Consider the following 123,495-nt stretch of genomic DNA (forward strand, 5'->3'; position numbering starts at 1 on the left):
ATAAATGTGTGCAGAAAATGTTAGCTTAGCTTATTTTAAAGAAATGGATTGAAGCAAAGGGGAAACTGAAAAACACAATTAACAAAAAATACCTCAGTAGTAGCTATTGATAGTTGTAGCTAACTATATCCTCCTATGCTGCTCTTTATTGTAAGCTTAGCTAACTGAGTGTAAGGCCATGTACAATGAAAATGTTATTTCTTTTCAGCTTAATTCCTGTATGTGAAGTAATGGAAGCATTTAATTCAGACTGGCTAGATCTGTTTTTGGTGTCTATGCTAGGCTAAGCTACGTGGCAGCTACTTATTTAGCATACACAAACAGTGGGATCACTCTTCTTCTTTTCCCAAAACTAATTAATGACAGGGATGACTGTGCACTGAGTGTGCTTAACTTAAAAAATAAAAAAATAAAAAGTCCAGATTTCAAACAAGAGTGAAAGAAGAACTGCAGCTTTAAAAAGAGAAATTCAAGATCTCAGACAACAGCCTGCATTTGTTTGCAAAAATGTAGTTGAAGAGAGCTTGGGGAATAAAAGAGGGCTGTCTAAAAACGCACTAGTCCTAAATAGTACTCTCAGCTCTGTGTATTCCCACACAAATTTGCATAAATTTCATAGTCTAAGTCATGGGCTGTGGCTGGAGCGTGTTATTAGTCTATCTTTAGGTGGTAGTACAGGCCGATCACACTGAGGCTTGTTGTTATCTCATTGAAAGCACCCTGGTATTACACCCGGCGGATTGAGAGTGGGTCTTAAGATCGTGGGATTTGTTCACATATTAAAGCATGTCTGTTTGGATGCGCCGAAAAGAAACAGGTGTTCAGTATTTATGTGTGTGTGGGAGAGGACTTGTGTGTGCGCGTCTTTGTGTTTTTTCCCTGCAATGTTTGTTCGAAAGCGCACATAGGATGGGAACACGCTGTTCATGTGTGTGTGTGTGTGTGTGTGTGTGTGTACGTGTGTGTGTGTATGACTTGACAGAGGGGTGGGGGTGCTTTATTGAAAAGTACTCCTCTCCTCCCCTGTTCAACATGCTGGATTAGCACCAGCAGTTTCCCATGGAGCCGTCCCTCCCAGCCCCCTGCCCATTTGCATAAGGCGCAGACAGGCGGAGATGTGACAAACAAACCTGGCACACACAGCGCCGGCTGCCTTCTTTACATGAACTCTTTCGCTCTCTTTCGCCGTGACAAGAAAGAGACACAAGACAGAGCTCAAGCAAACCCACCTGCGTGCACTTTTCACAATAAAAGGCCTCTTTTCCTGCGTCCAAACTGTAAACAAAATTAAAAGCAGCGCCAAAATGCGGCTTGAGGCCTACTGTATGCATATTCTTCCTGGTGATCATAGTGATTCACAAGTACAGGAATGCAAAGGGCCGAAGGAGGTGAGAAGGGCTTTCATTGCCCTGTCATTTGGACAAAACTCCCCTGAATCAAAGTATCCTCCCACTCGTTTTTCTCTTCCTCCAAGATGGTAATGTTCACCTTAAAACATCTTTACTGTACTGTAGCTACATAACACAGCTCTCTGCACTGCTGTCTGGCCGCCAAGTTCCTATCAAGCCCCTGATTTATGGCGCTTGATGCATTCCTTGGCCCTGGCGAGGAGGCAGTTTAGCTGAAATATGAGAAGAGATGCAGAGCACACACTCAAAGTGAATTTCACTTTAGCCTGCCTGCGCGAAAGCAAAGCTGGTAAAATTTCGTCTTTGAAAAACCCGAGAGACGACCTGAGAGATTATATTTTTTATCTTAAGATGATTAAATATTTTAGCAATGTGGCCTGATAACAAAAAGAAGAACATGAAGAAGAACTGTAACCCAGCGGCCATGAAGCCCACAAACCCCCCTTTGTTGGTTGTGATGTGCAGCGTTCACCCTCTTAAATTACATTAAAAACACCTTCCCCTTTCCTGTTCACTTACATGTAGAAAATTGCATGCAGGTGTATATTGGAAAAGCGACCAACACCTTTTCAGCAGTATTTTTGCTAAACGGCTTCCTTTAAAGACCTGTAATCAATCATAAAGGCTTAAAGAAGCTGTTTGTCTTCATTCGGGTCTTAATGTAAAATTGCTGATAAACTCAAATCAGATAAGCAGAAACAGACATTTCTGAACGAGGGAAAGTCAGCATGCGAAGCGTTCACTGTGCGCCTGCATTGCTTTGTCTGCTCCCAAGTTACAACAGCGTGATTACATGCTTTATTAAGTGCTGAAGTGCTCTCTCTGAGTAAAAGCAGATGTCACCACAAGGTCTGTCACTGAGTCTGGATCGGGGTGCCTGTGGTCAGTGTCTCAGCCCGCCTGCAGCTCCCTGCGGTTTCCCATCAATTCAGCGCACAAAATCATCGCCAAACAAAGTTTTGTTAAGTCGCCGTGCGTTTCCACTTCCTCGAACATATACACAATCAATATGGAGTGTGTTGATGACGATGAAAGGCTGTTCACGCAAGTGATATAAGGGAGAAGGCAGATGTGCTCTGCAGCATGATAATGTGGCCTGCCATGAAAAGTTTGCAGTTAAGGAACCAAGTTGCTATTTCTGTTGATTTAGCACCGTGCTGTGCATATGCTGATGGCTGCTCCAGGACTAGTTCACCAAGAAAAACATTAGTTTTGTTGTTTTTTGGGGGGATAAATGGAGTAGAGAGCCGGATAATCATCCACAATGCCCTTGCTTTGTCACAAGCTTTCATACAGCTAAAGTGTCCTTGAAGAACACTCTGCATCTATACTCGCTTTTTGGTACAAGCTGCAGGTCAGGACACGAGTCTGACCTTTCACCTGTTTGTGAAGGAGAGCAAATGATTTCCATATCATTCGGCATTTTATCACAAGGATAAGAACAACCATCCCCTGACTTGTAATTATAGAAAGTAGGACGCTTGTATTAGCATTCAATGAGTGAATGTTTTCTATTTTGTTCCTCTCTGGTTTGTTCTTGTTGTTTTCTTGATAATTTGGGCATGTGTTGGACTTTTCTCATTGCCTTTTATTTCTCTCCTGTTTGTATGCGCTGACTGATGGTGGTGTCCTGAAGAAGGCTGCTTGCAGAAGTGTCAGTCTTCATGAAGATTGCAGAAACAAATGCATCTGAGCCGACACCACCCTGGAATTACAACAGGTGAGCCTTTCCCCAAGTTTTATTATTTCATTGCCTCACACCGTATCGCCATATATCACATTAAACCACATCAAATCTCTAGTTCGTCTGTAGTGCGCGCCAACACATATTCACACGGTGGTCATTTTCCTCATCGCGCACACGACGGGAAGCTGATATCAAAAGGATAGTGTTGTACTGCCCTGTTTCAGGTTGGAAGTCATAAAAATTATAGACTGCATATAAAAGATGGACATAACCACAGTGACGTCAACCACTGGTTTGTGGCCCTTTGAAGTGTCAAGTATGGCATTTGGCCAACGTCATCTTGGCCTTTTTAGGAGCCAGAAATGACCAGTGTTGTGCAAGTTCACACTAAACAAGAACTAGTTCAAAGTTCGCACAGATAAAAGTGAACCAGTTCAAGTTCATAGTTCACATTTTTTTTAAATTCTGGACTAAGTTCATAGACTAAGTTCATGCCCAGCCGTCCACAGCCCATCATATTTTTTCCATTCATTGCGTTCATTGAACACTTTCATGCACAACACTGGAAATTATCATATTTGGATTGGGAGGAGCAAGATGTAAATCATTGAAGCCAGGCCCTAACATATCTTTGTTTGAAAAGGGTTATAAATTTAACTAATGACAACATAATGTGTAATGGAGAAAAGAATTGACATAGCACTTAATGAAGGATGATTTTTGAACGGGAGACTATTAGCCTGCCAGAGCACGAATCAATTCTTATCAGATTATCTTATCTTATCAGAGTCTGGTAACACACCATGAGGATTTCATCGTTTCAACCGATAAAGTGAAAAAATAATCCCTCTGCACACAACTGGATAGCTCTACAACCGATCAGAGCCATTTTGTTGTAAACAGATTCAACTCCACAGCGCTCAGGTGACATTTCTTCTGTCTATCGCAATCTGATGGGTTCAGCAGATCTTTGCCTGACTATAATCAGTTCCCAACGGAGCCGGTTCCAGGCTAGGACTCTCTTGGATCAAGAGATTTACTGGAGACACCGAGACTCATCTTCTGCTTCAGACAACATATTTGACAATCCTTTAGTGACACCTAACATTACCAGTCAACCACTCCCTAGTTAACATAGGATATCATGACAAAACCAAACAGTTTGTACTGTTACACTTGACTTGTATGTCATTGTGCTGTTTATTTAATGCTGATTCATTCAGCACCAAATTAAACAACCAAAGGCTGAATCAGCAGTGCGGGGCCATGATCACTGACTGCTATCATACCAACTGTACAACTGTATTTAATATGTAATGTTTGCACAAGCCAACGGGATGTTTTGTCACCTCATCTGAACCTTAGCTGCATTAACAATAACAAATTTTCACATTTGCCAGTGTAACGTTAGCTCTCCAGCGCCGACCTCGCAGGCATCGGGTCTTACCTTCAACATGGACTCAAGCTTAAATCTGGCAAATTCGTCTGCCTGTCAAATAATCAATGAATTGATCAAGTCAAATGAAACTGATAGAAGCAAGTCAAGCTTGTGCCTAGACTTTGCGTTTGAGAAGAGACTTTTGCGTGCAACGCTGCTTCGCCCTAACACCAGTACACGCAACTTCACTGAGCGATATCAGCTCGTATTACATATCATCTTACCCTTTAAAATGCTATTAAATTGTGTCCTACTGCTTCATGTCCCACTTCTATCACTGTACGATGCAGTAAATGTAACATGTAATGGATTTTTTTCAGTCCTGAGATAGAAACAGTCAAAAGATAAAGGGCAGAAACACTAAAAATGATTATTTCTCACACTGCATTTTACTCGTAAAGGCCTCTCGGTTTAGGTTTAGATTTAAAACGCTTGTATAGCAACGTCCTTATGCAACATTACATACATAATATAATGAAACAGCAGCGCAACATGGGACGATAGAACATTATAAACATTGTTTTATGGTTGAGATCTACAAAACAATACTCATATATAGACTGAATTTAATTAACAACGTGCTCTCCAGCATTCTTAGTGGTATTCCCCTTTCATCCGAGTCTTCCCATATGTGCTCCCTGTGTTTCCCAACACTGGGAGGGACCAATGTTTAGGCTTTACCTACCATAGTATTAATTAATCATTGCACATCTGTAAGCGTGTGCCCATTTCCGAGCCTGTTCTGTTTGTTGACTTGTGTGTGTGTGTGTGTTACAATGGTGCTTTGGCACTTTGGCACCTGCGCTACATTATAAAGCTAAAGGCTTTGATAATAAGCTGCAGGTGCACTCCTGGCAAACAGGGAGGAGATGCTGGAGGGGGGGTGGGGGTGGCACTGCTGGAGTGTTTGTGTGTGTGTGCGCTGGAGGAGGAGGGGGTCACCTGCTGTTGTTGGTTGGCACTCAACATCAGCAAATACATGACGTCAGCCCGGGCTAATATACCTCCTCTATACGGCACGTACTGTGGAAACAACACCTCTTCTCGAAAACCGGCTTCAAAGGGCCCTGCGAAGACTCCAACTCTTTTGTCCTGCCGCATGTGGCGCTGTCAATAATTATTGATGTTAATTACCATGATGATTAGGGTAATTTCTTTATAGCTGTGCTGGCAGGTATGCAAAGTAAAGATGTGCCGATGGACCGCAGGAGGGGCCTCTCTCATTGACAGCGTAGAGTCAAAGTGACAACCAATAAGGAGGCAATCTACTTCATGAAAATGTAATTACGTGATGAATGGCGCAATGTATGGACTCTGGCACAGTAATATTGTACACCCACCTGTGAAAATACTAGCTGGAATAATTGTTTATGTTTGAGGGGGGTAGGCCGGTTTATTTATATAAAGCAGGCAGTGACGTGCTAGTATCTTAAGTATGGTATTCATAAACATCTGCATTGTGTAACCCCGCTTAACACGCTGCGAGGTACTCCTGTATATACAGTATGTATTCTGCACAGATATGGCTCCGTTCAGTAAACATTTTAAGTGACAACAGAAATTTTCCAGCGTGTGAGATCCCCCTCCGCCCCGACTCCCCCCCCAAAAAAAGAGTTGCAAAATTGTTTTCCAGCGTTTTTTTTTTTTCCTGTAGAGGGATTGAATAACATTTACATCATTACAGCTTTCGGATCCCTCACCTGCTTAACATTTACTGTACTTTCTGCTGAAGCTCTGCTGTATTCTCCGTTTAATGGCTTCCAGACTTCGTCTTGGCTGAAGCGCGTTGTTGTGACTGAGCGAGAACTCCCCTCCGAATCTGGAATCTGTGACCGACTCAGAAAGGTTTGTATGATTAAGGTGAGGCGGATACAGACAACATGTGCGTACTCGGTTTTCGCACACTATGAATGCCATCAGGTCAAGAGCTTTTTTCTGGGCCCGAACATGACGTTAAACCTCTTTTTCCTTTTACCTTCAAGACCTGAAAACTCTCCTCGGGTTTTAAAGAGCATAAGCTCCGCAACTTCACATTAATTACAGCCCACCTGGAACGCGCTGTCTGGTTATGAAACATATCAAGATGACAAAAACCTAAAAAAAAATCCTTGGTTTAGAAGTAAGGTAGTGAGGCAGCGTACGACATATGGCGCCGCGTGTTCAAACCTGGCAACGGATTAACAATGAAGATTCCCTGTAAATGAGACAAAACCCCTCTAAAAAGAGCCGTCATTAAAAGGGCTGCAAGTGTAACCTTCACTTTCATGTGCCCGGGGGAGATCGCAAGACAAGAGAGGCAGACTTTTTTTGATTCTTGCCGCTGCATTTGGAGACCGAACATGCATTGAGCTCTTTGGATCTTCTCATCCACACTTTCCCATATGGCATATGGATCTGGATCGAAGGATGAGACAAAAAAAAAGAGAGAGAGAGAGAGTCCCATATGTGTGTGTGTTTTTCTCTTCATTAGCCTGCAGAAAAACAGAAGCACCCCCTTAGCCACTTTATTGAAATTAACGTCGTTAAGAATTTGACATTGCCCTGAGAGAGGGCTGGCATTCGCTACCTGTAAGCCATGTTTACGTTGCATTGGAAAGATCAATATCTTGAGTTTAATATAGCAGTTTGCAGTAAATTTAATTTAAAGAGCTGTCACGTCCCTGCACCTCGTCTCTGTTTGTAAAAGAACATCGCTTACAGCCTGAAAGCGAGCTAATCTGACATGCCTATAGAAACTGAGACACACCTTGGTGCACCCTTTACATTTCAACAGAATTATTCAAATGTCCATTCAAATGATCCTACTGTAACAGAGTCTGGGGACAAATAAACACCAGAGGTTGTTAAGTGTGGGTGTTTTACATTTTACCACGGTTAGAAATAGCTGCAGCAACATAATTAAAGGGACGGCTAACAGCTAACATGAAACTGTTAGAACTTCAAACTACTTGGAAGCTGCTGTAGTAGATTTTTAGTCGGTAAGAGCAGTAATCCCAACACTTACATGTAATGAACTTAGAAAGTGATTAGGCGAACACATGAGTCTCCTCAGTTGCCTCTTTAAGCAGACACTAAGCAGCATTAGCATTCATTTGGAGTCCATCCGGTGCGTGCGTATCCTTTTCAGTCTCCTTCACAGATCCGGGAGGTCATTTTTCCCGACTTTGGCGTGTTCATATGCTTTCAAGAAAGAATGCGAAGCTGACATGTGCACCACACACAGGATGTGTTGTATTTTGTTTTGCTCCAACACATTCTCTATTTGCTCCGAAGTCTGTTGTTTGGACGCTCGTGAGAGACGGACATGCTGCTTGTGACAAATTGACGAATCTGTGACATTTGCCAAGTTTGGGTTACGGTTATCTGTATACATGACATCAACAGCGTTCTTCCTGAGTTGTTGTCCCAACACAGCGGCGGATTACAAGAATTTTCTGACTGTTTCAACATCACATTAATGCGTTGTTCTCAGTTTTGGTCTACGCCAACTCCTAATTTTCCGGCTCTTCAATACGTTAATTCTTCATAGTATTTATGAACTAATTTCTAACTTTCTTATTTGCTAGCAGGCTAAAAAAACCACCAAAAATTAGTTGAAAATTAGTTTAAATAAACTCCCTAACCCTCTTCATTACATAGAGTACCAAACAAGCGGCTGTGGTTTGTACTGTACAAGCCCCAAAGCTTCAGGATCCTCTGTACTTCCAAACCAACTACTTAGGTTCAATCCATTAATGCCACAGCTCTATTCCCACCACAGTGACCCCTCCCTCTGTTAGCTACCGAGCGTAGACAAAGTGCCCATTGTACCAGTGCCCTCATTCTTCCTGCAACACCAACACCCTTTTAAGAATTTCCCTATCCCCTCCTCTGCAAAGCCGAAACCTAAAATTAGTGATACAGCCCCACATCTAAAATGAGAATATGTACTTTTGATTAATTATGCATTAACACTTGCTAAACACCACTTATATGAGTCATCAAAATGTGCCTGACCTCATTATTCTGATATAGCACTTAAAAGTTACCTGTGGCGTTAATGCATTTCCAATCAGCACGTCCGCTCCCGTGTCTCCTTTCCCCTTGGACTTCCAGTAGCTTAGGTTACTGTTCTTTCTCGTCTGTTTGAGTATCTTTGGACTTTTTTTAAAGCAGAAACGCTCTCGCTCGATATTTGAGGAAATCAGGTGGTGGATTGGGTTCTGTCATCATCTTTATTCTCAGATGTTTCTCTGTAGACCAGTGACAGCTCCAGGGGCCCAACAGGAAATTCCAGCATCCTAAACGCGGCCACTTCCGACAACTTTTACTACGCTGGAAAGCAAATAGACAGTGTCAATTTGCACGTGACCTTCCCTTGACACTTTTTGCCTATACCCCTAGAGGGACAGACATAAATCCACAGTTACCTTGAAGAAGGTGTTGACACTGGGCGCAGCACCAGTGAATTGCACTGTTGCCTCAATTAGCTGCTCAGGATCTTGTGTCAGAGCCATGAGGACAAGGGGGTGATGTGATACCCTGCAGCTGAGGCTCGATCTCTTACCTGGTTGCCCCATAGTGTGTCTAAGCATATCACGTGTCTGCGCATGCTAACACAGACATGCTCCCAGCTCTTTTTACATGGATTCGGCAGAAACGCAGACATGGGGGCCTCTGCAGGTCCTCGACTCCTCCTTGGGCCAGGAATGTACCTCTCTAACCAGGGCCAGACATGAAAAAGTTACAGCTGATGTGATTTTAGATATTCTCTGGAAACTGGTGGTTGCCGGAGGGATTGAGGTTAAGGAGCATTCTTGAGCTAGATCTGCACTTAGGGGCATCTTGTAGCTCGAAGGAAGTGGTGTCGGCAGAAGGGGGCGAGTGTTCCTCCCTGGTACCCCCTAGCCACCCTCCTCCAACTGCCATCTGATGTGAGGTAACATGTGAGGGCGAGCTTCCATCTGTCCACGGTATACGCTAGCAGAAGGTGCAGCTAATGAGGCTTGATTTGCTGCTGCACCTGCCTCCAATCTGGGGGGTGATGGTAGTGTTGGTGGTGGTTGAGTGTGAGGTTGTGTATGTGAGTGAGTGTGTGTGTGTGTGTGTGTACTGGGGATGCTCCGTCTCACCAGCCTCTCCTCCTCTTCCACCCGCCCCCCCCCCCTCTCCCCCTCAAGGTGTAATCATTGGTTAGCTTGTATGGGAGCGCCTGCAGGTTGATGGACCCTGGGAATTCATTAGGAAGTAGGTGAGGCCTAGGGTTGAAAGAGCCTTTTGACCTGCCTGCAAACGCCCTCACATTACAAAGCAGAGGACGACTCAAAGGGAGAGGAGAGCCAGCCAACTTGTCGAAGCGTCCTCGCTGACAACACAATAGCTTGTCTCTTGTTAAAACGGAACATTTTAATTCTCGCGTTGTTGGTTTGGCAGCTCGCTGCTCCTTCTGAAACGAGGCTTATCCAGAAACCGTGCGAGTAGTAGTCGTTGCGTCAGAACCGGCAACAAACAGAGATTTATGATATACAACCAAAACAAGATCTTCTTCAGTAGTTGAGGTTGTTTTCCCCAGATGGTGTTAGGGGGAGGTGTTATGTCCACATGTTAAATGCAGCATGTTTATCCCCCTTCCCTGTTCTCTGTCACAGATACCATTTGACACAAGAGCTCTTCAGGGGCCAGTTATTCCAGGCCATTGAATCCAGATCAAAACCAGCCTTGTGTTTTTTGACTCAGCTCCCCCTTTTTTCTTCACAATCAGTCCCTCACTGCTTCTGGAACAGAGGCGGCAGCCAAAGCCTCGCCACATCTCGGCATTATAAGCCACAAAAATGACCGGCTCTGTGGAGTGCCCCAGAGCAGCGCTGTGCAAAACACGACATCCTAACGGCGCAGTGCGCGGGTCTTAAAGTTTTATAACAATATTCTGTAGGCCGCGCTTGTAAAACGTTGGATTTCTGTAGGAAAATCTTGCACCGTGAGCTTCTGTGAAAGATTTTTTTTTGGGGGAGAAAACAAAAGAAAAAGGCAGCGCTTATAGCTGGATGGGAAGCCCTGTTTACGATCGGCGTGAATAATCTACAAGGTGACGTCATGGCCGACAAAAGCGGTGTGCCACTCTTGATTATTTACAAATTAGCTGCTCCATTCAGAACAGGGCTTCTATATGAGGAGGCCCAAATTAGAGCTTGCATATTAATGACTGACCTGCTGGTAATACTCATTGATTTAGAGAATATAGTTAAACCTGAGGTGGACACCCTTTCATTTACTTCGGGTTAGGGTTCGGGGATACCACTTAAAGTAATTTGAACAGAAGATAACCTCTTAAATTTAGGATTTTAAGTTTTATCACATGAGGAAGGAAGCAATATCCTTAATTTGCATTCCAGCCATCCCACTCCACTCCTCCATGAATACTTTATGGCTACAGTTTGTCCAAATAGCTCCCATTTTTAAATTTGTTGAACTTCCAGTAAATGACACGACAGCAAAACGGCACAATACGTGCTCTCAGCCTCTATAAATAACACGAGGAGCCCCGCAGCCGCTTCGTGAGTTTTAATCACACACCCCTCCTCCTGTCTGGATTGTTTTTAAGAAAGATGTCACATTTCGAGAGCTGTTACAAATCAGGGCTTCGTCACCAAATGAATCAAGAGCCGGGAGATCAATCCGGAGCCCTGTGTTGAAATTATGAGACAGCTCCATGGGAAAAGGAGTTGATGCTGCGAATCTGAGCATGCTGATCATCCCATCGGGCTCATTTGTTTACTTTCAAATTCCCTCTTTTGTGGGTTTGGAATTAGAGCAATGTTTGTGCTTGCTTTGGCCAAGGGGGGAATCTCGAGAGATGATTAAGAAAATGGATACTGCCCTCTTCTGGCAGAAACTATGATCACTTCTCTATGGGTTCTGTAGCAACAAACCGGCCCGGGGCAGTTAAAAATCACTCATGCACAAATTAAATCTCTGTTTGAGCTTTTTGTGCTATCAGAAATTTGCACATTTGTACACAAGGTTCACCCTAACCCTGTCAACAGTGTTTCTCCAATGTTTGGCGGTTTAATGGCGTGCGTGTGTGCATGTAGAAGGGTAAAGGACCACTTTTATTACCTAGACATTATGAGGGAAGGGATATAATTCCACTCTGGATCCAGAAATACATGCAAAATGGACAATTGTTTGACACTTTACCAGGCAAGACAGGCCATCATGCTGCCACCAGGTAATTGTCCAAAGCTTTAATGGCCACCGCAAATCATTCATTAAAGCGACGTATAAATCCCATATGTTTCCTCTGCCTTTCTCTTGTGAGCAGTGGTGCTCAAATCTTGCGGCTGACGTGGGTCAGATCTTCAGGCAGGTGGCCGGGAAATGGAGGCAGATGGGCCGAGCGCGCCGCCGCTGAATCTGTGAAGTTCTCTCTTCAGTTTCAAGCTGCACCGATGGGCCCTTGAATTATTGCCGGGCCCCCCATTCATAATTAGCCCGGGCCTGGTGGGGACCAAAGCCCCACTAATGATGCCTTTGTTGCCGCTGATCTGCGCTGCACAATCAACAAGAGAGGACGTATGACTGGGAGAAGCGGTCCCGCATTGAGCGATAACGTGCCTTTAGGGCAGCCTCTCTAAAACAATCACGCATGGTTTCAGCTCTCCCCTCGTTAAAGATGAGTGTTCACATGGGGCGTGAGACAGAGTGCTTGTATGCGTGTGTGTGTGAGAAAGAGAAGCTTGTAGGTCTAAAGATATGCCAGTTCCCACAGGCAATATAATGCTATTTGATTTCATAGGCCTTTATTCTCTGTATGTTAAAAACGCCTCCGCTCTTTAACAACAATATTCCCCCTTGCTTAATTTACATATATATGTGTATATATATTCACTTCCATCTAATCATGACCTTTTCTTTTTCAATTAGGAGTCCCCGTTACACCAGATATGCATTTATATATTAATGTATGCTTAAACGTTTAATATTTGATTCGATTCCAGCTTTAATTTTTTAATTGTCCTGCAAAAGATTCTTCATAAAACAGCGTTTGGAGTAGCTTAATGTGGGAGCCATGTGCTTTCATTTCATTACAGTAAATACCGGGCGACTAATTTGAAAGACTAACAACCTGTGCTTTAGTGTAAAACTCTTTTCAGTGGGCGCAGATTTGATAATGAGAGTCGGAAAAGGACATGCAATCATGTGGTAGTATTTTAAATTAATTTAAGAGCAAACCTCTTGAATTGATTTCAAAGCAGGAAAATATTGAGTTTGGATCACCCCCCAGCAGAGGAGGACAAAAAAACAACATATATCTTATATTTAAATTTATAATTATGCAAAATACAAAGCTGATGATGTCATATTTAAGTGTAAATGTAGTTTAAAGTGGCACAAATGTAAATACAGCGTAAAACTGTACTAAAAAACACCAGCTGAATAAAATGTTCTGATATTGTGTGTTATAAATACGGCAGGTAAGTGATTTCATATTACCTCTTGCCTTTTTTTTTTGTTTTTTACTACGAGAACAAACAGCATCCCACTGCCTCCATCTGCCAGCTCGCCTTCACCTCACCATTTCACTCATCCTATTTAAAACCACGCCGAAAGAACCCACTCCCACCGAGGAGTGCGGATGAGAGGAAAGGTCGGGAAACTGTGTTCTACTTTCCCGGTCACGGCTGCTCGTCCGCTACCTGGAAGTAATTTCGAAGCAGCAGAAAGAAAGAAAGAAAGAAAGAACGAAAGAAAGGGAAATGAATCACATCTGTGCTTTCTTTTCAGATTAAGGACTTCATCTGACTTGAAAAATGTTTAAGTGTTATTTCATTTGCAGTACATCCACATTAATATTCCACGTCTTTCACGTATTAGACAAATGCATTTTTCCTTGAGAGTATGCACTTGAACATCACTTGAGCCGCTGCTACTGAAGGAGGATTTCTTTCTTTTTCTTTTTTCTTTTTTTTTTTTTTTTGGCAGATAGTGTCATCTTGGCAACATGGTGGTACTAGCATCTGTTTCTGGCTCACACTGGCGAGGAGGAGCTAGAGGAGGGAATGGATTTATTTTGCACTGTTGGGATAAAAGTCTTGGTCAAATATGCAGCTTCTAATGGATTCTAATGTCTTGTGGAGATGATGGCAAGCGTTTCTTTGGTTTCGGGTTAGCTGGTTAGTTGGGAAAGTGTGTGGGTGCGCTGAATGCGGCCGAGGATGCCTTCGCCGATCCAAGAGGGGGTGGATCCCAAAGTCCACAAACTTGGCCCTTTTTCAATTGAAAGACCATTTGCGCGTTTGTTAGCGCGCATTGACAGCCTGTGTTAAACGATTGCGACTCCACCCACTGGTTAAGTTCAGCTTTGAAGTCGCACGTGGATGGATTTTGAATCCGTACGCTGTATGCCAAGGTGGAGATTAAAAAAAGAAATGGAATACACTCTCACTGATTGCAGTCACTTGAACTATTTCTCCGGGTCAGACGAGTGGCTTGAGTGATGTTGGGTTTTACACAGAATTCAATGGAAATTAGTTTTAAGGACGTAGACAAATTCGGTTAAAACTTAAGATCAGATGTATCCCTTTATAAATCTTCAACACACTTTCCATTTTGTTGACGAAAAAAACTGTCAGACATTTTGGCTCTGATACTGATTCCACTCTAATATCTGAAAACTGAGCACAGAGCTACAGCCAGCAACTGTTTGTCTTACCAAAAAGGTAACACGGTCCACCTACCAAAGCCCTTAAAGCTCTCTAATAGCCATGTTTATTCTGCTTTCTTTAATCTGTACAGTAAACCCAAGCGTAAAAAATACAATTATTGGTTTTAAGAGCCACCGTGATGTTGGCAGGCAACCAGAGACGCCAGCAAATGACTAAGAAAGAAATGATCTGGCACGTAACTCTCAATAAAATAAACAAACTGCAGCAAGCTGATTATGCTAAGCTAAGATAACTGGTTGTAGCCTTAAATTTACCATACATGTATGAGACTCATGTGAATCATCCCCATAAGAACCAAGTCATTTCGTCCTGCAGGAAAGTTTTGGAGTACATAATATCTAACAGGTACACCCTATGGAGTATTAAGATTTCCTTAAGCCTTAATACTCACAGAGAGAAAACTTCTTGCAATTAAGAATGTCTTTTTCCCGACCGTTTCATAAATGTCACGTTTATCTCAGCTTGACGTGTTTTCCAGGATCTAATAATTCAGCTTCTGGCCAACAACTCTGTTGAAACTGATTGTTGAGATGTTGACACAGTTGTGTGAACCCTGTAAAATGAACAATGTCTGAGCAGCGCAGCTCACTGATTACATTGAAACTAAGATGCAGGAAGTCAGCCGTGGAGAAGCCCTTTATGGTTTTTGGAGGCCGTTTGCAGCCAATTGTTCAAATCTCTGTTATTTCACAGATCTCAATGAAAGAGTGTTCAGTGATGCAATACACTGATTAAAAGAGGACATCACGGCCTTTGCGTTTTTCAATAAAAAATAACATAAGTGACTGAGACAAAACCAGACTGTTTTAAATTTCTGTCACCATAAAATTCCTTTAACTGTTGCTGCACTTTAATACGTGGTTCAGTTAAACCTACAATAAGGCAAGAGGCTAAAAGTTTCCAGATAAGATCCCGCTTTTCAACACACTCCCAGTTCTCTTGCTGACCTTCCTGCTGTCGGTAAAAGACACATTTACCTCGTCAACCGTGCAAGGCGTATTGAAGAAATCTGAAAATCCTTTATGCGAAATGAGATTTCTTCTTGTTTCCGGACTTACTTTTGGGGCAAACATGGGGCAGACAGCCACTACTGTACCTAGTAGATTAGACTTCTCCACTTCTTCCTGTTTCATTCCATCCAGGTGCATACTGGGAACGCTGCCATGTATATCCCTCGGTGCACAACAGTACAGCGCAGCTGTGGAAGCCACCTAAATTTGATTCCTCTCGTTGTAGCCTAGCAACGGTGGGTATTAACGCACACAAGCTGGATGGGTGCAGTTCTGGTGCCAGAGGCAGGATGGGCGCCTGGTTGCAGCTCATTGGCAGATGACATTGAGTGAAAGCTGGCATTCTGAGATTAGGGGATCAGATGCTCACAGCGCTCTACGCAGGAAGTAGTATGAAATGTAAAATCAATGCCAGGAGGGCTTGACAGGTCCTTTACACTTGAGGTGCAGATGTGCACAGATACACCATACATAATGTTATTACACAGCACATAAACCCACATTACATCAACTCTGTTTTAATATGTTGCAGGGTGTAATTTGCTTTTTTTTTTGTAAGAATCTGGTATCTTAAATGAAAATGTAATATTTGCTGATCTAAAACAAACCAAAAAGAGCATTTTAAAATTAATTTATCAGATCTTGGCTCCCCCCACAGATAAGAAGGATTTGAAAAAAATGTACTGGCATCTTTCCAGCAGGTGCAGTTTCCCTAATGTCACCTTTGCTATTGATTTACTTTGAACAAATGAGTTACTGTTTAGACTTGTTGTGTCAAGAACTTAACACGAGGGATCTCCTGGCAGCTCTGAGCTGTAAAGTGTGGGCCATGTTCACATGACTTCCTGGTCTGAATCCAACGAAGGACCTTTGTCGCATGTCTCTTTTGTGTCCCTACTACCTGCAAATATTCCCTGCCCCCTCGAAAGAAAATAACCACAGGATGACATATCAAAAAAAAAACCACACCTCTTGTGGATTTAAAACACAAGCCAGTAGCATTTCCACTGGCTTGAGGCTTCAGAGCGGGGGAGGCAGCTCTCCCCCGAAAGCGTTGGCAGCTACGCTAGCTTCTGTTTGCTAGAATACCAGATGCCTCACGCCACATGCTTCAACCACTTTGATTTCATCTCTGTGCAGTTGTTGATCAGATCTGTCTCTGTTTGACACAACCTGCCTCCCGTCTCCCTCGTAACTTTCATCTTTTCCATGCCGGGCACGCAGGCGGCCGCGGCTGTCTTGAGATGTCACCCGGTGACGTGCAGTGTCCATCTGGTATACGTTGTAATGGGCCTGGATGAATGAATGGCCAGCCACTCCACTGCTTCCTTTATGGTTCTCAGCAGTGGTGCTGTCCAACTTTGATTCCCCAGTTATTAGGGAATTGAATTCCCCACTGAGGCGACGCCCAGAGGAGAGGAAGAGAAAGAGACACACAAAAGGAGTGTGAAATCTGTGGCAGTGCTACAGAACATACTGCTCAGCCCACCACTGCTCTCTTCCTGGAGCCTCTTCTCTCTTTGTGTGTGTCTGTAAACACGGTTACACTGCAACCAGTGCTCCCAAACAAGAAAGTTGGTAAAGATTTGTTGCGATAAACCACTTGAACCACTAGACTCTTGGTGTTAAAAAATACAAAGCTTGACTTTTTGACTATGTTGAAGAGGAAGTAATTAGAAGAGCAGCAGTTCACAGAAAAGCAGTCTGAAGGTCATGTAATGAACCGCAAACCCTACGACAGAGACAGACTAGGTGGATAACCCTCTGGGGATTTTCCTTCATCTTAAAAACTATCGACCGTTTCCCTCCAAATTTAAAGGGCTCCTACTGGATCCCATCACAAGGGGATTAAAGAGGAAAAGGGCAACTGGGATCACTTGGAGAGCAGACCCCTTCCACTTGAGCCAACGCTCAAGCAGGGATGAAGTGGAGGCGCAGAGACAACCCAGAGGGAGAGAGCGCAGAGGGAAGGGAGAGACAGGGAGGTGGCATAGTTTGGATTCCCAATATGTGTCCGGGGACTCCGAAGTGAGGCCAGATGGCACAGGCCTGCCGGTCTTTGGGAATCACAGCATACGGCGGCGGGATGCATGGCAGAAGGTAGCGGGAAACAGTGCCGGGGTCAGCTCTTGATGTTGGACGCTCCCCGGAGCGGTTCCTTCCATCTCTTTGAACAAGAGAGCATCTCCACACAACTGTGCCGCTTCTCTGCTTAATGCGGCAGTTGACTTCAAACACAGCGCTATTCCCTCCTGCCCAGAGCCTCCTGAGTTCTAAACATATGTTATCAGACCTGATGAAAACACAGTGCCAATAACATGCCACTGAGCGCCACGCATGGACATATGTGTTCTGTTTTTGCAGCAACTTTCATCTCGTACGATTTCGTCCGACTCTCTCTCTGAAACTGGCATGCGGACGCTACGTCACGAAGCCGGAGCGAGCGGCAGCGGTGCCTGTCATGTCAGCGTGCTTTTCCTATAGAGTGATATGATGGCAGCCAATTATATCAGTCAGCTTTCTGAGACAGATGTCCAATATAACCTGGTTAGTGCTAATAGGCAGATTTTTAAACAAGAGTAATTATTCATCGTTCACAGACCAGTAAAAGAGACGGATGCTAATATCTGATGCTGAATGTGTGTGACAGGTGTTACCACCAATTTCACTCAGTCTCCTGTGGCAGCTCCCACTACGAAAACATCTTAAAACACGTCGACATCCACATTGTAGTGATCTCACACATTTTTAACACATAGTCTTTGACTTTGGGAAAGAAGTAATTCTGCATGTGCATACTGATTATCTCCCCTCTATTTCTGTCTAAATAACAGTTTTTTGGAAGCCAAGAGTGGTGTTATGCTTGTTGTTGCGTCTCCATATCCGTGTATAGACTAAGATTCCCTCGTTATTCTCATTAATGGTCCATCTGTCATCTTGGCAGAAGCCCACTGGTATAGAGTTAGCTATGATTAACATTTAATCTATATGATTTTCTAATGAAAGCAGGGCTCCCGCACTCAGTAATGATTGATTTGTTTCTCTTTTTTAATAATGACTCGAGATGTTGAGGAAGATGTTTAACTGCGTGTTGATTACGCCGCTATTGTTTTCTCAATTTCATCTAGTGCTACGCCATAATATGAATTTCCTTATTGTGTTTTCCTGCAGTTATCGTCCCAGTCGTACAATCTGCAGAGAGGATGAAAACACTCAGGCATAAGGGATGTTACTTTTTTTACTTGTTTAATGCGGCCTGCAATCTTTCCTTTTGTTGGATTTCTGAGTGCCATTTAAACAAGCTCTGTGAGAACAACTTTCAGTGGGTGGATAATATTTTCAGTAGCATGACTATGAATTTGAGTCTTGATCATCTTTAAATAAGATTACTCTAAAAAAAAATCACAGGTTCAGATTATTTTATTGTCGCACATGGGGAAATTAGTTCAGCAGCAAGTGTTCATATAAAGATGAATATGCAAAATGAAAATAATGTCAAGGGAATTCTCGGTAACACTCCATAATAAGGGTCCAAATCGGCTCCTTAATAGTAATGCTTAACTAAACCACCAACAAATTAACAAGTGACTTCATGTGATTAGTTCGCACTTAGCAGATCATCAGATAAGGAATGATAATTCACACTTACCTCCTATCAATTTGATACGCACGCCAAGTGGATGAATTACACAGTTTTAATGGCGAGCAATAGGAATTCATGATACATCCTGCAATAATTCATGCATTAAAATTTCCCAAATTTCCCAACAGAAGATTGGGAAGATTTGCAGTGTTAGAGAGTCACAGGAAATAACACAACAGTTCAGTCAAAAAAAATAAATAAATAATAAAGCTGTGCGTGAAGGGTGTCCCGATAGCTTACATGATTGAGTGGGCGCACCAAAAACTGAAGCAAGAGTCATTACTGCTGTGGCGCAGACCAATTCTGGCACTGTCAAGGTAAAGGACAAATTATGGACAAAAACAAAAACACTTTAAAAAGTAGGGAATGACAAAAAAATAAAAATAATAAAAATAAAAGTTATTTGAATGTGTAGACATTTCTCAATGGCTGTACTGACAATGATTTTTACCCTGGGCTACCTCTTTTCCAGGCTGATATAAAAGAGTTGCTCTATGTACAAAAAAAGCCACGGAGAAAGCATACAAGAACTGGAAACACTGGAAGAATATTGGAAGACTTGGGAAGACAGTCACTCAACTTAATTTCTACCACCTATTTCCCATAAAAAACCAACGAACCCATTGTGTTTTCCCAAATTCCAAGGTGGCATCTTTGTGAGTCACTTGGCCGACCAATAGTACTAGTAAAACTATCTCAATATATGCCAAAATATAAAACTGTCAGTCAGCTTATCACATCAGTTTTATTTTCATTGAAACAATAAATTGAGAGTAAGTCAATGCTTAACTGATGAAGTCAACCAATATGACAGACTGATGGTCTTACTGGCTATCATATGGGCAAGGTTTTTACTTGCTCTCCAACTCATAAAGATGTTTGCCATTTAATCAAACTGAAAAAAAAGCCCCATCATAGACTCATCCAGAAAAACAAAATACCTCGACTCCTCACAGATTGAAGCTGCCTCAAGAAACCTACTCGTGTTGTGGTTGTCTTATATGAGGAACATACATAGATCCGTAACCTTCCATAATGCTCACCAAGACATCTGCTGTATATGGAAACATGAATAGAGCTGTTGGCTTGGGTTCAAGCTTCCGAGAGTGCCTTTTGTCAGCGAATGGCCCATTGTGGAAGGATAGGAGGATGGTGTTTACGGTCGCCTCTACCTCCGTGGCCCCTGCGAGGAGGATAATGAGATACAGTTGTTATCGGTGACAGCCGAGGGCCACGAGGAGTTGTATCGACCCGGTGGCTCCACTCTGATCCTCCCAGAGTGGGAGACGAGATTGCGATGATGCTAATGTTCTCTAGAAGGCCTTTCTAATTGCTTCTTAAAGAAACCACACATCTTTAACCTATATATAGAACATAACAGGGATGTGACATGAATTTTAGATTCTGATTATGAGATTAGATTGTGAGGTTGACTGGTGGGAAAAAGTGTGAGGGCTGCCGATTGTTTGTGAGTTTCTTAAAAAATATATTTTAGTTGCTAATTGAAAAAGTAATCCCCTTACAAATTACCAAGCAGCAGCTTCTAGGGAAGAAATATCAAGCCAATGAAGCCAATGGGGAAGTATCAAAAACTCTTGAGGCTGGCTCCAAAAACAAGTCAATCCCCATAGACTCCCATGTTAAAATGACTAACTTTGTAGTTTATGTTAACAGCATGGTAAAACAATGGTTTTGTCTCTCTAACTTGTTTCCCCATGTAAACTGTAAGTGGGATGAAATTGCTATGTAACTCACCCTTATCGCTTATTTTAAGGCTTAATGTTTTGCGTAATTTAGGGTGGGGCTTCTTTAAGTGACAGGTGGCCTTCCAGGTGCCTTCACAGGTCTCCTGTCTCCATTTTTTTAAGTACATGGGTGCTGCCAAGATGCCAGAGACACCTCACTGAGCTTCAACACCGCTCTTTTGGACTCCTATAGGTGATGCCACTGAAGGTTTGTCCATCTTTATATACATTCAGGGCTAATTGAACACCAAGTTACATTGACTAATGTCAAAACTTGAAATTCACTTTTATTTTCTGTTTTACACTAAAATAAACAAAAACAACATATGTGGGTTAACTAGCTAACCAGCTAGGCTGCTAGCTGATAGCTCAGAGGTACTAACTACAGCTAACATTAGTTGGCTTGCAGCTTGCAGCTTGCTAAACGTTGCTTGGTAGGTAAAATATTTGAGTTATTAGAGGTGCATTTTGCTTCTTTTAGACTTCCTTATAACACAGCGCTAAATGAACGCATCCAGCACATTATTCTCTGAGAGGTTAAGTTCTCATACACTCAAACACATGGGGTTTAAGTAGCTAACAAGCTAGGCTCCTACCTGATAACATAGAGGTATTTACCGAGCACAGCAACGTTAGCTTGGTTGCAGCTAGCTAAAATGTGTCAGGCAAACTTTTTAGGCTAAGACCTGCTCCAAACTACTGCATCAAGTGTGGTGTCGTCTGAGAGAAAAAGTTGATGTCAACCCCTGGTAAGACAGCAAACTGACAAAATGTTGAACAAAGTGTCACTGGTATACGTACCTGCGATGTGATTACTACATTTCAAATTGTGATCCTTACACTTCCTGTTTTTCACTAGAGTATTCACCTCCCCGTAGCATGCTGAAGCATTAATATCCTTTTGTTTGAACCTTTGTTTGAACTTTGACATGTCTTTTACCCTCCCAGCATCCCCCTACACACTGACGCCATTCATTCTTATCTCAGGGCTCAGACCAAACATTAAAGCAAATCAGTGGTAACACACTTTGCCCAATACCCTTGCTGGATGTGGCACAGCATCTTAATTGATTTGTTCCAAAAGCAGATGAAGTGACTCACAGAAATCTGCGCTATATGCCCCTAGATAAGTGTAAAGAAACATGATTTCTGCTTTGAAGAGTATCCAGCAATTATGTGTGGCATTTGCGGACAAACGCCATTGTTCATGGAATTTCGGGTCGAAGCAGAGGCCCTTACAGATGATTTATGTATTCAGCTGGGATGGGGGAGGATAAAATGGGCAAATTTCATCTGGCTGTAGAAAGCTCCAGCCCAGCGGGCCTAGAGAAGGCTTAAACATAAGCAGGACGGGTGCCAGGTCCTCTCCTCGGCCATTGTGCTTTAATTAACCTACATAGGAGCTGACTGCTTAAATGTGCAGTGATAGATAAGGCCCCTTGGATGATTGATTTATTTACTGCACATGTTAGTGATTTCCATAACATTACTACCCCAATTACTAGCCATATGAGGCACAAAAGTCATTAACAATCAATGTATGTATGGCCATGAATGTACCAACATACAATAAAACATATATTAAAGTGGAGATTAGCCACCAAAATCATGATGGAGCGTTATGCGTCTGGAATCTGGAGGAAAAATCAAGATCAGCCAAGGTCACGGATGTTTCCGTGAAGAACGACGAGGATGAGTTACAATAAATAATCAATAGACGATGGATCCTCGACTTTTGAAGACATTGTTTTATAAAAGCGCACCAGGTCTGGCTTTGTCAGGGAAGTCTGGCATGAACCCAGCACCAGTCTGAGGCTGTGATTGCAGCAGAACGTCTCCATCAGAGAGCACTAGAAGGTAACGGTGGGATTAAAATGGGCACTGCTGGCACATACAGGCGGGCAGGGTGTTTCTTTTTTTTTTTTTTTCTTTCACCAGGCCATTGTTCCATATGTGCTCCACCTGCGCCTCTCAGAGCCTCGCGCCAAACGCACGGCCGGCAGGCTCTACCATCCTTGCTGATTGGAAGTTGCCATGGCAACGCTGGAAGCCGGTGCTGAAAATGAGGGGGGGTGCGCGCTGTAAATCTCAACATGGTATTTTTTTAATTTAGGAAATTGGCAAAGGAAGTGTAGTAAATGAATCGTCGTTAATAATAATTCACATATGGGACAAAACACAATTAGGCTGCTTTTGGCTACGGGCAAAGAGAAGGCAGCTCCCTCTAAAATGTGATCTCATCTCATCAAAGGCACTTCAGCTTTCCCAGTAGTCCTGAGTGAGGAGATAGTACGGCTCTGTCTGATAATGATGTTTATGGAAATAATATCACTGAAGATTATCATTGGACACAAAGAGCAGCGAGATGGAGACGTCAGTCATGTAGTGATGACCCATAAATTGATTCCTTGTCAGCTCATGCAAATGGATGGTAAGAGTGATTCAGTGTTTTGGTTTATTAGACAAACTAACAAAAAACTCAAATTTATTTTTTCCCCCTCTGGGAAGCTTCCACGCTTCCCAATGCTGTTTTGTTTCATAAGTTATTTTTTCATAAATTGTTTAGAGTGCAGAGGAGAAGGCGAGAAGCAAAGCTCACCCGTAGCTTTTAATAACACGATGGCCACCATCCAGCTTCAGACGAGTGCTGGGATTGGCTGATCCCTTCACACCCTGGCACCTGGAGCAGCCAGAAGTATGTGTGTGTGTGTGCATGTGTGTGTATGTATATATGTGTGTGTGTGTGGGTGAGAGAGGGAGAGGGTGAAAGAGGCTGTTATTGGTGGCTGCGCTATTGGAGGCGTGACATGACGAGAATCAAAGGCCTTCACCTGCAACCAAGTGAGAAGAAAAATCATTAAAATGGTTTCAGGCCAAAAGCCTTTGCATAAAACTCAGAAACTTTTATTTAAAAAAAACATTTTCTCTCGGCGTTAAATTCAAAGTTCAAAGTACATTCAAGGAAATTCTTGGCTCGGGTTTTGGTATCTGCAGCAGGTGTGAGGGGAGAAATGCGCGGAGAAAAAACACTTCCCATCTAAAACGGTCAGGGTTTGTTCGAGGCAGACAAAGCCGCGGTGCTGCTCGCAACTCGCCGTGGTGACCCACGTATTTGTGTATGATTAGCAACCCCCCTCTCCTGAAAACGGCTGTGCAAATATGATATGTACATTTGCATGTTTGTTGTCATTCATTTCACCATTAATCCATAATCCAAACTAAACTGGTGGTAAACAGCATTGTGTGGATGTGTGTTTGATTGCTCAGCTGCGGTTGCAGGATCGTCCGGTGGATTAATGTGTGCGAGATGCGGCTGGGGATCGAGATCACTGGATCGATACAGATGGAGTCAAGACTTTCAGCCGTTTCCTCGGATAGAGCGCTTTAACGGGGATTTTGTAAGTTGGCGCCGGTTGTGAGGCTCCTCCACTGACTTATGCGGTACGGATGTGACCTTTCCGAGTCATTGAAAATGCAGAGTAGCAACAGACAAACTGACCTGCAGAGGAATTAGCCGCTGCTCCTTTCGTCTCCTGCAAACCCAACAGCTTGAACACGCCTGGGCGCTGCCTCACAAAGGCGCTCCACGGAGGAGGCCTATTAATCTTCCCAAAGCCTCAAAAAGCAGAGGAGCCGGCGTGGGCCCCCGAGTCTGGTGCCGAGGGCCCGCAGACAGGGGTCCTTGGCAGGCTCTGTGGGGTCAATCTTGGCCCCCGATCAAATAGACGGGGGCGGGGCAAGGGCACAGGATGGTGTACCTGTGCCCTTTAGCAGATGCCAGGCTGAGGCCGGCTCCAGGGAGAGGTGAAGGGGATCATTCCTGGTGCCGCTGGCCTTCACCAACATCAATCAGGATGTAGCTGCTGTTCCTCCATCATTAAAGGGGAAAGTAAACGGAGAGCGCCGCGGCTTTTCTCTCTGGTGTTTAACACGGGGGGAATAAGCAACACCTGTGGCACCGGTTTCACACTCACTGTTGTCTTTGTTGTTTAAATCATCATGAAGAGAGATATCTGGTTGGATCTCTTGATACATGAATTGATAGCTGACAGTGTGGGTTCGCTTGTGCTTGAGTAAACATTGAAGCCCAATAAACACAATCGGTGAGTATTTCTGCAAAAAAAATTGTGTAATGGTGTTAATTTTCTACACGCCATGACAAGCTTTTATTGAAGAATCAGACATGTGCCTCTGATTTAGACACTTAAAGCCAGTGTCTGTTGAAATTCAGTTTCTTCTTTGTGTCCAAAAAAAAACCCAACAATGAACTAATCCTACACTAGTAATTATTGTCTGAAACCTAACGTGACCTGTTCCTCCACAGAGTGACATGTAGTAAGCTCATATAATTAGGCTCACATTATCAACTCCCTTCTTCCTTCATGGCTGCCTGGTGGTGGACAGGGCTTATCAATTAACTCAGAGGCCCAGGTGTAATACGGCCTCAAGGGGGGCAGTTTTTCCTTTCTCACACAGACTATAGCTACACCTGTGCAGCCACACTAACCCTACACCTTTGTCTTTCCCTTTTCAGGCCCGCAACTTTAACAAGAGTCTGCATTGAACATCATTTGGGTTGGCCTCTCGTGAAGACCTTGACTTGAGGTAAGCTCAGAAATAATCCACTAGTTCCTCATTTTGTTTCAAAAAGGTGTGTCTGTATTCTTTTCTGCACTTTTAAAAAAAAAAAGTTATTATAAGTAGTCTTGGGGCTGAGAGGTGAGTTTTGCTGACGATACGAGAACTATATCACCAACAGCCATATCTATTAAACTTTCAAAAGCTCTGCTTAAAGAACAGCAGCTACTACCGACAAACCACAAAATCACCAGAAGCTTCTACAGAGTAGAGACTGAATATTCATCAAAGATTGCTGCACACATATATACATGCACTTGCCTGTTCATTAGGTGCACTAGTGAAACAGTCCTCTGATAAATCTTAGCTTCCCGAACATAGACTGTATATAAATATGGGCAATGTGTCGCCACTTCCTTGCATTGGACAAACTGGTGGTATCTTGCGACTTTGGTGCCAGAGTCTGTGCAGTATGGTCTGAGAGTGGAGTCACCCGGAGCCACGATATCAATGACCCGACCACACTTTCTCCAGACTCACCTGCACCAATTATAAGGAAATGTTGGATTATACATAGTACTTGTTTTGAATGTTTTTTTACAACTCGTTTGGCATCCCGTTTCTATTCATGGGTTTCACCAGGTCCCTTTCCACAGGTGTTTAAAATCAAGCACCTAGATTATGAATGTAGACTGCATGGTGCTTGATTAAAACACCTGTGGAAAGGGACCTGATGAAACCCATGAATAGCGTCAAATACTTAACTAAGACGAAACTTATCCAAAAAATTGATGCTTGAACATGCGTCAACATCATATTAACTACCTAAAATGACAGAAACCATCCTTGAAAAAAAATTACTTGACGTGTATTTTAGTTATTTTACTTTGGCCCTAGTCTCATCCGCTAACATGGAGGGGGCGGAGCTTATGAGCTATACTGCAGCCAGCCACCAGGGGGAGCTCTAGTTGCTTTGGCTTCACTTTTGAGGAGCAGTTCCCCCGTCCATCTTTATGCTATCTATGTTCCTGAAAGTTATGGCATTCAGCATTTGTTTAAAATAACTGTTGGTTCAGCTGTGTTTTCATTTTAGAGGCTCTGGTTTGTAGTACTATTGAATTGCATTGTGTCACACATTTATTTCTACTATTTTGACACCCTCATTTTAGTCAGAGATCTAGGTTAATTAACGGAAACAGTTAGGTGTTTAATTCGATCCAGTTTAACAGCACCATCGTACAGTTTCTGCCAGATAAATAGGTTCCTAGATTCCTAATCAGTAACATACTACTAATGCTAATCTGATTTCCTGTATGGATGAACGCTCCCATGAGAGGTCTTTGGGTGAGACGACTCCAGAGGGAGTCTTTCTGAACCCTGTGTTGACCTTTGTGGAGGGGGACGAAGTAAAACAAGATTTCACCTCAGAGATCAAAAAAAAAGAAAGAAAGAAAAGCCATGTTGTTAATATCGTCTACATCCATTAACCATTTCAAAGTATGCAAGAAGTAGTTAGGGTTAAAAAATATGGGTGAGATGCTGCCCCCTCTGAAAGAAACCCGTCATAAATCCGAATTAAAAGAAAGCAGAAGACTACAGCTACGTGCTCTGGAGTAATTCATCAGCAAAGTTGGAGCAGAGACTATTAGTGTTTTGACTCACAGGATGTGGACAAAGGTATTTTTCTTAGTCATATATCTCCATTATAGTTTTACCCCTTTAATGTTTATTTTTTTCTTTAAGTAAAAGCTACCAAAATAAATCAAGTTTCCTGATCTGTTAATGTGCAAGAAGGAAACATTTGATTTGAATCTAAGTGCATTAAAGCTCCAGTGTCCTTCGGCTGGTTCTGTTGCCTCTTAAACAAATAGACCTTGCTCAGCCTTTTCAGTGTGTGTAAGGACTTGTCAGAATAGATGTACCCTGCTGAGGCTGCTGCTCTTTTCACCCCGCAGCCTGCGAGGACAGAACAGAGCTCTACTGTGCCTCGGCGGACATTGAAATTCCCCTGACGTTTGTACAGTGAATTCCATTTCCTTGCCTTTTGATTCATACTTCTTTTTTTCCTCCTCCTTTACCCTGTGAAGTACCTTTTTGTCCCCTGTTTGAACTTGGGTGAAGAATTGCTCCGCAAATGGAGGTCGGGGTCGGACAAAATGGGCGAACCGATTGACTTCAGAAGGGGGGTAGAAGAAGAAGAAGAAGGGGGTGGGGGGAGGTTCTATGAAGAATTGTGGCGCGCAATGACAACGAACATCGTTAAATAATGAGTCCTTAAATGATGGCTTTGCCTGTTAAGGCTATTGCTGCAAGTGGGGTGTTTATATAAGAGCAAAAGGGAATTTAGCTTAGGTTTAAAGATTTTTAATCTTTGAAGAAGAAATGATGGTCTCTAAAGTTCATCCTTGGGATCCATTACTTATAAATACACACTGTTTTCTTTATGGGCCCTGCTCCCAAGACTGATGGCTGTTGATCTGAGACACAAACGCATCCAGTTGAAGGATAGAAATGAAAACTGTGGTAATTTTTGCCCCTTGCACCCTAAACTTCAGCTGCTCCGAGGCTCTACAGCCGCCCGAAGGTGTCCGCATCGACCGTTGAGGTCAGCTCAGAGCAGCTTGTTCTCATCGCGTAGAGGTTCATCTATAACTGTATGCGGTTTGTGGATTAGGGGATGAAAGAATGCCACTGACTGTGAAATTGCCTGATTTTTATCGGGGGGATGTTGGGGAGCAGCTGTGCACAATCCTCTGCCCTAATCTCGAGGCTGGAGTGGGCACTGGGCAAGGAGGGGAGCTGCATATATGTGTGTGTGCGTGTGTGTGAGTTTGTGCTTCCCTGTGTGATTAGCGTGCACGCCAAGGTGTATAATGGAGAGGTTCTGAATGGCTGTGTTTATGCATGCTCCTTCAGTAGACTAGTTATCCCCGATAAGTTATGCCAGTGTTTTTTGCAGCAGTATGGAACCGGCAGTGCCGCAGGGATGTTGGGAGGATTCGGCCGATGGCTGAGGCAACAGCTTGGCTTTTCATGTTTCAATTGATAAAGGCCATCACCGGTTAAGAGCTGTGTCATAAGAATATTATCGATGCGTTGACTGTATAAGCCTGTCTCTTCACTCTCTAACCAAGCCTGAGGCTGGGTCTCCAATTGAGAAGTTTGTCAAGGTTCTTATGGGATTTTTTTTTAAATTCAAAGTGAATACTCTCTTCACTTTTGAAAGATAACTCAACATTTTATATGAAGAGTGGAGTAAGTGTAGTATAGAAAGAGTCATACAGTGACAAACACATACAATTTACAGCAAACTCTAACCTCCCATCAGCTCTATAGTGCAATTTAGTGTCCTTCAGCTCACTGTTATGGTGTTATAGCTAACAGTTCATTTTCATCATTCTTGCAAAAGGCAGCAAAAAAAAAACTCTAACTGCCATGTGCCAAATGTTGGGCAGGAAATGTCAGCCAATATCTTGTCCACACGACGGATTATTTAGCAGTTTAAGAGCCAGATATTTGTCTCAGGCGATGGTGGAGACCAAAATGGAGCTAAAATATTGAATATCCTGGTCTGACAAGAAGCAACTGCAAACTCATTACATTTGCAGCTTGTTTCCTCCGCTGCCTATTGGTTAAAAACAGTCATGGCAGGTTAAAACAGGGTCCTGGACCCCCTGCATATTTTTGATCGACCCTGAGAAACCCCCACCCGATCTGGGGGGGTGGCGGTGCAATTGATAGAAACAGCAGAAACTGCATTTTAAATTGCATTATGGCATTTATTCACTCTTTGAGGCAAATATGAGCTTTCAGTTGTGTCTCACTCACATTTGAATAAAATAATGCTATTTCCATAAATCTCATAGGATCTTTTTTAAAAAATATTTTATTTTCACGGACCTCTTGCAATTACACCACGGACCACTAGGGGTCCGCGGACCCCAGGTTGAGAATCTATGGGTTAAAAGAAGTCATCTGAGCCAAGTTTCTTAAATACAGCAATAGATGTAGTGAAAACATGTACACATTAAACAGTGCAGGAGTAAAGGCTTTTAAAGATACAATTCATGCACAACAAAAACAAATTAGTTTTCTACAAAATGCAAACTCAGGTGGAAAAATAAAGATCTCAGCACAGGGCTGACTGTGCCTAGTGTTGGATTTAGTTATTAAGAACAAATTTGGTCAACCACTGTGGATGCACAATACAGGCTTTAAAATGCAATGAGTCTTTGATCCTTTGTCTTTGATGCAGCGCTGCCTACATATAGAAGCATGTTTGGCGTGGGCGACACATGCCACCGAAGTTCTCCATCTCCTCGTCTCGCTGCATGCGACTGGGGAATCATTCCTTGTGGTGGCGCTGGGGTATTTGCATACACAACGATTCGAGGCCTATCTCGGTGGCCATGCCTGACGCACGGACTGAAATACACTCAGCAGGTGACAGGCAAACATATGCCTCAAATGCCATGGGGTCCTGAAGCCGGATCATCTCCAAAGGCTAACTGGCAGGTCTAAGTAGGGACGGCATTAATACATATTATTCACAAAGAGCATGATTGAACAGAAAAATGTGCCCGGCGTGTACCCAGCTGCTTTGTTGGCACACGGCTCAGCCTCAGCCTGGGTTTCAAGACTGAGCTTGGATTTAGCCATGCATTCACTGAATTCCCCATGCAGCTCTTATTCATTCATTCAGGCACAGGCAGGGCTGTACCAACAAACTGGTGTCTGTGTGTGTGTGTGAGAAAGAGGCGTTCATTTGTGCCAGCTCCTGAATAGTTTTGTAAATCACAGCAAATTCATATTTTTGACAAGTATATACAGTAAATATTTACCACAGAGAAATAAGAAAAATACCTCTTCAAGTGTTACTTATTCATTTATAAAACCTGCAGCTGAAGAGAATGATATTGCATGCCACTAAACAGACTTACAGCTTTACAGTTTCAATTTTCTCTCCCCGTTTCCTTCTTTACCGATTCGTTTTCTTGGCCGATGCCAACCGAAATTGGACTCGCGCTTCCTGTTTGCAACCAAGCACAGCAAGGAGCGCTTCACTGGTGTTCGCACCTCCTGCATGGGTGTTTTGACTTCCCGTTTACATTCATAAACATGCATGGATACATTTTTTTTTTTTTCCATAGCTTACCTCCCAGCCAACAGGAGGTCAGCAGGTGCCTCTGAGCTCACCAGATGTCTTGGTTGCTTCAGACTGTGAGTGCCATGGATATATTTAGAGGGAGGGCGCCCTCTAGAGGGAAGTTTGGGCTTCTGCCAGTCCACAACTTGCAAGGGAAATAATGCCCTTCCCCTGCAGCGGCCATGTCATTAGAAAAACATAGTTTATGCTGCTCAACCTTATTAAAAGGTGATTTGGTCAACTATGCAAATGTTGACCAGTTCAGTGCAGTGTGATAAGTAATCTTTATTTAGGTAGGTTGTTTTTCAGACTAGTAGTCACAGACACGCTGGACATTCTTTGAAATGAAGATGAAGTAATATTATAAATTGCCTTTATGCTTGTATGAAACACACATCCATTTTAAATGATCTTTAAATGAAATAAGAGAACTGAATGGGAGATTAAACATATATAACTCCACTTGTCATTACCCCTCAAAAGATAATAATATAACTTCATAAACAAACAGAAACATGTATTTAAGCTGAACAGAGATGTTATAAGCAGCGGAGTAATACGATGTTGGTTGGATGACGGAATCTGAAAATGTGGTAAAAATGAAATAGCCTGGTTTAATATTTAAACTCAGAAAATTAGATCAGTCTTGGTCTAATAGAAGTTATTAGCGGAGAAGCCGTTTAAACTCTTACCTTCATCGCTTGTCGGCCTTCCGAAAGAAGTTAGTCTGCAAAGATAATACAGTGGATTGCATGTCATCTTTTTGTTTGCTGTGGTATTAGTGTATTTATGTCAATTAAATTAATATTTAAACATTATATTATGTACGTTTATGGTAAATTGTGCCAATCTGACCTTAGTATGGGGGATTAAAAGTGCCAAAATCTAAACTAAATAAAGAAATAGTGCGTATATTAATACGGCACTGACGCACAAATAAAATCAAGTTGCCATTAAAGCGAGAACTATTTGAATTTACTATTGTATTCATTTACCTTTGCATTAATTCCTCTGTTTATTTACTTTACCGTTTAATTGTCACTTTATTTATGAATTGACCTTCATGACACACTCTGAATGACAGCCCACCTCATTTGCATAATGAAGCAGAAATTCAGTGTAAAATGAAATTACTGAGTTCTGGAAATAGATAAATGAATGCAATTCCAAAGAATCACTTAATAAATAAAATGGAAGATTAAACGACAATAACTTCAGTCATGTCAATCATGTCTCGTTTAGATTTCGTCAGTTCCACAAATCCATACATTTGGCAGCGAGCTAAACTTACTTGCTGTCCTTTAAGTGACTTGCTGTAAAAATCCGACTGCACTGGTAGGCTTCCTCTCCGAGTTTCATTCACCGCAGCACCTGGGGGGGATATTAACCCACATGCACTGCTGAACGGAATCGTTCAGTAAAAGAAAATAAAGGACTCTCATTTAATTCTAGTGAAACTCACTAAATCAAAACACGGCATTGGGGATTTGATTAAATAACACTTCCCCGAGGATTAATTCCCCCACCAGCCTCTGCTGCGGCTGGGGCTGGAGGAACTACAAAGGCATGCAAACACAGGTTTCCTCTGTGCACCCTGAGATAAGTATTTAAACACTCACTTGGCGTGTGATGAACGATGTTGATTTTATCTGCAGGGAGAGAAGACTGTCTCAGCCGTTTACAGTACATAGTTTAATACAGCCATTTGTAAGGTGTCTGCTTGCTATAGCTGTAAACTTATTTTGCTTTATGTAAAACGAAAATGCGTCAAGCCTTCAAAGTTTAGACGTCAATGCGGGATAGCAGAATACTTACCGTACACGCTGGCATCATCCTCTCTGTTCCTGGCGGCTCTGGGAGGAATCTTTTTGTCCTGTGGAGACAAAGATCGGCGCTTTAATATGAAACTGGCAGTAAATTACTCATTCAGAGATGTTTTGGGATTTATCTGTGTTACGTTTGCACGGGCTGAGAAGAAGAGTCATAAATCTTTCGATGCCTTCAAGGAGATTCAATGAGAAGCAAAATAATGTTTAAATATGAAACAACAGAGCAGAAATAAAAGAGAAGTTTCTACTAAAACACAGCTTATTGTTGCAGCCTGGAAGCCAGCCCGGAGCTGACACTTGACACTCGACTATATTGTAAATAACAACTAATTCAAACTAGCAAAACATGACTGTTTATCACTGATACATCAGTAACTCTGCTGTCAGTCGCAGCGGCAATTTTTTTTCAGAATGAGTAGCTTATTTAAGTAGAATCTGATGTTAATAGTTTCTCCAAAGATGGGATATCTTATATCATTTGATTGTTTTACTTGACAAGCACACACCACTCTTTTACAACCTCAAATTATCATGTTAAGTCTAAATTGTGAATTTTTGCAGCACGAAAAGCTCAGTGACATTAACTGTGTGTTCCAGTAAGACATGACAGTGAGCCAGCATGCACAACACCAGGACTAAATGGAATTCATCCATTATTCATTTGTTTATTTTCATCTGTGACATGCCACAATATCTTCTAGCCTGTTTAGTCAGCTGCAGGCCCATTTCTTTATTATACATCGATCAGCCACAACATTAAAACTACTGACAGGAGAAGTAAATAACATCAACCATCTTGTGACAATTCAGTGTTCTGCTGGGAAACTTTTGGACCTGGCATTCATTCATGTGGATGTTACTTAGACATGTACCACCCACCTAGACCAGACCAGATACCCCCACCCCATAGCAATGACACTCCTTGATGGCAGCAGCCATCCCCAGCAGGATGCAGCCTGACACAGACACACACAAAAACATGAAGAACAGCACAAGGTGTTGACGTGGCCTCCAAATTCACTAGATCCCAAACTGATCAAGTATCTGTGGGACGATCCACAGAGGCCCCTCCCCTCAACCCATAGGACCCAAAGGCGTCCACTAACAACATCCTGTAGCCAGACACCACAGGACACCCTCAGAAGGTCCATGTCCATTCTCTGATGAGTCACAACTGTTTTGGAGGCACAAGGGAGACCCACACAATATTAGGAAGGTGGTCATAATGTTATGCCTGATCAGTGTGAATTAACACATTTTCTCTTTCACCTTTTTTAGACAACAGAGCTTTTATTCCATCTCTGACCAGCAGGTGTCCTCAGCTCATTGTTCCACTATCCTTCATTCTCCTCAGTTGCCCCCTACACTAGAGTGTGTGCAGTCTTACTTTCAGTTTGGTCTGGCTTCTAAATAAGCGGAAATCCTTTATCAAAGCGCCTGTCAGACTTGTCAACGCCTATATTTTAATGATGTATTAATGACAACTAGGTAAACAAACCGTTTCAGCCAGTAAATCTTGTGAGGTCACGAGATGTGTGAGCTGATAATCATGTTTACATGGACAATATTTCTTCATCTTGACTGAAATCATTCTGATCAAAAGAGTCCGACCTAAAGGTTAAATAAATGTTTACACGGCCCAAAACATAGAAGAATATTACTTTGTTGACCAAGTGATTCAGCCCATTGTGGAGTGTCAAATCCATTTACACGGTTATTATGAGGTGCTTTTATTTTAATATGCAGCGGGTTATCAAAGGAACTCCTTCTGAGTTCGAGGTAGTCACATGCCGCGTTTTATTCCGAATACTAGTGTTCATGTAAACACAGCCAGTGATGCTGTAACATGGAGCTTATACTTCTACCCCTTGACTTCAGATGTTAGTTTCAAATGTTCTGACCTCTGTGACTTACCGTACAGTTCATAGAAGCCACACCATTTTTGAATTTCTGGTCAGTATCTATCACTTCTTTGTTTTTCCACTCTGCGTGACCCTTAAAATCTTAAAGGCTCATTGAGGGTACTACGAGACAAGACGACATAACCTATGTACCTAGCCTACGCCGGTCAGTCTGGCTCACTCTGTAACAATGGCACCCAAGCGGTAGTCGGCGCTGTGTCTTTTTTTGCCAGTCGGGTTAATCTTTGTTTCTACTTCCTGCCACAATGGCGACTGAAACTTATGCCGAAATTTTGACGAAGACAGTCGAGTCATACAAATGTTTCTATCTCCGAACCTCCTCCGAACCATTTCCTTGATGTGTTCCAACTTTATTGTTCCAAAACAATCAATTCAAAAATTGCGTAGATAAAGAAGAGACCGGAAATACTGAAGCGGAAACATGCTACTACCAAGCGAACCAATCGCAGCTCTTGCGGGACTGCGTACAGGTCTTGGCGGTCGCTGTAGTTACAGCGTCAAATTGACGTAGAAGCCTAAACTGCCTATTAGAAAGATCTATCTTTATTCTGATATTCTGACAGTCTTTGAGCAGTTTTGCATGGCATGTGCAACAGATGGTGATATTCCGGTTTGTTCCTGCATGCTTCATTCACTCGTGCGTGGTGGTCCTACCTGCTGCTTGGGATCCATGCCCTTCTGAACCTGCTGCCAGTCTCTGAAGTGCTCTACGGCCTCGTCCACGGTGAGCAAACCTGCCTTCACCCTCTGCTGGAGCTCGATGAGATGATCGAGCTTGTGTGTGTTGGCTGTTTGGTTAGGTACGAAGGTGTCGTAGGTGGAAGTGTCGCTGTCGTCTCTCCCGAATGCTGCAATAAACAACGACTCGAGATAATCACCACGAAAAGTCCGTAAGGTGGACTTAAAATGTATTAGAATAAATTAAACTGTTCATTTCAGTTTGGAATAGGACGGAAATAAGAGGAGGCAAGGATAATATGACTCCAGGTGGCATTCATAGTCAGGTAATTTAAGTTTTCCTGGCTCATAATGTCAGTGAGTCATGGAGATTGTAAATGATTTTCTGGGTGACTCCAGTGATCTATGGAGCTGTCATTCAGTGTCACCAACAGAACAGCGAGGCAGAAAAGGGACTTTGTGTCTCTGTAGGTGGTCAATTTTAGCACTTCTTTCTCTCTTTCACACAAATCTTCTTGGCACCTGGCTGTGTTTAAATGTTCTGCCTGCTCATTTTATTTCCTTTTTACTGTCCGCGTGCCCATTACTGTTCTGCCATAACGACTCGTTCCACCACGGAGATTACTACAATATTAATTAATTTAATAAAACACCATAAATTATTTAGGTGCGTCACCGTTAACTCATATCATCCAGCAAGTATTTCCAACAGGAAATCACAGGACAGTCGTCAGCTAAAATCACTGGCACAGGAACAGTCGTGCTGTTGGACCAAGGGGATGTCTATATAAGGTATAAGTAGAAATGAAGAGCAGCTGCAGCTTGTAGATCATATTGTTATTTCTTAATTTTATTAAAGCTGAATACGTTGTTGGATTTTGATAGTTAGGCCTCCTAGGTCATGTATTATGACAAATGATACTGTCTTGAGTGAGTGACTAGATGACAATAATCATACACATCTCTAAACACTCCTTCATGTCCAGGCGCCATGTCAGTCTCACAGGGTTTCTGCTCTTGAAATAGTACATAGTACTTTTAAATGAAAACATCGATCGATTCAGACGTCTGAAATGTGTTTCCAGAGTAGATGTTGTTGTTTGGTGTGGGATCACTACCAGTTTAAAGGGGAATTACCGTTTTTTACAACCTGGACCTTATTTCTGGCATAAAATACCATCGTTTACTCACCCATATAACTTTTGTGTCATTTGGAGTCGTTCGTACAATATTTAGATCTGCATATATCCATATAGTGGATGTGACTGGGGCACCGAAATGCAGCCTCTAAATAACGCATTATCTGCCACGAAACTCGTTCATTTCACCAATATTTTGTTATGATACGCTAGTGCTATTCCCCGTTGATTCCAGAGTTACTTGTTGTCTATTCTCAGAATTGCAGTGGTTTGTTGCTCTTTGGCCAGCTGTTCCTCTCTCTGCCTCCGCTTCCTCCTTTCAACAAGCTCCTCATCTGTACACTCTGGCTCAAAACGGTAAGGACATCCATCATAAACAAAGTCATCGTCCACAACCTCAGAATCGGAAAAATATTCACCCACGTTGCAAAAAACTAGCAGTTATTTAGAGGAAATTACAGGTAAACAAGCCATGAGGGGTTTTGCGTGGTGCTCAGAGATGACATCATCCAGGTCAGAGGTTAGTAGGTCAATCTACAGACCCCGGATGATGATAACAGGTAACTCCGGACTCAACGGGGAATAGCACTAGCGTATCATAACAAAATATTGGTGAAATGAATGAGTTTCGCGGCAGATAATGCGTTATTTAGAGGCTGCGTTTCGGTGCCCCAGTCACTCCCACTATATGGATATACGCAGATGTAAATATCATCCAAACGACTAAAATGACACCAAAGTTATATGGGTGAGTAAATGATGGTATTTTATGCCAGAAATAAGGTCCAGGTTTGTAAAAAATGGTAATGAAAAAGTAACTAGTGACCACATATGTCCAAAACATGTGGTGCAGCTAAGTAAAAGTATTCAAGTACAGTACTGAATTAGTGTTATACACGCTGGTCATAATTCATTGCTCACCTTGTTTAGTGGGGAGTGAATACAGATCATTACCGCTCTGTTTTGTCTTCTTCTTCTTCTGGAACACTGTGAACACAGATCAGTCAGTAACAGTAGCAATATTAATCATTTTCATCAATTTTGCTCCTGTGTGCTCCTGACAACAACTACGACACATAAAACGAATTAAATGCACATGACTCCTGTCCTGTAAATCATAACATAAAGCTGTAGATTTGAGACCTGAAGTTAAATATGAAAAAAATATGAAGTGCTTTAGAATGCCGTAAAATATTTCAATGTTGGATTTCTTGGCAAGATGCAAGCCTGATTTGAAAACTCGCTCTTTTGCTCCTGCATTTCAGCCATTTTCCCACAAGATGGAGCCTTGGACTAAATTTACAAACAACCCAGTGGCGGCCTGTGCACAGCTAAGTGTTAATAGCCAGCAGAAAAACTAAACTGAAAATATATTAACGTTTCAGAAAAAAATATATAATGTAATGAAATCTGCGAAAACAACTAACGCATGCATAAAAATCCTCGCATTGCTCAGATCTGGATTTCATTAGACGCCCTGAATGATGCTTTTGGTTTGAATGAAAGGCTACACTGTTCAGCTGCTGGAGGTGGTGGAGCTGCAGCTGTGAGACCGACACGGGATTCAAATTCAGAATCCACACCCTCGAAGATAATCGCACCTCTGACTGCTTCCTGCGTGACAGCGCTTCTCTTTTCCACCTCACGTTCAAACAAGAGCCCGTCTCTGCGGCTTCATTCAGAATCGAGCAGGACTGTCGTGCAGCCTGCCGTCTGCATGTCCAGTAATACCTCCCTGTAAGATTGAATTTCATTCACATTTCAGTTTTCGCTCTCGCTGAGCTTGTTGCTGCAAACAAAAGGAGACTCATTATTTCCACTTGTGCAGTGTTCTCCAATAACTGGCTCCTCGCCTAATCCTCCACCAAGCCTCATCACTGCCCTCACATCTTTCTCTGCGGCTGGTGGGAGCGAGGAGCAAAATGTGATCCTTGTGCGGTTTTGAAGCTCCACTGTCTCAATAGATGGAAACCTCAGAATCCCTCTCCTTTCTCGTGTGCGCTCTGGGGACAAGGACGATGGAAAACATGTGTAATGACTTATTCTGGCTGACTTGGCCTTGGTCTGGCCAAGATTGGTTGCAGATGGCCGCCCAGTAGTTCCCTCTCCATTACTGAGGGGATGGTTGGGATACGGAGAATTCGGTGGTGCGCTCAATTTCTTGTTTTGCTTTGTAAGTCCCGCTGGGAAAAGGGCTGGCTCGCAAGCAAGCTCAATGAAAAGACGAGATTGGAAGAGTGTGCGCGCACTGAGCAATTATACCGTTTTCCGTGTGTTTTGGATGCGATTGTGAGGGACGGGTGTAATATTGTCTCTGGGAATAATAATTAATTGCGCATGCATGTGTTCATGTTTTGCCTTTTGCGAGATGAAAAAGAGGAGTCACAGCTGTGTTTAATGATTTATGAGCCTTAATAATACCAGTCACTTTTGGACGTTTCGTGTTCATGAAATATTCACACGGCTGGAATTGAACAGTTAGTCGCTCTCGACGCGGGCAAATGGCTCTTGCTTTATTCTCGCTTTTGTTTGTTTTGCGGCGAGCGAGCGACTGTATTCTTGTGGTTTACAGACTCAAAACAAACTGCAGTGCAAAAAAAAAAGAAAGAAAGAGAGAAAAAGCCTCTTCGCTGTTTTCTGCTCAGCACCACTCCACTGACAATAGCAATGCACATTCCAACCACTTCCTCCCTCCCTCCCACGTGAACTCCCCTTCCCACAACCCCGCGTTAAATGATGCAGCCCAGAGAGCAACAAGTTGTCGCAAGTTACCTTGAGCGATGTAAGGGGTTCCGTCCTCCCTCACGTGGGTGTTTTCAGGCCGAGGTGTGGGCGCTGGTGGGCGATTGGCAATGAGCGCTGCTTTTGCTGAGTTCAGGCTGGTGTCATAGTCATCCTTCACCCCCAGCGGCGCATAGATATCCTCATCCTCCCCCTCTTCATCCTCTCCTTGCTGCTGCTTCTGTGCATCTGTAAGTGAACAGATTCCCTCAGTGTTTACTGCACTGCTGCCTCAGTGTCATAATGAAGTTTTGCATGCTGCTCTCGCTACTTGTCATTTCACAGCTGATCGGAAGCAATGCTACATGATGTCCCCATCAGCAAGGGGAAACTACTTGGCGGTCGGAAATGAAAGGCAACAGGGCGTAATGGTTTGCAGGAGAAAAAAACAAAAACAACTACAACTGGTAATTCCATTCCTGGCTTTTCTTTGTCCTCCTTCTCTCCCCCCATTGGCGCCTCACTCACCTGCGTTGTACATCATTTCGTACACGTCGCCGTCACCGTTGTCCTCGCCTGGGTTGAGCATATTCTGAAACAACAGAGCATGAGGAGATGCGAGGTATGCCACCATGCAAAGCACAGAGAAACAGTCCAAGAGAGCCAGTTAGGAAGTCAATGTTTGACCTGTCATGCTGAAGACAGAACGATTATTTCCCAGCATTGTTCATGCATTTGACAAATCTTGATACAAGACCTCACCTGTATCCTCTCACCAAAGCGTAAAAAGCACAGATGACTATCCACTAACCATTCTCTAAGCTCTGTCACACTTAAGGCTGATATCTGCCTCCGTGCGACACTTTCATATTCAGCGTTTTCGTGTCAGCAGTGACAAACCTCCAGATTATTAATTGAGGTTTCTTGCGGCATCTGTTAGGACTTGTGGAAAAAGCGATTTCGGGGCTTTAACTTGAATTAGAGAGGTGTGCTGTAACCCTGCCCGCTGGCTCGCGGGAAAGCAGTTTTCCCCCTGACAACAAAGCCGCTGCAGAGTCGGCCTATTTGCTAATAGCATGCTGAGGGACAGACAGGGGTATGATCAGGGTAATTATGAAATCAGACAATCTTCCCCTTTCAGTCCAAACATATCATTTAGCGAGCAATTCAAGACCCTTGGCTTTATGTCAGACTGCATCCATAATTACAGACACGGATAATAATTTACTGCTATATTTAAACTTCTGATGCGTGAAGAGTTGCACCATTAAATGACTTCTTTTTTATTAATATTTTATTTCGTACCCTATGTGGTAACTGAGTGGTCCGCTTAGCATTTTAAACCGAATAGATTATGTTCTACGCGGGCGCTAGACTGCATTGCAGGCTTTTGCATCCAGAAAGATTGTGGTAACTAAAGACTCCATCACAATACATATGATAATACCCAGGATTACACTCCATTGTCCGTTTAAGAGGATATATTCTGAATTCAATAACAAAAGTCCCGGGCAATAATAGAAATCTGCACAATATATGAGATACAGCTGCATCGAAATATCCTCCTTATAACCCGCCCTGCTCTGTGTGCCGTTTCCAGGCAACACAGCCAATCATGACTCAATTACAATATTATGCAGTGCCTTGTACTGCAAATTATGTATTGGCTGCCAGGAATGCATTACTTAACAGTAGAGGTTCATAACAGACCCAACAGGTAGAAGGGACAGGTTAATTACCACCGCTTGAACATTGAATTTTAATAGTCAGAAGCTGTGCTCGAGCTCAGTGTGGCACATTCGGAGGTAATTCCTGGACAGGGGTATTTATTTACCAGCCGCTAATGCTAAATCATTTTACAGATGTCTGAAACTGCAGGAGCCGCAGGCATTCCAGACGAACTCACCACTGCAATCTGAGCAGCGGCACTTCAGGCAAAGCAGCAGGCATGATTTTGTTAGAGGGAGAATAAATCTCGAGTAGATCTAGCATGGGATAAGAAGCGTAAATCTGTTTTCAGCAGCTGAAATGGTCCATTCAAGCTGGCACGCTCTCGGCTCTCGGCTCCAGCGTGCTTGTTGCTTTTTAGCATAGTGCTGTCAGAAGTGTAATACCGAACTCATCACACAAGGACTGTGCAGGCAAAAGCTGCTCCTTTTTTTTTGGCATCGTAGAAGTGGTCAGCTCATTAGGCATACAAATACTTCACGCTTGCTCATGAAAGTGTAATCCTCATCTTATTCAAGGCTATTTTAGCAAGGATCCGAAGCCGTGCTTGCTGAACTGTGAGGCTTTAGTAAAATACCAACATCAGTCTGCTCACAATGGCAAGGCAGACATGTCTTGTTTAATCTCGTGAGCTTGTGGTTATGCTATGGAAAGTTGTGCACACAAAAAGCCTCGTGTTCAAGAGGTGACATAAGCCACAAGTCCTAAGTACAAAGCTGCAAGGTGGCGTCTTAAAGCCACAGAGGCTCAGCTCGAGTTTATGAAGCTAATGGCTGGGTAGCTTAAAGCAGGAAATGCAAAAACATGAGAAAGGGTGAGGCCATTGTCAACGTTTTCCTGTCCATCTAACAACCCCTTTAAATTACAGTCTATTCATTCACTATTTATCTCCACCATTTGTAAAAACGTCGGCAAACAGAACTCACGAACTCAGATTTTATCAAAAGCTTCTTCCACTTACACGGTCATGAATACTACAGGAGGGCGGCTATCATATGTACCGTTTGACGGCAGCAGGTGTACAATGCAGACGGACAGATAAGCATGTTAGCATGCTAGCGTTTGCTTATTAGCCCCCGAACACAAAGTACAGCTCAACCACAAAGGTCAACGTCATTATGGTGCAAAAGGGAAAGTATCACCATGGGACTCATCGTGTGAGAGCCACCAATGTTAGTTACAGAGCACCGACTAGAGGTAAAGATACACTGCCTGGCCACTAAAAAAGCTCTAATATTTCACCTTTAGCTTTGATTACAGCACACATTCGCTGTGGCATTGTTTCAATAATCTTCTGCAGTGTCATAAGATTATTTCCATCCAGTGTTGCATTAATTTTTCACCAAGATCTTGTATTGATGATGGGAAAGAGATGGGACCTCTGGACAAAGCCTTCTCCAGCACATCCCAAAGATTCTCATTGGGGTTAAGGTCTGGACTCTGTGGTGGCCAATCCATGTGTGAAAATGATGTCTCATGCTCCCTGAACCACTCTTTCACAATTTGAGCCCCATGAATCCTGGCATTGTCATCTTGGAATATGCCCGTGTCATCAGGGAAGAAAAAACTCCATTGATGGAATAACCTGGTCATTCAGTGTATTCAGGTAGTCAGCTGACCTCATTCTTTGGGCACATAATGTTGCTGAACCTAGACCTGAGCAACTGCAGCAACTCCAGATCATAGCACTGCCCCCACAGGCTTGTACAGTAGACACTAGGCATGATGGGTGCATCACTTCATCTGCCTCTCTTCTTACCCTGATGCCCCCATCACTCTGGAACAGGGTAAATTTGGACTCATCAGACCACATGACCTTCTTCCATTGCTCCAGAGTCCAATCTTTATGCTCCCTAGCAAACTGAAGCCTTTTCTCCCGGTCAGTCTCACTGATTAGTGGTTTTCTTAAGGCTATACAGCTGTTCAGTCCCAATCCCTTGAGTTTCCTTCACATTGTACGTGTGGAAATGCTCTTACTTTCACTATTAAACATAGCCCTGAGCTCTACTGTTGGTTTTCTTCGATTTGATTTCACCATTTAAGTGATTACCGATCACCATCAATCAGGATTATTTTCCGACCTCATTTCTTCCTCTAAGACGACAGTTCCCCACTATCCTTCCAGTTTTTAATAATGCGTTGGACAGTTCTTAATCCAATTTTAGTAGTTTCTTCAATCTCCTTAGACGTTTTCTCTGCTTGATGCATGCCAATGATTTGACCTTTCTCAAACAAACTAGCATCTTTCCCACGACCACAGGATGTGTCTTTCAACATGGTTGTTTAAGAAATGAGAAGCTACTCATTGCATCAGTTGGGGTTAAATAACTTGTTGCCAGCTGAAAGATAATCGCCCATGCAGTAATTATCCAATTATCCAGGTGGCGACTTTTGTTTTTGGCCAGGCAGTGTATTTCACTGCTCATAGTCACACTACCTGAAAGCTTAGGGGGTATCTTCTTCATCTTCCATTAAAACGGTAGTCTCACATATTTTTATGTGAGACTACTAAATCTTCTAAATCTAAATTCTAAATCAACTAAATCTTCAATACTAGCACTTTAAAGATTCAGCTTCACTGAAAACCATCCAGTAGTTGTTGAGAGAGTTCATTGCCAAAGTGATGAAAGTAAACAGCTAATGTGGTTACAGCTTTTTTTTTCCCAGAGTGAAGATGACGATGTTATTCAAATGAAACCAAGTCCGACACAGCCTGTTACAAACAAAACACGTAATATGCAAAGTGAAGTCAGTGGAGTCATCTTGTCTCTGGACTGGTGTTTCAGGTGTAACCTCATTTGGCTCTCCTGGATTTGGATAGGCATACACTGTACACAAAGCACACCTCACTACACATAGCTCTTTGTAGTCTTTGGAGGGCTCACGGGCTCATTTGTATTTATCGTGCTGCGCTCTGCATCCGAGAGCACCCGGCGAAACCTAGAAGAGTCCATCTAGATCGCTAGATAAAATATGAAATAATGACTGCAGGTTTGCGTTGGCATTTGAGCGAGCGCAATATTGCATTTTGAAAACATAAACACTGTAGATAACAGCGGAGCATTTTCTATATTTGTATTCTAGTTATGCTTTCCCTGAATTATTCAGCTTCCCCCTCCGGAGCAGTTCACAGCTAATTAACAAAGAAGTGTGGTGCCAGGGCAGACTAGTGGATCTGACGTAGGCCCTGTGAGTGATTCAGCCTGTGCATGAAGCAGGGGACCGATCCATCTAGGATTTATTGACAGAGTGCTGCTACACTGACGCCCAAATCACTGATGCATCATGGGTTGATTAATTGGAAGGTAGGGGGCGATGCCGATAAGTTAATGAAACCGTTGTACAAAAAGAAACCTCACCTTGTGATCGTGACTCTTCTAATTTCTCCAACACAGTGTATGTATAGCTCTCAGCTGATGCATTTTAATTACTCTTCACAAAAACCAGGTGGAAATGTCAGGCGCTTATGCATGTCGAATCTGTCTGTTATGTTACGTACACGGGCTTGTCCCTGTGGAGAGGCCTGTGTTTGACTCCGCTGCTCCCCTGTCAGCTCAGCCGACACACTGCACGCTTGCAGTGAGCACTCACTAGAGCGATCTGATCAAAACCTGCTCCGTCTGCAGTCCCTCTCAATTAGCGCTGTTGCTAGGGGGATAAATACGTTTGCAACAGCTGTTCGAGTGTCTAAATTTCCCTCGAGGGGGAATTCTCTGTAGGTTGACCCGAGGCATCAGAGAGAGTTAAAAGTTGTCGGTATTGCAGGGGAGGAGAGGAGATGGGAACAGAGGTTTTTATATATGAAGGAGTAAGTAGTGTGGAGCTGCTGTCTGTTACAGATTGATATAACATGTCGGCTTTAAATGATCAACACCCAGATGACATTTATACTGTATATATTGTACTATTTATCACTCCAGTAGCTGGCCCACAAATATAATATAGGTTTTATTGGTCCATGTTTTGCAAGAATCTGCTCTGTGCTAGTGCTTACCTTACTATATTGAGTTTTCCTTTTAGTGGTATAGTTACTTTGCGAAATAAAACTGTAGAGAACAAATTAGCTCATAAATATAATGAATTTTAAACTTCAATACTCAATAGCATTCAGAGTAATTGGTTTCCCACTGAGACATTCAAATGCTGCTCTCACTTTTATGCATCAGGAATGAAAATGAATCCAACAGTGTAATTCAAACAATATCAAAGCTAAGCGTGTTGTCGTGCACATTTACTTAAAGTGAGCAGGCCTCAGAATTATGTGGCCTTTAGTATTGGTTGTTACCACCAGTGTTACCAAATCAACATGGTAACACCTAAGTAACACCTAAACGTAGTTTTAGATGGTGGTATTGGTATTTATACACTGTGTTTATTTGCTATCTTTTTAGAGGTAGATGAGACGCTTATTACCACCTTCACATCTGCCCCACAAGTGTGAAGTTAGCACACGCAGCTTAACTTGGCGGGAACCGAAACCAGCCTGGTCTGTTCAGAGGTAATCGTACTGTAGTTTTACAGCGATGTGTTTTCTTTCCTCCTCAGATTTTGTGCATAATCAGTGCTCTTTTGTGCTGTTGGCAGGCATATTTGTTTATCTTGCTTTAGTGGAAGTTTCTAGGCAGCATGAGCAATTCTAACCAAGGCCAAATCGGCAGAGTAGCTGTTCACTGTCTCGTAGAAGGAACAAAAACACCACAACAATGTACCAAAGAGGTCACAAACTAAAAGTTGGAGTTTTTACGTTTACAATTAATCACAAATACGTCACAACATGATCCAAGGTTTAGTGTTTGCATTACACACTAAAAACTATGTTTTTGCTCTACCATCTAGTCTATACCTCTGGGTGCATCATGTATGTTTTAAAATAACATCCTCACCGCCTAATGAAATTAGCATTGGAAAGAACACTGTGATGTTTGTGTCCTCCAGCTTTATCACATAAAGGGATGTGAATGCATGCAGGGGAACTATTAAATGTGGATTGCCTCTCATTAGCCAGCGAGTGGCAAACGTGCAGCTCTGGCGTAAGCGTATCCAGGGAGGTTGAGCAGGAAGAGGATCTTCACATTAACATGAGGAAATGGCAGCCAATAAAATCAATAAAATCTCGACATTAGTGCCTGCATTAATTGCCCGAACGTATGCGGACGACCTGCGCTGCGAGCCGGCGTGCATGCATGAACAAACACGGCCTTTCTAGTCTCTGCGGGGGTGTTCCATTAGGAACCTCACAGGCCAAACATAATCAAGAGGAGAGGAGCGGGTCGCCATCCATCCTCTAACGGAGCCAAGAGATGGACGTAAAGGCTCTAGTTAGGAGGGAGTGTGGCCGCCCCCGACATACAGGTCACTCTCGCTGCTTTCCACCTTTCTATCCTCTTTATTCTGTTCATTATTGATAAAGGACCACTCTTTCTTAGTCCAAGTGCTGGACTGGTGTCAGTAAGAACACTCCTGAGTGCTGCACTTCATCCCTTGGCTGTGAGCGCTCACGAGCAAAGGTGCATTCTGTTATTTTCCTCAACTGTCAGCAGGTAACTGGAAAATTATAGAATTTCACTCAGATGAAATTACATCCAACCAACTCTGTAACAACCAATAGGTGGATTTAATTAACTCACAAATCACAGGACATGAGAAGCTGTCATCAGTTATCGGATTTTTGAGAAATGTCTTCATTGTATATGGGGTCAATAAAGCTAAAGTAATGGAGTAAAGTGGTCTATCATCCCAGAGATGCGTAGACAGGCTAAAAAGAAAAACTGCATATGAGGTGAGAGTGGCAAATAGCCGATGAGGATGTAGTTACCAGCGTTTCTTTCAATAAGACGTGAAGGTCCGTATGGCCGTGACTCTTGGCGATCTCGGTGGGAGTCTGTCCGTGGCGATTGGCCGTGTGCAGCGCTCGTTTAGCGCCTGGACACTGCAGGAGAAGGCTGGAGACACTTCTGAATCCATACTGAGCAGCAAAGTGGAGGAGCGAGGGCACGTCTGCACGGCGGAGCTCTACAGTTTGATCATGTATGAAAAGCAAAAACATATTTTATTAAAGCTGAAAGTAAAGTAGGCATACTTCTTTGGTGGTCAAGTGGTCTTTGAGGAAACTAGACCTCTTCACCTCCACATGGTATTTTGTTTCCCACTTAGAAAATCAAGCCTGTAACGAGACGCTTTGGCCAATAATGTGTCTTTGCCAGAGAGGACATTTGCTGTTCCAGAAGTAGCAACAATTGCCAAAATGTTAAAGCAACCCAAAAACTGCAGCTAGAACTATTAACAAAAAAGATATTCTGAAAATAAACACAGTAAAACGTTTGGCGACAGTATACAGAGATGAGGAAACTTGCCGTACTTCACCTGAACAGGTAAGCTAACTTCATTTTCCTGTAATATCTAAGTATGTTGTCGTGACTATTTAGGGTCAGGTTGTGTTAGTAGACTCTCCGTGAAAGCAGACGATGCGTGGCTATGTTGAATCATGCTAATAGTTTAGCCTTCTGCTAATCGATTGCAGCTGCGGCTAAGTCATACTGTGTTTGCGTAGCTAGCAAGAACTTTTAATCGCCGGATGTTATCTCAAAAGGCTTTAGAGGTCCAAATGTTTGCAAAGAACAGAACCGGGATTACGGACGCAATCAGAGCGGTCAGGTGGAAGGGGCTTAGGATCAAGAAGGGAGAGCTGCATAAGCTTTGAGGAGTTTTTCTTGTGGTTTGTTTATTTTTTTTTGCTTTTTCAAGATGTGTGCCGACCCCAAATTTAGTTTAGCTTCTGAGAAGCAGCAGCTGTACATTCATACACAACAAACTCACAATCTCCTGATGTTCTTTCACGGTAATAACGTGAAGGTAAACCAATGCAGCGTAGGCATTCAGGAGAGTCAAAGAAAGACAGCTTGGAGGCACTTATTGACCTGTTTGTCATGGCAACATTTCCCTCTGCCCTTTTTAGTAGAGTTAAGGATCAATCTCAGCTGCTGATGAAGCCATCAATCTACCGCATAATGAGCCAAGAAATAATGGAAGACTTTGTTTTTCATAATGGGCATTATGCAAGGGGGGCACAGTCCGACTGTGAGCAGTATGTTCAACTCACAATCACTGCATAAACACATGGTTAGACGGAAAGAGTGAATTAAATGGACGTTCTGTTGCGGTGAGGCGTTGCCATAAATGCAGCTAATGTGTTGAAATACTTCAGAGATATTTATACTTATGTAACCCTGTATGTGTTAGTTTGATGGTTTGCAAATCCTACACTGCTTTACCTCTTTCAGGCACGTGTTCACACTGCAGTGCCTGGAAGCCTCCGGTGGGCATGCTTTCCAGCAGCATGGAGGACAACTTCTGATCCAGCTTGTCCATGGAAGACACCTGTAGAGCCTAGAAAATATTTGATTGATTTGTGGCTGCAAAGAACATTTGGAAACTTTTCCTCATGGGTAAATGGCAAGCTAAACTTCAAATCTGATGGCAAAAGAAAAGGTCTCTCTAAGTAAAGTCGGGGTATTAGTTCAGTATTACGTATTGTGTATAGAAGCACAAATGCCAGGTCGAATTCAACTGTATGCACATCAGAGTCCTGTCTGGCCAGTCCACACTTTTAGTTTGAAGTTCTCTTGGCAAGTTTGCGTTTTGGCATAGCTCAGGTTTGCCTCTGCAGCAAAAGAGACCTAATCAAATCAAGTGTTCATGCCTGAAAGAGGGTTAAAAGCTGCTGTCGCTTCAATTCCAGAGAGGAGACTGCAAACAGTGGCTCGAATTAACATCGGCAGAAATATGCTGATTCGATTTATCTTCCGTTTTTTCCGCGTCTTTCTAACGGCTCGATGTGGATCAATTCTGAGCAGCGTTTTGAGGCGGTGATTGACTAATTTCTATGACTACCTTACATAACTATGAGTCACTAAGTAGCATAACACATTTAGAGTGCCTCAGAAGAGTTGCTTTTATTGAGAAGAGAGAGAGAATAGACCAACATTCAAATGTGCTTCCTACGCTGCTAAATCAATGACTGGCAAATATATTAGCAAGTTTAAAATTTGGTTTATGCTAACTGTTACGGAAGCTTATGTATCGGTAGGTTTACTTTCTGTTTGCTTATTATAATAAATACACATCTGTAGTATTCTCTAACATTACGTTGGGTAAAAAGAAAGGAGTGCAGGTGGATCCTACATTTGTCATAAGGCAATGCTTTGCCCTACAACTGTACGACACTTACGTACCCTTTGCCGTAACCTCACACCTCGCCAAAAAAAAATAAATGTAATTAAACAGCCACGTCTCTCAGTTGCACAAAAAAAATCTTTCCCTCTTTCTGCCTCCTACGCAGCCTCCACTCAGACCTCTTTTCTGCCTGCGTTGCTGTGATTTCAGTAACTTTTCAGCAAGATTTATTAGCTCCAGCTCCGACTCGGGCCGCGCTGTTCTGTTTGAAGTACAGGGGGAAATTAAACACTGCAGACGGTTAGCGTAATCACACAATGATGCCAACACATGAGTGCGATGGCGTACATCACCTCCGCAGGACACGGCGTAGACTCTGCATAAATCAGTTGCAGGAAACCAAGCGTGAGACCTCCCCTGTCTGATTAATCTCCTATAATTTACGGGCTTTTAAAAAAATAATTGTTGCCTCAACTTCAATTTTACAATTACCCTGATAATCAGAGTTGTTTTATGTCTATGATAAGAAATCCCCTTGTAAATACTGACCTTTTGAGAGGAAACAGTGGAAATCCCCTCTATAAAAATCAGATAAGGTAACTGAGACAGCCCTTTAATGGCTTTACCTGACACATGAAATCTACAGGGTCTGCAACCGTCGACAGAAGGTGGGTTATTTCCTCCATGTTGCTGTAATACTGCAACACTGCCTTGTTCAGTGCCACTCCACCACTATAGACAGCCACTCTTACATTCCCTGCTGGAAAATCTGCAGCAGAAGACATACAAACAGTTGACAGGCAGGCAGGACCGAAACAGGATAGTGTTTTATTGAGTCAAACCATTCATCATTATTCTGTTCACCTGGTGCACTGACACACAGGATCTGCTCATTCCAGCGGACCGGCTTCAGTCTCAGCGTCTGATTCTCACCGGTGAACTCAACCTCCATGTCACAGTCGGCCGTCCGATTTTTCAATAGAATGTACACCTCAGTGGAGCTCTGCCAAAAAAACAGACAGCACGGCGGACTTCATTGTAACCGGCGCTTTATGAACTAACAAAAGGGCTTACTGCCTTGACGAGATGAGCGTCTCACCCCGCAGGGAACTCTGGAAGGAACGACCACGATGTTGGATCTGACACTGTCAGCTCCAGTTGACTGCGTTTGTTCCGGCTTCTGCTCTGGTCCTGATAGTTTATGTGTGAAGGGGCTGTTTTTAACTGCAGAGGTAAAAAGATGGACGCTGAATTATGCACCGACAGTATCTACAAATTGTGTTTTTCGGATACAGCAACAAGGCATGTGCATTTGTAGTCGCGGTAGCTGCACTGGTCCAGGGATGGGAAGGGTTGGTTTGTCAAGGTTTTGGCAAAATAAGGTGTCCAAATATTTTCGACAAGACGTTCGTGGTCCTCAGAGAATGAACTTTTACGATCTTTTGATCTTTCCTGTAGCAGCACCATGAGGTCTGGTCTAAAGCTTTGAGTGAAATGTTCAAACAAATTGACGAATTGCAAATTACATCAGAAATCAAACCAAATGAGTGAACCCTCCGTGATGCCACCGATACATTTTCTGAACAGTGGTTTTGAAGCTCAGTGTGGCGGCTCCGGTAGTCGCCATCTTGACACTACATAATGCTGCGTAGCTCTTGGCTAATTCAAAAGAGCGAAAAAAGATGGAGCGCAAGTGGACCTGTGGCAGGTATGTGATGACACCTAGCAACACCTAGCAACCTGAGACAATGCCCACCTGTCACTCAAAGCCGCCAATTGAATGGGTGACTTATGCGCCCATTTAAAGTCGTCATGATTGGCGAAAGTCGCAACGGAGACAAAAAACGTTTTTTGGACTTGGCTGTAAACTAGTTAATGTCTGCTGTAAAGTTGGGCATGGGGATTGACTCACTTTTGGTGCCACCATTTGAGGAACTTTTGTTTTTGGCACATTTGTTTTCAGCCCAGGAGGCTGCAGCTTGTTTTAACAACTTAATTTCTATGCTTTATAACTGAATACTTGTAGTAATTTCCTCGATAGCAAGCTAACAAACTGGAATAACGCTGTGGTGAAAATAGTAGCTTGCTCATGTTAGCTTTTAGCTCCTACTGTTGCCGTGCCTTGTACAGAACTTCTACCATGGCTGTAGTGTTTGATTTAAAACTGAACAAAAGTTGCTTCCAGTACAAACAAACCCGTGTATTGTCTCTAGCTGAGCACTAAAACATATCACACACCTACATGTACTAGCAAACAAACATTGTCCTCCTGTATGGATAGCAGAGGTACTCATGGGTAAAATATAACTGTTCACAGGCTTCTTTCCTGAACCACTCCACTGTATCAGTGCAATGAAGTGACACGGAGTGCTCTTGAATTTGCATGGCTCGCAATGAGTAATCAGTGGAGGCCGAATTTGCATCAGATGTTCCTTCTGCTCACATACATCTGTTTAAATACACCCCTGTGCTTTATGATTTTATCCAAATAGTGCAATCAGACAAAGCAGGGGAAGGAGGCAGAGGATGAATAGCTGGGCAGATGAGGACACGGTGAGATGTCTGTGCAGCAGGTGCTAAAAAAATATTGGATGTCAATCTTCAACAAACACGATTCTCGGGGAAAATAAAAGCAAGTAAACAGGCTCCCAGGCTGCTGCTCAGGCATTCTCACAAATAATGAGCATCCTTTTGCCCTCACATTATGGCAGGGGAACGGCACAACCATGTGAAATTCTTCCTGAAGGAGGAGGCATGTTGCTAAAAGAGTCTGTTTTTACTGTCGTGCATTAAGAAATTAGTTTGTGGTGTTGAATCAGTCCAAGCTGGTACATTATTTGGTCTTTGAATAAACAAAAATAAAAGAAACACATGCTCAATCGATTTTATAATAATAATAATTGTTATATTGGAGATTCAGAGCGTCAGGCGACATTCAAATTTTGTATAGGCCCAAAATTTGTGATGTTTTAGAGCTGTGGAGAAAAAGGAAGTAGGATGTCAGACCTGACTGGGTTATTAAATGGGCCCAATGCCCTCCAGGGGTCTTTGAGGGTATGCTATTAGGTCCCTAGTAAAATATACTAATAGTTCAATTTCACTGTTAATTAATTTTTCAGAAGATGGCCTTTTTCAGAAGATGGCCAATGATCTCACTTGGGGCTCAAAGCAGAACGTCTTCTACGTCTTCAGAAAACAAATTATCTTAATACCTTTTTTCACAATGTCAGTCACAGCGGTCAGGTACTCAGGAGCGTCTTGTTCGCTGGAGATCAGCAGGCACTCGTCGCCGTTCAGGGGCACCAACTCCAGCAAAGGGGTCAGGCTGTCCACCCCGCACAGCAGCACCACCACATGGGCCGCGGGACACAACACGCGGGCCAGGAAGAAGCGCCGCATCTGGCAGAGGCTCTCCAGCATGCCCTTGGAAAGGATCAGGAGCTTGCAAGTGTACTGGGCCAGCCTGAGAAAGTCATTCCTCCGGCTGGACACCGTGGCGATGTCATAGCAGCAGATCCCGGCCTCCGAGACGGGACCGGAGAAAACTGACTGCAGGTAGGTGGCCCATTGCTTTGCCTCGGTCTCGTAGATGATCAGCAGATCTTCAGCTGTAAGAAAAAGTTGTATTCTGTGCATTACATATACTGAATTTAAGGTATCCAGGCTTCTTTTTCTCATTGAAAAAATACAAAAACAAGCAAAACACACCAACATAACCTCGACATTTTACAGCATTTTTCTCAGCCATCGTGCCAGTATTACTATGAGCATGGCAAAGAAACTATAAATCATCAGGACTCGTATATTAAAGCATTAATCATTTTCATTACCCAAGTAAAACAGTATGTAATAATGAATTAATGAATTAATAATGTGAGGGAGCAGCTTACCTGTCTGGCTCATTTCTGCAGTGCTGCTCGTCTGCAGGTCTCACTTCAAAGTAACATGGAAATACAGGTGGAGCTGAGATAAGAGGGTGTTTCCTGCTCCACGCCAAAGTGGACAAAGAAATGAAAGCCCCTTTTAAAGACAATGTGAAGCCTGTTTTATGCTCTGGAACAAGCTGGAATATATTATTATGTATATTTTGAGGTACTAAATTAAATGTAAAGTAGTGTGATGGAAATTTCCCAACTCAGTCCGTGGTTTCGACTTTAGAAGTTTTGTTTTGCCGTCCTGCGTCACACGGGCGTCACCAAACCTGATATGGAAAATTGGAAAGTAAAAATGTATAGTCACAAAATATGATATAGCATAAAAAGCTAAATTCTTGGCAATTGACTGAAAAGAGCGGCACAACCTGAAAAAAGTCATTGTGTGTGTGTAAATATTAAGCTTTTGAGTGATTTGATATTCTGTCTTGATATAACTTTATATATTTTACATAATAAAAGATAAAACACATAAAATAGTCAAAATGGAAAGGCACAATCATGAAAAATACCAAACTATGACTCATATAGCTGTGTTTACTATTTCATATTAATACAATATTCCATACAAAGACAGAATAAGCATGAATGTAAGCAATGCAGTCAAACTAGCAAACAACAACGGTCACTATCATAATAGGTGAGCAGGATGTGAAGACCTTGAGTTATGGATTTCACCAGAGTTTAATTAAGTCTGGGGCTACAACCTGAGGCGTGTTAAAACTAATGATCTGGTATGAATGTCTGCAGCACAGGCAGAGATAGAAAGGATGTTCTGACCTACCATGCGCACAGTCCCTCATTCAGAGAAATGTAAAAAGTCAGAGCTTCATTAGCTGCATCCACCTGCCAAACAACTGACTCATGCCGCCACACCGCTGTCCCTCTAATAGCAAAGTTTGCCGCTGTTTGTTTCCTTTGAGCGGCGGCGAACTGAAATTCCCAACTGTGTAGAAAATGAGCTGGTGAAAGTTGAGGTCCCTGTCATGCAAATCACTGGCGCCATGTACCTGCTGACTCACTGATGACAGATCACACCGTCCCCATGTGTGCACTCGTATTTTCTGCATGACTGCTCTACAGGACATGAAATCTTCTTCTACATCTGTAATGGATTCAGCCGAATGAGTCCACATTCACTTTTCCGTAACTAGTGACACAGAAAATGTCAGCTTGATCCTGACCTCAGTGAGGGATTCATAATAGTATCAGGAATGGGAACAAACAAAAGAGTGAAACTGCAAATCTTGTCCTGAGGATGGTGCTAGCGGCAAAGTAATAGGATACTTGAAATCAAAAGGTTTATCTTCATGGAGCCATGAATGTTCTCTAAAAAACATATATATGCTTTTTGATGTTTATGGCTTAGATTAATGACTTAAGAAATATTATGGTCAAGATTCATGCTTTGTTCTGAGGGAGGACAAAGGAAAAATCTTAATGGGTTCATCCTCAGGTAACTATGATCAATTTCTAATAACGTACCCCTTTTCTAAATAAGATAATGCACTAATACAAAAAATAATTGCACATTTATTATTATTATTATTATTATTATTATTATTAATGACGACAACCACACGGATAATAATAATGAGATTTTGATTCATCTTAATTTTTCTTCCTAGTGTATTATCTACTCTGTATACTTATGTATATACATATATAAACATCTGTATATAGCAACATTTTATATGATACTGTATAATATTGTGTAATACTGTACATATGTGATAACATTGACTATAATATATGTGCATGTTTGTATATGTGTACATATATACATGTGTAAATAGGTATGTGTAGATGTAGGCGAATGTTTACAGATACATATATATATATATGTGTGTGTGTATTATATGTTTATATATATGTATATATGAATGTATACATGTGTGGGTATACCGCACATACACATACTGATTTGTTTATTAATATTAGTATAACATTTGTTTTGTTTTTATATATATATATGTAATACTAATATATATTGATATATACTATTACTTACCGAAGTTTGTTCCCTTCTGTTGGGTAAATTTTGCACTTTTTGCTATTTACACTTGTGGTTAGATGCCAAACTGCAGTTTATTGTGTTTGTACCTGCACAACATGCAATGACAATAAAGTTCAATCTAATCTAATCTAAGTTAATCACTTGTTGTTGTTTTGTTGTTTCAATATTTTGACCTAAAAATCCTCCTTCCATGTATAATAAACACATTTTAGCTAATTCATTGCTACATACCTGATTTTTTTTTTTTAATTAAATCCATTTTTCTTCCACATACACAGCTATTTATTACAGGAGTTGTTCTCCCCCCCCCACCCCCCCCAGTTATTATTACCGCCAGACTGACACAGAAACAGCCCTTTGATAAAAGTGAGTGTGCAGGCGAAGAGGCCGAGGCTCCCTCTCCACCAATGGGAAGAGCCGGTGTCAGCAACGGGGGGGCGGGACTTGTCAGCCAGCACGTTAGAGTGCACACTGCGCTCAGACAACTTGATACAGAGTAACAGTAAATCAGACAGAGCAGCTCCTACAGCACCAGCAGTGAAATTGTAACCCTGTTGCAAGTATTTTTGGCCGCTGATAGGGACCGAGTGAGATCACTGCGGTCTCTTTTCTCGGATAGACTCAAGAGTTGTTCGGCAGGAGCAACGCAGGGACCGTTTTCAGTCTCATTTCTGCTCTATCTTAATTTTATATCACACTGGAAATGTCCGAAAACAAGCCAAATGATGAACCGAAGTTATCTACGACGGACAGGGTGGTGAAATGTAAGTGTATTCCCCTTTTTTTTTTTTTTTTTTTTGTTTTTTTTTTCTCTCTCTCGTCCCTGTCACACCGAAACGAGACGCCGCCACAGCTCTCTCTCTCTGGTCTGACCACCAGAAGCAGCAGACCTGGAGGATTCACGGTGGTAGCAGCGGCGGTAGCGGCGGCGGCGGCGGCAGCGGCAAATGTAGTCGAAATTATTTTTTTTTTGTTTGCTGGCTATGGAGGAGGAAGAAGAAGGGTGTTAGCCGAGCTATGACAGCGGCAGTAAACTAGGAAGTGAGGGGGGTAACTACAGTTTGTAGACCAGAGCCAGAATTTAGCAAGAAATGTGTCACTGACTGTGAGGCGTGATGTGTTTTCATTAGGAGGGACTAGCCTACAGCCAGCAGTGTCACAGATGCATGGTCATTTTTTTTTTTTTTTTGATTCATATACTGTGCACAGCTTTACATTATTGCATGCAGATATTGCACAACCATTGCATTCAGCCCCAAGGGCGATTTTCCCTCATTTTGCATGCATCACCAAACACTTTTACCAAGCCTCCTCTTTTCTTTTTTCTCTCTCTCTCTCTCCCCCCTCTCCTCTCTCTTTCACCATTGCACAATACTACTAGATGTCTCTGTATATTTTGTGTGTGTTCAACTGCTCATGCCACATGGGGTGGTTCTTCCTGCCCTCTGTGTTTACACGTCTTGACATTCCACCTTTGCAGTCTGCCATAAGAATGCAATAAAGATCACAATCGGGTCGACCTAACCAGAGGAATAGGAGCAATGCAGCCGGCCCAGTTTCATGTCAGCTCACATCTTGTGTTGACTTAAAAGGCAGCGTGCTCGAGTTGCTGTGGTAAAGCCTGTTTCGTCTGAGAATGTCATTCTCGAGCGGGGGGTTCCTCCGTGTTGCAAGACGAATGCAGAGCTTTTCCTCAAAAGTAAAGGTGACAGAACGTGTTTACACGTTTACACGCACTGTCTGTTTTTTTTGTTTTTTTTTTGTAGTTGCAGCCCATATCCTCTCCGGTGCATCACAACAGGCGTGTGCAGTGAGCACAGAGTGCACAAGCACATGAGGGAATTGTTGTTTTATATTCAAGCTTAGCTGCTAGAGTTCACCCGATTGAAATAATGAGATCATCTGTGACCATTAAGCGTCGAGATTTAGCTGAGGAAAGGCAACTATCCGGTGTTTAAAAGACCATGACTGGAGTCACTCTCCATATCACATATTTTTTCTCTTCTTCTAACTCCAGCTCGCTCCGTTTGAAATGGAAAAAAAAAAAAACATTTAACAGCGTGACAGCGGCGAGCTCCTTTTCCACGGCGAGTGCGGCACTAGCCAGTTGGATTGTTGGAAATGTGGACCAGTGTTCAAAGGGAGTCGCAGCATGTCTTGGGTGCTTTTGTAATGAATATTTCATCAGATCATACCCCTACCGTCTCCACCGAGTTGAAGGGTAATGAAAAATAGATGCGACACGTATGGGTTATAAAGAGATTTAACAATATCACTGGGGTGACTCGGGCGGCCGTGTTATATGGATCTGAAGGCACTTTCCCCTTGTCACTGCTGTTTTACGCTGAGGAGTTGCCACCGAATTGCACATCTCAGTGCTGCGTCTTCAGCGTATACCCTGCTCTGCTTAGCGAAGGTCTGCAATGGTCTTAATCAGGTTGAAATGCATTGATTAGACATTAGAGGGGCTGTCAGGGAATCCGAGAGCCCAGTTTGTTGTACGGCTCTGCCGTTAAACCCGACGTCAAGACCAAGAAAGTAATTCGACTCATTATTCATTGATCAAGTTTCGAGAAGTCAGTGTTTTGGTAATGCATCAGTATTATGACAACACAGGCGCTGGCTGTGTACAAAGCACCTCTCCAAAATAACTGCAGGCTATAGATGTGAAGCAATTTGTTTTCAGCTGCCGGGCTACGAGGTGTCAGTCCAACTTATCATAAGTGCTTTGCATCCACCTGTTTTCAAAACGCATTATCATAATGCTCCTAAAAGCCACCGCTGCAAGTAATTGCTCACACGAGTTTAATCAGCTGAGGCAGAAGAAGTTGCGTAATTTTCTGCAGGTTTTTTAAATAATTTTTTGCAGAAAATAAATTCACGTGCAGCTTCCAGCATATAACATTTGAATTGAGCAAACTCCGCCACCTGTTTTGACAGTCGGTTGTTTGCTATTATGGTATGGATTTTCTGCTTGTTGGCTGACCATCGCAGCTGTTTTGTTTTCATTTTTTAAGGGCTTTACCTGATTAAGTGACCCTTAAAAGAGGATTAGCTTGGGACTCCTGCTAATCCTGCATATTTTGTCAGAATGTGTGGCCACAACTATTAGCAGCAAGGCTAAAACCAGCAATGGATCGTTTCTGTCCTAAATGCACTCGCTCCTGTTGCTCTGAGCAACTAAAATGCAGAGATATTTAGTTTTACTTCACAGATGATGAGGAGATCCGGCAAATGTTCACATCAGAACCAGATGCAGATTATTTTTAGCGCCCAATTTTCTCGACCTACTGTTGTATGATTGTTTGTAGCAGCGCTGCCCTCTGTGAGATAGAAAATAAGTACTCGGTAATATGGTTGTCATGGTGCAATCATGACAGCCTCGGCTCCCCAAACCGAAACGAGCTCAGTAATGGTGTGTTTCCGTCGCCGGCCGAGGGAAGCGGGGCCTCTGAGCCCCCCGGTGGCGCGGCTGGGCCCTTCTCTGCGAGTGGGGATGGATAACATCTGACATTTGACTTTTGAGAAGAGGCCCCCATGCTCAGACATGCGTGGGCTGGCGAGATGGTGGTGGTGACAGGGGCGCGATGCCAGGCACTGATCCCAGCTGGATAGCCGAGTCATTTATAGAACAGAACATTAAGTAATGCCGCATACTTGATCCTCGCCTTTACGTGTGATCACCTGCGTGCCGATGTGCGCCGCCGTGTGCCATTGTGGTGTTTCTTTCTCGCCGGGCGCCGGCGCGTTGTGAAACGGCCCGCTGGCAAAAAGCTTTCTTGTGGTTCTGAATAATATTTCCTCGTTAGAATTCATAAACCTTGTCATTAGGTGTATATGCATGCACGGGAATATGATTGCTAAGGGAAAGTTAGGTGATTTATAATGACTGCTGAGGATTGTTTATAATTTTAGTCCTGTGCCAGTGTGCTGTGTCGGTAAAGTTTTTCTTACTACACTAGTGCAAGCTTCCAGTAACTCCATCCCTAGTTTTTTTTTTTTTTTGTTCGGTTTCTTTTCCAGTTACTTTTAATCAAGAGCCATTAATGACGTAGGTTTGCTCCTCTGTGAGGTCTATGAGACAACTAGATGGCATCAGACTGTCTCTGTGCTGGGAGGTACGGTATTCTTGGGTGGTTGGAGTCCAAAAAACTCATTTTCTTTGTCGTCCAGATATAAACACATCACAGCAGACTGCCTGAACCGTGGCGAATCAGAAGAATAGTTTCGTGTGCATGCACAACTACTGATCCTAGCTAGTGTTATCTAGCTACTTCCTGTCCAGTTGCTCGTGTTGTGGCTTGTAAGGATCTCTCCTAACAGACTAACATTTTCCAATTTTGGTATTTCAGGCCTGTTCCCCCGCCGCTGGTATTAGTTGAGTCACTCTGATTGGCTGAGGAAAAACAAGTGTGCACACATCTTTATCTGATCCGGACATTCGGACGCGCAGATATTTTCACCGCAACGCGGCCATCTAGAATAAATACTAGAGTACCGTTTGGGAACGTGTCAGCTGATGAGTCAGTCGGCAAAAATGCTGACGATCTAGAAATATGCCAAGCGCATTCCTTCGTTCCAGTTGTGTTTATTCTCTGCATGTGTTTTTCTCGTGTGGCCGTAAACTGACGGCAGCTGCTCCTCGTTTAAGACCCGAGTGATTAATCAGAGCATGTGATCGGGTCGGGCGGTCGACCCGCGAGTGCTCGATCGAGGCCACGGGGTCAGGCGCTTAAATGGCAAATAGTCGATATCACGGCCAGTCAAGTGGAATTATTTGCGGGAGGGAATGCCATCACGATGCGAATTATTGTCCATCGCATGAGCCACTTTTTTTTTGTGGTTTTGCCGATCGGTCCGACCCGGCCCGCGCTGATTTACAGTGTTTGCTTTCCCAGACTCGTGCGACTGCGTCAGAAACGACAAGGTTGCAAGGTTTAGGTTGGCCTCGTGAGCCTGGGTGCAGGTGGTCGGGAGCACCCCGACTCCTCCCCCTTTGCATCTTTTGACAGATTTCCGTTCACGCAGCTCAATCTGGACGTGTCTCCTATAGCCCGGGCCCGTGAATGAAGAGATAACCCGGCGGGCAATCAAAGCCTGTATCTGCTCGCCCGGCCTTGCGGTGACACAAGAGATTCTTCTGGCAGCGTTTGGTAACAATGTGTTCTGTCACGGCGCAGAAAGAAAGACGCGCGGTATCTCTGTCGCGACGTGATGCTCAGATACGCGCTCTGTGGCATTCTCAACCCGAGTAAGTGCACCTTCACCGCTCATTAGATTAAAGAGGAATTAGGCTCTGTTGTGGATTTAGGGCACAGCAAAGCGGCGGATTTGGACAGATTAAGCTCCATATAGGGGGATAAAGGCGGCTCCGCTCAGAGGTTGTAATCTGACTCCATGCATTAGCTGCTGCTCTTGCTAATTCATGTGAACAAATGGATGTTTGGTCTTGATAATGCAAAAGGAGGAGAAATATTGTTCACCTGCCTTTGCATTTTTGGATTGTTGCGAAGCCTATGAGCGCAGTTTTGGGATTTGCATGCCTTTGAACTCACGCTCGTGTTGATAGGGTTGAACCAGATTTGTAAGCAGCAGTTTTGTAGCTTATATGTTGATGGAAGCTGTGGCTTTGTACTGTTGCGGCTCTTCGTACGCTGCCTTATGAGCACCACATGCGCCACATTTTCCTCTTTTTTTCGCAGAGGGTCCAAACACACAAATTCCTCTCTTGATTGCTTGTAGCCACAGTTACATGCGCGAGCCATATATCATAATGTTGTGCTATTGTGTTTGGTTAAAAAAAAAAATAAAAAATGTGCCTCTGTATAAACAAACCCCCAGCATTTCCCATTTCATGGCTGGCAGACACCAACACGCGCTGCTGTTGTGAGCTACAGCGGCTAACAAAAGCCATTTGGAACGGGGACAGGAGTTGTGTGTCATTAGATCCCTCTCTCCGGAGTTGGTCCCTGCGCAGTCGCAAATCAATCAATACAGTGTCTACACACATGTAACTACATGTTGGGCGCCCGGTTACAGTGAGTGTGGGGGAGGAGAGGCTAACCTAGTGAACTGGGAGCTGTTGGGTTACATTCAAGGACGACGGCGTAGTAAATCTGCATCCACGGGCCGCGAAGGCTGTATGCACATTAACTACAACACGGGTCACATTTATTGAATTGGGAGAGCGGGTTCTGGGGGGAATTCAGATATAGAAGAACATCTGTCATGGGATTGCCGCCACATGCTGTTCAGCAAAAAAAAAATTGGAAGCAAATGCTTTGTCAAGGTCCGTGAATCATCAGAGACTCAATTCAATCAACAGCTCAGTGGACGAGGATTCGATTCACGTGCAGTTTTTTCCTTTTTATTTTATTTTTTTTTTAGTGTTATGTGATTTTGACGATTACAGTCTGATTTGATTGGCTAAAACTGTGAACAAATTATGCAGCCAGTGAACCAAGTGAGACTGTGTTTTGGATGGGAAGAAGTTGGTCGAGTGGGTTTATAAAACCCAAGGACTCAAGCAGAGTTTGTTGCATAAAACTGCCGAGGCCCTACTTATAAATGAAAACCAAGCTTTTGCTTAATGCAGTGTTGACCCCCCCCCCCCCCCCAGCTCACCTCACAGTGTCAGCAGTACTAATACTGTTGTAAATATAACACTAGTAGTTGTAATGACAGAACAAAAGTGTAAAACATTAACTAGCTGCAGAAGTCGGCTGCGCAAAATACTCGTTGCGTAGAATCTTTGAGTGTTTTGAGTCGTTTTTGCAAAGTTCACACAGTTCATCTCGTCAAAACCTTTTCAGCTTTGGGGACAGGAAAGAACGTCGGGACAGCTGACTTCATCTGCAGTGCTCATGCGTGAAATAATGGGTGTCGATAGTGTTTGTATGGGTGGTGTCATTGATCTGACGTTTTTGATTTATTTTGTATACGTGGTCGTTTAAAGTCCTTTATCCAGATTTATGCAGTTGTGCAGCAGTAACGTAATGAATGAACCGTAAACTATATTGTTAGAGAAAGAATAGCAGCCGGTTGATATTTTGAATTGACTATTTGTCACAGCTATGTGCACAACGTAGCCAGCTCGGAATAATGTTTTGTGCCTGAGAATAAAATATCTCCACGGTGACGTCTTTATCTGGGACGCATCTCGTGTGTGTGTGTGTGTGTGTGTGTGTGTGTGTGTGTGTGTGTGTGTGTGTGTGAATGCACTTGTTCTTTTGGCCTCAGTTTTCTTGCCATGCTATGAGAAGAGGAGGTTCCTTGCGGAGAAAGCATACCCGCGAGCTAAACGGTAGACTAGTGGGCTGGGACAAGCCCCTGCATGCTGCTGTGTGACAGATGTAAACATCGACAGACACGCAAACACACACACACACTCCTGTGTCGTGCCAGGCGGTCGTTCGTATTTAAATATGGATAAAATGAGTAAAGCCATGCGCGGGTCGACTGTAAATGGTAGATTAGAAAGCAAGAGGGAAGCCACCGCGGGGTGAGGGATGTTGCAACTCTTGTGTCGGCTCATCAAGTCGATGCTCGCACGGTGGGGGGGTGGGGGGGGGCGACATATGAAGAGTGCACGGTGTCTCACGGTAACTGTCGAGTTGAGATTGCCTCTTCTCTGCTATCATGCAAGCATCTGTACTTGTTGACACCCACTCACACACACATTGGAGCTCATGCAAATGCGACGTGTTCCTATGAAGAACTGATGAATATGCTGATTCTTTTATTTTTCTCATTTCTAGCACGTGGGCGTGCGTGTCAGGGAACGTAGCAAAAAAAAAAAAAATAAATAAACGACGCAGGCAATAAACAACTTGTGGACTTTACTCACCGCTACGCAACGCTATCAGGTGATGACAAATCTTAGCTGTGAGGCAGTTTGTTGTGACTGCCCCAGTGTGCCTCGGGTGCTGGCACATTCCAAACACGGACGCTGGTTTTTTGCAGAACGACTCCCAAAAGCAAATTTACTTCTACACCATTGCGCCCGCCGGAACAAATCCTGGACGCGACAACCAGGAAGGCCTAATTTCAGTCAATGTGGTTCAATCCCTTTCCCCTCCACCACCTCACCTCCCACCCCTTGGTGTTTGATAAAGCCTGCCATAGCAGAGCAGAATTTCACACAGAATTCACAGTTGTCTTCGGGGTGTAGCGCCGCATTCCGCTGCAGGTTTGTTTTGGCGGGGGGTTCGGTTTGGCTCATCACCGAAGCGTCGGCACCGGGAGCGGCGCGAGCCAGCGCTGGCATCGGGGCTGCGCATTCAGACATGCTGCCCCAGTGGTTTCTGGCCAGCTTTTCCGGCTCTCGAAATGCGGCCTGACATTTTCCAGGACAGGCCTCTTTTGACTGCGAACCAGTGAGATCTTTGAAGTATGCGTAGTACTCATATTAAATGTCACGCGGACGGGCTCGCCAGTCGTTGGCCGCACAATAAAAAGGAACGCGCTGTAGGTTTTTAACCCCGCTTCTCCGCCTTTTCATCCGTCCGCGCCGCAGTTATTTTATCACACCAGAAAGGAGTGTTCTTTTTTTTTAATTAAGAGGCAGATCAATACTTTTCATCAAGTGTTATGGATATACTTCATTAGGGCCCCGAGTAACACGGAGGACTAGAACACAGAGCACGAGGCCACTTTTATTTTACTCCGGCTGTGTCTTGGATAATACGATTTAGTCTTTTAAAGGATTAATTCATTTTCACTCTCTGCTGTGAAAAGCTATTCTCAGGTTCGGCGCAGAGCATTTAAACAGTAAGGATTTTATTCCTCGGCCACATTCGACGAAAATTAACTTAATTGATGAAAGCCCTAATTACAATTAAGCGCCATTATATGCCGTGTAGTTTCCCCCTGTTGATCCCGCTGCTGCGTGAAGTGACAACCCCGGGTGGACTTTTCTTTCAGGTGTCGTCAGCTCGCTTTCTAAAAACACCCAGTGTGCGGACGAGAGAGAAACTCCAGCTATACAAATACAGCTGGAGGTGAGTCAAGGCCCCAAGGTTTATTTACACACATTCACACGCGTTAATTATAGACCACCTGGCTGAAAATTAACCCTCTTATTCCATGTGCTGGCGAATTTGGCGTCCGCTTATCTCGCTCTGCCGTTGGAAAAAAATCTTTCATTGGATGTCAGCACGTTCTATAATTGACCCGGCAAAACGTCGTCCTGTGGGATTTGACAGTATTTCCGGATGCTGGCTGGCGTGCTTTCTCGCTCACGTCATTTATTAATAGCTCGTTGTTTTCATACCTTATTGTGAACGTTGTCACCTGCAAGGTTTCGAGCCTACGAATCAACAGTCTGTGCATGAATTTACCTTCAGTCCTTTTTTTTTTTTTTTTTTTCTTGTGGCAAAAATAGAAAGGGGCTAAGAGGTGTTTAGTCTGATGGTGGCAGGCTACTCAGTCACTCCCTCCCACGTGGAGAGCGGAGGGACGAGGACTGCTGCCTGGCCCACTCACTCAAAACACACTCGGTAAAGGGCAGCAGCCCAGAGCCAGAGTCGTGACTGTGGTGTGCGTTGAGGGCTGGGGCTAGAGGTGCATGCATTTGTTACCCTGCCCTTGCTGGTTTTTGTCCGCTGAATTAGACCCCAGAGTAGATTTAAAAAAAAAAAAAAAAAAGCTCCAGTGAATTTCCTCTTGGAATATTCTCCCAGTAATTGCGAGGTCGATGACTCTCAGTTCAGCGCTGATTCACACGAGGGCTTGTTCTCGACAGCTTGCCGGTGACTCAAGACCGCTGCAATTCCCGGGAAGTCGCCCTCCGCCGCTGCCACGCCGAGCCGGGCGCGATCATAGTGCAAGCTGATATCTCATCGGTCTGAGCTCTCGGTGCGCCTTGATTGTGGAGGGGGTTAGTGTGTCCCATGGCTCCGATTGATTTTTGCGGCTGTCCAAACACCGCTGGAGAGCCATACATTAGGATGACCAATCATTCGAGCTTCGCAGTCATCGAGCTCGCTGTTGCGCCATTAGGAGGAGAGGAAGCGCCTCGCGGACTCCGGCCGTATCTTTACATGCCGTTAAGCGGGCCCGCCGTTTACAAGCGCTTCCGTTTTGCTTTATCGATCGCGTACAGAAGAGATTCTCAGCAGACTCCCGTTGATGTCAGCTGTCATTGTTGCACATGTTCATGCACGCAGCGTGTTTGCATATTTGTGTGACTTTCTAAAATGTCAAAGCCGAGGAAGTAGACGACGGAACACCCTATTCCAGTTTGTGGTAACGTACTGAAAACAGAGCCGCGAAACCGTGGGAGACGTGTTGTTTGATCAAGCTAATCTCCCCTCAGTGTGAACTCCTAAGCCCAGTCCATTAATACCGTTGTCCCATCCCAGTCCTGCTTACATATGCGTTCGCCTCCTGGCTGTTATGTTCTTGGCAGCTTGTGCATTGCTTTTCCATATCATGCTTTAATAGTGGCCTGCCCCCACACAAACTGGCTCGGGCTGCTGAGTGACACTGCAGCTCTGTAGCGCACAGCTACTGCCTCGAACACAAGTTTGGGTATGTCCGCATCCGTCACACCGCCTCAAGAATAGTAAAAGAGTACAACGTCTGTGACAGCTTTTCTGCCGGGACTCGACACTTGCTTCAGTCGGACGTTTTTTTTTTCCCTATCTTGTAAAAATGTGAGACATGCAGCTCGAGGCCGATTATTTTCTTTTTCACTGCCTCACCTATTTTCTGTCGTGCGTTCAAGCCGCCCTCCAACACCCTCCATACTCCATATTCCTCTCTACAGTTTTCGCTCTGCCATCTCTGCTTTCAAGCGTGACTGGAGCGCTTCTTCTAGACCACCGTCTGCCATTCATTCGGCATTTCCTCTCATTCCCTTCTCCACATGCTTAGGCTGCTGCTCAACTGTGCCAAACCCGTGTTGTAAGACCGAAACACCCATAATGCTTCAGGCCCGTCGCCCTGTATAGAAAGTAATACGATCCCCCGGGAGGAATGTGGCAAGCCTCCGGGACGGCCAAATCGAGGTACCAATCAGCCGGTCAGCCGGCAGATAATGTATCTTCAAGTGATTTGAAGCCAGCAATTCGGCCGCAATTGGGAAAAATGAAGTTTATAATTTACCTCCTAACAGACCAAATTTATAGCCGTTTAAATCCGGAGCACTCCACGATGGTAATGATGATGAAAGCTGCATTTAACGTTTGTTGTTTTGTCTGTGTTGTTGCCAGCGTTTAAGAGAGTTGGTGTTTACAGCACAGAGATATGCAGCGCTGCAAGGGATGTCTTTAAAAGCGTATTTGCTTTCGATAAAGGCAAATATAATGAGTACGGGTGCCACACAACCTGCCCTACCCAAGATATATAATACATTATTTTGCCTTTTGAATTGTCAGCCGTGCGCATTCACTCTTGTCCGTATGTAAACATTGCAATTATGGAGCAGCGGTGTTGCAGGGGAACACACCCAGCAGGAATGCCTTTTGAAAAGCTCCAAAAATAAATAAGATGAAAATGCCGCATGCTACCCTGTATGCCGTGAAAATGTAAAAAAGACCTCTACGCGCAGCCGGTGCAGCGCGGTAGAAGAGAGTCAAGACTCCCTTCAGGCAGTCAAGCTGTCAAGTGAACTGAACTTACTCACTGACCCGATCCTTAAGAACACATGACCCTTGTAGCAGCCTGTTTGTCCCGAAGGGATCAAGGGCACGACCCGGGCAGCTCACTGCCGCTTGACCCGCGCAAAATAACAGTGCCTTGAGTCTTCTAAAGGCCCTGGCCCTTACTTAAGCTCTCATCTTTGATTGGATGTTGACTGTGGGGGGACGGCTTTCTGATATGATGCCTTAACTGCCTTTAATCTCGTGGCAGCTAGTAAAGCCTGCACAGATGGTGCCTTCAGCGTAATACTCCACTAGCGAGTTTTCAAAATGCTTTCTCTGCAATATGGAGGGCAGCAAGGATGATTTACCTTACCATCACTTTTGGCCCAGAAGGGTTGCATAATAGCAGCTACTTCAGGGGCTCTGTCACACTTTCTCCAGATATATAGAGCTCCTCTGGGGCGCTGGGAATGGCTAGACAAGACGTGTGTGCGGTTGGTGCGGCGTTATATTCTTTGCTGACTCAGAATTCCTTTGGTCTTTGGAGCAAAGCAATTCCTTTGTTGCCCAACCTCCCTTCCATCGCGGCCCGTGCTGTTTTTGCTTTTCTTTTTTGGCAGGCAGGTACCCCTGCTGGCAGGAGAACCCACCACACCCGCGCATTCGTGGCCTAGAAACGAGAGATGGGCCTGAGAGGTGGGCGTGGGCTGGGGGGGAGAAGGAAGTGATGGCAAAGGAAGGGGACTCTTAGGGACCTTGTTGTCTTGGCAAGAGGTGGGAGGAGGTGGCTGGCTGAGCCGTCCCATTGCCTCACCACCTGTCCTCTGAAAAACCGTGCCCGGTCTGCCAGAGATGAAAACTCAACCGTGAATCTCTTGGACACAAACACTTGATTTCAAGATTTTTTTTTATTAATCTATTATACTTGAGTAGTTTAGCTTTACTTATTTAGCATTCATTTAGAACAACTATATTTTGTTTTCAGAGTTTCCGTCCCATCCCAGTTATTTTGACACAGCACAGAGGAATGACCTCTCACTTATGTGATGTGGCTATTCTTGTATGGTCGCGAGGGTTTGCCCCAGTCCACAGATCCTTGTGATAGTTGGCAGCGCAGTATTCATTTTCAAGTCAAGCAGGTAACCTTCCCAGCGGAGGGGGTTGGGGCTGGGGGTTAATTAACTATTCAGAACGTTATCTACAGTTCAGGCTCTGTTTTATTTGGGTCAGCCTCAGGTCTGGTATGCCGCGTTTACCGAGCGCGGGTGCAAATATAGACCGGCCTCAACCCCTCCGTATGTGTCTAGTAATTGCGTTCTAGAAATGCCAACATCGCGGCTGCCAACGAGCCCTCCTTGGGAGGTGCGATCACGCCTGTTGCGGCATATTATCTCAGAGGCAAGCTGTGAATGAGTGCAGAAAACACTGAAGTCGGTTGGAGTTTCTGGAACGTAACAGCATTTATTTATTTATTTATTGTTGAGTTGCGTTCCGCCTTGCGTCATTATCAGATTATGGCGATTTAGTTTGGATTGTTTGAGGACTCGCATGCGTAGATTGTAATTAGGGATTGTTGTAGCACAGTTTTTGGTCATAGGTTTGACCCCCTGTGGGCCAAATCAGCCAACGTATTGTATTTAAATGTTTTTCAGGGGTTATACTCTCTTAACAAGACGTTTTATGTCTTGATATTTGAAGCCACTGTGTTCTGCAAGCTAAAGTTTGTTCTCTGTGTTCCCTGCGGAGTGGTTACATATGTTGATTAAAATATTTAAAAGGGGCTGGAAAAGCCGTCGACTGTGGCAGGCAGTGAAAACAGATAAAAGCGTTCAGTGGCAGCATTAAAAAAAACCTGAAGGTGCAAATGTAACTCATTTGAGAAAACATTACATAACCAGCAAACATCTAAGAAGCACTTGCTGCTATTTTATGGTTATAGTAATAAGTTTTACATGCTCAGTAGTACATTTTTACAAGTCAGACTTCTGTTACCCTAGCTGAACTGCACACGGGCGGCTCTGCACCATGTCCAGCCACCAATCTGCATGTCACTCCACACTCATGGAACCAGCCACCAGCAAGAACAATTTGTAAAGTGGCTGCTGGTTCACTGGCACAAGCTCTCCAGGGTTAGTGGGGACACATGTTCTCGATAGACCCGTGTCGTCAGTCCTTCCCAACGCGAGCGCCAGTTGACAGCATGACGGAGGGCGGTGGAAGACTCGCACAAAGGTGGTTCTGTCGACGTGCGGGGCCAGGTTTTTGTCCAGACTGGAATCCAAACATGACCACCGAGCCCTCCTCAGCTGCCTGACCTTTCTGTTTACCATCTGAAGAAAAGGTTGAAATTGTAGCCTTGAAGCTCCGCAGGAAGACGCCGTCAGTGTGTCAAAGGCTAGGCGTCGCAGAGCCTTACGGGTAACCAGATTTAACTCGGTGATTGATGCTTTAAAGTTATGATCGGTTGTCTCTTATTTGCTTTTCGGAAATGCAGCACAACCCGATTTTGATTTAGGTCCGGGATCTTGTCGGTGGCGGTTGAAACTCTTGATCTTATGACTTTTGCAAGGTGAGGTTGTTCAGAGCCCTCCCTGGCACAATCGATTTACAAGAAGCAGCAGCGATGAGGGCTGAGCAATTAAATATTTATTAGAACATAATGCCTTCTGTTAATGGTTGTGCTTGACCACAATAATAAGAGGAGAGCTGTCGGAAATTGAACTTCCGGTGTGTACCTTTAATCTACACATTCACGTTGCCACGCTTTCCTTGCATCATTTGAAAGATCCGATATCAATTTCATCATTTCTCTGCCTCCTTACAAGTCTTGCTGCCGCCTCTTTACTGTTACCACAAATCTCTGTATCTGAGCAAAATCGCCTGGAGGCTGAAATATCTCTAAATCAATTAATATTGAGTTTAATTGAATCAAATCGGGACCTCAAATCTAATCGATTCAGGAAATCACTTGCGATAACAAAACCAAATAACCGTAGAAATTAGTGATGGAGCAGATTAGGGTGTTGCCTGAAGTGCTCAGCTGCAGGTCAAGGGGGCCTTGCATGTAGTGGAGCAAGGGTAGCAATTAGTGTTTTGCACTGACACAATATTTGCTTTATCCGTCCTGATCGCGGCCTTTTAAGGTCGTACATAATGCATGGGGGGAATATGCAGATTGGCGCCGCTATGACACTATCTGGCTTTTGTGCGCCACAGGTTCCGTTTGTGGAAATGGCTCGCACACAGCCGAGCATGTGCCCGTAGCACCCTGTCTTCCAGATCCTTTCAGCCTCCTCCATTGTTCCGTCTCTGCTATGCTCCAAAGCTGATTACAGCGCCTTCTCTAATGAAAGCTAATCCTGTGTCACGGCATTGTGGAGGAGGAGGAGGAGGAGGAGGTGGAGGAGGAGGAGGAGGAGGAGGGCAGCTCACAGCACAGCAAAGCTAGCAGGGAATGTCTTCTTCAAGGCCTGTCAGAGTGGCTTTCAGTGGAAATGCCACCGAGCGTTAACGTCCGCGCGAACCTGGGAGTCGGTGAGGAGTTTTACATTGCGCTCGGGTCCAGCCATTCATCCTTTTAACTCGTGTTTACCTGCACCGAAAATAAGCCTCGTGCAGTACGTGGAGGTGATTCATTGGAAAATAGCGTCTTTAGCCTCGGACTGTGTGTCACACTAGGAAAGCAAATGCAAACGTGGCATGTTTGAAATCATTTGAATCTGTCAGAGTCTAAATTTATCATGGATGAGATACCCTGCGTTGTCTTCTAGGGTCTTTGTAAAGGATTCTGTTTTGATGTGTGTGGCAGCTTTACTATAGAAAGAGCTGCTGGCTGGAAATTATAATAGAAAAAAAAAGCTGAATAGATCAAGTAGAGAGTAGTAGTCGTAGTGGAACGCTAAAATGTTAGATCTGTGCTCCTCTCTGCTGTGGAATATTTTTACTTTTAAGTCAATATTGGACACTGTGTTTTAGAGGTTAATTGATGACTATTGATCGGTTGTGTCGTAGCCAATACTGGATCAATTTCCTTCCCTAATTAACAATGTTCAGGCTATATTTTTGGATCTTACTTTGCCGTCAAGAAGAAAGGCCGTCAATTAGTGTCTTAGTTTAAAGGTAGCACCTATAGATGCCGTTAAATAAGCTGCCGTACCTTACTGCTGCTGTTTTGCTTTGGAAATAACTGATGTCTTGTTTATTGTGTCAATACTTAATCTGTCTTTCAAGACTTGACTGTCTGTCATCAGGGCACGGTTTGTAATTTTGCTGCAGACTAGAAGTTGAACCGTGAGTCGGGGGAGTGGATGGTTTTTGACGGATTGGCAGGTGCTCTTTTTTTTTTTTTCTTTTATCCATTTCGATGCGTTTTCATTTCATCGACTGATCTCTCGCTCTTCCTGACTCATGCCCTTCCATCCCCCCCCTCAGCCCCGGCCCGGAATAACTAGTCATTTGCCAGCCGTAATCCAGGTCCCCGGCGGCCTCTCACTGTGCCATTGATCGGCTGCCACACACCCAACCACCACCGCCGCCGCCGCTAGAAAAACGGCGCGGGGACATCCCTTAGAAAAGGCCTGTCCACCCGTCGCCACAGCATCCGCCGCCCACTCACCTTCCATCCATCCCTACGTGCGTGTGTACAATCATCCATCCCTGCATTCGCCCACGTCAGCCTCCCACGCTTCGGCCCTAGCCTCGCTAATTAATCAGGGACTTAGCCAGAGTGCTGTCTGAGCGGCGGCGGTGCATTTTGATCACCTGCTCCTGCACATGTTTACTACATTTCTCATCAGAAAGCCGATGAGGCAACAGCAGGGCGGACGTTTCATTGTCAGTCGCTCTCGCATAGCTGTTGCCCCACTCTCCAAAACACCGCTGTGGGCTATTTTCTGTCAGCACTTGATGGTCTTTGATAACCCTGACAGCCACAGCAGGCTGGAGGCAGGTCTTGGTTGTGTTGCCGGCTTGTTTAGTACATGACCCGTCTATGTCAATAATGAGGATCCCTAGATAACGTGTCATTGACGGGAACCTCTGCGCGGACGGCCACACATGTTACTGTCATGAGCAGCTGTCAGAGTTGCCATCACAATCCTGCTCATTGTCATTTTTTTCTGTAAAAAAAAAAACAAAACAAAACAAAAACATGTAAGAGTGGAATAAGCACAATCGGGCTCCTGCTCAGATTTCCCGGCGTTCGGATCGACTCGCTGCAGAATGCGACGCGCTGCCGGCAATTCATTTTTAAGCCAATATTTTGATGGATGTAAGATTAAGACTGAGACTCCACAGCGCTGTTTCCCTGGCAACCGCTTCACTCACTTTTATCTAATATCTCTCCTGTTTGTTGATGTGAAGTAAAAGCTTACATCTCTGCGCCAGTGTTCCTTTAAAGTGCCGTAATAGTCCGCGGGTGGCATCAAATTAAAGTCGCGTCCATTAGAGCCGCAATTAATTATGACGCTGACCACGGGCCGTAGCTGTGAGCTAAGGTAGAAAATGTTTTTTTTTTATTGTGATAATGTTCATAAAAGCTATATATGATGCATTTATAATGTGTCAGTGTGACTTTAGATGAAGTGTTGAATGTCTGTTTTGCAAAATCTGTGCTCCGTTTAAATCTGACAGGTGTTTGGTGCGAGACGACCTGAAACAACATCCTGCGCAGCTTCAGTCTTCTGTTTAAAAGGGTCAAATCAGTAGCTCGAGGACTCCTCCCTAATGAAGCAGTTCGTCCGGACAAGCCTGAACAACACATAACTTCCATTCCTAGCTTCTGTTACAGTAAATTGAGCTGCCTCTCTGTTAATTTAAGGGAATGAATTGGGTTATTTGAAGACATCATTTTAGTAGTCTTAGGGAAGTGAATTATTAAAAGCAGGGACCAAATCAAGTTGTGCAAATTATTAATTTGAGGGAGCACAAATGATTAAATGTGTTGTCCTTTGTACCTGCTGGGCACTGCTTCATGGCAATTGATACGTGCACCCCTGAGTCTTTGTTGACAGTTCTGCTCAGACCCCCCCTTTGCATTTTTATTTCCTCTGACGCAGCCAAGCTCTCTCTTTTTCTTTTTTTTTTTTCCCTCCACTCTCTTTCTTTCTGCGTCTGGTGAAGGTGAGTGTTGTCGGCCCCCGCTCTCCTTCATCCCTCACCCACAAAGGTGACCACTCCATTCCCGTAACGGCCCCCACAGATGTAATCAGCAGACTCAAAGCGCTGAGCTTCAAAGCTATAGTCTGCTAAACGCTTCGTTCGCGGCCGCCTTCTATCCCCGCTAATGCATGGTAAAGAGGTTCACGCCAATTTCCGAGTGACCTTTTTCCACCGTTAGCCCCGCAGCCTGCGTGCCTTTTGAAATTACCGGTGTGTCCTCGCTGGGCAGATGGGACTATATCTTGTATAGGCCGGCTACCGTCTTAATGCGTCTTCCCGTGGTAGTTTCCCTCTTTGTTGTACGCCGCAAACGCCAGGTGCGCGGGGGTCGCCTGTGCCGCTTCATCGGCGATACAGTACAGCCTGTTAACCTGTTGACTTTGTGCGCGATAATTAATAAATGTTTGGTCAAATTTGCGCCAATTTCTCGCCCAGATGGCTGCCTGTTCAGTTTGTGATCACTTTAAAGAGCTGCGTAGATGCACCAGGTGTCACTTTTGTCCTTGTCCTCGTTTTTTTTTTTTATTATTATTTATTTATTTTTTATATAAATAAGCCTTAAAGCTACAGTGCAGAGCTTTTGTCCCTTTCTGGTAGTGAAATAAGCTTTAAGTCTGTTTTTTTTTTCTTTTTTTTCAGTGCTCTCCAATGAGGAAACCAACAGTAATCTGTGTTGCTGTTATCTCTAATCTGTCCTATTTTTTTTTTTTAATCCGGAGCCGAAACTTTTCTTGGATGCCTTCTAGATGCCATTTAATTCTCTGCTGTGACCGTCAGAGACTCTGGATTTATCATTTTTAATATTTTTTCTTTTATTAATATTTTATTAGTTACATCCGTCACTCTTTGTTTCCTCGCCACAGGCTTCCACCATATTCTCATTCGCCCCTGCCTCCTTTATCATCCCTTCCTCTTGATCTGTGACGAACTATCGCGGCTCCTCGCCGTAAAACACCTCGCAAACTAGCGCGCCGCCGAAAACAGACTTAAAAAAACCCTGGTGTAGTGTGAAATGATTAGCTCAATCAGCATCGTGTGAGCTCATTAGGCAAAACCTCGAGTCTAACAAACATTCATTTGCAGCTTTAAGTCACAGTTTTTGGATCATTTAAACCTTTTTGCTATCAACGCTTCATTTTTTTATTTTTTTTTAACCGTAGTCTGATTCATACCGTGCAACTGAAATCTATGTTGTCTTAATTGGACTGAATTATTTAGTACTGACTTTATGCATAATTGATTAACAGTGTTATAGGCTTTCTGGTGGGTTGGAGAGTGAAAGTGTTAAAAGAAAAAAAACACATCCGTCGATTTCAGATCTGACTTATAGATATCATTCTGTATCCTGTGTGCGAGGTAGGTAGATATCGCGAATGATTCATCACTTCTCGTGAATATAACGCGTTACATGGTTCAGGTGCTGCAGTGCGTCGTTGCCAGGAAAGATCGCCATATGATCTCAATCTTTTGCATTATGCATGTCAGGTAATCAGCCTCTGAATGGACCAAACGGGGTAATAATGAAGCAATGGACCTGCCGCCAGATGACATTTCAAGTCGAGGTGCTTCACTGGTGTACAGTATGTCCTTTGTTTCCTGCCGCCTACAGACACTCGTGCATTCTGTTCGTCCTGGACTCCTATCCTGCTCCTCATTCAGTGTCGTTACGTAATTTAATTAACGAACCTTGACCGTCGGTAGGGAACGAGCTGCACACTCTCGGTGCCTGGTTCAACGCTTGGCATTCGTGCTCTGTGCGCACACGCAGTGAAGGCTTCATCACTAGAAGGCTTCCAACTGGAGAAAACTGAGTGTGATTGATTTCTTTCTTCATTTCTTTCGCGGTCAATACCAGATTAAGGTCATTTCAGATACAGCGTATTCCTGTTTTAAGGCGTAATCTCTCGTTTGTCAATTTTCTGTTACTCATCTTTTTTTTTTTTTTTTCTTTTCCTCTGTGTGTTTACGATCTCAATCACCCACTGCTTCACGCAACTCCACCTTTGTTGTGCTGTCTCACCCCGGCGCTGGTATTTACCATTTGATCAGATAGTGAGTTTCCACTTGATTCATTACGCCAAGATCTTGCCTGCGCTGGCAGCTACTTACACCGCCTCGGGATAAAGAGCGCAGCGCCGTCATTTAAAAAAAGGCAAATGGATCGGGCAAAGAGTGACTGCTGCTTTGTGCGAGTAAGGAAGCAAAGTTTCTAGATCGGTATCTTACTTTAGATCAGACACTGCGCTGCCTTTGCATAATAACGTCTGTCCATACAGTCAAATCACCTCTTGGTATTCTATACTTTGTGTCAACGGACCTTTGTTGCACTTGCACATAGTTGCCGGGGCTTTGTTCTGCCTTAGCTCCCTCCCTGTCCGCCGTGCTGAGATTTCCAGCGGCCGCGCCGAGTCTTAGGGGAGGAAAATTGCTGGTGTGGTGGCGGCTCGTCTAGTGGAAGTGGGTGGAGGCTTTGACGTGGGCAGTGACAACCCGAGCCTCGCCCATGCTGCATCATGCAACATCAGCGGTTTCTTGATAGTCAATCTGGCATCCGATGGAAAGATGCTGTGCGCCACAGGATTAGGGATCATTCTTTTATAGATGTAATCCCATTAATATACTTCATATTGTTTCCAAACAGAAGTAGTTTTAGGTAATATCTTGTGCTTTTTGAGTTGTCTGGACCAGCTGTTACTGTTGCTGTGCAGTTGTTGACTGAGTAAGGCTCGCAGGCTTATTTTTGCAACGTAGTTCTTTCTACAGATGTCTCGCAATAAAGCCAAACGCGACCGTACGTGGGATATCTGTTCTGTGTGTGCTAATGTAGGTTTAGCACTCACAAACCTTCAGAGAGCTGGCAGGGCCCGCGGGGAAGACGATGTGCCGGAATCGTAGACGTCTTTAAGTGCCAGATCAGGCCAGACACGCGGTTGCACTCCGTGTTCTTCACTAAACGAAGCCAGGGGTTGTTGAGCTCTGCAACAGTCTGTCTCACTTTCTCCAATTAAGCTGATCTGTCCGGCACCATATGACTGCGCACCTCCCGCTGTCTCATTCCTCAGAGAGATTGCATTAGCTCTGAACTAAGCCGGCCCCAAACATTCAAAGCGGCACATTTTACTTCTTCTTCTTCTTCTTCTTCTTCTCCTTCTCAGCAGTTTCACATAGGCTGCGCTCCGTGGTGCCGACTTCTCTAAATTCATACCTGAACGTTTGCTATACTCTGCTTAATTATTCTCTCACGAGTGCTCCATGAACAAAGGTGGCTGCAGGGGTTGATGATCTAAAGCTTGATGAGTTCGAACCCCATCAAATTCATTAAATGTTGCTATAAACCTGACCAATGCAGGGAAGTGTACTTTCATTAAATAAACTTTAATGCTTATTTAGCCCACCCTCCAGACATTCAGAGGTTTAGTGGTCTATTAGGCCTTAAACCTAATGGCTGATGGATGGCTTTAATTTGTATCTTGGAAATTACAATACTAATCCGAGACAAATTACCAGGGAAAGTTAAATCGGACGTATTTTTTTTCTTCCCCCTCTTCCCTGACCCGCTTTCACTCTCGTTATTTCTCTCGCATGCTAGTTTTAAGGCTGCGATGCAATTTCCCAGTTACATAACAGGAGGGAACAGAGAAATGGTGAAATTAATGAAGGCGAAAGCGACCGGCTAATGGAGACCATTTCTGAGTCATACTTGAGTTTGAGGCAGATCGCCGCGGGTCAGTCTCTGCTCTCTCGGCTATCAGGCTCTGCATGAAAGTGAGGATGGAGGCGCGGGGGGTTGTTCGCTGCAGCCAACCACCAAACAATTGCTGTCTAGTAAAATCTTAATAATGGGTTTGGAAGCAATTGTATTTGTGCTAATTTTAGCCGGTTGCATCAGTGAATGATTATATAATATAGTATTTGACACCACCACTTGTTTTTTTTTTTTTGTTCAGATAATGAAAAAATAATAAATGTGTCATGATTTTTCTTTCTTGATTGAGTTGTTAGGTCATGTTTCTTGGCTGCGGGCTTTTAATTTTTGTCAAGGGAATAACACCTTTGTCTTTACAGTGTAGAACCCACCATTACAATGCGCCATGTAATGTTTTGGCAGGGGTGGGTGTTACTCTTGTTAATAAGACGGCTGTTAGAAATTCCACAGGGGAAAGTTCACAGTGTTTCCATTGTCTTGACTGTAAGAAATGGAAGGCTGATATGTTGAGAGGTTGCCATAGTGCCGACAACCACAGCTTTCACACGAGTTACTTTTATTTATTTTTTAAAAAAAAAAGATTAATGTTATTCTTTAGTGTTTGAATATTAGAATATGTCATGTTTTTTTTGTTTTTTTTTTGCCCCTTCGCTGGGAGCAGATGTGACTCATTCCCGACGTGCACAGTCGCATGAATCGCACCAGCTGCTGCGCTGTTTATTACAAAATCGCTCCAAACTCGGCTTGGTTGCCGTTCTCATGTGGATGTTTACATTAAGCGAGGCCGCGGTCATATTTCATTAACTGACTGAGTATGATTATTGTTTAAGGAAACCAAATAAACACCGCGACTAGTAGATTTGGGGTTTTCCCGTGCATCTTCCACATTAGACTTCCTCAGGTGTCTTGTTTCAGAATTTGCATGCGTCGTCTGTGGGATGGGTCAACCTGCAGCTATCTTTCCGCACAAGTGGAATATATTTTCTTCAGGCATACGGTGTTCAGGTCTAGCAGCTATGTAACGGTGATAGACTGCCTTGGGAGTTCACCTGTCATTGCTATAAATCTTAAAAACCCAACAAGGCGGGTAGAGGCAGATACTCTAAGAGCTTAACCCTCTGCTCCCATCTGACAGTTTTACAGAGTTACATGGTGTTATAATATTATACAGGTGCTCAGTTTTAGTCCCTTTCATTCCAGCTGTTAGGCTTCAGCTACATACTGTACATGTCATTCGCTCATCAACCGTTGCTTTGTAGCTCACAGTAGGTGGCAAGTGGATGTTCAAGGCTCCGGTTGCCTAGGTAACTCTCCTGTATATTTTCCACCCCAAGTGTGTCTCCGTCAAACAAGCGGAACATGAAAATATTGCTTGTGTATGGTTGGAGCTAGCCCTACTTGTTGTCACTCTAAAGGATCATTTACGGCGTAACTTACGGACGCAGCCTGCGCCGGTGCAAGCCATTAACACTAGTCGGCGCTGTGTCTTTTTTACCGGTCGGGTTGATTTTTGTTTCTACTTCCTGCTTCACTTTCAACAATGGCAACTGAAACCTTCGCTGAACACGAGTCGTGCAAACGTTTGCATCTTCGAACCTCCTCAGTTAACCTTGCCCCGACGTGTTCCATCTTTATTGATCCGAAACAATCAATTTGAAAATTGCGGAAACAGCCGGAAATACTAAAGCGGAAACACGCTACCACCAAGTGGACCATTCGCAGCTCTTGTGGTCTGCGTCGCCGCGGCATGTAGTTACATTTCTGGGGAGGTGCACATCAGTTACGGCGCTAGGGTCTGCGCTGTTGCCGTAGCTTCTGCGTCAACTTAACGCAGAAGTGTAAACCGCCTATAAGCCTGATATCAACATGGTGAATTTGGTGGTAGGAACCAAAGTCGTGGTAAATGTTTGCGGAACTTTTCATACATGTTTGCATCATATGTGAATTAACCGTATCGATCTCCCATTCGTCCGAATAGTTTCGCTTATACACCTTGCTGAATACTTTGCTTAAAACTTTGCTATTGGTCTCTTCCTTCGGACATAGATCATTTTACAGATTTTGACACTAGAGGACTCTTCTCAGAGTCTCCAGAGTTTCCTGTCCAACAACTGAGGAAGCCCTGTCTGGTTCAATAGGCAACTTACTGTACACAAGGGATGTGGAAACTTGAAACGTTCCTCTATATAATAGTTCAGTTTCCACATGACTTGTGAACAGTAAGTTGTCTATTGAACCAGACAGGGCTTCCTCAGTTGTTGGATGGGAAACTCTGGAGACTCTGAGTTAAATCTATGTTAAATTAAATGACTAGTCGTCCTTGCTGTATCTTTGATGTTGCAGATTCTTGACCCAGCTGTCGATTTTAGACCACAGCCCCTGGCTTTCTTATCGGGTGCAATATGCCCCCATAACGTTATACTTCACATAAGTGTTGCGTTGCCGTATGTGCTCAACATCACAGGAGCCAGTGCGGTGTGGTTGTTTGCCGCCGCGGACTCCAAAGCCCCAAGGCCGTGGCCTCGGGCTAGAGTTGCGCTGCAGGTGCTCACGGGAGGCCAGATTGGGACCTTGGGTAATTCTATCTCAGATGGGGATCTCTGAATGCCCCAGATACCTGAGTGGAGGCATTAGTCTTATATTATTCAAGAAGATTAATATAAGCTCATTGAGTATTGATTTGGCTAGCAGACCGTTTAACTAAGCTTCTTCTGTCATATCACACAGAACAGATTTCATCGAGCGTTTGCAACTAGAGTGCAGAGAATTGCGAAAGTCATCGTCAGTCAGATACGCTACCTCTTGCAGCTACTGTAGGTGATTTAGATTGTTACAGACACAGTAATGCTGAAAATATCGTGGGTGCAAACGCGCGAGTCCAGTAAATCTGCAATTTCAATGTACACCTGTCGGGAAGCTTTAACTACCGCTGCAGAGATCCAAATATCGTCTGTCACTAAGCACACCGTGACACAGATAAAACGCTGGTCTGATTACCGCTGATGTCACCTTTGGGAAGGATGGATGCTGGCGCACACAAAACACACAACCACCGACTCAGCAGTGTTTGTTGCTGCAGGTGGACATTAATTAAGAGCATGACATCTTTTAATAAACTCTGTTGAATTAATAAATCCACAGGATGCGGCCTTTAATCTCGTGGGTTTTTTTTCTGCGTACCTGTCGGCAAAGAAAATGCTCATCAGGGGATGGCAAGAAGGAAAGAAGGACACACTGGGCTTTTCTTAAAGTAGAGGCAACAGAAAGTACTCCTCATAATAGTTTCATTTAAAAGCCGTAAGTCTTTTTACCTGTTTGATGTCAGCTGCTCAAATGACACGATGTCCATTTTAAAGAGCTGCACTGACTGTTCCTTTGTTACGTTTTCATTAAAAGTCTGTATAGAGACTAATTGGGCTTTTTGCATAAAAAATCTCATCTGTTTTATGCAGTGATTAGATTGGCGAGAACACTGTTTTAAATTTAAATACATGCAAACAGCGTTGGGGCCTGTGAATGCATTAGTTGTACTCAAAATGACTGGAGTGCATTGAATAGCTGTGAAACGCTATCTCTTATAAGCCACTAATTATGGAAATTGACAGTAACAGAGATTTGTTGTGGATTTGGTTCGTCTAATTTCCATGATGCCTTCAGGGCCCTCGGGAATAAACATAAATTCACAGTTGGAAATAACTGTGACTGACAAATAATTTAATGCGTGTCAGACTGAAGATGATGTCTCTGTTTTTCTTATCAAGCGCACGCATAAAACTGTTTGAATACAAAGACGGTTACACATTAAACCCCTCCTATACTCATGTTATTTAGACTTTGTCCTCATGTGAAAGGCTTTTTATGTGAATAAAACAACAGATGTCTCAGTTCTCTGCTTCATTTTCTAAGTTGTAATCCCTCGCTATGAATATTGCCAAGCAAACTAGAAAATGTGTGGGTCTGTATAAATATTGAAAATGGAATGACTCACAGATCATAGCAGCAATCTGGTAAATTGTCTCGGAGGGTGGGCTAGGAGCATGGGAGTGAACACTAACTCCCTCTCCTGCAGGGAGTCGATCCCCTGGAAGGTACAAAGTACCTGCTAATCAAACAGCTTAAATGCCGCTTGCTCAGTGATGTGGAATTAACTGTGTATCCTCATAAGTCGTTTGTCAATGGAAGGGGTATTAAAGCACTGTAAATATGCTGTGAAAGTATACCACCTGTAATGAAGATTTTTATTTATTCTTTTTTTTTTTTACCTTTTCAGCTGTCCCCTTCCCCCCAAGTCACCGGCTGACGGCTAAAGAGGTGTTTGACAGCGATGGGAAGCCCAAAGTGGACGTGCTGAAAGCTCACCTAACCAAGGAGGGTCGCGTGGAGGAGGCGGTGGCGCTCAGGCTCATAGGAGAGGGGGCCACAATCTTGCGCGCAGAGAAAAACCTGCTGGACATCGAGGCCCCCGTGACAGGTCAGGAGCGAACAACGGCACGTTCTGTTTGCTGCGGAGCCGAAACATTTGAAAATTAATAATTACATTCACGTCACGTTCTCTGTGCTGCCTGACAAATAGTGTCATGACGGGGTTAATTTGAACAGGAACCATTTGATTGATTATGATCTCTAGTTGTTGCTCTGCATCAGAGATCACACAGCTGAAGGCTTTCACCCACAAATTCCTGTTTATTCTCATGGGGACATAAGTAAATTCATAATTAGAAAATATTGTAGACAGAAGAAAACTGATCTGCAGCTAATTGGATTAATCCTTTAGTTTCCCTTTATCTTCTTTGCAACTGAACAATTTTTATTTGAAGAGGTCACCACGAGCTTTAGGAAATTTGAACAGGAATTATTAATTAACTGATAAAGGAAATTATCTGTAGTTGCAAACCTACATCACGCAGATAAAGGCCTCCGCTGACAGATTAGTGTTTATCCAAGAGGCGACGCTAGTATGTAAATGAGTGTCCTCATTCACTTTGTATGTACACTGCTCATTGCAATCTGCACTCTTCTTTTGTGTTGTTGTTAAAATTAAAAGAATTAAAGGCTCATTTTCAAAGAAATATAAATATTTGTTGCCTCAACGCTGTGATTCCCAAAGAGGACGGCGTATAAACAAACCAATATATAATAAATAACGTTTTAAAAGGTTTCAACTCAGTGAGTGAAAGCTTGAAATCGCTGACTATATGTTTCAGAGTTTCTTCCGAAAAAATCCCAATAAAGCTCGTAACTATGCGTATATGTCAAACGCATGAAAAGTGGGCGCTGTAATGTCACCTCCGAAATAAACTTTCGATACGAGTGCAAATATACATCAGTCAAAGTTTCAATATTAAGGTTTGCCCTTTGGAAACTCAGATTGTCTATATGCTGCATGTATTCTTCATCCAGATGTACGAATCCATTTACTTTCTCCTCCTTGCTTGTCTTCGCCCTCTTTTTATGGTCGTCCGCAAGGTTTCGCTCAAGGTTTCTTTCTGTTAAAAGTTTTTTTATTATTCTTATTTTTCTGCCACCGTTGCCTCAGTCCTTGCTCTGAGGGGTTCAGTCTCTGTTAATGCTGCTCCTCTAAAGCGTCTCGAAACTATTTGGATTGTCGTGTGCGGCAATTTGGATAAAATCACATTGAATTGAAGTTACAAAACAAGAAGACAAACTAATACACAGGGACAGCGGGCACAAATTTGAAACGCTGTAAAAAGAGAGCTGCAGTGCTCTTAATATAAGACTGGAGAAAGGAAACTGATATAAAATTATATTTGCTGACATTTTGAAATTCTCTTTCAGCCGTTCAATACATTATGCAAGCTTTCAATATTTAGTTTCAGTCTTGCAAAACTTTTAGACTTAAAGCTGTCAAACACTTAAGTTTCAACATTTCATCAGATTTCTTCTTGGTAGTTTTGAATTAAGGTGTTATATTAACCCTATAAAGGGGATATATATACTGCAAGTGGAGTTAAATGACTGTGATCATTGCGAATGGCTGATGAAAATCAAAGGGTAGGAGGCCGTGACTGATTCACATAGAGGCGAAGATGGTGTTTGCATACAATGGCGGACGAAGATGGATGTTCTCCAATGTTCTGGCTCTTCCAGAAACTCCAAATCCCAACCAAAACTGTGCAGTTGGCAACCTCACAACACGCTAGAACAAAAACTCTCAGCAAGAGAGGACCCTCTGTTTATAGCGGTATGAAATCTTAATTTTCCTAATTAGCTGAGTCATTGTGCCTCCGGGCCACGCGTGGGCCGTGCAGCTAGCCATAGCAGTTTATTTTTAAGAAAAGCCCAGGTTTAGTTCATCCAATCTGGCAGAATTAACAAGCTCGGTGGGATTCATTCACTCGGCCGCTTTGTGCGTTAAAACCCTGACGCAGACACAGAAAACTGAAAACACCTGCTAACCTTGGAAAACGCCAGTATAACACACTAGTCTTCTTTTATCAGCGCTGTTAAGCATTGTGGTGAAACTATAAAATAGGCATAAAAAGCTCGTTTTCATCTCATTTGCTTGTAGAAACTAATTGTTCTGCTGATTTTTTTTTGGGGGGGGCGGGGGGCAGCTGAAGTTGAGCGTCTCTATGAAGGAACATACTGCTGTGGGAGGGTCACTGATGCATATGCACAGATCCAGTGCGTCCATTGTTGTCTTTCTTCCTGGTCAAGTGCCCTGTTCCTCCATTAGACTTTCTGATGAGGCTTCTTTGATGTCATTGTAATCAGAGGCAGAGGCCTACTCAAAGGATCTATGGCAACCCATCGTTTCCTAATACGAGATTATTCCCACAATTTAGTCCTGAGAAGGCCCCTCGTCCGCATTCGGCAGACGAGGCGTCGCACTTACTTAAATTCATGAATGCGCGAGCCTGTTTGAATAGCGTGAGTTTCCGATGTTTATTGAGGCCGCCACAATGAGAAGGACGTCTTATGGAGCTGGTTGAGACAGTGGAGCTGAACACAGAGATGCTAACAGGCAGCCTTGTTTTCATCAAACACAATCACCTTACCCCTTTATTTTATTTTTAGATCCTTATTTAGCCACACAGATACATAACCAGCTTCTTTAAATGTTAAGTGGTTCACATGTAGGAGTGTGAAAGGAAAAACTGTAGCTGTGACGTTCGCCGATCAGCCACAACATTAAAACCACTGACGGGAGAAGTGAGTAACACTGACCATCTTGAGATAATCCAGTGTTCTGCTGGGAAACTTTTGGACCTGGCATTCATTCATGTCATGTTACTTAGACATGCACCACCCACCTAGACCAGACCAGACCAGACCCCCCCACCCCACTCCTTGATGGCAGCAGCCATCCCCAGCAGGATGCAGCCTGACACACAGAAAAATGGTTTAGGAACAACTAAAAAAAAACAGCACAAGGTGTTGACCTGGCCTCCAAATCAAGTATCTGTGGGACGATCCACAGAGGCCCCTCCCCTCAAACGCCCCCCCCCCCCCCCTCCACTAACAACATTTTGTCACCAGACACCACAGGACACCCTCAGAAGACCCATGTCCTTTCTCCGATGAGTCACAACTGTTTTGGAGGCACAAGGGAGACCTACACAATATTAGAAAGGTGGTCATAATGTTATGCCTGATCGGCGTAGTATGCACATGAAAGAAAAATGAGTCAGTTTCCTGGCTGGACTTTTAGCACAGCCTGGCTTCCTCTAAGTAAACATGCTCTGATGATGACCTTCCCTTGCGGTCAGATTGTCTTTTAAATTCAGAGAAGCTCTGCTGCAAGCTAACGGATCTTGATTTTAGATTTGAGCCAGAAAGCCTCCTTCCTTTGTTGTGTTACGCAGCGAAACAGTGGACGGCTTCTGTTCTGCGTGCGGGCTCCTGAGGATATGTGTGTGTGTGTGTTTGTGTGTAGCAGCAGTGAAGCACTTCTTTCCCTCCCACTCAACACCCCTGTCTCAACCCCTCTCCCACTCGCTGGTGTTTTTCGACAAGGGTTTCTCTGCTGCGCGTGCTCGTGCCCCTGCTGTGTTTCCCTCTCGCGGGCGTGCACGAGACGCACCAATTCGCTGTAAACATTTCTTTGTTCCTCTCAGCGCTCCTCTTCCCTCTTGTCTGCCGTGCTCTCTTCAACTTTCTGTGTCATGCTCGGGAGCTGCTTCTTTCACACCCGTTAGCGCGCCTCCCTATTCATGACACACGGTCAGCAAATTAGTATGTAAATATTTATCATGGATGCAAAGCACCGTGACATGTCAGCTATCTCTTTCTCCCTCTCTCTCTCTTTTTCTCTCTCTCTTTTTCTCCCTGCTTCTCACATAGTCACTTCCTTGTTGGGGCCAGATGGCAGGTGGGGTTTTCATGAAGGGAGGGGTGTGTGTGTGTGTGTGTGTGACGAACTGTGCTGGCTTAGGCTACTGAGCACAAGCTGCTCCCATGGCCTTCGCACAAGTCGCCCATCAATAGAGCTCCTGCAGACGCATCACCAGGCAACAGCAAGCTTCCACTCCGTTCATACACATGTTTCGCAGTGCATGAGCCCCGCGTCGGCCGTGATCTCTGTCAAACACAAGTAAAAACCGGCTTTGCCAGTTTTCAGTTCTCTTTTTGCCTCGGCCGTTCGCAACGTCTCTGAAAATGCGATGCATTCTCGGTTCAGCGAGGCAACGTTCAGACCTCGGTTGTGGTATTTCCTGTGTACTCCTTAAAAAGGTCTTAGTAGATCTTGATGAGAATGGCAGTTTTATGAGCTTAACGTGGAGTGTGTTTGCTCTGTGTATCATTGCAGGGGCCGTTCCTCTCTCCAGTAGGCTGTTATGCAACAGTCTTATAATGAGAAATACACCGCTATGGACATTAGTGCAAAAGGGATAAATCAGCCGGTCTGAACGCCTCCTATCTGCGCGCAATATATGTGTTGTTAAAAAATATGACTATAAAAGAATTTAAGGCAGAAATGGAAAGAGAGAAGATGTGCATTTATTATCTTTTTTTATTTTTTAAACTCAGCTTTGAGCAGAGCCGGAGCTCCTGTGAGAGTTTCAGGCGTGATAATCTAATATTCTAGTCTTTTACCGAAAAGGTTTCTTCAAAGTTGTACAATAAATATGAGCTTTATTATCGATTGTTGCTGCTGTACCTCCGATAGCAGCTTTCGAAACGCCGCATACACATTATTGTTCGTAACATATTGCGAGCTCCACCCCCGCCTTTGCATTAATGCACGCTCTGCAGGATGTAGGCTGTCGGAGAGTGCCATCATAAAACCCGGGGTATTGTCTCAATCAAAAACACGATCTGGCACAGCCGGCAATCTCCGCGGATTTCACTCGCTCAATGAGCCCGGCCTTTTGGAGTGGCCTGTGTAGGTTCTGAAGCCAGGTTGTGTAATGCCCACCACCCACTCAGTAGCTGCTGCCCGCTGATATGCTGCTACTCGGGGAGATCACTTTAGCGCACAAGCCGTAGATGGCCAGAACGAATTGTTTCTCACTCCTGATAATGTACTCCCACCTGCTCTTCTTATGTGGGCTTCGGTTCTCACCTCGTGTTTTTTTTTTTTTGTGTGTGTGTGTGTGTGTGTGCGCTGTGTGACAGGAGGGAGGGAGGCAGAGCCCGTCTGTAGGTGTGCAGGAACAGAGTGATGGGTGGATTGTGTGTTTGCTGTGATAAAGCGGCGCTCCGAGCTGGAGGAGTGAGCTGTTGTGGTGTTTTTTCTGTTTGATTTGCATCGACCAGCGCCGTCCACGCTCGGTGACGGCGATTCGCTGCCATCATCGCGCCGGGTCCTTTCGGGGCCCCCGTGATTGAACTCCCGTGAACATCGCCGTGTCACCCCGCTGTTTTCTTCACCGGCGAGTGATAGCTTTCCAAAAGGTCAGCCGGACACGCCGTCCTCCCACGCGCGGTGGGTTTGACGTGTGCTTCAGGTGAAATTGCAGCCTCACTAGACTCCTGGAAACATGAAAATTTGATTTCCCCTTGAATCTTTTATTTTATTTTTTATTATGACTGCCGTGTGAGTTCAGTGCAGCTCCAGCAGTTCTGCAGAAAACTGTAAAAACACCGGGTTTTCTCAATAATCACTCTTTTGTTGGTCGTCTCCACAGACAGCGTTCAGTTTAATGTGAATGTTTATTTTTTAACAGTTGCTTTGCAGCAGACAATACTTGCATTGCATTGTTGCCATTGGTGAGAGCTACGTACTTTATCAGGTCACTAGCAGCCAAGGTTAGTTTTTCTTTTTCTTTCTTTCTTTCTTTCTCAGCGATATAAGCTGCCATTGTTTGAAGGATTTAAAGCCACTGGGACGTTTCCATAGCAATAGCCAGCCTTCACCTCACGCACCCTCCTGGATAAAGCAAGATGAGCCTCTAGGATTACCTAGTAGGTCTTTTATAAAAGTATATTCATATAATACTGTAACACCAAAGAGTGCATTAAGGATTATTTTATCCTTTAGGATTTAATCTATATGAAACTCACTAAGTGCATAGATGTGATGCAGTTGTTGACGTCAGACAGATTGAGATTGTGCCCCAATGAAAAGAGTACATGAAAATATGACGATGAACTCGTGCTGCATAATATATTCAGTGATATTAAATAATGTAAACGCTGATTATAAGAAGAATGTGGCATTTTGCAAGGTGAATTTTAATGCTGGGAGATTGGTTTGGCAGAAATTATATTGCAGGGGAGGAATGTTGAAATGAAAAATAATCACATTGATTTGGGTTGGAAAAAGAACTGCGTGTACCTGATCTGACAGATTATGATGATATAAGTGTTTTTTTGTAGGGAACGCAGTAAAAATGACTAAACCAGAGCGTGCCAGTAAATAAGAAGAGGAATTAAACAGTAGCTGCAGCTGAAGTTCTGTTTCTTCAAGCACGGTTTGATTCACTTTTTGTTCCATTAAGTCAGTTTCTCAGGGATTTTACAACCAATCTAAAATAGACCAGCCCTGCGTCTGAAGTAGACTTGGCTTGATTGCAGTAGGACAGCTTTAGAAATCGGACACAAATAACAAGGGCCCTTTTTTTTTTTTTTTTTTTGAAGTCGTCCCCCTCTGTGGATTTAAACAGTTACACAGCGTGGGTTTAATAAAAGACAAATGGTAAAGCGGAGGTTTACGATACAGTCGGGGGGAGCTGATTCTCAAAGCTGTCTCACGAGGCTCGTAACTTGAGATAATTGCTCTCCGATGCTGTCCTCCAGCTCCCGCTAATTGGGTATCTCTGCGAAAGACTTTTTCGCAGGCTCTTATTGTATTTCTTGCTCGTGGATACAGTTCATAAAGCATCGAGGATTGTCTGTGTACTTTTCAAATTAGATTTACATCTACTCCCCTTGTTGTTAATTACTTAATTAGGCCATTACTTGAAGACTAGATGAATTGACGTCATGCTTATCGATGTCATTGCGGTGGTGTTATCTTCATGTTGTGTGAGACGGCTCTCAGGTGAAGACAGTGACTTATATCTTGGTTACTGAACTGGAAGCTCTTTAAATCAGAAAATAAAGACACAATATTTTAGTGTAAACTGCTGTTTTGATCCCAGTGGCTGCATAGATTGAATTCAGTGTGTTAAATGACTTGGCACTAGTTCAAACCTCAGCCCTTGACCCTGTCCACTATAGTATTAAACACCACTGCAAAGCTATCAACACACAGTAGACTCACACTTTACTTTATTGCATGTAGCCCTAACACATTTTATTTCTTTCCATCCACTCTGTACAGTGTGTCAAAGAGGACCTTGGTGGAGCTAACTACCTCGCTTAAAGCGCATTCATCACAAGAATACAGCTTAGAACCAACATTGAATAAAACAATAAAAAGGCTTTGTTAAAAAGTGTTGTATAGTATTAAGTATTGAAGTCGATCTGGCAGCACCTGTGGTAAAAGCAATTGTGTGATAACGCTACGAGTCGCAGAAATCTGAGGGCAACAAAACAAACAGTTCTTCATTGATTTGTTAAACAAGTCGGGAGCGGTGATCTGGTTTTATGAGTCTGAGTGGGCAGCCTGTTCCCTGCAGCTCTTCATCTAACAGCTCACTTTGGTCGCTCCTTCTTGTTCCGTCATCGCCTGCAGTGTTTCAAACTGGTCTGCTGTTATAAAATACCAAAAACTGACCACTGTCCTGTCTTCGGCGCTCGTATTTTTAATGAGCGATAGCCAGTTCTAAGCTTATTGAAAAGTGCATCGCATTCTATAAATAAAAGTCAAGTGAGTTTAATGTTTTTAATGGAAAGCTGCTGCAGCAGGAAATCAGATTATATACAGATAGCTGTTTATAGAGATTAGATTAGCGGTAATTTAATACATTACTTTTTTTTTTTACTGTGTGAGTCCTAACAGACATCAAGTTCACCATAATGAAAATATTGAAACTGTGCGTCAATGCATAATACCTACCACTACAACAGTAATCATCATTGCAGGGACGCAGATTTAAGCATGTGTTCTTGAGTAAATACAGTAAATATGCAGAAATGTTCCTGTCAAAAATAGTTTTGAATAGTAACTGGAAAGTACGTATAAGCACTTTTATTCAAGGTGCTTGATGACAGATTGTTTGAAGCATCTTTTAAGTAGTTCTGTGGAGGTCTTAAAGTCTGTTAAAGCTCCTTCTCCACGGCTGTATTGTTTGGGATCATCTTAATTCTGCAGAGGGAACTGGAAGACGATCTTTCTTCTTCTTCTTTTTTTTTTAAATACTGTGTGTCTCTGTTTACTGAAACAAAAAAAGACTGTCTTCAAATCTCATGAATGCCACCACTTAACTATAATACCTATATTCCTCAAATAGCTGCCTAAATGTCTTCGCCTTGAGTTTATTAAATAACTGCAGCCATCACAGCAGCAGCAGCAGCAGCCGTGATGTACTGCATACATTTCTACACACATGGCAGTGGTAATTATTTAAATCTCTCATCACACCGTCAGGCTCTAGTCTGTAGTTAATATTCAGTGTTTTCATAAACACCAGACCGGTATGTATTTACACAGTAGGTGGCTGTCTTCAGGATTCATCCTTAACTCTGTCACAGCTTTCAGGACTTTATTTGATATTCAGAAGAAATTTCAACAGTGTCTCCAAAAAAAAGCTGGAACAAGGAGAACTGGAGTTGGAGAGTTTGTTTCATCCAAGTGGCTTCTTCAGTTCTACAGGACTGGTGGGGAGGTGGGGTTAAAATTAGGGGTGGAACGACTTCTGCTTTATTTTTGAAGCCCGACTAATATGTGGTGAAAGTTGAGTCAACGTTGACTAGTCGATGATGTCACACATAAAAACACTGTAGAAAGTAATGAACAATGAAACCTATGTTCTTGACCTGAATACATGTTGCAGCATCTCACACAAAAGAAGCTACGGAGGCTTTTCTGTAAGTTTATTGAAGCTCGAACACGGGCTACTGTCTCCTGTAGACCACTTCGTTCGTTCATTCATCTTCTGTAACCGCTTGTTCCTGTGAAGGGTCGCGGGGTCTGCTGGAGCCTATCCCAGCTGTCATCGGGCGAGAGGCGGGGTACACCCTGGACAGGTCGCCAGTCTGTCACAGGGCTAACACAGAGAGACAGACAACCATTCACACTCACATTCACACCTACGGCCAATTTGGAATCACCAATTAACCTAATGAGCATGTCTTTGGACGGTGGGAGGAAGCCGGAGTACCCGGAGAGAACCCACGCAGACACAGGGAGAACATGCAAACTCCACACAGAAAAGCCCAGGATTCAAACCCGGGACCTTCTTGCTGTGAGGCATCAGTGCTAACCACCTCGCCACTGTGCTGCCCGCCTGCTGTAGACCACTTCAGTACCATAAACACTGTCGACTTCCTGCTTAAAGCGTCATGGCACAGCAGTAAAGTCGACTAGTCGGTACAACCCCTAGTTTAAATAGGAACATGTGTTGGTGTTACCCATCAGAAACTTGTTAATGATAAGATACTTACCTGTAGTTGCAGGAAATTGTCTCCAATGACTATTGCTCTAACGACCCGTTGTCAATCAGAAGCTCCAACTGAAACTTCTCGGGGGCAGATGTATTGACTGTATTGTAGATTGATGGCAGATTATATCTCCGTCCATCTCTCCTGTTCAGAGAAGGATTGTCCAGCTTGCCGCAGATGGCTTCCTTTGCTCCTCGTTCAAACCGTCTCTGGCTAAAATGTGGACGTTGCCGTCTTCAAACGAGTGTCCTTTGTCCTCCGTTTCTTGACGAGCTGGCTCTCCTGTGTGTTGTTGCCATGCGTTTGTGGATGGGTTGTTCTGTTTCCCCAATGTACAAGCCAGGTTTAGAGTGAACAGAAATCGGTGTCTGTTTTTTTTGGCCACCTCCGTTATATTCTACCTCTAAAATAAATTGCTCTCTAATAGCATACAGATTAATGAATATGAGAAGGAAAAAAATTAACCCGGATAAGCAATCAAAAGTTGACTCAGCAGCTGGGAGCGGTGAGACTTGCCTGTAATGAAAGAGTTCAGGCGTTGCCAACCCTTGAACCGACCTTTATATTATCTCCAAAGGCTTTTAAATCACATGACCTCAGATGCACCCTGTCAGTCAGCGGTGGCTGAGCGGCCCTCCGCTGCTCGTGTCTCCCCCCGGGGAGTAATAGAGTACAGAATCTCCCGGGGTGATAGGAAACCAATCCAGGTCGACTCATCTGCGGCGGCTGATTTCTGAAGCAGATGTGTTCGTTGCAGAACACTCCCCTGACGGTGTTTAACATCTGCCTGCTGTGCTGTTAGAGCTGATGTGAGACGGTATAAGAGGATGAGGCGGGAAAGCCAAGGCATGAAACTGGCTTGTCATTGGTATATAGAAAATAATGTGCACTAGTATTAGAGTTTAGGTTAGTAGAAGTGTGGCAGTATGTAATAGGGATGTTTAAAATGAACAATACCTGTTTTTTCTTTTGTAATTTTTCAGTATTATTATAATGTTTACATTATTTTCTCCCATTTTGTGCCAAACATATAAAAAATGAGAGAGGTTTTGGACAATCTCCCGCTTATTTTAATACTTACTCTATTGTTTTATGTTCTAGTTTTTACATAATGTCCTGGAGTAAGCGTGGGCTGTAGAGCAGATTAAAAAAAAGTCTATCCTCAACAATGCCTTTTTTTTTTTTTTTTCAGTCACCAATGAGCTGCTTTACAAAAGTGAATTTCAATAAAACGTTTTTAGTAAACTGCATGCAAAATGTTGGCTTTATAATTCTGAAGAGCTGCCCATGAGGGTCTTAAAAGCCAGGGTCATCTACGGGAAATATGGAAATGAGCAAATAGCCTCTCGTCGTGTTCTTTTCTTTTGTTATTTTCGGTTTAACACTCTTTCTTCCTTATTCCCAGTTTGCGGAGACATCCATGGCCAGTTCTTCGACCTGATGAAGCTGTTTGAAGTAGGAGGATCGCCAGCATCCACGCGCTACCTTTTCCTGGGGGACTACGTCGACAGAGGGTATTTCAGTATTGAAGTGAGTCTGTATATTTTTTTTTTTTTTTTGTTTTTTTATTTTTTGTCGTCCTCACGAGGGCCTAATCAAGTGTGACACGCGCCATGTGCTCGACTGAAGCTGCGTTTATTAATAGCTTTCTTTGAGCGTGCGTCAAATCAGGCTGCAGATATTGCAGCAGCGGTGGTAATGGAGGCTTTTGTAATAACTTCAAATGCAGCCCGGATAGCAAATGTCACAGTGTAGCTTAGGGTTATGTAGAGAAGGATTTTTAATATGAAGCAAAGTACAAAAAAAGATGTTTAATATCAGACTGGAATTGACTGAAATATATGTTTCCTACCGGCGAGTCGCCTGAAACATTATACTTCTATTAATAAAATATGTTTTAATGGAGTGTGCCGTGTCAGTCCTCTGAAGGTTTGTCATCTCTTCCTCTAGCAAGCTTGAACGTGCCACAAAATGTACTGCATGAATGTTTCATCGTGAGCAGAACCACTTGTTTTAAGCCGCTCTGTGAAGATGACAAAGTCTTGACGTGATGGGTTTTCTTCTTCTAGTGTTAGTAAGATGACATGCTAATGGTTCCCCCTCTTCTTCTTCTTCTTCTTCTTCTTTGTTTCAGTGTGTGCTGTACTTGTGGGCCTTAAAGATCCTTTACCCCAAAACACTGTTTTTGCTGCGTGGGAATCACGAATGTCGACATTTAACAGAGTATTTCACATTTAAGCAGGAATGTAAGTAATCCTTTTTGCACTTCATTTGATCTAAAGCGAGTCTCCGAAGCTCTGTGCGCACAGAGTGGAAGGAGATCTGGGTTATTCTTTCTGAAAAGCTGTTTATTATGTGTCCAGCTCAGCCGCTTAAAAGCAGCCTCTGGCCTCCGTCAGATTTTTGCTCTTTTTGATATTTACACATGTCAGAATTATTTCTTTTGGACTCGAGGCATGGTAAAAGGAAAAAAAAAAAAAGAAAGCACTGTGAAATTTTGCTCTTTTTTTAAAAAAAAAATGTGTTTGGGAAGTTTTTTGGCAGGACGGGGAGCCTTTCCGTCCCAGACTAGCACACTGCCCCAATGTATGAGAGCGGGCGTTGTTTGACTTGGCTTGCTCTCTTCTCCCTGCCCTGTTTCCCCCCATGACAGGTAGAATTAAGTATTCAGAGAGGGTGTATGACGCATGTATGGACGCCTTCGACTGCCTTCCTCTGGCTGCACTTATGAACCAGCAGTTCCTGTGTGTACACGGAGGACTATCTCCAGAAATCACAAATCTTGACGACATCAGGAAAGTATGTCTGATTTGACACAATTTTCTCGCAATTTTATAAAACTGCAATTTTCGTGTGTGTTTAAGAGCTTCCTGTATGCACCCTATAGCTTCTTCAAGTTATGAGAAAAGAGTCTTGTATTAGCAGGATGCTGTGAGAATAACAACCGTGCCTGCAGTGCATGAAGTGACTTTCCCAGATCTGCTCAGGACACGGACACGGGGGATTCTAAGCACCGATCTGCTCCTCCCTCTGATTAAAAAAATGTTGAAGAGTTGGATCCTGCTCTCATACTTAATTCAATAATTCCAAATGGATGTCGTGGCTGCAATCAGAGAGCATGCATAATCGAATTTGCTCAATTGAAGTGTCCATCATGCGAGCCGTCCAGTAATCCACAAGCTTTTGTTCGAGAAGGGTCCATCTTTGCATGAAAGCAAAGTAATTTTTTCTCCCATTGCTGGAAAAGAATGGCGGCCATCAAGGTTTTTCTCAAGCCCTTCCAAAAATAAAAAAAATAGTAGTAATAATCCTACAGTGAGCGCTGTCTTTGACACGTCATATATCCTCTGTAATCTCGAAATAAATTTGAATTCGCTTCAGCGAGCATGTTAGACAGCCTCGCCGTTTAATTACGATCGCTGCCGCCGCCGCAGCCGAGATGATTCTCAAAGCCTTTTCTCTGCAGCCGTGCGAAGACTTGACTTGATGCGTAATTTTTCCCGGTCGCACACACTGACGGGAGCTCTTACTTTTTCCTTCCACAGCTAGACAGATTCAAAGAGCCTCCGGCGTACGGGCCAATGTGCGATCTGCTGTGGTCCGACCCCCTGGAGGACTTTGGGAACGAGAAGAGCCAAGAGCACTTCACACACAACACAGTGCGAGGCTGTTCCTATTTCTACAGGTGAGCACTTTGTCTCTTGCGGTTGCACTGATGTGATATAGTTGGAGTGCGGTGAATAATAATTATTGCATGAAGGATTCCAGGTAAGAGCCAGATGGATAGCGGTTTTAATTCACCGGTAGTGTTCAGCAACACCTGCAGTCCTTCATGTTTTATCATATGCAGCAGGAATTAAAAGCAGGATCTGCAGAATATGTAAACGTAAAAAAAAAAAAATTTTATCACCAACATGCAACGTCTCAGCTGTGAGGAGAGGAGGAGGCCGACAGTTGTGAGAACATGGAGTGCGTTTGAGAAATTTCAAAGACGACTCCCTAGACTGTCTGCAGCATTTATGTAACCCGCGCTACCTTTCCGAATGAGCTGAGTAACCGAACAAATGCTCGGAGAAAGCAGCTTGCACGGTCACAAAATGTAATGAACTGGCGCATTCCCACAAGGCACAGTCCTGTCTCTAAATGCGTTCGGCGCTCCCTCTACTCATTATGGTCTTAGCGATGCTTACTTGGCCCCGGTGTGCCTGGGGTAAGCCAGCAAAAGTAGTCAGAAATGTCCTGAGGCTCCTAATGTGCATTCTCTCTTTTTACTCTTTTAATAGCAGGTGTTTCATAACTACCGACTTAATAGTATTTTAATGTTCATGTTACGGAAATGGCTTCTGTTGTTGCGGAATTGCGAGGGCGCGCTTTGCCTAACGTCCCCTTTCTTAGTTTATATGGGCCATTACGTTCGCAAGTGGCTCTCTGTTAAAAGAATGTTTGTCATTTAACCGGAGAGAGGCTGTGCAGAAATGTTCGGCATGCGGCCCCCTTTTTTTGCCTCGAACGACCCGCTTGACTGTCACATGTTTGCGTTGAGCCGGCGTCCCGCTTAACCTCCTCGCCGTTTGGTCAGAAATTCCTCCGGAGTCTTGTTTTTCATCAGTGTCGTCCACTTCATCTGCCCGGGGGACGCCCGCTAATTGGCACCACGCTGGCTTTCAGGATTTATGAGACAATTTAAGCCAGACTGAGCGAGAGCCATTCCTCAGCGCCCCTCCTCGAGAAGCGGCAGCCTCTTTGTTGCTTCTGTCTCGCAGCGGCCGATATTTCCTCCAGCGCCGCAGGCACGCTCGTAACACTTTTACAAACATAATTCAGGCATGAAATTGCACATGTTTCAAATATGGCTGCTTTTATTATAACCTCCACTCGGCGGTTTAGATGAGTTTCCTTCTCTTATCGTTGGTGTCAGTCCAAGACATTTATACGAAGCCCGATTGTTAAGTTTCAGTTTTTACATAGCGCCCGTGAGGTTGCACAGGATGAACTAATTTCTTGTACAATTCTTTATGGTGTCCAAGGTGCTCATTAACATCTGTGCCCTGTTGTCGGACAGATGGGAAGATGATCTAAGCTCCGAATACGAACTGCCAAAAAAAAAAAACAACAACAAGAAAACAAACTAGGCCAAAATGTATCTTGTCTACCCAACAGCCCCATATGGCACCTATCTGCATCTGCTGCATGAAATCAAGTGAGAAATGCAGCTTTTATTTCTAATTCCTCGTCCCCTATAAAGAAAAACAAACTCATTTTTAATTTGGCATCTGCGCTCTCCTTCTCGCATCCCTCCCAGCAGATGTTTGTGGCAATAGGAATGCGTTTTTTTTTTTTTTTCTCTTTCTAATGTCTACATCCGCCGAGACCGTTGATGACTCTCTCGGTTTTATTTCATTTTTCTATCGTTTCTGTTTAACTAAGGTTTGTCCCGTTGAGATCAAAGATCTCTTTTACAAGCGAGACCTGGCCTAGAGTGGCAGTTTCAACAGGAACAAAAACACACAACAGAAAAAAGCTCAATTAAAACATTAGCACACAGACAAACTGGACTCATTCAGGGATACTTCATTTTAAAGATTTGATTGTAGGTTGCTCCTTATGTGCTTAGAACGCAGACTGTATTTTCCGCATTTCAAGTTTAAAAGAGAAGATAAATGCGTAGGAATCGTGCCAAGAATGGATGAGTAATGAAAACATACCAGTGACTAGTTTGAGTGATTAACCTTTGCACCATATGAGGTGTCTGATAAGCATGCATATAAAAAAACAAAACAAGCAACCAATCAAATCATGTACCTGCCCTTAAAGGATTTCACATTAAATGACACACAATAATAGTGGTATAGTGGTATAGTGGTCAGCTTAGCACGTGAAACTTGGAACAGCGTGTTGTGTTGAAGGAAGCAGCAGGTTTATTTGTACAGCAGTTGCTTAGGGGAAGGTATAGTTTGATGTTGATTGCAGTATGTGGGTGTCGTTCATTGTTGTGCTCTGATTTGTGCAGAGGCGTAGAGCTGGGATTACAGAACTTGGTGAAAAAATCACAACCTGTCTTTTCGAACAAGCGCGTGGCATTACTTCATTGCACCACAGAGGTTTGAGTGTTTTCGGGGGTGTTTGTGGATCCTTGTTCTTCTCGTGCTTGTGAACTTACAATTTCAGTAAAGGCAATTCTTCACATTTGGACTTGAGGCGGGGGTCGCGTTAACCGAATATTTTCCGTCATTGACGTTTTTTTTTTTTTAAGGCCATCTGTCATTTTGACACTTAGAGGTGAGTGGCGTTATTAATTAGCTCTTGTCTCTCATCGCAGAACTTTTATCAGTGCACGATTTCCTGGTACACCGATTACACTGATGCACACGTCAGAGCTTGGCTATCATATACACACATGGTATATACATATACATATATGTCTATGTGGCTAACGGCTACCAAAATGGAGGAATCCGATGAAAGCACGTTGCTTGGATTGATGAGTTTTTGTGCAAATTGTGCAAAATAAAAGAGTTCGCATACCACCGAAGCACTTCAACCCTACGGTACCGTCTAAGAGCTGTTAGCGCTAGCAGACCCGGTCCGAGTACAGGACGTGTCGGCATTTAAAGTCAATACTGTCAATACTGAAAAAGTACTTAAAGTTAAATGATATTGAATTGCATTATTGTCATTTTAAAAAATTAAAGTGACGGGTAAAAATAGATTATGACGGGTTTTTTATGACCCTGTCAGTCAAAATGACAGACAACGAAAAAGTCTAGCGCAACCTCTGACTTGAGGATAAACTGATTAGAGGTTGGGGGGCGGGTGGAGGTCAGAGCCACTGTGTCCTTATAAATAACTTGTGAATGCAATATCTCAGGAAGGCCTTCAGTTTTTTTCTGGGGGGGTGGGCAGCTTCACTTGCGCTCACGCTTGACCAGACTCCTTGAGCGCAGAGTGATAAGGTCACTGGTCACTGTGACCTCACAAAACACGACTTGTAAGGTCGATATCTTGAGGGAATTTCTTTAAACTCGGCGCAAAAATCCTCTTGGACTCAAAGATGGCGTGATTCATGCAAGTGTCTAACAGGATAAACTGATTCCTTCTTCTCTACATATTGTATATTACATGAATCTGCAACTTAACAAGTTAGCGGAGGCTCGCAGCCACGCGGCAGTAATCATAGTTTTGCTTTGTATCACTGGATTGAATAACAGAACAAAAGCTGGGAGCCTTGAGATTTGCTGGAATAGGCCGCGATACCAATCAGACAGACAACAGCAGACATTTTCTCGTGACTGAAGTACAACAATGACAAACGTTACATGGATTTATCCACTGTCTGCCTCACACAAGGCCCTGAAATTTCCTCTGCAGTGCTCCAAAGCCGCTCAGCCGTTAATCAGCCAAATATTTTAGAAAAGGCAATAAAAAAACACTCGAATTGAGACCCTATTATTGTTTGACAGAGTCCTCCCACGTTTTAGCAACAGTGTCACTCACTCGTCGTGAGCCGTTGTTCCTCACAGAGCGTCCCACGATTCAGAAATCCTGACGTCCGCCGGGGTTTTAAATCTCTCAAACGTTGCGACGCATGTGTGTTGAGGTCGAGGCGTCTTGTTTGCCAGTGACTTGTCCCGTGCCTTTTTCACTGCGAGCAAAGGAAATTTCCAGTGGAAGCCGGTGCTGGAGGACGGGATGGAAAAAATCTGAAGCCTTACTGCACTGTAGTTTGATTGCTGGCAGTGAGGCTTTTGGTCTCGCTGTTCGCAGACTGAATAGATCAGCGTGAGTATAAAACATGCTCCAACGCTCCCCAGTGATATCTTTTTTTTTTCTTCTTCTTAAAGAGTCGGTCTGCTATGAATCACCGAATACTTGACATTTTTCGGAGTTTCATTCTGAAATAAAATCCAACATTTGACAAGGATCACTCCTACTCCTCTCACAGTGTGAAACCTCGTCTAAAAAGTTAAGCTTATTAGGGGTTATTATTTAAACAATGGCTAATCACACCGCTTTTTAGATGTTAAAGAGTTCGTTTTTAAGGTAGAAGTTAAAAAGGATACAAGAAGCCTTCTTCACAGATAATCTTGGATGGTAATACATCTCTACATGAGCTGCTGTTGGTTTTAGAACAAATTTAGCTTAAACTCAGCGTTGTTTATCCACTCTTCCTCTCAGCACAATCAATAATACCCATGACTTTCTTTAGTTATTTCTATTGATTGTTTTTCTTGGTCTTAAAGGGATTTTTCTTGATGTATGACTAAACCAAATGTCTCTTTATTCAACAGCTACCCTGCAGTCTGTGACTTTCTACAACACAATAACTTATTATCTATCATCCGGGCCCATGAAGCGCAGGATGCTGGGTGAGTGTTGTGGCATTTCGTCGTCGCTTCCCATCGCACTGTCACACAAGCAGAGTGATTCAGACCGGGGTATTAAACGAAAAGCTTCCTCGGTATCTTGGGGGGTGGGGGGGGGGGGTTTGACGCAGGCCTGAACCTTTGAGAGGAGCCCGCGTTAATCCGGGAAATAAAAATGAATCCAGCGCGGGGAGTGAGTCGGCCAGATGTGCTGTGACAGAGAGTGATTCATGCAGATCTTGTTAAGGAAAGGTTGAGTTTGATGTGCGCTTCACATTCAGACGCGGCGTACGCTGCTCTACCCAACAACATTTCAGCACAGCGTGAGGCGCGCTAACTGTTCACCCAGGGTTTCTGTGACTGGAAAACACCTTTGAAAAGTTTGGATTTAAAGCGGGCAGGTGGGCGGATGTGTCGAGCTGATCTTCCTCTGAGCAAGGTTAAGTCAGTGGGAGGCACCACACGGTGTTGTTTACCATTGCTCTCCCGCAGCGTGGTCACATGGGACACCTCGCCGCATCTCAGATGAGATTACTGCCCCAAGACACCTCAGGTCCCACTTGTAATTATGTTATTTGGTTCCATTTATGTTCAGTTTCTCTATTTTTTTTTTTAACACTTCTGAATATTATGACCCAGCAGATAAACTCTCTGAGTTAGTGCTTTTAGTCCACCCAAATATCTAAACACAGACACTCACTGTGACACTCAATTGAATGGGAGTTGGTGTTAGTATGACGACAGCTTATGGTCATGTTTCACCTGCAACACAGGGATTTACTCTCCCGAGGCTGTGACTGAGGTCCCCCTCCCTTGTCCATGCATCAACTTGGGACAAACAGTCGCACAGCCACAGTGAAAACAAGAAGCCATAATAGCCGCTAATCAAAACCAGATGGTTGAATGTTATTGAGTAATAACATGAACTGGAATGTTAACCAGTGCTTCTTGTTTACCAGATATCGCATGTACAGAAAGAGTCAGACCACTGGCTTCCCATCCCTTATCACCATCTTCTCAGCTCCTAACTATCTAGACGTCTACAACAACAAAGGTAAGGAGACGAAACATGTGATTAGATGGTGGGGGGGGTTGTTGCTGGAACAGCGTCGTGTTCCTCAAGGCAACGACACTTTCACAGATTGGATGAAGAGCTCAGATGGACATGACTAAGCTTTTTTTTTTTTTTGCATTTTGTTGTCAGAACATTATGAGTGTTTCATTAATTTCTGCCCTGTAAGAAGCCTATGAGCCACAACATTAAAACCAGTGACAGGTGAAGGGAATGACATTAATGATCTTGCTGCAATGCGGTGTTCTGCTGAGAAATCTGACCCTGGTATTTATGTAGATGTTATTTACTTGGGCATTGTTGCTGACCAGGCACCCCCACCCCATAGCAACGACACTCCCTAATGGCAGGAGCCATCCCCAGCAGGACGATGCGGCCCTCCACGCCACAAAAACTGCTTCAGAATGGCTAAAAAAAAACATGAAAAATACTCCCTATACCCCAAACTGATCCAGTATCTGTGGGATGCTCTGAAACAAGTGTGATCTACAGAGGCCCCTCCCCTCAACCCATAGGACCCAAAGACTCCGTTACCTACGTCCTGGTGCCAGACACGATAGGACACCCTCAGAAGGCCCGTGTCTATTCTCTCATGCACCTCAACTTTGTGGGAGGCTGAAGGAACAACAAAACAATATAAGGCAGTTGGTTTTAATGGTTGATGAGTGTATCAGGTTTTATTTTATTTATTTTTTTTACATTTTTCTTCTTAATCAGTGTCATTGTGCACAGGTCAGTTCAGGGACAGAGCTGGTGCGAAAAGTAGTGGCCTGGTGCCGGTTCACTTGGCACCCGGCGGTGCCCTATGCTGTGCTACGTTGCCCACGCACCAGTATGGGCTTGACTTAGTGCAGTGAGTCAGCTCTTTTCGCCAGAGAACAGACAGTATCTGCTTTAACTGTGGGGGACGGGGGACGGGTGGGGGTTGGAATGGAGGCGGCGTCGGGCAAACCGCAGGAAATGGAAATGGGAAAGAAAGAGCGATGGTGCTGGTGCACGCTGTTTTGCAATTCCTGTTATGATGAAATGTCCGAATACTGCGGCGTTGCTGCTGGTGTTAGAAGCGAGGGATGTCCTTTTTTTTTTTTTTTATTGTTTGTTTGTTTCAACCCATTTTCACGTATGTTGTCTTTGATCGGAGATTAGGTTACGTTTGTTTACTCTTTCCCCCGTGAGCTGCCTCTTTCCCCTGCACAATAAAGACACAGCGAGGCACCGTGCCCGTCTGGATTGTTGTTTATTATTAGGAACCTTTTTGTTCCATGCCAGCTAATCTTCCTATGGCTCATAGTCAACACAATACAATACAATACAAACAAACAAAGTGATGTCAGGCGCGTGTTGTTTTTAGTTTTGGCAACCAATCCCCTGGAAAATCATTTGCTCAATATGGAACAGTCGGACTAAAATGATTTTGTCTCTGCGCAGTCATTTTAGTGACCTTCAGTTGATAAAATGCTTCCCGGAGCAAGAATGGTAATCAGAGAGGAAAAAATAAAAAATGATATTTAGTTTGTTTTTAGAGCCGATTTAGGCACAGGGATGCGTCTTACCGAGCGGGAGTTTGTGTTCTTTATTCGTCCCATCATTCACTGTCGGCTGCCAAAGGAGACGTAACTTTTCTCTTTGGCTAAATCCATAAATAATAAAGATCTGTGCCTCCAAATACAAATAAAAATCCGGAGCAAATAAACATCCCTCAAGCTAAAGGTCTTGCCAGAGATTTTATGTTAAAAGCTCTTCAAACTTAAACAAATGACTTTGTCCCCGATTCACTTAATCAATTATTTACTTGACTCTGCTTGATGTGTGTTTTCCCCCTTCACAGTCTTATTTCTATGGAACAGGCACGGCGAACCAATAAGCCCCTATCAGTCCGGTTGATGCTCTTCTAATCAGTCATGTGGGTGGGGTTCATTGGTGGGACCAGAGCCTCTGTAATGGATTGCACTGCTCTTAGCGTCATGCCGGAGCTCCGAGCCCACCGAGCGACGCCCCTGTGATTGATGGCCAATCCAATGGGCACATAAATCTTGAAGGGGAGAGGGGGAGGCATCAGCAGTTCCCATCAATCCTATGCTGGGAGTTGGCCAGATTAACCAATGAGACCTCTCCACATAGAGGTGGGGGTGGTAGATCGGGGGACGAGAAGTGCACCTCCTTTCAAGAGAGGGGGGGAGGCAGGAGATATCTGTGAGGCAACATGGAGCAGACAACCCCTCTCTCAGGAGTAAATTGAACCTGTAGCTGAGGCAGAGCCATCAACACAAGAGTGATGCTGAGGATGTGATTCAGAAAAGATAAAGCCCAGCTCCAAGATCCCTCCTCCTCCTGCTCTTCCTGCTTTGAAGCCAAACTGTTGGTTTTGCAGTAAGTGTCAGGCGTTGACCAGCTGTCCATCACCGCTCTGACCCCCGCAACCCTTCAGTGAAATAATACGTGTGGACACTTGCGAGCTGGCAGGGAGGCTGGCTGTGTTAAATGAAAATGCAGCAGCAGCAGCAGCAGCAGCAGCAGTGATTAAGCAGTTTTCACTATTTGATCTTTCGCTGTTTGAGTCCTGAAGTGGCTGCAGTGGAAAAAAAAAAGAGAGAGGGAGAGAGATGGAGGTGGATAGAGGAAGGGGTGCAGTTGGCAGTCGCACACTTTGGAGATTGCGGTTTCGTATTAATGGAATGTTTTCTGCTGCATCATTATTGACTGGTCCAGAAAGCCAGTGACTGAATCCTAATGGTCCTGTTGGATGGTGTAAAAGCTAAATGGCTGTGATGTTGCCAGCGCCGATGACACTAACCTCCTACTTTACAGTGGAGAATGGGCTGATGTGATGCATCTCGCACCGGTTAAATTTTATGCAACCAAATGAATCTCTTGCGGTTGTTGTCGCTTCGTCGGGGAGGTGGCTACAGGAATTTATTGATGCGGGGGAAGAAAGTTGAGTCGTGAGCACGTTGCCAAGTGAGAGGATCGCTTGCTTCAGTCGCAGGTCAAACAAGACTGGGATCACTTTTTTTTTTACAGCGCTTCCTTCCTGCAGGGGAAGTGGAGTGGCTCTATTGGCTGCCGGCCCTGCCTCTGGAATAAATAGTAGGATGGAAGGAAGGTAGGGCAGCCATGACGCCAGCACAGCAGGGAATTCATTTTTCCCTCCTGGGCACTAGTGCCAGACTGAAGATCTTCCCTTACTGCAGATGCCCACCCATCTGTCATTAAAGTAGTCATAAGCTGAGCTTCCTTCTGAAAAGTGCAATATAATTCTACTTTATTACACTGCTGGGTATTGTTTGGATTCATTTTGTTCACTCTGGGTATATTTTTTAAACTCTGGTTCTTGCCATATTACACGAGCAGGAATACTAATAAAACCACAGAAGAAGACTGTGAGAGGAGGACTGATTGGTGGACTTTTAATCAAGAATTTGTTTTTAACCAGTCCTGTTATCTGGAAATATACGCGGTCGTAAACACTCCCTGCTATTCCGGTAATTACGTAAGATGCTGACTGTTGCCTTAGCTCAGGGGTGTCAAACATATGGCGCGAGGCCAAAACCGGCACGCCAGAGGGTCCAGCCTGGCCCGCAATAAAAGTAACTGCTGTTCCTATTTCGTCCACTAGGGGGCTCACACTGTTGTAGTCAGAGTTGTGGACAAAACACGACGCTGAGACCCAGAGCTAAACAACAGAACAGCAGATGACAGAAATTTGCCATGACGTTTGAGGTTGCCCGTGAAGTGTTTTGTAAAAGGATCGTTCATTAAACATCATCGTGTTCTTTTATTTTGTTCTAAAACAAAGGGAAACATCTGGAGTTGTCATTATTTATCAGTTATTATGCTGTTGTGTTGCTGGTCGGGGGCCCCTTGAGATCAAACTGGGGTGATGGTGCCCCTTGAATTAAAATGAGTTTGACACCCCTGCCTTACCTCATAATAAGACAATGATTGCTTTGCATTCTTGCCCCATGATGCAGTAAATTCATTGTCATTTTCGTCTTCTTCTTCGTCTTTTCAGGCTTCTACAATAGCGTGAAATTAATTCGGTTCGATGACTTCTGTTTTTTTCTTTGCGATGCTTGCCCACACTCTCAGTTGCTAGCTCCTCATCTGCATTAGAGACCGTTTTTGATGAAATTATGCATAGTTATTAAATTCTAAATAAGAAATTGTTCCAAGCCTGGACTCTGTGTGTGGCTGATGAGAGTCACAGTATTCTGTGATACCGCAAATGTTCTCAATAATTTATTGACTGAAAATGAACTGGAAACCATTCATGAAACGCTGGACGGCGTTCAGTCCCTGCCGTTCACACGTCTGACATCAAATGGAGGCAGAGCGCCGGCTGTAACGAACCAAGAAGGTCTAAACAGCTGGCGTGGAATGCTAACCCACTGGAACTTGACACGGGAGACATTAGAGACACGTATGCAGTCGGCAGCGAGCGCCGGGGAAGGACAGTGGGAATCTCCCCCTGGTCTCAAAGCAGATTTAACAGTCCTAGTTACCGGGGAAACCGGCTGGAGGCACTCCCTTATGAATAATTAATGAGCGGGCGTCGCCTCACCGTTGCAGCAGCCCTGGCCTCGTCTCCCCTCCCTGTCAACCACCCCCAGAGCAGCAGAGACCTCTAGTGGCTGTCATGCACCGTTGGATTTAAACACGGAGCTCGCAGCTGGTCACCACAAGTGCAGTGACCTCCTCCTGTCTTAGAAATAACTTTGCATGTCATTGCGCAACTGTAGTAATAAGTGTTCTGCTAATAGGCTAAACAAAGTGCTGCTCTGGTCGCCTTCATCTGCATGTTTAATGTCTTACTTTATAAAAGAAAGCGGGCCTTGAGCCGCTCTCACCCCGGAGCTCGACAAGTCTGTTTGTTTTGCACAAGGGAGGTTGTCGGGTGTCTCTGTTCCTTTAAAGGGAATCTGATTTGAAGGAGCGACAGCGGGGGAGCTGACCTTCTCCCCCGCTCTGCCTTTTTCCCTCCGGGCTTCCATGGCTGCATTCAATCAAGTGCCTCAACGATGTTTATGCAGTATGTGATGTTTATGCAACGGCTGCCCACGTGTGCATTGCTTTCATGGACGCCAACGCACACGGATAAACACCCACAGCTCCGGCTGAGTTCAGCGCACCGTAAAAAAACACAGTTTTTCTTATTAGGCCGTGCTGATATCGATAAGAATGCCTAATTAATTATACAAGTTCGTGGATGTTCCCCTGCAGGAGGGTCCTCTATTTATGTTGGAGGATCTCTGAGTTCACAGGGCAGACCCCGGCCTAGCAGCATGTTTTCTGACCCAGTATGCGTTGCGCCTGAGGTTATAGCTGCTCGGATGCCAGGTTTGATGACTTGCTATTCCCGAGCCTGAGAGGGGCCAAAAGCAGGAAAGTCCCCCACGGTGACCCAGCCACGGTGTCCGCTTTCCCCAGATCTGGGCCAGCAGACTGGCCTTGTGTATTAGCTGGGACCGCTATATACAGCGCGGTTCTATTTATGTTTGGCAGCTCTCATGTTTGCCTTGACACCCATGTGCCATAATCAGAGGGGAGGCCACATGTGGGGCGGGGAGGTGGTTTTTAAATGGTGCACAGAAAACCATGCGATTGTAACAAGGTCGTCTATGTCGTCTTTAAAAAAATCAGCTGCACGATGGGTGTTTGTTTTTAGGCTTTTAGTCTGAATCCCTTTCACACACTTGTACTGTGAACCCCAGCTGAACCACACCCAGCTGAGTCTCCGCTAATTCATGACTAATATAGTTGTTTGAATCATTTAAAACAAACTGTGTGTGGACAAATGTATGAGGGTGTAGCATCTTTCGAAATAGTTTTCCAGGAAAACTTGAGAAATTTGCTTTTTGTCGAAGTTGTGCTTTTATCGGTCGTTGCGCGCATTTCCCTTTAAATCTAGTGACACGGCGAGCTGACCGTCGGCCATTTGTTGGCGTTGAGCCGTCGGTGAGCATCGGTGGCCCCCTTGTTTCCTGCAGTGTTGCCAGTAATCGGACCCCTGTCACTGGCTTCTCTGCCAAATCAGCATTTTGAATCTGTGGCAAATCGACACAGAGATCTCTCTGATTGGCATGAGAGGAGAAATGGAAGTGACTGCGCACAGAGAAAGCAATTCTCAGTTTTCATCTTCATACAATCAGAACATTAAAATATCATTTTCATGATATGATCATCTTGGATGAATAAACCAACTGTGATCAGCATGACTTTGTATGATGGTCTGTAGCTCCTCCCGTTTCCTCTTTTAGACGACGACTACAAACTGCTGCCCCCTGCTGGTCTAAAGAGTTATGTCAATCTCCATTTAGTGTGTCTGCACCTTGAACTTTAAATATTAACATAAATTCTTGAAACTATGTATATCCCTGTGTTTTGTAGGCTTAAGATGGTTCATTTAATCCTTTCACATCCTCGCCAGATGGCCTGGAAATATATTAATGAGATTACACTAATGGTCATCATGTGTTCAGTGCTGCTGGGAGTGTTGCTCATCAATACCTTCCTATCCCTCCGCCCCTTCCCTCCTCGACAGAAATCGCTTTTCTGTTAACTAATGAAAAGTGCTCAGCCTCGTAGAGAGAACCAAATGCTGAGCCATGTGTTTCTGTGATGTTATTTACGTGTCCAATTCTGTAAATGACAGGCATGTTTCACCAAATGGGGGGACAGGAATCAATACGCAGAGGAAATGTTCTGGAGGAGGAAAAAAAAAGAAGAGGGGACTGATTTTTTTTTTTATTCGTTTTGTTGCTTGTGCAGTTTGTTAACCTTTTGACTAATGCTGACTGGGTATTTGTGTGTAGGTAGTTATGTCCTGCCTGGACCTTTTTATTTTCTGTCATCACTGGAGGTTGACTGACAGCGTTTGATAAAAAAACAACCTCGAGTTACGTCCAGGCCTCAGTCTGGATGTGGATGACAGTGTTGGCAACTTTACTGTTTTCTCGGCCAAATGAAACTGTGTTTGTTTCTTTGAATCACACATCCACATAACATCAGCAGCAGAATGAATCATTAACCAGGGAAGGAAATCTACAAAAACAGGAAGTTTGAATCTTATTTTTACTCACTGACTGATGGTGACAGCTGGGATAGGCTCCGGCCACCCCGCTGTGACCCTTCAGAAGATGAATGAATGACTGATGGTGAATATTCTCCAGTAAGATGTTGGATTGATAATGGAGGCTGTACATTTGTAACTGGTGGTCGGGAGCTGGTTGGAAACTCTGCCTAAAGTAGAGATGTAAATCCGGATTTTTATTCTTTTGATATACACCAATCAGGCATAACATTATGACCACCTTCCTAATATTGTGTAGGTCTCCCTTGTGGCTCCAAAATGGTTGTGACTCATCAATGAATGGACATGGGTCCTCTGAGGGTGTCCTGTGGTGTCTGGTAACACAATGGGGGGTTGAGGGGAGGGGCCTCTGTGGATCATCCCACAGATACTTGATCAGTTTGGGATCTAGTGAATTTGGAGGCCAGGTCAACACCTTGTGCTGTTTTTAATGTTTTTTTTAGTTGTTCCTAAACCGTTTGTGTGTGTGCCTGTGTCAGGCTGCATCCTGCTGGGGATGGCTGCTGCCATCAAGGAGTGTCATTGCTATGGGGTGGGGGTGCCTGGTCTGGTCTAGGTGGGGGCTACATGTCTAAGTAACATCCACATGAATGCCAGGTCCAAAAGTTTCCCAGCAGAACATTGACTTGTCACAAGATGGTCAAAGTTATTTACTTCTCTTGTCAGTGGTCATAATGTTGTGGCTGATCGTTCATTGTATGTATTCACCATATGCTGCTAAAGTCTTATAAAGTAAAAGACACAGCAGAATTTAATTTTACTCGACCTGACGCACGTGTTTTTAACAACCACCTCCCTCCTCTTTCCTCTCCAGCGGCGGTTCTGAAGTACGAGAACAACGTGATGAACATCCGACAGTTCAACTGCTCACCTCACCCTTACTGGCTGCCCAACTTCATGGACGTCTTCACCTGGTCCCTGCCATTTGTCGGGGAGAAGGGTGAGCGTGCACACACACACACACACACACGCACGCACACTAGCTTTTGTCTGACGTAATACACATGAAAGCAGAACATTGAGTACAAGCAGTTTCAACTAATGTTGTTTTCACCTCTCAGTGGTAATGAACATTCATTTCCCCGAGTCTGTTTTGAAAATAGCCTGGCCTTGAAATGTAGAACGAACACTGCAGCATAATCACTTTGTAGTTTGTATAAATACAATACTTACTACACATGATTTATGATCTATTAGATGTGCCAGATAAAAAGGAAAATTTGACAATTTTCAGCCCTCAAAAAAATAAATGAATTATGTTTTGAGAGTTTTTTTTTTTAATAGTTTCCGTTTAGCTGGATAATGGACACTGGATAGATATATTTTGAGTGGGTAATAATCAAAATTGTCCTCTTTTTTTCCAGCATAACCAGTTACAAAAGTAATTTTTTGTTATTCTAGCTGTTTACCGAAACAGTTTAAAGCTTTACAAGGAACAACTGAAGACAGTAAAGACCCAGCAAAGCATCATGAAGGAGGAAACCCATTCTTTGGTGATGATCATTGGTTTCAAACTTAAAGCAATCATTGGATAAGAATTAGGACACCAGATTATTATTATTAATTCTGATTTTTTGTCCTGTTTGAGCCCCTGAATATATGGCGACTTCTGTCAACATTTGGATGCGAATACCCTCAAATTAAACCTTTAAGACCATATTCATAATGTAACTGTTTGGGTAAAATAAATGTGTCCATGTCTAAACATATGTGGACCTAATAAGTATAAATAAATGTGTGAAAGTCGATAAAAGTTCACAACAAAGGCTGAACATGAGTTGAAGATCTTGATGATTCTACCAGGCGTGTGGTTTAAAGGTTGAGCTGTGACACATCTGTGTCAATTAATCACGCTTAGCTACGTCTGACGCACTCCTCGCAGGAAGCCCAGTTTAGGCGCGACCCTCCTGCACAGGGCCGCACCGTGCAATGTTATGAGGTCACTGAAGGACATGACTTGCTAGTGCCATGACTTCTTGTGGCTCAACACCTCCCATGCTTTTACACATTTTTTTTTTAACCAGGCTGAATTTATGCTCATGTATGAAGATCACGATCACATGGAAGTGTTGTATTAACAGTAAGTGCAATGTTTTTTTTTCTTTTCTTTACAGTGACTGAGATGCTAGTGAACGTGCTGAGCATCTGCTCCAACGATGAGCTGACGACTGACGAGGAGCTGGACGGTAAGCTCGGCGGTTTTCCTGCAGTTTGCTCGAGCTCCACTAGAGGGAGACCTCCGCTATCTGGAATACAAGACAGCCATTCATTGAAAACCTCATGCATGCACACACAGTTTAAATATATTTCTTGAAAAATCTTCTAAATGTTGAAAGATCCAGCGACCGTTTGACCCACTGCAGCTTGAAAACTTCCTTTAGTTAACTCCTTGAACCTTAAAATTAAAAGGCCTTAAATGCTACATTCCTCTGTATTGCTCATCCTTCCAGGGTAATAATAGCACTGCTAGTCATATCGCATTAATGCGTTTTATCATCTCCTCATAGAGATACGATTGACCCTGGGTTACAGCTTATCTACAGTGAGGTGGCCAGTTTTCCTCTGCCTACCCCACCCCTCACTGCCAAACAGGAAATGATCTCACCGGTCCTTCCCCATCCTCCCACTCTTCTCTCTTTGTGTTTACTGATGCACACGGTCCGACTCTCTCGCACATGGGTGGAGTGTCAGGATGTTGCCAGATTTCGGACATTAAGACATTTGAATGCACAACACATTCCTGCACACAGTGATCAGGGAAACAGGGGAGCACCTCCTCATTTTCCTCCCGCTGAGCTGATCCACTTTTCTCTCCGCTCTCGTATATTTTATCAGTCCTCGCTATATATTGACGTTTGAGTTGTTCTATCTTTTCTCTCTCATGATCCCCTTTCCTGCGCCCTCATAATCTGATAATCCTTCCGTTGCCCTGCTCTTTATCTGCTATTGTTTCCATGGTTTCCAGTTGCCGTTATATTGATATTTCCAACCTCACTACGTTTTCACATCTTTCTCTGGCATTCTCTCTCACCTCTCTCTCGTTCTCTCATGCTGTGATGTTGTCACTCTTTGGTTTACTCCATTTAACTTCTTTTTTTTCTATGTTTTCCAGAGTTTTGTGTTCAAGGCATCGCTTTTTTTCCCCTTTGCACTTGTCACGCTCTCTTGCATCTTGTTTCGCCGTGCGCTGGCGGCCTCTCTTCCACCATCTCTTTCATTCAACAACCATCCACTGATCTCTCTGTCCTTTCTCTTGTCTTCTCTTCTGGGGGTGTTTCATGAGAAGGACAGCTAATATATCCCCCCAAAAAAGGTACAAACACTGGTCATGCTGGTGTGTGCGGCGCTAGATAGACAGATAGACGCTTGCTCAGTGCTTGCTCTTTGCATTTCCGAACTCTGTAAACTAACACCTGTTAACACGTCTGCTGAGTCTTAATTAAAGACCTGTTAGCGATACTGTTTTCTGGTCGTTCTCATAAATTAATCTAGTCTTGGGTTTACATGATTAATAAGCAGTGATGCTGCAGAGGGTGATTCCTGTGAAGAAACATGTTTTAAACAAACGACGACAGGAAGAGTATCAAACGAGACCATCAGCTGTTCTCTTTATACAGCTTTACATCACACGTCGACTTCATTTCCATCCTTCATACATGCATTTTTCCAAGCTCAGTCCCTGGAGCCTCAAAATTACTATTTTGCAAAAAACGATCGCATGAAACAAAGTTTTGTTTTCCAGTCCAGGAAAACTCCTGGGCTGGAAGAGTTGCTGCGTCTCTGCAACAAAAACACAGCACAGGAAAGCTCATACGGAGGGTGCTCATCAAACGAGCTGAAGAGACATGTTTGGACAAGGGCCAGACTATTTACAGATGATGAACGCTAACATGTTTTAAAGTGTCTGTCTGGGGGAAAATGGTTTGTCAGAGTTAAAAGGGACGGCAGCTCGCGACTTAACGCAGACGGACGGCATGAATGCACTGAATGCTGACGATCGCTCAGATGCCGTGATGTGCTTATTGATTCAAACCGTTTTCTATAATCTGAACGTTAGACTTAAATAATAACAGTGTTTGAACTGTGTTTGCCTCGTGCTTTTTCAGATTAAACTAATAGTGCAACAATCATGCTCTGTTTTAGCACATTTACTAAAGGTGATTGAAAAATAAAGAGAGGCATTTAGAGACAGATTTACAAAGCGCAGTGCATTGTTCGTTGCACGTCCACAGGATGTGGTTTATTGCGGGTGAATCACAGTTTGTGTAACTTTTCCTGACTTCTGACTCCTCCAGGTGCCACGGCTTCTGCCCGCAAGGAGGTCATCCGCAACAAGATCCGAGCCATTGGAAAGATGGCCAGGGTATTCTCTGTGCTCAGGTGAGAAAACATGAATAATCTGCACTTCACTGCATGATTATAAGGATGAATTTCCATTTAAAGGCATCGATCACTTTGTGGCTGACAGTTCCCAGCTATGGTTGCCTTGGTAACTCTCTTGTGTGTTTTCCACCCCCGAAGTGTTCAAGTGAAACAAGCAGAACATCAAATATTGCTAGTTTATGGAGGAACTAGATTTTCTTGCTGTAACTACTCTTATTTTCTACTAGAAAATACCGTTAACAATGACGCCGTCGCTCCATCTGCGTTCACCCAATGCTCCAAGCCTGAAAAATCGCTGCACTAGCATGTGAACATAATGTAGTAGAGCATTTAACTGCTAATAAATGAAGAGTTGGTAAATAGAAAAGCCGAATTACGATTGTATTACAACTTACAATTAATGCTAATATTGCTCTATGCCTGCTGGGTGTGTCATCATGTAATTATTTATAGTTATAGTACGTTAAGCTTGTTACATACTCCACGAGAAGGGAGACATGTGTTCTGGCTCCTAGGGCTGCAAGAATAAGAAAAAAGTTTGTTTTGGCCAAGTAATTCATACGTCACGAGAGACTAAAGTGACAAACACCGGGGAAGTCCTCATAGGCTCCTCCCACTGCAGTATACGTCACATGTGCTAAGCATTGTGGGAGACGGATGACGAGAGAAACTTTTCTTATTGTTTTCGGATGTCTGTCGGCTCACGTTCATTCAGCATGTATCCACACACGGCATGCCGATCTCAACCCAGGAGAGATTAGCAGTCACACTGCGAATATTTCCACACTAACCACGCCCAACCAGTCACACAATAGTTGCCAGGCACCACACAAGAAAAAAGTTCTTCCCGGCTGATGTGTCAAGAACAAGTTGAGAGAACTCCCAAACGAGAATCGAGAATGAACTTCTCGCTTCTCGCAGAGTATTTAAAGGGGAACTACTGTTTTTTTACAACCTGGACCGTATTTCTGGCATAAAATACGATCGTTTACTCACCCATGTAACTTGGGTGTCATTTTTAGTCCTTCGGAGGATGATTACAGGTAACTCCGGACTCAACGGGGAATAGCACTAGTTTATCATAACAAAATATTGGTGAAAAGAACAAGTTTTGCGGCAGATAATGCGTTGTTTAGAGGCTGCGTTTCGGTGCCCCACTCACTCCCATTATATGGATATACGTGGTACTCCACTAAGCCTCCGCTGGCTCCACTGGATCTAAATATCTTCCGAACGACTAAAAATGACACTTACGTTATATGGGTGAGTAAACGATCGCATTATATGCCAGAAATAAGGTCCAGATTGTAAAAAAACTGTAGTTTTTTACAAAAACTGTGTAACAGACTTAAGTGTTCGCAGGTTGTCACGCTGCCCCCTGGTGGGCATAAAATAATTAAACGCCCCTTTATTCCTCTGCTAAATTCTGTCCATTTTTTTTTTTTATCTAAATGTATCAAGTTGTTTAATTTATCTTGTCCAAAATCACAGTTCATAATGTGTATTGCAGTAAATGTAGCTTCAAGGAAGGTACCGCCTTAGTAAATATGTTCCTGTGTTGATGTTTCAGAGAGGAGAGCGAGAGCGTGCTGACGCTGAAAGGTCTGACCCCAACAGGCATGCTACCAAGCGGAGTGCTGTCCGGTGGCAAAGAAAAGCTGCAGAATGGTAAGACTGTCACAAAGAACCCCAAGACCCCCCACCCGTGGCCCCCACAACCGAGTCTCACACAAACACAAATTCCCCTTACACAGCAGAACCCTGAACAAAGTGCTAGCTCAGTGTTTAAAGAATACTGTATGTGCACACTCATTCGCCGTCCTGGACTTTTGAAATGCTGCCTCAAAGTAACACTGAAGTGTAGTTTAATGTTTCTGGCAGCATTAATCTGTAACCTTTAGTTTAATGCTACTATACTGCAGATTCATTCCAACCTTAATCTAGCTCAGACTACGTTTTTTCTCCATAAATGACTGAAATATGAAATTAGATTGTCTCCTCTTCCCAAACAATATCAAATACATTCAGCAGATTTTCTTTGTCCGTTTGTCTTCTTGAACCCTCTTGATGTCTGGCATTAATGCCTTGTCTTCCTGTCCCTGTCTTTTTCTGTATTCCACTGGTTTTTATCTCAAATATTACCTGTATCTTTTTCTTTCTCCTTTCTCCCTAGAAACTGCAGGTATAATCGGTTGTGCAAGTATTCTGTTGTGTTACTTTTTTTTTTTCTCCTTTCTTTTTTGTGAGACAAGTTTAGAGTTCAGTTCACCCTCTCATGTTGAATTCCACACACTCCCTCAATGAGTTTGACAAGCTGCTGCAGCAAGGAAGCAAAGTTTATTTTTCTTTTTCTTTTTTCTTTTTTTCCCGAAATTGAGCTGGACTCCTGACGCAAATGATCACTGTCCAGATTAGAGTAGCGTAACTCAGCAGTGCTGTGTCAGGATAGACGTAGGATCTAAAGCATGAATTGGAATTGACGCAAATGATGATTGTGAGTGAAAGGGGGATAGCTGCTGTCTGCCTTGTCATTCACAAAATAAAGCAGAAATCCGGACCACTTCCTCTCCTCTCACAGGTTCTCACATGACATCAGCTAGCAGGTTCCTGAACATAAAGTAACGTATGTTATCTGCACTAGAGTGAGCAAAACATTATGCACTAGTGGCACAACTGTCTCTTTATTGTTGTGACGTAGCAGTATGTACCTATACTTTATAAAGCTACTTATCAAGTAAGCAGCAGTCCTCTGAGTTTAAAGAACTGAGTGTGTTTTGTTTCTCATGAATTTACCATTATTTTTCCAGTATAATATTTATATATATAAATCTGTATAAAATGGTACATAGCCTCACTCTGTAGGATGAAAGACTGATGTGGCCCAAGTCAGCAATTCTATATGTTAGGAAGCATGGGATGCAGACTGACCGTTTAAGCTAATAAGATACTTCAACTTTCTTTTTCAGCATCTTTATTTAACTTTTATCACAACATACAAGGGACAGTTAGATTGTTTTTTAAGTCCGGTTGCATGAGGTACTTCATAATCAGTGTTGCCTACAATAGACGGGAAAACTGGCATTGTAGCCAAACAATGAGCTGCTGTGAAACGTGTCGGCAACAAAATGTATTTTAGCCTCCTATAAAAAAAATAAATAAATGAAATCGGTATAAGTGTATGCTATATTTAGAATATTAGGTTATATCAACCTACAGTATGTCATCTTCATATCAACCAGACTCCATTGACAAAAAGGGTAATTTTACCTTGCAGTACAGGCCAAGTTGCTGGTCTAAATCTGTGTGGACTGCACTTTAATTTGGATCTAAACAATTGTGTTAACGCACCAACTTCACACAGTAGCACAAACCTACTGATCACAACAGTGTTAGACCAACAACTTCTGTGCTCTTACTGTTTTCATCAATGGAAGCTAATGGCTTTAAAAAACGACTAATGGATGGCTTCACCTCCTCCCCATTGGGGCTTACAGTTAAACTAACATTGATTGTTATGAATGGCTAAAATATTTGTTGCACAACAGTTCACTGCAGGGCTTCTGTGTCAGTAGGATGTGGATAAGCACCTCATGCAGCCCACTTCAAATAGACCAAACTACTGTCTCTTTAACTTGGCAGGGCGTAGAAACCAGTACACACACTGATATCTCTAAAAAGAGCATTATTTCTGATGACTTACATGAAAGCAGTGGTCCGAACAATCAGCAGATATAAATATGAAAGCTCAAGAGTGTTTATTTTAAGCTAGTTTTTAAGCAGCTGACACTAAAGAGAACCCCAGTGAAGGTAGAGCGATGTTCAGAGATTCCTGTTGCAACATCGGTAGAATCACATTGCTCCCCTCATTTAGGCAGTCACCAGTGTGCTTCTACTGCAATGTTGACCCATCAAACCATACTCTTTTGAAGCTCTTGTGCCTTTTTTTTTTTTTTTTTCTCGTGACTTTCTACTCATCCTCACGGCAGCGTGTTCTGTTCTGTCTTCGGTACTGCTCAGACGTTACTTTGCTGTCACCTCCTGCCTCATCCCCTGTCTTTGTGTGAAGCTGATTTTATATACACTTGTACTGAATGTCAATTTACGATCTCGAGGATGTCTGTGGTAGATTGGTAAGTGGCTGACATGCCAAAGGTTTCCTCCCCTCACGCAAAAAAGTAAGCCGGCACTTTTGATAGTCCGTATCAAAAGATGCTAAACCCGCGTCTCCAGATGCTACTTCATGTCGCGCACCGCACACCAATAACAGTTCTCCATGTGTCGATGGTACTTTGATCCTATTAACAATACGGCCACCTGCACATTATCCTTGTTTTCCATTTGTCCGATTTCTCACTTTTTCTCTATGTGTGCTCTTATTTGCGCAACAGAAACGATGTATTTCCAGCTTTATTGTGTCGTATTTGCTATTGATGTTCGTCCCCGCAGTATTCATTTCATCCGATCAGAGCTTGTCAGACCTTTTCAAAGTACCTCAAACACGCAGTCCTCTCTGCGAGGTTTGCCGCCACAAATGTCATCTTCCCTTTTTGCAGATCTGGAACTCATCAATAAGCTAAGGCTCACCCCCCCCCTTCTCCCTTTCTCTTCCTTCTCCTTCCTTCTCCCCACACTCTTTGCTAACATCCACGTGTCCTTTGTCATAAAATGTGGAGATAACCTTTGTTGTCGGCATTGGCTGTCTTTGCTGCTCATTGACTTGTTCCTGGGACAAAATGAACTCCTCTGCTCACTTCTCTCATTCATTTTGCAACCCCCCTCTTCTTCTCTTCAGCTACTATTGAAGCTATTGAGGCTGACGAAGGTAAATGGGTCTAGCCGCCCTCTTCTGTTGCTTTTCATGGCAATAGACAGGGGGCTCCGCTGGGTTTTCATCCATCTCGCTGGTGCTTGAATAGAGTGTGTTGGGTGTTTGGGCTAACAAAATGTGGCATAGTATTAACAGAGGAAAAAGAAGTAAGTAAGTAAGCTAGGAAATCCTGTGGTCACACGTTTTAAAGGGGAATGTGTTTCATAGCACAGACTTCATGATCACAGAAACCATGCTGTGATTTTGAGTGAGTGCAAAGTAAAATCTACTGTGAATATTAGTTTATGTTAGTTTACAGGAATGAAGATGCTTTCTTTACACTTAACATGTTAAAATGTTGCAGAAAAGGCATCTTTTATGCAAAATAGTGCAGTGAGAGTGCCAAGATAGGGCTTGCACTTGAGAAAATGCGCATTCACACTCACATAATGTGGGAGGTGTAAAATATTCTGGTGTCATCAGGTCATCTGGCAGCTATTCCAAAGCATTGCCAGAAACCAGAGACCAGCGTTAGTTAAAGGCCCTGAAAACCAGTGATAATACAGTGTGTGACAAGACGCACCGCCTCCTTCAGACTCATGATGATAAGTATCAACAGACGCCCTGTTCAGACCGGATGTTAACATGCATCCAGACTGATCTGATTCTAACTACAGATGTGAACACACCTCAGATGCATTGAGGATCCATTTCAGATTCAGTTAGACCACATTCGCTATGTGGCATTGTGAATACACAATCCATCCAGACCACATTAAAGGCCACCTGCTCAGCTGACGTCCTCTTTCATAAGCAGAATTATTACTCATTCATTGTGGGGAAGGAAAAAAAAAACACACAGCCGGTATTTTGAACTATCACTAGAAAAGCTTTTTTTTTTTTTTTTTAACTGTATGAGTAGACTATGAGTAATTCCATCATAAAAACATATCGGTAAACAATCCAGTGATAACATTACTCTGTGTATGGACGCTACCGTAGGTTGAGTTGTAAACTGAGCTTTATTTAGTTTGAACAATAACAATAATGTCAGGACGGAGAATAATGAGTAATCTAAACAATAACTTCAGTGGGAGAGACCCCCTCCCAGTTAAAGGGGAACTACCGTTTTTTACAACCTGGACCTTATTTCTGGCATAAAATACGATGGTTTACTCACCCATATAACTTTGATGGTATTAGTCCTTCACAAGATATTTAGCCGTGTATATCCATATAGTGGGAGTGACTGGGGCACCCAAACGCAGCCTCTAAATAACACATTATCTGCCGAGGCTGCGTTTCGGTGCCCCAGTCACTCCCACTATATGGATATACGCGGTGCTCTACTGGAGCTAAATATCTTGTGAACGACTCCAAATAAAAACAAAGTAATATGGGTGAGTAATCAACCGTATTTTATGCCAGAAATAAGGTCCAGGTTGTAAAAAAACACAGCAATTCCCCTTTAAGTACATCCCACAATTTATATCATATCCTCATGTGAGGATGCACTCACAACAAGCAGCGCTGTTTGTGGTTCTGAAACAGCAGTAGTGGTCGCAAATGATGCAGGTGTTTGTTTGCAGCTCTCGACACGCATTTCAATGCATTAAGTGTAGACACGCTTACACTAAAAGCTGTATAATTGTGTTCCAGTCATTCAGGACACTTATATATCAGGTCTGAAGCAGGGGCTGGAAGTCTTATCCTGTCAGTCACGGTAAGAAGCTTATTGAGAAAATCGTTTTTCAGGGCCTTTAAGAGAGAGTAAGACCCACAGCACTTAGACGACGACACTTAAAATGTTTTCCTGGAAGTGCCCCTTTATATCCTAATGGAGATTGTTTAACTGTGTGGTGAGTTATACTTGTTCTCTTACTGTGATTGAGGCTTTATGACTCCTTTCCCAGAGGAAACAAGTCTCCTAAATAAACAACATTTTAATGACTTAATGAATTGTTTCTCTTTTAGCAGATATAGTTGATATAGCATACCTCCTGCTGTGCCCTCACACAATACAATGAAATCTTGCTATGAAAGCTTCTCATGGTTTTTCCCCTTTGAAACAACTGAAGCAGTTGTGCATTGTTGTTGCAGTTACATTTTTCCTTTAGAGTCGAATCAGAGCATTTGAAATCCAAATTGGATTCTCCCTAAAAAAAAAAAAAAAAAGTTTTATTTGTATTGCCTTTGGCGCAAGAACAACCTCAACTGCGAGCTAAATAGTAGTTTGCCAGCTGCTATTTACGTTAAAATTGTGTAGTACTTCCTCTTTAGCCCCATAGAGGACAGTCCATTGTAGTGTCGAGACACTTCTCTGCTTCTCTCTCCATGTGGATCCTCTGTGGCCCTGCTGTGTCGTGTTCTTTCCTGTGAGCTGCTAATAACCTGTGTCTGACCTGTGCTATGCAGCAACACAACTACCCACCATGCCCCTTTCTCCACGCTCCCCTAATTCGTAAATAATAACGCCCCCCTTCTCATTCTAGTAAAGGCCCATCTTCTTTGCAGTCACGGTACCATCAAGAACCTCAGTTTTTATGAGAGGTGGAAGAAACACATTTTAACTTTGATCGTACCACATTGAATAAAACAGTTTAGAGTTGTTAAATTAAATCTCATTCTAGCATTTTATTCATTTCAAGGGTATTTTAACACCTGAGTCATTTCCCCCCTTAATTCCTTTATTCAGTTTAATTGAATTTGATCGTTTCTAATTGAAGCCTAACCTGCATTGTGACTTCCACCCCTCATAACTCCCAGTGAACCCTTAATTGCTGCATGCTCCAAGCAGACTAAACAAGTCGTTAGCACCCCAAGTACCTTTGTAGTGTCTTTGTACGTGAGCTCAGTCTCAACGTGGTTCTATTTTGTGGAAGTGAATGTCTCAGTGGGCTCCACTCTAGTGTTTCTTTTTTTTTTTTTTTTTTTTTTTTTTACTACCCTCCCTTCGTTCTGTTTCGTCTCTTCAATCATACTCCTCTTCCCCCTTTTGTCGTTTTAAGCCGTGATGTGCCGGACTGATCTGGATGTTTGGGGTCCTCAGGTCTTCTGGGATGTGCCTGAGTCAAGATAATATGAAAAGATAGCATTGCCAGATGGCCATTAGATGGTCCCTTACTGTACAAGTCTTTTTCACAGACAGTGATTAAAGCTTGGATTGATGGTGCAGTGAAAACCTGTTGACCCTGATGCCAGCAGTGCCCTTTATAGATTTAGAAGGATTATTCAATCCTTTCGTCTGTGCAGTTACATTATTTTAAGAAATGTGTTGTCGTTTGAAAAATGAATTATATAGTTGTTGTCCATCTGTTATTATTATTAGAGCACGAGTCATTGAAAATGATCCTTGCTGTATAATGAAACATAACACATTATGTCCTTTAAAACACACTGAAGAGTTAGCCTCACCTTATGAATTGTACAGATACTTGTCACATCATGCTGGTGGATATAATAGTTAAGCATATTGGGTAATGTACTTCACTTCCCTGAGTAGAGTTACATAGGATGATTGATGCCACTCTTATAAACTGTATGTCAGGGTTAATGTCAGGGCTACAGCTAGTTAGCTAGCTAACATCCAACAAAGTGTTAAAGGTCCTCTATGGAGGATTTAGTGTCATCTAGAGGTGAAGTTGTAGATTACAGGTGGTAGGTTGATTATCTGATATCATGGAATGATATCATGGATGAACAAACGTTCCATGACGTCCTGAAAAACTATTTTGAAGCTCAGTGTGTTGGCTGCGGCCGTCGCCATCTTGACAGTGTTTGACTCCGCATAACTCCTTGCTAATCGAAAAATGGTCAAAGAGGTGGCGCTGAGATGGGTATAAAACTTAAACAACCCACCCACCAATGGATAAATTAGTAAATCAGACCAAAACTGTTTGGGTACCAAGCTGTAAACATGTCGATTTCTGCTGTAAACTTGGGTATTTTAACTTGGAGCTCTATGGAGATTGGCTTGTCTCAAGTGGCCATTTGAGGAACTGCCATCAGGTCATGGTAACGGGTAGGGATGAGTGACTGTGGAAATCATAGTTATGTCACTGATTGGTGTAGAACCTGCAATGACTACCACTTAGCAAAATGCAAAATGTCCTCTCTAGAGCTAGTGTCTTATTTGTCCTTTCTGTGTTCTGCTCACTACTGGGTTACAGAAAGGAACAGAAAAAATCATTCTGAATGTCAGGCTACAGTCAGAAGCTACTTGGCTAGCTAACTACCAGCCTGCAACGTGTTAAAGGTCCTGTGTGTAGGATTTAGTGCCATCTAGTGGTGAGGTTGTAGAGTGCATGTATTTTCCATCACTGACAACAGATCCTTTTAAATTCCAGACCTTTAAAATAACTACTTTTATTGTTCCCATGTCAAAGAATATCCCCACATTTATTTCCACATAGGGCAGATTTTCTTACAGAGTCAGGCTAGCTGTTTACTGCTACTTCTAACATGCTAGGCTAATCTAACCAGAATTTACCAGACTCGTTGTATGAGAGTGGTATTGATCTTCTGACCTGATTCTACCCAAAAAAGTGAATACATGTATTTTCCCAAACACAGAATAGGCCATTTAACGCGAGACTCTTAGTGATCAGCGTCATCGTCAGTGCCTTCAGATATCCAATTTTCATGGATGAGCTGAATTAGCCAACAGCTCCTTAGATTCAGTTTCTGTTGTCATTTTTTTCCTCACAATTCTGACATCAAACCAAAGATATGCCAAATGTGGTGATGTGCGGGTGAATGTGAGCAAGTGTGACCCCATTCTTTAAGTGGTTTAAACTCTCCCTCTGTAAATGCCACTCCTGATTTCCTCCCGTTTCTCCCCCCTTTTTCTTGCGTCCCCACAGCCATCAAAGGCTTCTCGCCCCAGCACAAGATCACTAGCTTCGAGGAGGCGAAGGGTCTGGACCGCATCAACGAGAGGATGCCGCCGCGGCGAGACGCCTTGCCGTCCGACGCCAGCCTCAACTCCCTCAACAAGGCCCTGTCCTCGGAGACCAACGGCACGGACGCCAAGGGGAGCACCAGCAGCGGCAGCAACATCCAGTGAAGGCCAGCAGCGAGCGCCACCTCGGCCGACGGGGCTGCCTCGGCCCCCAGCCTCATCACGGCCCGCCACCGCAGAAAGGGAGAGGGTGAAGGAGTGGAAGAGAGGGGGAGTGTTTGAGTGTGCAGTGGGGAGGCATGTGTGGCTCACACTGGGGGGACATCTCACTTGCTAGTCTTTGGATATGCCTTCAAAATATTAGTTCATAGTCTCATCTGCTAAGTTATTGCCAGGTCACATTTCTGAACGGTCCGGCCTTTAATGCGCTCGACTCCGCTCCACACCACAGTATGTCAGAGACAAAGAGAGGGATAGCGATCTTAAAGGTGATTGATTTTCTTTATTGTTTCTCGGAAAGACCCTTGCTCATTTACACCGAAACAACAAGTCGTGTAACTTCTTACTAACTATTGTACGTTTACAAAAATACAGCACTAAAAAGGACAGAACATGAGATCATGTTTTTAACATATAAGGGTGTACAAACTAAATAAGGACTATTTATTGATAACTTTTTTTTTTTTTTTGCTACTCTTATAAAATAGCTCTGAAATTAATTAGGCAGTCTTAAAAAGAATGTTGCAATGTTGTCGAAATGCCAAATAATGGAACGTTATATGGTTTTGTACATATTATGCTTACCTCAGGTTCTTTTGGTGTGTGCTTTGACCTGATTTTTCTGTATAATGGCTAAATAACTCGGTGATGAATACCTATTTTCTTGAGTTTCATAACTGGAATTTACACTTAACCTATCTATCATTTGCAAATATGTTTATTTTTTGTCTCTTTTGGAAGGGCGGGGCGGGGGGAGGGGGGGTAGATTTATTGTGGCTTGCTGGAACTGAGTGTTAATTTTCCTCTTTTTAAGTATTGCGAACAAAGTTAAAAAACATAAAAAATAAAAATAGAGAACCTATATTGTGTAAAAAAAAAAATAGAAAAAAAGAAGAATACAATAAAGTGTCTGCCTATGCATGTTTTATAAAAATCAAACAAAAGGAAACAGTAAATCTGAATACCTTGGCTGTGGAGGCCTGTTTTGAAATATATTGCGCTTTAGTGAACATATACTGGAAACGTATACCTGCATACTTTCAATTAACACCATGATGCTCTATGCCTTCTTTTGTAATTGAAGCATTTCATTATCTAAGACGGATGAGGAATCATATTTTTAACCTGCGCTTGTAAGTGCACACAGTCCAATTAAGCATGTTTGACAATTCTTGTGAGGTGTGTGGTTACATGTGGAACTCCAAAAATGCATGATTAGCTGTTTGTGTCATATAACAGGTGAATCGGTTTTGTTTTGTAAATGTGCCACAGAAAGTGTAATTTGATTATGATTATATTATTATTTGGAACTCTGCTTTGTATATCAGTTACAGGTTTGATACTGCTCAATACTTTAAGATGAAACGGAGAAAAAAAATAAATAAAATAACTTAGATCTTTTTTAAGAACTGCTTAAGTGCCCAAGTAATTCACTACACGACATGAAGCCTTGCTTTTGTAATTTAACTTCGAAACTGTTGGCAGATGAGGCATGCACTTGCAACTATGAAAAGTATTTTATATAACTGTTCAATAAAAATGTGCATGAATTTCAACTTGAAATGAACCCCCGTCTCCCGTGTTTGTGTGCGCGACTCCAGCAAATTGATTAGTGCTTTCCACCGAGCTTACAGGAAACGCGCTCGCCGCCGTGATTCACCACTTGCAAGGAAACCCAAGGTGTCAACAATTGAGGGAAAATATTTTCCACCTGAGAGGTCGAGAGGGCAGAAACACCTAAAATTTAAAAACTCCACATCGTCTTAACAGTCTCAAACATACGACTCCAAATGTATCCTGGAGGTCAGTTCCTAGTCAGTGTTTTGCTTCGCAACGTTCCTCTCGGTAGAAGAATTTGGTGTTGACTTCCCCGGTGTGTGGATGGGAAATTGCTCCCTGGCAGTTCCTCAACAAAGGTGTTTCCTCTTTATCAACCTTCGTGACTTCTTTGATTAAGCTCAGAAAACAAAGCCAAGATTGCACAAACATACCTGTGTGCAGGAGAAACACCTACAGCTTTCTGTAATATAAAATTTTATATGTGTGGATTAAAATGCATATAAATACCAATCAAGCCACGGGAGCATGATCAATAACCTGTTATTACGTCTTATTCAAGTACATTTATAGATCTTATTTTTACTATTGATTACCCCCCCACCCCCCACCCCCCCAAAAAAAGAAATCTATAAGTAGTTAGAAATGAATCTTTATTTTTTAACTAAAAAGCCAACATTTTCTTATGAAGTGTCTTTCTTACTTTTTTTTTGTGTCTTGTTTGACTGAAATCAGACACAATGCTGGAATGAAAGGAAGTAAACTCCGACATCCTGTTTTTTTGGGAGGGCCAAAAAAACAGCAGCTAGGATTTACAGCTTCAGAGGGATAACGTGAGGGCCAGGGTGTTTGCTGTCAGACAGACAGTGAAGAATGAGAGTTAAAAGCCATAAAACTAATTCTTGCAGCCCTTAATAAGTTCATCTTAAGAAAATGTGTTTCTTTGCACAAAAAAAAAAAATACCCCACTCAACGGAGTTTATTCAGTAGCAGAACTGCGACTGAGCCTCCGTACTTTCTGAAGGCATTGTTACATAAACAGTGGAGAATAGTCAGACGTCATGGCTGGTATTTGAGCAGCTCCCTTGGGCTGATAAGTCTTTGTCATCTGTTCCAGTCAATATTTAGAAAAAACAAGCTGCTGTTCGGTGATCGCATCTTTCTCAGTTTGCGTGAAACCGATGTAAGTGTGTGTTTGTGAAGTTC

General features: G+C 43.4%; 2 protein-coding genes across 2 annotated transcripts; one reads left to right on the forward strand and one right to left on the reverse strand.

Annotated features, from left to right (window-relative positions):
• Positions 1–31,054: 31,054 nt before the first annotated feature.
• LOC311491392 (B-cell scaffold protein with ankyrin repeats-like) lies at positions 31,055–53,528 on the reverse strand (the record flags this gene model as incomplete). Its single annotated transcript, XM_084549296.1, has 16 exons — positions 31,055–31,087; positions 31,652–31,731; positions 31,980–32,009; positions 32,176–32,233; positions 34,766–34,959; positions 36,850–36,915; positions 38,701–38,898; positions 39,178–39,241; positions 46,193–46,389; positions 47,649–47,763; positions 49,176–49,318; positions 49,414–49,552; positions 49,649–49,773; positions 51,762–52,157; positions 52,440–52,470; positions 53,520–53,528. 16 exons carry the CDS (start codon positions 53,526–53,528, stop codon positions 31,055–31,057), a joined length of 1,878 nt encoding a protein of 625 aa, XP_084405422.1.
• A 1,480-nt stretch (positions 53,529–55,008) lies between these two features.
• On the forward strand, positions 55,009–121,470 carry LOC311486734 (protein phosphatase 3 catalytic subunit alpha). The gene is made up of 13 exons (XM_084542718.1): positions 55,009–55,262; positions 80,219–80,419; positions 91,304–91,428; positions 92,033–92,144; positions 92,552–92,697; positions 93,444–93,583; positions 98,187–98,264; positions 99,221–99,315; positions 107,238–107,363; positions 108,538–108,609; positions 110,719–110,803; positions 112,377–112,474; positions 120,476–121,470. The coding sequence occupies exons 1-13, from the start codon at positions 55,202–55,204 to the stop codon at positions 120,676–120,678; spliced, it is 1,542 nt and encodes a 513-aa protein (XP_084398844.1). The 5' UTR covers positions 55,009–55,201; the 3' UTR covers positions 120,679–121,470.
• Positions 121,471–123,495: the final 2,025 nt, after the last annotated feature.

Source organism: Chelon labrosus (assembly GCF_963514085.1).
Source record: "Chelon labrosus genome assembly, chromosome: 1".
Classification (NCBI taxonomy): Eukaryota; Metazoa; Chordata; class Actinopteri; order Mugiliformes; family Mugilidae; genus Chelon; species Chelon labrosus.

Bases quoted from the DNA above. Each gene is read 5' to 3' on its own strand.
- LOC311486734 (XM_084542718.1), top strand. From the start codon at position 55,202: ATGTCCGAAAACAAGCCAAATGATGAACCGAAGTTATCTACGACGGAC. The intron at 80,420-91,303 runs GTCAGGAGCGAA...CCTTATTCCCAG, and splicing joins CATCGAGGCCCCCGTGACAG to TTTGCGGAGACATCCATGGC. The intron at 108,610-110,718 runs GTAAGCTCGGCG...TGACTCCTCCAG, and splicing joins GACTGACGAGGAGCTGGACG to GTGCCACGGCTTCTGCCCGC.